Source organism: Heloderma suspectum, chromosome 1 (genome assembly GCF_057233095.1).
Source record: "Heloderma suspectum isolate Gila_16-S chromosome 1, 16-S_ref, whole genome shotgun sequence".
Taxonomy (NCBI): Eukaryota; Metazoa; Chordata; class Lepidosauria; order Squamata; family Helodermatidae; genus Heloderma; species Heloderma suspectum.
The window spans coordinates 30,348,526-30,492,704 of record NC_139458.1 but is presented as its reverse complement, the minus strand read 5'-3'; the positions used below and the strand labels follow the sequence as shown (position 1 = coordinate 30,492,704).

General features: G+C 43.1%; 2 protein-coding genes across 9 annotated transcripts in view; both read left to right on the top strand.

The window, feature by feature from the left end:
• AK7 (adenylate kinase 7) overlaps nt 1-45,788 on the top strand; it is a 49,882-nt gene extending 4,094 nt beyond the window's left edge. Inside the window, exons 2-18 of the mRNA XM_084826781.1 lie at nt 2,532-2,717; nt 4,691-4,799; nt 6,892-6,986; nt 7,416-7,526; nt 9,775-9,858; nt 13,462-13,550; nt 17,904-17,994; nt 20,779-20,856; nt 21,932-22,081; nt 23,182-23,310; nt 26,964-27,111; nt 31,502-31,630; nt 34,622-34,690; nt 37,327-37,524; nt 38,288-38,508; nt 43,815-43,973; nt 45,627-45,788. Of these exons, the coding sequence (XP_084682907.1) occupies nt 2,532-2,717; nt 4,691-4,799; nt 6,892-6,986; nt 7,416-7,526; nt 9,775-9,858; nt 13,462-13,550; nt 17,904-17,994; nt 20,779-20,856; nt 21,932-22,081; nt 23,182-23,310; nt 26,964-27,111; nt 31,502-31,630; nt 34,622-34,690; nt 37,327-37,524; nt 38,288-38,508; nt 43,815-43,973; nt 45,627-45,665 (2,085 nt within the window). The 3' untranslated portion in view covers nt 45,666-45,788. The remainder of the gene's footprint in view (nt 1-2,531; nt 2,718-4,690; nt 4,800-6,891; nt 6,987-7,415; nt 7,527-9,774; nt 9,859-13,461; nt 13,551-17,903; nt 17,995-20,778; nt 20,857-21,931; nt 22,082-23,181; nt 23,311-26,963; nt 27,112-31,501; nt 31,631-34,621; nt 34,691-37,326; nt 37,525-38,287; nt 38,509-43,814; nt 43,974-45,626) is intronic.
• A 4,773-nt stretch (nt 45,789-50,561) lies between these two features.
• PAPOLA (poly(A) polymerase alpha) lies at nt 50,562-109,768 on the top strand. Of its 8 annotated transcripts, none has more exons than XM_084839547.1 (23): nt 50,562-50,810; nt 63,402-63,575; nt 65,415-65,481; nt 66,190-66,271; nt 69,649-69,758; nt 70,085-70,138; nt 73,625-73,736; nt 75,127-75,216; nt 75,317-75,455; nt 77,156-77,228; nt 78,758-78,878; nt 79,683-79,767; nt 84,083-84,136; nt 86,812-86,931; nt 88,859-88,968; nt 91,356-91,477; nt 92,029-92,171; nt 95,026-95,123; nt 100,007-100,227; nt 102,347-102,409; nt 104,975-105,118; nt 106,897-106,974; nt 107,560-109,768. In XM_084839547.1, exons 1-23 carry the CDS (start codon nt 50,803-50,805, stop codon nt 107,653-107,655), a joined length of 2,364 nt encoding a protein of 787 aa, XP_084695673.1. In that variant the 5' UTR covers nt 50,562-50,802; the 3' UTR covers nt 107,656-109,768. The 8 variants fall into 8 exon arrangements, with proteins under 8 accessions (XP_084695673.1, XP_084695663.1, XP_084695710.1 ...); XM_084839537.1 differs by having other exon boundaries at nt 95,023-95,123; XM_084839584.1 differs by lacking the exon at nt 104,975-105,118.
• The last annotated feature ends 34,411 nt before the right edge of the window (nt 109,769-144,179 follow it).

Sequence of the window (144,179 nt, the reverse complement as noted above, 5' to 3'; positions counted from 1 at the left end):
ATCTTACCTGGCTCCATTGTGAGAGGTCTATTTCTACTCTCCATTTCCTGTTCTTTAACAAGTCATTAATCCATAAGAGGGTTATACTCTTATCCCATAACTGCTACATTTACTCAGGAATCTTTGATGAAGGGCTTTGTTAAAAGCATTTTGAAAGTCCACATATACAATGTCTACTGGATCATCACTTTGACACTCTCAAAAAATTCTAAAAGGTCAGTGAGGCAGGATTTCCCCTTGCAGAAGTGGACATTAATACCTCTTGATTTGTTCTTTATCAGCCTTTCCCAACCTAGTGCCCTCCAGATGTTTTGGACTACAACTTCCAGCATTCCTGAACATTGGCCATGCTGGCTGGTGCTGATGGGAGTTGAAGTCCAAAACATTTGGAGGGCACAAGGATAGGGAAGGTTGTTTATATGCTTGATAATTCTATATTTAATAACATTGTCCAGCAATTTACCAGAAACACATGTTAAGCTAACTGGCATATAATTTCCTGCCCCCTTCCTTTTAAAAATCCATGTTTCATTGGCTGCTTTCCAGTCGTCTGCTATGGAGACCACTTTTAGGGATAAAGCTCTCTACTCATAGAAAACCGGATTTTAGATAGAAGATTTACAGCCTAGCCTTCTTGTCATGCTAGTTTTCTGTGTCAAAAGGATTTGCAGGATACAGAGCTTATACATGAATAGAATCAAACACATAATACGTTTAGTATTATCTTAAGTCAAGGCTTCTAAGGAGCGCAATAACAATTGTAAGTTTCAAGCTTACCAAGATGGTTTACAGGCAACATTTTGGGGGTAGCTAATGCAAAAGATTAGCTTACCCTGTTGCATGTCCAGAATCTCCTTTATATACTTTTTGGTGGTTATAAAATATGTTTAGTTTTAATTCATTATGTTCCATTAAGCTGCACTCCTAAGGATACATTTAAATTCTTTAATCACTGATGTCTAAATAATATCATCTCTTATCGATAAATGATTAAGACACCAAAGAATTATTTGAGTCCTTCCTGTCTTGTATGTGTTCTCAAAACACCTCTCTTGTATTTACGATCTGGGAAGCTCCCTCCTATTACTTTATCTGATGACACTCTGGTTTTATTATCAAACTAATTGTTTTACAGTTGCCCTAATTGTTTTTATGGTTGTTTTTCTACTATTGTGAGAGAAATGTTACTATAAATCTATGGGTACAGATTTCCTGGTGCCCGAAGTGCAAAATCTGACACCTATTGGATTCTTCTCTTATCAGTAAAGAGTACCAATGAGCCAATTAACAATTACTAATGGTTTGGCATTTCTGTTTCCCATCTGGGAACCCTCAGAGATAAGATGAGTTTAATTAATTTTGTGCCAAGAGGCCAAGCTGAGTTGCATTAGGCTTTGGAATTTCATATTTTAATTCAGAATGCTCTTGGAGGAATCTAATTATTGAATTTCCTAATTTTACAGCAGGAGCAAGGTAATGCAAAAATGGAAGATTTGTCTGATTTGCCACAGGCTGCATTCAGATGGTTGTATCTAATGTAGTCCTACTTAGAGTAGACCCACTGAAATGAATAGGGACTCAAATTACATTGGGTACGACCCATTGGGTACAACCCAGACACAACAACAAACCGAGGCACACAATGGCACATTCTCATAACAGTGAGGTTTTGGCTTATGTACTCCCCCCTTTTCCCCACTTCGCACACTTCCAAATTCAGGAAACAGTAGTCTATAAAAACCATAGTAAATTAACAAGCCTTCCTGGGTTGTTAACTAACTATGGTTTGCAGAAACTACAATTTCCCATATTTGGACAAAATGGGAATCTGTGGTGTGTTACAAACCATAAATGTAAGTTTCAGGTTTTCTCATCTTGCAGGTAAAGGAGAGGAGGAAGAGAAGTGGGGAGTGCAATGCTTAAGCTCATAGCAGCGTATTCTCATAATAACACACTATGGTTTGTTGTTACCAGTTGTTTTCCAGGCCCAGTTCAAGGTGTTGGTATTGACCTTTAAATCCCTATACGGTTCCGCCCAGTCTATGTTAAGGAGCGCCTTCAGGGATGCTGCTCAACGAGATCGGCCTCGCAAGGCCTACTGTCTGTCCCTTCAGCCAGGACTGCTAGGCTGGTGAGGACTAGGGAGAGGGCCTTTTCTGTGGTGGCCCCTACTCTGTGGAATTCCCTCCCTAGTGTCCTCCGCCATGCCCCCGCTTTGATGAGCTTCTGCTGGGCTTTGAAAACCTGACTGTTCAGGCGGGCATTTGGGGTAGGTTAGGGATTTTTTTTTTAGAGCAATGTTGTTTTGTTGATTATGTTGTATTTTGTATTTTGTGTTGTTATTTGTATTGTATGCCGCTTAGAGTGGCCAGGTAGCTGGCCAGATGGGTGGCTAATAAAGCTAATAAATAAATTTATGTCTGAATGCAGCCTGCATGACCACTATACTGAAATAGGAAATTACCATGACTGTATCAACATGGATCTATTTCTCTTTCATTATCTTACTGACAGTTATTGTACATTTTAAGTATCTAGCAAGCTGTACTGTTGGAGCATCTTTAGAAGAAGTACAAGAGGAAGAGGAAGAGGAAGATGAAGGGAGATCAGTTGCTGAAGTTTCACCTCCTAAACCAAAGGAAGGAATATATCAAGTTGTGGGAACTCTTTCACAGGCAGAGAGTACAGAACCAGATTTTGCTGTGGAAGCATATAGAGTGAGTATTAAACTTGTTTCATTTGGTAAAATACTTAGGCTGAAGAGTGCAGAAGTGCAGGAGGCCAACTTTGGGATTTTTCTACCTGCAGGAAAGGATGATTATAAAGCAACAACAGGTATTTATATTGTACTGCCATGTGAGCATTGAATAACTTTAAAATATCAAGGGTTGTATCCACTGTTAATCTAGCTTAAGTTCCATTCATTTCAATGGGTCTTCCCTAAGTAGGACTAACATTGGATACAACCAAAGGCTGTAATTCTATGCGCATTTACCTGGGAATAAACCCCATTGAACTTAATGGGACTTACAGTTGAGCAGATATGCATGGGACTACAATCATACAAAGTTAATCATGACTAAGTCCCATTGAAAGCAGCGGGATATAAGTTAGTTATGACTGAGAGTCTGGCTACATGTTACACTTGCCATGTGAGGGCAGCCCAGATCTTCCTTTTGAGAATTCTGAAGGCTGTCCTGGCTATAGAGAGAAAGCCAGAGTTGATCAGAATTACTGCAGGCTACCTATCTCTATCTGTTGTTTATTCCCACTTTTCTCTCCTTCTCTATTCAGTGGCTAAATTCAGCCAGACAACAGAGCACTCAAGGGAATTAGGATGTAATTCAATGGGGGGAAAGCCACAATGACCTAATAAGAGCTGGGATTCTGGAGGGAGCATATGCTACCCAGATCAACACCATGTGTTGGAGAGAGCAGAAGCAGCCCTAATGTAATTGTATTGTTTTTTGTTTTTTTTTTAATGTGAGATGCCTTAAAGATCCATCTGGATTGAAAGGTGGGATAGAAAGCAAATAAATAATATGGGTCAACTCCTCACCCCAATTTCCACTCTTTTAAGTGTTTTTTGTTCTTGTTGTTTTGTTTTTAAAGTGAAGGATATATGTACAAGTATATGTGACCCTTTAAAAGTTAAAACAAAAAAAAAATCTTGCAGCCTGCCTGAACTATGGGAGGGGAAAGAGAATACTGAAGGGTGAATCATTGCTGTGTATTTCTTTTGTGAATTGAAAAGCTGAGAGGAGGAAGCAGGGCTATTGCTGCAGGTGAAGAGCCCTTCTCTTTTTATATCATGCATGTTTGTACCCTGAAGCTCTTCTAGGACCTCTCCCAGCTGAATAAATACACAAGCCTTTATTGCACCAGTTGTAGTTCATTGGGACTTAAGTATCCATTAAAACTTCCTCTATATAATAGGAATAGCAATGGCCTACCTAGCAGGTTTGCAGTTAATTGATGAGATCATGACTTTAAAGCAGTTTCTGCTTTTCAAGATCTATTCAAGTGATGGCCATTACAAAGTTGTCCAAGCTCCCATATGTGTTGGAGAGCCATTTTATACCTTGAGCAGACCACATGGTACATTCTCCTGAGGGCTTGTGCTATCTCAGATATGGATATGGGGAAAGCCTTTTGTGCAGACATTTCTTTGTTAGTGCAGAGAAATTTTGACTTTTTAACAAGCAATTCTCTGTATGCGTATCTAAGATAGTACAGCCTATATTTTGTGTTCTGCTAAATGCTTGAGTCAAACCTAAAATGGATGGCACACCAATCAAAGAGTAATAAATTATAGTATAACCTATAGTTGCCTGAGCATCCCAAGGTTACTTTCAAGTTTGAGAATTAAGTTTGTAAACAGGATATTACAATATGGGAAAAAGTAATTACTCCTTATAGAGTCAGTGTGGTGTAGTGGTTACAGTGTTGGACTGGGACTCAGGAGATCCAGGTTCTAGTCCCCACTCAGCCATGAAGCTTACTGGGTGACTTGGACCAGCCACCGACTCAACCTAACCTACCTCACAGGATTGTTGAGAGGATAAAATGGAGAAATGGAGGATCATGTAAGCTGCCTTGGGTTCCTTGAAGGAAAAAAGACAGGATATAAACATAATCATAAATAAAATAAAATATTGGTTGTTGTTTCTCTTTGGGGGGGGGGGTTTAGACACTTTCTGAAGATGAGCTGATAGCTCACCTGTTCGAATGTGACATCATTATTTATAACATCACTGAAGATGCAAAACAAATTGAGGAAGCAACCTGTGCAGCTACTGGTCAGTATAATTTATTCTTCACCTAAATGAGGTATGGAGAAGGCAAACAACCTGTTGTCTGTCAGCTTCGGTAGATCTAGTGTGATTCAAAAGATAGTGTTCAACTGTAAAGACTGAGTCAGGATCTCAAATCCCTCACCCACTGACTTACTTGGTGGCCTTAGGAAATCACTCACACTTACAAATTTAGTCGTGCATGCTGAGTGACTATGCGCTCCCATGTGCCAAATGTGCTGTGGCAGTTTAAATGGTTTGATCAAGTTGACCGTGCATATCAGCTTTCCTTAACACAGTACACTTCAGATCTATTGGACTGTAGCTCCCATCATCCCCAAAGGCCCTGCTGGCTCAGAATGATGGAAGTTGCTGTATAACACATCTGGAGGGCACCAGGTTGGAGAAGGCTGGTACACATCATAATGTTTAAATTTGAATTTAGATTATTTTCCTCTGTGATACAGCTTATGATCCCATGTGTGACCCAATCCAAAAGACTATGGATAAGATTGACTGTGTGCATGTTCAGTGGCCAGAGTTTGTAGCCCTGTTAAAATACTGACAGTTTCTCTGATTGGCCATTTGGTGGGGAATGGGTGTGTGTAGACACTCCCAAACAGCTGAATGGTGCTATCATTGATCTTCTGCCGGAGCCATATATGCATAACCCTAGTTGTTGTATCATAGGAGGAGGAACTCTTCATACAGTATCTCTATGTACATGCAGTTCCTCATTTAGCTAGGCATAAACACATGGGGCTGTATCCAGTGTTACTCTAACTTAGGTCCCATTAATTTGAATGGGTCAACTCTAAGTAAGAATAACACTGAATACAACCCACGGAAGTCTCCTGGTTGAATAGTGTAAAAGCTCCATGTAGAACAGGACTTCTAAGTCCCTTCCATCCACTGGCAGACCTGCACCACCTGAGAAGCTATCCCCCCAACTCAGGGCAACTTCAGAAACATACTTAGAAGCATTACAGGGGAATGCTGTCAGGGTAAAACTGAAAAATTTTGATATGTGTGTTCAAGTCTCTATATGTGTATTAAGAGTGCAATCCTATGGAGATAGTAGTCAGCCTCTGAACTCGGACGCTGACCGCTATCCAATGCAGGGTAGCTGGAGCACGGAGGCGATCCTCACCTCCATGCTCTAGCCACCCAGCATTTTTGGCTAGATAGACGATTTCATCTGTTTTGATGGGCACTTCAGAGCGGGAGGTGGGGAGGTCGCGCGGCACATAGGAAGCTGTGTAACGCGGCTTCCGCATTCCCCTCCCCCAGAACCGTCACCTTTTTGCCATCTCTGTGCTCTGTGTCAGAGTGTGGACACACAGCTGGCATGGAGAGAACCACGTCAGCTACAAGGGGGAGGGGAGCGTGGGGCCCTGTCAGGGTGGACACTAAGCTCATAGAATCCCAGAGTAGTTCTGATTCTGAGGTGGAGCAGCCGCTCCTGGGAGAGGCGCGCGCTCATCCTTCCCAGGGCCAACAGCTGGCAGGGATTCCTCCCACCGGCATTCCTAGCATAGATAGTGGTCCTGGGAGTGAGAGAGCGCGGGAAGCAGACTTGCTGGACACGCGACGCTGACGCAGGGAGCGGCGCCAAATGGAGGGCACGGAAAGGAGGCGTAGTGCCCGGTTGGCACGCAAACAACGGTTGTGCCCAGAGGATCCAAGGGAAAAGGGGAGGGACTCTCCCTAGCCCATAAGTTCAGGGTCTGCCAGTGGTTCTCCTTCAAACGGGGACCAACTGTTCCAACTTAGGGCATAGGTACTCTGCTGCTCATATCTAGTTGCTCACAGTAGAGTTGTTAAGTTGCAAGGGAAGAATAAAGTTTTGAAAATAATCGCTTTGTCTGTGTCTGGACTTGGCTACTGGATTAGACTGAGAGAGGCCTCCAAGGAGCCCTTGACAGGCCCTGGCTCCAACCTCAGTTCCCAGAAACCGAAAAATCCAATGGCCCTCTAGACAACAGTGATCCTAACTGGGGGGAAGAAAAGGTCCCCATCACCACAAGAACATTATAAATAAAATGTAAATAGAAAAATCTTTTTATTTTAACATATGTGATGTAATATGATTTTGCAGCATTGCATGATGAATCATACAAATTCGAGAAGCAAAAAGTGTTCATTCTACTATCAACAATTATGACCTGGGCACGAAGCAAGCCTCTCGATCCAGTGAGTGGTGAAAAAAGTGAACAAACTTAATAATTTTAGCAAGCAAACTTGTGCTTGTATTGCTTGCTGTCCTAAATCTTTGGTGAAAGAACATATGGCACAGTCTCAGTTCTCTGAATGGCCTGAAACATTTCCAATCTGACTGCTGAAGTATCAGCATTTCTGTTTTTGTTTGGGTGTTTTAAAAGTCCGCCATAGTTTGTTTATAGCACAGAAAGCTAGGCTTAATTCTTACTATTTCATATAATGACTTTTAAATGAACTAATATGAAGATGAAATTAAAAATTACTTTTGATCTACTTTTTAAAAGAAATAATTTTGTTCTCTCAGAATAAAAATGGAATAATTTCAAAGGTCACATTAAATACACCAACCCTTTTTTTTAACCCATTCCCCCTAAATCCCCACTTTCTGCCTGCTCCACCCAGGAAGATCCAGAAATACCATTCACCGAAGAAGACTATCGTCGAAGGAAACCTCACCCTAACTTTATAGAGCATATTAATGCTGAAAAAACTATTATCAAACTTGGCAAAACGGTGAGTATTAACAGGAAATAATCTGTATGTGGTTTACAAAAGAAAAGATACAGGGCATAATCTACACTACAAACATATATCAGCTTTATTATGGCTTCTCACACTTTGGGCTGCAACCCCAAATTTCATTCTCCCCCTATTTGGGCAGAACTAGGCTGATGCTAAAGAGGACCCCACAGTCTGGATTATTTCCCATTTGGCACAAGGGATGGGGGCCTAAGAAACTGATCATGTGCAGAATTAGGTGTGGCAAAGCCCACTGAAATCAATAAGTTTAGGCAGCTTAATGCTGGAGAGTAGTGGGTTATAATGGCCACAACCTTTTCCCCACCCCTTTAGCCAGCTCCTTGATTGGCTTTGCAATGGTGGGCAAGCGGGCACACAAATGGCAGGTGTTGGAGTTGCCCCTTTCTGAGGCATGGAGTCAGCAGGCTGCAATATGTGGCTTTTTAACCACTCTTCCATCAAGTGCCAGGGATCTTACTGACCTGCTGAGGCTGGTTCTCCCTGAATATTCCTGTCCTGTTGCCTATGGTAAGGGATGGGGAGGAAATGTTGTGGAAGGCAAAGTTGTGGTAGGAAAACTGGAAAAGAGGTGAGTTGGAAAAACTGGAGTGCATCTTTGAATGGTAGAGAGTGGGCTGTGTTCCAGCTGGACAGAATCCTGGCAAGGGAGATGGGTAGCTTGCTTTAAAAAGAGAGGTGAAGGGGTTCAAGCCGGCATGGGAGCCATAACATAGCATTTGAATGATGTTGATGGTTTTATGGTTTTTGATGGTTGTACAACAACAGAACCTTGATGGCTCTGACAGAAAGGCAGTATAAAATGTTAAAAATAAATAAAATCATAGATTCATAGACTAGTACGGTAGGAAGGGGCCTATAAATAATAAAGTAGGTTCTGAATTTCATCTTAGTTTTTGCCTTGAAACTATGAGGACTGGCTGCAAAAGTGAAGGGCAGCTTAAGGGCCTTCTCTTGTATGACCCCATCTACCCACCCTATTCAGATCATCGTCAGAGGCCCTCCTGTGTGTCCCGACGTCCCAGAAATTCATTTAGTTGGGACCAAGGAGAGGGTCTTTTCAGTGGCTGCACCCAGGCTTTTGAGCTCCCTCCTGAAGGAGGCTTGTCCTACCCCTTCTCTAATGGCTTTCCATTGGATTGTCAAACGCTTTCTTTTTAGAAAGTCTTTTGGGCCATGAATGGTTGCTCCCTTTCTGAAGTAGTTTTAATTGCTGTGTTGAAATTATTTTTTGATAGTGATAGTATTTTTAAATCTTTTTCTCTTGTTTTAATGTTTTATAGCTGTTTTGTTGTATTCATTGTTATGTTGAACTGTTTTTTAAATGGTTATGTTATTGTTTTAAGCCATGTTGTTAGTTGCCTTAGGCTCATTGAAGAAAGGCAGGGTATGTATATATCAGAGATGCAGAACGTCCGTGGCCCAAATCCAGCTGTCTGGTGTTCCCCAAATGGCCATACCCCCTTTCTCGCAACCACCAATACTTTGGTTGTTTCCCAGCTTTTGTGCAGTTTTCCCCCCCATTCTAAAACGTTGAAATGCTTCTTCTAAGGCTTAGCTAATGGCAGTAAGAGCTTGAAGCTAAAATATGCTGGTATGTTTGGCCCCACTGCTTCTTCCTTCAGCCCTGCCCATCACTGGAATGTACCCCCCACCCCAAGAGATTCTCCAAAATGGAATTTTGCCCTCAGGTTGAAAGAAGTTCTGCACGCCTGATATATGTGCTATAAAGAAATGAATAGATAAAGTACCTTGGGGTGGACAGGCTTCTGGCTTGCAGGATCTTTTCTTTTTTTCTTTTTCTTTTACTAGAACTCTAAGATCTACCAATTGGAGCCTGGTGCAAAAGATATACACTGAGAATTAAAGAATTCTGAGCCCAGGCGTTTGTCTTGAGTAGCAGAAGTGAATGAAGCTCACAGTCCTTGCAGACAAAAACCTGCTCCTGGTTACCCCAAGCTTCCTTCATTTCAGCAGCATAACCTAAGAGCGGGGAGTCATTTTGTTGCTGCTGTTGTTAAATAAATGGGAGACAGGAATCCTTGCTGATGTACTGCAAATCACTGAGAGTCTACCAGTGGATCCAGATTTACCTTCTGCCCACCCCTGATGTACCTCACAAGATTATTTTGGAGGGGATGAATTAAATTAGGATTGTAAAATGCTTTATATTTGCAATGCTATGGAATTTTGTTTTAACAATAGCCTTTACTTTTTTCCATAGAACAAAAGCAAATTTGCAACATATGTTGTTGCTTCAGGTGTTCAGTACGGAGCTGAAGAAAGACTTCTGCACTACTTTTTTAAGGTAAGTGTATTTCAAGGTAATTTGAAAGACAGGTACTATTGCAGAACTTGTCCAGAAACAGTAGATTGAATACATTCATGTATTCAGTCTGTGAACTTTCAGCCGGCTGTCCTCCATTGGAAACAAAAGCTAGACTAGGTGGAAGTTTGATATGATGCAGCAAGGCTGTTCTTATGTGGCAAAATGGAAGCACCTTATATCTCTTCAAATTTAGCCTGAGGCTCTGCTTCTGGGTCATAAATCATACACTCGTTGGATCATTCCCTAAAATATCATGAGAAGCGTACACAATTCCAGTTGCCTGGTCAGCTGCGGTGACCATATGACTGGCCTAGTGCCTGGGAGAGAGAAAAGAACACAGTATTCTCCCTTCCGCATGACAGAGTTGAAGGAACAGCCTTAGAACTCAAATGGCTGAGCTGCAGATGTCAGCTGTGCCTTTAGGTGGTTGTTGTTGTTCAGTCGTTCAGTCGTGTCCGACTCTTCGTGACCCCATGGACCATAGCACGCCAGGCCTTCCTGTCCTGCGCTCTCTCCCGGAGCGTGCTCAAGTTCATATTCATTGCATCCGTGATGCTATCTAGCCATCTCATCCTCTGCCGTCCCCTTCTCCTTTTGCCTTCAGTCTTTCCCAGCATCAGGGTCTTTTCCAGGGAGTTTTCTCTTCGCATTAGGTGGCCAAAATATTGGAGCTTCAGCTTCATTATCTGTCCTTCCAATGAGCACTCAGGGTTGATTTCCTTTAGGATGGACTGATTTGACCTCCTTGCAGTCCAGGGCACTCGTAAGAGTCTTCTCCAGCACCACAGTTCGAAAGCATCAATTCTTCGGCGCTCAGCCTTCCTTATAGTCCAGCTCTCACAGCCATACATTACTACTGGGAAAACCATAGCTTTGATTAGACGGACCTTTGTCGGCAAGGTGATGTCTCTGCTTCTTACTATGCTGTCTAGGTTGGCCATAGCTTTCCTCCCAAGGAGCAAGCGTCTTTTAATTTCATGGCTACAGTCACCGTCTGCGGTGATCTTGGAGCCCAAGAAAGTAAAATCTGTCACTGCTTCCATTTCTTCCCCTTCTATATGCCAGGAAGTGATGGGGCCAGATGCCATGATCTTCGTTTTTTTAATGTTGAGTTTCAAACCAGCTTTTGCACTCTCCTCTTTCACCCTCAACAAGAGGCTCTTTAGATCCTCTTCGCTTTCTGCCATTAGGGTGGTATCGTCTCCATTTAAGGCTCCACCACTTGCAGTATTCGCAAAGAGGAAGAGCTACCTTGAGACCACTCTGTGATGACTGTATTGCATCTTATATCTCCCCTGACCCCCATGTGGAAAATCAATCACCCAACCCAATCAATCACCCAAGATTGGCAGCTCTCGTAGGAACAACTACAGTCAGCTATTTATTTTTGCAGCATTTAACTCACTCCTATCATCTCTTTCTTTGGCTCCCAGGAATGCTTTTTTTTGTCTTCCCCAAATGATTGCAGTAGTATCTCAGTTTGGCACTCCTATAGGTCTCAGATGGAATCTATCCTCCAAATGCATGATGGGCAGAACAAAGCAGAACTAGATGTGGGGGTTAAAATAATTTACTCTGCGGATCAAACTTATTGTTGTTATTGTATTGTAATGTCTTCTTTTAAAAAAATGTTTTAATGTTTTAATTATTTATTATTTTCTCTGGGCTGTTATACTGTTATATTTTAATGTGAACCGCTTAGGGATTTTAATATATTAAGGGCATAATCTTACGCCCAGTAGTACAGAAGTATTTTAATTAATAAATACATAAAGAAGGGTGCAATCCTATGCATGATTAGACATAGAAAAGGCCTACAACTCCCAGCATTCCCCAGCCAGCCAGCCTGGCTGGGGAATGCTGGGAGTTGTAGGCCTTTTCTCTGTCTAAACATGCATAGGATTGCACCCTAAATAAATAAATAAATAAATAAAATTAGCTTCATGTTACATTAATCATATGCTTTAAAGCACACTCTTTACACCTACCCTCTTTTTCCTTCCACAAAAAGCATCTGCAGGGGCTCCAATTCAGATTTGGCTGGATTGGTCCAGGGAGAGGGGCTTAACCCATAGTTAACATAGTTAGGGTGCGATCCTGTGCAAGTTTAAACAGAAACAAGTCCTACAACTCCCAGGATTCCTGGGCCAGCATGGCTGGTGGGGGAATACTGAGAGTTGTAGGACTTCTTTCTGTCTAAACTTGCATAGGATTGCACCCTTAGTTTAATAGTGCATGGTTAAACTATGGAATTTGCTACCGCAAGAATTTGCTCCCAGTTTTCAAGTCCACTCTCTTTAACTTCTAGTGATAGTACGACCTAAGACTGCCTCCTTTTGAATATCAAATATGGCAGGTGTGGAAAAGTACTAGAAGAATGTCAGAATACCATGCTATGGCCTACTACAGGAGGAATGAGTAGGCCTAAGCAGGGTGGTATCAACGCTTTGCATCCTTGGGTAGCTGCAGAACCCATTGCTGATTCCTGCCCCCTTTAAAAAAATATCCAGTCTGATGCTTCAAGCACTACTGGGCAGCTGGATCTAGATGCTATTTTAATTTCCCACAATACCCTGGAATGACACTACATCAGGAGTGTTGTGGAAAACAAAAATGACGGCTAGATCCAACTGATTGGAATGCTTTTGCTGCCACCACCAGGTAAGCCCACCAGGGCCTGCTCATGGAGGAAGGGGCCCACCAGAGAGAGCACTTTGACCAGTGCCCCACTCAAACCTGGAGCTGGCACTGGGCCTAAAGTACTCCCAATCAACACCAATCAAGGCACTGTAAAAAACAACCCTGTACCCTGATCATTAACATCTTTATCAGGTAGGATCACCTAGAGAAGCAGTGAAAAGCTTCACAATATGTTCTCTGTTGTGTTGCTGAAGACAGTTTAATGGCGGCCGGTCACTGGAATATATGCTTTGTTATAAGGCACCAAGAAAAACTCTCACTTTTGTATGTATTTGTATTTTCTTGTTATTTCAAAACTTATAGCTGTCGTATTCAGATCCTTTAAAAGCATGTCATTAATTTGACTCCTTTAGGGCACAGTCCTAACTAGATAGGTGGCCGCCTCCGAAGTCGGAGGCGATGCCTATCCAAAGCAAGGCAGGAGAGGCACGGGGGGGATCGTTCCCTCCACACCTCTCCTGCCTTGCTATTTTTGGCTAGACAGCCGTTTTCGGCTGTCTAGTGGTGGGAGCATGGGGCTGACCAGGAGAGGAAGCTGCTGTACAACACGTTGGATGTGTCATATGCGCAGCTCCGTTCTCCCCGCCCCGGAATGTCCCCTGGAATGCCTCTTTTCAGTCACTCGGTGCTCCTCTTCCGAGCAAGGAGGATGGGGCTTCTCCACACTGCCTCCAAGACAGCGCAGACGAGGGGGGCAATCAGTCTTCCGGGAACTGACCTCCGAGGTTGGTTCCCGGAAATGAGCATATCCTATGGCCCTCTAGACAGTGTCTAGTGGCCATAGGATTGCTCCCTTAGTTGGTAAGTTAGCCTGTTGAGGGAGCAATTCCTCACAAATCATACTAAAGTTACTAACCTAAGTTACTTTGTGATTATTTTCAGTTATCTTGGCTTGGTGAAACTCCTGCAATCCCATATTTTGGAGATGGACGAAATTTTGTTCCAGCCATTCACATTGTTGACTTAGCAGCGCAAGTATACCTTTTAGCTCTTCTTCACTCCAGGGTATCACTAGTTTCCTCTAGTGTTATTGAAATCAGTTACAGGCTCTCATTGTCTTTATTAATGCAAATCAGAGTTACATGTAACTGAAACAGATTTATGCCTATCTGTCTAGGTTTCCAAGGAGGTTGATTACACATATATTTAAAATCTAAGTTCATTGTGGAGATATCTTGAAAAGGAATGTTGCCTAATGCTATGCAGAAATGCCTCAATTAATTGAGACATCTGTGTTCTTCATTCTCAATTTATTGAAGCAAGCTTGTATTAATTGGGCAAATAATTACTTTCTGATGTTGTGCTTTAAAGCAGCCTTCCCCAACCTGGTGACCTCTAGAAGTTTTGGACTACAGCTCCCAGCATTCCTGACCATTGGCCAAGCTGGCTGGGACTGATGTGAGTTGAAGTCCAAAACATCCAAAGGGCACCATGTTGGGAAACGCTATTTTAAATACATTCTTTTAGATAACATATGTATGTGATAGTGCACTATGCTCAACATCTAAGGTCCTCCTCTGGGTGCATACTCCAAGGGAGGCTAGGAAGACAGCAACAAGGGAGAGGGCCTTCTTGGTGGTGTCCCCCAATTGTGGAATGATCTCCCCAATGAGGCAGTCTGGTGCCAACATTGTTATCTTTTCTGCGCCAGGTCAAGACTTTTCTCTTTTCCCAGGCATTTGGCAGCATGTGATGAGTTTTAATTGATCCTGGATTTGTTTTATGGTTTGGCTGATTGCTCAAAGTTGTTTTTAGATATATGCTGTCTTTGTGTATACTGTCTGTGTATTTTTTATATTTTAAATTTTGCATATTGTACTTTTAACGTTCTCACCTTTGTAAACTGCCCAGAGAGCTTCGGCTATGGGGAGGGATAGCAATGTAATAAATAATAATAATAGTAGTAGTAGTAGTAGTAGTAGTAATAATATAGTTATAGGCAGTCTCTGACTGGGTTTGCACAATCGCGGAGGTAAAAGAAGCCATCGTGTCTTCTCTCCCCGCCCCTGCACATGCTGTGTGCATGCTTGTAGTTTACATAGTTACTGGTGCTGCAGTGCAGATTGGCATGTCATCCGAACCGGGCACATGTCTGGGGTGGCTTCATAACCCACCCTAGAACCCACAGCATGCAGTAGGGGTTGTAGGGTGGATTCAAAGCCACATATGCTACGTGCCGGGTTTGGACGACACGCCAAACCCACACTGCAACATGGGTAATTATGTAAACAATGAGTGCGCACATGGCGAGAAGACGTGATGACTTCTTTTACCCCCACAATTGTGCCAACCCGGCCACAGTGACGTAGCAGCACAGTGTTTTGAAAAGCAAGATAAAAGTCATAATTCCCTGGTGCCATTTTTTCCAACCATTCTGGCCACAAGCATAGCCCCTGATAGGGTTTTCTGGGCGTGATGCCTAATTTGGATTTAAGCCTCCCTCTACAGAAAGTAGAGGAAGGAACTAGAGGATCGGCTATCCTTGACTTGATCCTAACCAACAGAGATGACTTAGTGGATAAAGTAGCAGTTGCAAGAACTCTGGGGGAAAGCGACCACGTTACACTTGAGTTCTTGGTTCTAAAGGAAGCAAAAACCGAGTGTAGCCAAATGCATACCCTGGATTTTAGGAAAGCCGATTTTAATAAACTCAGAACAATGATAAGTAAGGTCCCATGGCAAGCGACTGTAACGAGGAAAGGAGTCCAAGATGGGTGGGAGTTTTTAAAAAAGGAAATTCTCAAGGCACAATTACAAACAATTCCAACAAGAAAAAAAGGTGGAATACAACAGAAGAAGCCAATGTGGCTTCATAAAAAGCTTAGAGATTACCTGAAAAGAAAAAAGCACACATATAGGAAGTGGAAGGAAGGACAAGCAACAAAGGAAGAGTACAGGCAGGTAGCACAGAATTGCAGGGACGGCGTCCAGGAAGGCTAAAGCTGAGAATGAGCTGAGGTTATCGAGGGACGCTAAAAGCAACAAAAAGGCTTTCTTCAGATACATGCATAGTAAAAGACAGAGGAAAGAAATGGTGGTTCAACTATTAAATAAGGATGGCAAAATGATAACAGATGACAAAGAGAAGGCAGAAGTGCTCAATTCCTACTTTGGCTCAGTCTTCTCCCAAAAGAGGGTCTATGAGCCCCCTGGCAAAGGCGAAGTACCGGCTGAAGGGGCAGGATTGCAGCTTGAGATTGATAGGCCTATGGCCAAGGAACACCTAATTACTTTGAATGAGTTCAAATCTCCAGGGCCAGATGAACTGCATCCTAGAGTAATAAAGGAACTGGCAGAAGAGCTCTTGGAACCACTGTCTATTATCTTTGAGAAATGGAGGACGGGGGAAGTGCCAGATGACTGGAGGGGGGCTAATGTTGTCCCTATCTTCAAAAGGGCAAAAAGGAGGAACCTGGGAACTACAGACCAGTCAGTCTGACATCAATCCCTGGGAAAATTCTGGAGCAAATGATAGAGCAACTGTAAGCACCTTGAAAACAATGCAGTGATTACTCGAAGCCAACATGGATTTGTCAAGAACAAATCCTGCCAGACAAATCTGATCTCATTTTTTGATCAGGTAACCTCCCTTGTGGACTGTGGGAATGCTGTGGACATAACATACCTCGACTTCAGCAAAGCTTTCAACGAAGTGCCCCATGATATCCTGATGAGCAAACTAGCTCAAAGTGGGCTAGTTGAAACAATGATCTGGTGGATCCACAGTTGGCTACAGAATTGAGCTTAAAGAGTGCTTATCAATAGGATATTCTCAAACTGGGGAGAGGTAATGAGTGGGGTACTGCAGGGCTCAGTCCTGGGCCCAGGGCTCTTCAACATTTTTATTAATGACTTGGATGAGGAGGTGCAGGGAATGCTGATCAAATTTGCAGATGACACAAAATTGGGCAGGATAGCAAATACCTTGGAAGACAGAAACAACATTCAAAGTGATCTTGATAAACTGGAGCACAGGCTGAAAACAACAGAATGACATTTCATAGGGATAAATGCCAAGTTCTGCACCTAGGAAAAAGAAACCAAATGCACAGTTACAAGATGGGGGATACGTGGCTCAACAACACTACAAGTGAGTATGATCTCGGAATTGTTGTCGATCACAAGCTGCATATGAGCCAACCATGTGATGTGGCTGCAAAAAAGGCCAATGCTATTTTGGGCTGCATTAATAGAAGCATAGCTTCCAAATCCCAGGAAGTACTAGTTCCCTTCTACTTGCACTGGTTAGGCCTCATCTGGAGTACTGTGTCCAGTTCTGGGCACCACACTTTAAGAAGGATGCAGACAAGCTGGAGAGGGTTCAGAGGAGGGCAACAAAGATGATCAGGGGACTGGAAACAAAGCCCTATGAAGAGAGACTGAAAGAAGTGGGCATGTTTAACCTTGAGAAGAGAAGACTGAGGGGAGATATGATGGTAAAAGTACTGGAAAGGCTGTCACAGAGAGGAAGGCCAGGATCTCTTCTCGATCATCCCAGAATGCAGGACACAGAATAATGGGCTCAAGTTACAGGAAGCCAGATTCCGGGGAACATCAGGAGAAACTTCCTGACTGTTAGAGCAATACGACAATGGAACCAATTACCTAGGGAGATAGTGGGCTCTCCCACACTGCATTCAAGATGAGTCTGAACAGCCATCTGTCAGCGATGCTCTGGCTTGGATTCCTGCACTGAGCAGGGGTTTGGACTCGATGGTTTTGTAGGCCCCTTCCAACCCTACTATACTATGATTCTAGGGAGCTACCCTTTCCCTATGGGCTCCCTTTGTGTCCCTTGACCCAGGTTCTACTCAGATCCTTGATGGTCCCTCCATTTCAGAAGGCTGGGTTACCCATTTATTCCAGTCTCATGCATATTTCTCAGCCATGATGTGGGACAGACAGGGGATATGTGTCAGCCATGACACTGGGCTGGATTTAAAGATATCGTTCTACAAACAGAAGTAATCCTTCCATTCTTTGAAAGGCCTTGAATTCAGTAAGGGCTTCCACAAATGGAAGTATGTAGGGGGGCATTTTTGCCAGCCAGCACCCCCCCATTCTAAAGAGTCCCCAAACCATGTGCCGCAGATTTTCGGGGGGCTGCAGAGGGCAGTGGGAAATGGCCAAAACCACCTTCTGTGGACAGAAGTGTACTCATTGTGTTCTGTGTATTCATTGTATATCATGTTAAAGACTTAGGGTGCGATCCTATGCAGGTTTAGACAGAACCTGCATAGGATTGTCTTTTTTCTGTCTAAACCTGCATAGGATTGTGCCCCTAGTGACTTATGACTGTGTGTCTTTTGTTTGCCCCACTGCAGAGTGTTACAGAATATAGTAGATCACAGACCAAGGACTCATTACCTAATTGCAGTGGACGAAGCAATACAAACGCTGGGTGAAATCGTGAGGGTAAAGCAGTTTAAGATTTTTGACTGTCATGTTTCTCTTGAGAATACCTCAATGCTTAAAGGCCATGATCTTAAATTGAATTATGGTACAGATCTTGGTTATGATTGTCTTAATCACAAATAAGAATCCTGTGGTACGTTAAAGCTTGGGTGCAGAACCAGGCCTCAGGCCTGTGAGCCAAATCTGGCCCTCCAGAAGTCCCAATCTGGGCCTCCAGGGTTCCCCAGAAGGCCCCCCTCCCCCCCCATTTGGTGGTTTCCCAGCTTTTCTGCAGTTTTTTCCTTATTCTAAAAGGTTGAAATGCCTCTACTAATGCTTAGTTCCTTGCAGTAAGAGATTTAAACTAAAGTATGCTGGCATTTTTTGTGTTTTGTCCCCTCCCTTTTTGCCTTACTTTGCATATTTAAATGGAAAGGTAGGGTATACATTTATTGAAATAAGTAAATACATACATGCTTACATACGTAACTGCTAATTTTCTAGTACTGGGCTGATTCAGTCCAGTTAATCTTTACAGATTTCTGGAGGGGTGGGATGCAAGCATTTGTGGGTGGGGGAGTATTCTTACTGTTAGATGGTGTGGCCAGAAGTGGTCTTTCTTAAGAAAATAAGAGCCATGCTGGATCAGACCAAGGTCCATCTAGCCCAGCATTCTGTTTACACAGTAGCTGACCAGCTGCCCACGGGAAACCCACGAGTAAGACAAGAGTGCAACAGCACTCTCCTGCCCATGTTCCCCAGGAACTGGCGTACATAGGCATACTGCCTTTGATACTGGAGGTAGTACATAGTCATCAGGACTAGTTGCCATCGGTAGCCTTTTCCTCCAGGAATTTGGCCAATCCCCTTTTAAAGCCATCCAAATTGGTGGCCATCACTACTTCCTATGGTAGCGAGTTCCATAGTTTAACTATGCCCTGTGTGAATTTGCTGAATCTCCCACCAATCACCTTCATGGGATGACCCTGGGTTCTACTATTATGAGAGAGGGAGAAAAATGTCTCCCTGTCCACATTCTCCACACCATGCATAATGTTGCACACATCTTTCATGTCTCCCCTTACCCTCCTTTTTTCCAAGCTAAACAATCCCAGCTGTTGTAACCTTTCCTCATAGGGGAGTTGCTGCAGCCCCTTAATCATTTTAGTTGCCCTTTTCTGCCCTTTTTCTAACTCTACAATATCCCTATTTAGGCTTGGTAACCAGAACTGTACACAGTATTCCAAGTGTGGTCGCACCATAGATTTGTATAAGGGCAATATTGGCAGTTTTATTTTCAGTTTCTTTCTTAATTATGCCCAACATGGAATTTGCCTTTTTTACAGCCACCACACATTGCCATTTCCAGGGCCATTGTGTGAGGAAGAAGATGGCTGTCCCCATGAACCCGTAAATACACAAAGCACTGGTCCATGATCAGTTTGTATGCATAGGATTAAATGGGGTCCATATCTAGCCATGTTAAAGTTCCCCTGTTGTGGATGAATCACAAAATTTGGCTGAGCCCTACAGTCCTTACTTGTGTACAGGATGGCCACTTACGCATTATCAAAAAAGAGGAATTGGATCACCCAAAAAGAGAACACCAACTTGCGTGACATTTGCATATGCAAATGTGTATGTATAAGTGCAAATTTAGTAATAATAAGTATAATTTCAATAGAAATAGAATACATCTCACCATAATGGAGAAGACTGGCCAGATGACCTGTGTGCCCACTCAGTCTGCTGTGCAAGGCTACCTGTTGATGGGCAACTTCAAGGCCCCTGCCGCTCTCCCTTATTAGGATTCTTAATCTTTACACCAGAATTGGACTGGTCAGCCCATCAAATAAAGGACACCTTCAAATAGAGGACTGTCCTCTGCCTGATCTCCAAAAATAGAGGACAGTCCTCTGTCAAGTAGGACACCTGGCCACCCTACAAGTTGGACATAAACACTGACCACTAGAATATGTGTAATATTCACTTTTCCTTCTAAACGAATTAAATAATAGTCAGGGATGAACACCAGTCTTTCTAAGCTATACTAGAGCAATTTCTGAAAGCCATTTTATATAAAAATTAATTTACAGGCTTATCTAGCTTTGTGGATTCTCAACCTTAGGTTTAAACCCCATAAGGCCCTGGAGCCAAGACACAGCTTAAGGCTGGATTCCAAGATACGGAGATGCAAACTGACTTCACATTGGTCAGAACATCAGTGTCTTGCCTTGGTTCAACCCTTTCAAACAACAACTTTACTTTGACAACCATCTAATTGATTTAGGGTCCAGCAACTTAACAACTGCTCTATTTTCAAGCAATATCGTTATAAAAGGATGCTGTACCCAAACTCCTCTGAGGTCAGTGCTTGTGACCAGTGGAGTAGCTTCTGCCTTATCTGTTTGGGTGCCCCATATACAAAGCTGTCAGAAGAGGACTATTTGAAATTATTCTAAAAATGTTACTTGCTGGTCTTTACAATAGAAAGTTGTGTTACTGTTGAATGACCAAATATATGTTAATTACAAAGAAGATGGCGCAGTTTGCTGTGACAGCTTCCAAAATTTGCAGCAGTTTTGTAAAAGGATATATGATGTGGCATTGTAGGAAAAATTTTGAACAAATATAAACTTTTGTGTGCTTTGCTGTTTTTGTTAGCACCCATCTGCTCAATATTTGGTTCTTATTGTTATGGCCTTCTGGCTTAAAACAATTCATAAACTATTCAGTTTTTCCTCCTGTATATTTGGGTACTGATTAATGCTGGATCTAAAACTTACCCTGTTCTTCTTTATAAAGTGCATCAGCAGAAATGTGGGCCCAGGAAAAACACAGAAGGTTCCAAGAGAAAATGCTTTCCTAAACAAAGATTTAACGGTACTTATTCCTTAATTCTTTTCTTTAAAAAAAATATTTTCAGCTAGAAAGGAAAACATCTGTGTTGAAAAACATGGGCATGACAATTGACACCAGTGGCAACCTCCCTCCCATGCCAAATAGCAGTTTTGGGAAGAGGCGGGGGGAGGGGGCATCAGGATAGGAAGAAAGGGTTAAGCCCCTGCACACCATGGTCCCGATCCCAATTGGGCTTACTGGAGGATCGTGGAGAGTCAGTGAAATGAATTGTGGTTTCATGGGTTCTATCTTTTTCTTCCAGATTGGATTAATGTAATGCCTTTTTATGTAGGGGTCTGCAGAGGTGGTTTGAAAGCTTGAACTGGTAAAGAAATGGTGCTGCATGTCTAATGATGGGTATGAACTGGCCAGAAAATATTACATCCATTTGGAAACATTCACCGGCTGCTGGTTTGTTTCTAGGCCCAATGAAAAGTCCTGCTTTTTCCATTAAAGCCCTAGACCAGCCTTCCTCAACCTGATGTCCTCCAGATGTGTCAGACTACAACTCCCAGCAGGCAAAATGACTGGCGGAGGGATGGTGGGAGTAATGGTCTTAACACATCTGGAGGGTACCAGGTTGGGGAAGGATGACCTACATAGTCTGGGCTCTGACTATCTTAAGCAACGCCTTTTCCCATATGATCCCCCATCCCTGGGTTTGTGATCTGCCAATGAGGACTTACTTCATGTTTTGTCCTCTCGTGAGGAAAGATTATCATCTATCAGGAGCAGGCCTTTCTCTGTTGTGGCCGTGGAAGTATGCAACGCTCTCCCTTTAGAAGGTCACTTATCTCTTTCCACTGATCTCGTTTCAGAAACACATTAAGATATAGTCCAGTGGGCATTTAGAAATTGAGATTTTTTTAAACTGTTGCTGTTTACTATTTTTGTTAGTTTTACAATTCTGTTTAAGTTTTATATTTCTATTTATGTACACTGCATTACACTTCTCTGTTGAAAAGCAGTTTATAAATACTGTCTAATCATTGTCATCATCCAGAAATAATAATAATAATAATAATAATAATAGCAACAAATCTTGTGCTTCCTTTAGCAAGCAGACTTGGATGAATTATTTGTGAATCTGCGAATGGAAGCTGTATTTTTGAAGGAGAATTTCAACATTAAATGGGTTGCTCAAGGTGGAATAGTGGAGAATATTGAACAAGTTGTCAAGGAGTACAAGCAAAGTCGAGGATTATTGGTAAAGAGGGCATAAATATACATTTTATAATGCACTGGTGGTCCAAAATACATATGTACAAAAAACAAAACCTGTGAAATTTGAAGAAAAGCATAGTATTTATTTGTAAAATGTAGTCTGCAATTCTTAAACACACTTAAGGAGCAATCCTTTGCATGTTTAGACAGAAAAAAAGTCCTACATCTTCCAGCATGCTCTTACCAGGGAGTAAAATTTATTGAACTTAAAGGAACTTACTTCTGAGGAAATAGATTACATGTGCATCTGTATGCGTGCATGTATTTTTCAGTTTGGTGATTCCACAATATATATTCCACAACTGAATTCAATTTGGTGATTCCAGAATAAATCCTTGTCTGGAAGCATCCTTGAAGATAGGTGTTAGCATTGTGCTCAAGTTCCTAGGCGTGTTCTGGAGACATGCTGTTTGTGCAAAATGCCCTGTTTTTGTACAATGTGCACTGTTTCTCATCCTAACAGTTCCCTCTTGTGAGCACTCTCTAATTGTGTACAACCTGAGGCCCGAGAGTTATAACCCTGTGCTGTGCACCTTCTCATTTGAGTTGTGGTCTCCCTGTGTTATAATGCTGGTGATGTGCTTTGACTGGATGTTCAGTTACGCCATATCATATGCTCTGTTGTGACATGGGGAGAGCAGTCAATATGGGGGGTGGCTATTTTCCCCCCTCCCACTGGAGTCAGTGGTGGTGGTGGGGAATTCCTTGGGCCAGGTTTGGAGCTGGTGTAAAGTTGTGCCATTGATGGGGGAATGGTCATGGTCTGGAGGAGTATAGGATACAGCATATGTGTTCTCCCCTGTGTCACCCCTGTCCTGCCCATGACTCTGCCCTATTTTAGTCATTCTGCCAGTGCATCTTCAGCAGAACAGCTACCCCTGCAGAGTGTTCCACTGGCATATCTGTCATGGTTGCAGTATGTCTTGTGTTCCACCATATAGAGGGGCTTCCACTCAATCCTATAGCACCTCAGCCAGTGAAACGCAAGTATATGATTGTGTCCTTAATAATTCGTTTTACTTCTGGTCATGGACACAAAGACCAGTAATTTAAAAAATAGTTTTTTAATCCTTTCTTTTTCAGCCAGTCAAAATTTGTATACTTGGTCCTCCTGGAGTAGGGAAAACTTCCATTGCCGAACTACTATGCAAACATTACAAGGTGCACCACATTAAAATAAAAGAAGTGATCGCTAAAGCCATAGAAAACCTGGTAAGCAAGTCACTGGTGTTGTGATCTGTTTCATTGTTTTGGAAGTAATTTGAGGAGTTGTTCCAAAAATGTGAGCAGAACACAAAATGTTCATTGGATGCAATTAAGAATAAAGATGTTTGTTGTTGTTGTTGTTGTTCAGTCGTTCAGTCATGTCCGACTCTTCGTGACCCCATGGACCATAGCACGCCAGGCCTTCCTGTCCTGCGCTCTTTCCCGGAGCGTGCTCAAGTTCATATTCATTGCATCCGTGATGCTATCTAGCCATCTCATCCTCTGCCGTCCCCTTCTCCTTTTGCCTTCAGTCTTTCCCAGCATCAGGGTCTTTTCCAGGGAGTTTTCTCTTCGCATTAGGTGGCCAAAATATTGGAGCTTCAGCTTCATTATCTGTCCTTCCAATGAGCACTCAGGGTTGATTTCCTTTAGGATGGACTGATTTGACCTCCTTGCAGTCCAGGGCACTCGTAAGAGTCTTCTCCAGCACCACAGTTCGAAAGCATCAATTCTTCGGCGCTCAGCCTTCCTTATAGTCCAGCTCTCACAGCCATACATTACTACTGGGAAAACCATAGCTTTGATTAGGCGGACCTTTGTCGGCAAGGTGATGTCTCTGCTTCTTACTATGCTGTCTAGGTTTGCCATAGCTTTCCTCCCAAGGAGCAAGCGTCTTTTAATTTCATGCCTACAGTCACCATCTGCGGTGATCTTGGAGCCCAAGAAAGTAAAATCTGTCACTGCTTCCATTTCTTCCCCTTCTATATGCCAGGAAGTGATGGGACCAGATGCCATGATCTTCGTTTTTTTAATGTTGAGTTTCAAACCAGCTTTTGCACTCTCCTCTTTCACCCTCAACAAGAGGCTCTTGAGATCCTCTTCGCTTTCTGCCATTAGGGTGGTATCGTCTGCATATCGGAGGTTGTTGATAATTCTCCCGGCAATCTTAATTCCGACCTCTGATTCATCCAACCCGGCATTTCTCATGATGTACTCTGCATATAAGTTAAATAAGCAGGGCGACAATATACAGCCTTGTCGTACTCCTTTCCCAATTTTGAACCAATCGGTTGTTCCATCTCTGGTTCTTACTGTTGCTTCTTGACCCTCGTACAGGTTTCTCAGGAGACAGGTAAGGTGGTCTGGTACTCCCATCACTTTAAGAATTTGCCACAGTTTGTTGTGATCCACACAATCAAAGGCTTTAGCATAGTCAATGAAGCAGAAATAGACGTTTTTCTGGAATTCTCTTGCTTTCTCCATGATGCAGCGAATGTTGGCGATTTGATCTCTAGTTCCTTTGCCTCTTCTAAACCCAGCTTGTACTTCCGGTAGTTCTCGGTTCGCATACTGCTGAAGCCTAGCTTGTAGGATTTTGAGCATCACCTTGCTGGCATGTGAAATGAGTGCAATTGTGCGGTAGTTTGAACACTCTTTGGCGTTGCCCTTCTTTGGAATTGGAATGTAAACTGACCTTTTCCAGTCTTGTGGCCACTGTTGAGTGTTCCAGATTTGTTGGCATATTGAATGCAGCACTTTAACAGCATCATCTTTTAGGATTTTAAATAGCTCGGCTGGAATACTGTCATCTCCGCTAGCTTTGTTGTTACTAATGCTTCCTAAGGCCCACTTGACTTCACTCTCGAGGATGTCCGGCTCAAGTTCAGTGACCGCACTATCATGGCTATCAGGGACATTCAGATCTTTCCTGTATAGTTCTTCTGTGTATTCTTGCCACCTCTTCTTAATCTCATCTGCTTCTGTTAGGTCCCTGCCTTCTTTGTCCTTTATCATGCCCGTCTTTGCACAAAACGTTCCCTTGAGATCTCCAATTTTCTTGAAGAGATCTCTAGTCTTTCCCATTCTGTTGTTTTCCTCGATTTCTTTGCATTGTTCATTTAAGAAGGCCTTCTTGTCTCTCCTTGCTATTCTCTGGAACTCTGCATTCAGTTGGGTGTATCTTCCCCTTTCTCCCTTGCTTTTCGCTTCCCTTCTTTCTTCAGCTACTTGTAAAGCCTCATCAGACAGCCACTTGGCTTTCTTGCATTTCTTTTTCTTTGGGATGGATTTCGTTGCTGCTTCCTGAACAATGTTATGAACCTCCATCCATAGTTCCTCAGGCACTCTGTCTATCAGGTCTAATCCCTGAAATCTATTCCTCACCTCCACTGTATATTCATCAGGGATATGATTTAGGTCATACCTGAACGGTTTAGTGGTTTTCCTGACGTTCTTCAATTTAAGCTGAAATTTTGCAAGAAGCAGCTCATGATCTGAGCCACAGTCAGCTCCAGGTCTTGTTTTGACTGACTGTATAGAGCTTCTCCATCTTTGGCTGCAAAGGACATAATCAATCTGATTTCGATATTGACCATCTGGTGATGTCCATGTGTAGAGTCGTCTCTTGTGCTGTTGGAAAAGAGTGTTTGCTATGATCAGTGTGTTCTCTTGGCAAAACTCTATTAGCTTTTGTCCTGCTTCATTTTGTACACCAAGGCCATGCCTGCCTGTTATTCCGGTGATTTCTTGATTTCCTACTTTAGCATTCCAATCCCCTATGATGAAGAGGACATCTTTTTTTGGTGTTAGTTCTAGAAGGTGTTGGAGGTCTTCATAGAACCGATCAACCTCAGCTTCTTCGGCCTCAGTGGTTGGGGCATAGACTTGAATTACTGTGATGTTGAATGGTTTGCCTTGGATTCGTACTGAAATCATTCTGTCGTTTTAAGATTGTACCCCAGTACTGCTTTTCCCACCCTTTTGTTGACTATGAGTGCTACTCCATTTCTTCTAAGGGATTCTTGCCCACAGTAGTAGATATGATGGTCACCTGAATTAAATTCGCCCATGCCTGTCCATTTTAGTTCACTGATTCCCAAGATGTCGGTGTTCAATCTTGCCATCTCATGTTTGACCACCTCCAGCTTACCTTGATTCATTGATCTGACATTCCAGGTTCCTAAACAATATTGTTCTTTACAGCATCGGATTTTCTTTTCACCACCAGACACATCCACAGCTGAGTGTCCTTTCGGCTTTGGCCCAGCCGCTTCACTCTTTCTGGTGCTACTTGGAAATACCCTCTGCTCTTCCCAGTAGTATATTGGACACCTTCTGACCTGAGGGGCTCATCTTCCGGCGTCATATCTTTTAGCCTTGTGATACATTCCATGGGGTTTTCTTGGCAAGAATCCTGGAGTGGGTTGCCATTTCCTTCTCCAGTGGACCACATTTTGTCAGAACTCTCTGCCATGACCTGTCTGTCTTGGGTGGCCCTGCACGGCATAGCTTATGGCTTCACTGAGTTATGCAAGCCCCTTCGCCACAACAAGGCAGTGATCCATGAAGGGTCACGCAATTCAATATTCCTGATTATATATTCAATAGATATTGACTGGAAAGCTGATGGTCTCATGAAGAGGCATCCAAAGATCATATCACAGTGCATTAAGGTGATAGGGAAGGGCTGGAACCTTCTTGGGAAGTTACACTACTTTAAAAAATAAGCATTTGTATATATGATTTACATATGATTTACAACTACTCTTGCCTTGAATCCTTCACTCAAATGCATAGGCTGAAATGGCTTTAATTTTTGTGCAGTTGAGGGGAAATGGGCTAGAATTTTTCTGGCACTTTATTTTATTTGTCACCCCTAGGAGAAAATTATTGCTCCTAAAGAAATAGTAGAGACTGAGGTGGAAGAGGAGGAGGAGGAGGAGGAAGAGGCAGAAGAAGAAGGGGACAATATAGAAGAAGTACAGGAATTTTTAGATTCAATTAAAGAAAACATGGAGCAAAATGCAGGTAAATCTCTTCAGCAATAAAAAAAAGTAGTCAAGAGATATGTATACAGCTTGTGTGAAATATAAGATTTGTTTGGAACCTTGTTGAATCTAGTCCATGAGATTCCCCACTGCAATCCAAAGCATGTAGTGTGGTGTCTAGAGTGTCAGAACTGAACTGGAAAACCTGGTGTGTGTGTGTGTGGGGGAGGGCATACTTAGGTGTTTTGTTTTTTGCCTCAGCGGGACTGAAGGGTTATTTCCCCCTTGTTCATTCTCCTCCTAGACTTCTGGCTGCCTCTTGCTGTCTGATTAGAGATGAACCAAGGAGCTCCTTCCTCTGCCTTGTATATATATATGGCTCTCCAGCCATACCTATTTTCTTCCTTTTGCCTTGCTTATGAGTAGGTCCTTATTCATGAACAGGACATTGCACTCAAGCGCATCATGAAGAGGCCTCTCAGGTCAAGGCAGCCAGGTGATGGGAGGAATGGACTGCTTGGTGCCCCCATGGCAAGACTGTTAAATCAGTGACTCACCCCTCCACCTGAAAGGAGGAAATGTTTAATTAATATTGCAGGAGACCTTTGTTGACCAGAACTTGTGAGTAAACATAACAGAATGATCTTGACCATGGGGAAGGCATTGCTAGATAATATAGTGCTATATATAACACTCCCCTTCATGGATCACTGCCTTGTTGTGGCGAAGGGGCTTGCGTAACTCAGTGAAGCCATAAGCTATGCCGTGCAGGGCCACCCAAGACGGACAGGTCATGGCAGAGAGTTCTGACAAAATGTGGTCCACTGGAGAAGGAAATGGCAACCCACTCCAGTATTCTTGCCAAGAAAACCCCATGGAACGTATCACAAGGCTAAAAGATATGACGCCGGAAGATGAGCCCCTCAGGTCGGAAGGTGTCCAATATGCTACTGGGGAAGAGCAGAGGGTATTTCCAAGTAGCGCCAGAAAGAGTGAAGCGGCTGGGCCAAAGCCGAAAGGACACTCAGCTGTGGATGTGTCTGGTGGTGAAAAGAAAATCCGATGCTGTAAAGAACAATATTGTTTAGGAACCTGGAATGTCAGATCAATGAATCAAGGTAAGATGGAGGTGGTCAAACATGAGATGGCAAGATTGAACATCGACATCTTGGGAATCAGCGAACTCAAATGGACAGGCATGGGCGAATTTAATTCAGGTGACCATCATATCCACTATTGTGGGCAAGAATCCCTTAGAAGAAATGGAGTAGCACTCATAGTCAACAAAAGGGTGGGAAAAGCAGTCCTGGGGTACAATCTTAAAAATGACAGAATGATCTCAGTACGAATCCAAGGCAAACCATTCAACATCACAGTAATTCAAGTCTATGCCCCAACCACTGAGGCCGAAGAAGCTGAGGTTGATCGGTTCTATGAAGACCTCCAACACCTTCTAGAACTAACACCAAAAAAAGATGTCCTCTTCATCATAGGGGATTGGAATGCTAAAGTAGGAAGTCAAGAAATCACCGGGATAACAGGCAGGCATGGCCTTGGTGTACAAAATGAAGCAGGACAAAAGCTAATAGAGTTTTGCCAAGAGAACACACTGATCATAGCAAACACTCTTTTCCAACAGCACAAGAGGCAACTCTACACATGGACGTCACCAGATGGTCAATATCGAAATCAGATTGATTATGTCCTTTGCAGCCAAAGATGGAGAAGCTCCATACAGTCAGTCAAAACAAGACCTGGAGCTGACTGTGGCTCAGATCATGAGCTGCTTCTTGCAAAATTTCGGCTTAAATTGAAGAACGTCGGGAAAACCACTAAACCGTTCAGGTATGACCTAAATCGTATCCCTGATGAATATACAGTGGAGGTGAGGAATAGATTTCAGGGATTAGACCTGATAGACAGAGTGCCTGAGGAACTATGGACGGAGGTCCGTAACATTGTTCAGGAGGCAGCAACGAAATCCATCCCAAAGAACAAGAAATGCAAGAAAGCCAAGTGGCTGTCTGATGAGGCTTTACAAGTAGCTCACGAAAGAAGGGAAGCGAAAAGCAAGGGAGAAAGGGGAAGATATACCCAACTGAATGCAGAGTTCCAGAGAATAGCAAGGAGAGACAAGAAGGCCTTCTTAAATGAACAATGCAAAGAAATCGACGAAAACAACAGAATGGGAAAGACTAGAGATCTCTTCAAGAAAATTGGAGATCTCAAGGGAACGTTTTGTGGAAAGACGGGCATGATAAAGGACAAAGAAGGCAGGGACCTAACAGAAGCAGATGAGATTAAGAAGAGGTGGCAAGAATACACAGAAGAACTATACAGGAAAGATCTGAATGTCCCTGATAGCCATGATAGTGCGGTCACTGAACTTGAGCCGGACATCCTCGAGAGTGAAGTCAAGTGGGCCTTAGGAAGCATTAGTAACAACAAAGCTAGCGGAGATGACAGTATTCCAGCCGAGCTATTTAAAATCCTAAAAGATGATGCTGTTAAAGTGCTGCATTCAATATGCCAACAAATCTGGAACACTCAACAGTGGCCACAAGACTGGAAAAGGTCAGTTTACATTCCAATTCCAAAGAAGGGCAACGCCAAAGAGTGTTCAAACTACCGCACAATTGTGCTCATTTCACATGCCAGCAAGGTGATGCTCAAAATCCTACAAGCTAGGCTTCAGCAGTATGCGAACCGAGAACTACCGGAAGTACAAGCTGGGTTTAGAAGAGGCAAAGGAACTAGAGATCAAATCGCCAACATTCGCTGCATCATGGAGAAAGCAAGAGAATTCCAGAAAAACGTCTATTTCTGCTTCATTGACTACGCTAAAGCCTTTGGTTGTGTGGATCACAACAAACTGTGGCAAATTCTGAAAGTGATGGGAGTACCAGACCATCTTACCTGTCTCCTGAGAAACCTGTACGAGGGTCAAGAAGCAACAGTAAGAACCAGACATGGAACAACCGAGTGGTTCAAAATTGGGAAAGGAGTACGACGAGGCTGCATATTGTCACCCTGCTTATTTAACTTATATGCAGAGTACATCATGAGAAATGCCGGGTTGGATGAATCAGAGGTCGGAATTAAGATTGCTGGGAGAATTATCAACAACCTCCGATATGCAGACGATACCACCCTAATGGCAGAAAGCGAAGAGGATCTCAAGAGCCTCTTGTTGAGGGTGAAAGAGGAGAGTGCAAAAGCTGGTTTGAAACTCAACATTAAAAAAACGAAGATCATGGCATCTGGCCCCATCACTTCCTGGCATATGGAAGGGGAAGAAATGGAAGCAGTGACAGATTTTACTTTCTTGGGCTCCAAGATCACCGCAGACGGTGACTGTAGCCATGAAATTAAAAGACGCTTGCTCCTTGGGAGGAAAGCTATGGCCAACCTAGACAGCATAGTAAGAAGCAGAGACATCACCTTGCCGACAAAGGTCCATCTAATCAAAGCTATGGTTTTCCCAGTAGTAATGTATGGCTGTGAGAGCTGGACTATAAGGAAGGCTGAGCGCCGAAGAATTGATGCTTTCGAACTGTGGTGCTGGAGAAGACTCTTACGAGTGCCCTGGACTGCAAGGAGGTCAAATCAGTCCATCCTAAAGGAAATCAACCCTGAGTGCTCATTGGAAGGACAGATAATGAAGCTGAAGCTCCAATATTTTGGCCACCTAATGCGAAGAGAAAACTCCCTGGAAAAGACCCTGATGCTGGGAAAGACTGAAGGCAAAAGGAGAAGGGGACGGCAGAGGATGAGATGGCTAGATAGCATCACGGATGCAATGAATATGAACTTGAGCACGCTTCGGGAGAGAGCGCAGGACAGGAAGGCCTGGCGTGCTATGGTCCATGGGGTCACAAAGAGTCGGACACGACTGAACGACTGAACAACAATACATAACACTGTGTGGAAACCCTGTTTTAATTGTTTCCAGCTAATTGCAGAAAAGCAATTCCTTGGCAGTGCCAAAGGGTTTTAGTGTGGAAACCATCAAAGAGGGATTCTATAGCCAGTCAAATTTTAAACGGAACTCTCTTCTCTCCGAGTGTGTCCCTTTATTTTCTCCAATTAAGTGAATGGGTTGCCATTCACTGTTATGGAGGAGGGGACAAAACTTGTGAGGGCAAAACTTGCCCTCCTCTCCTAACATGGGCTTGCCTGTGCCCCACTAACACAGACCTCACATATGGACAGTGTACCTGCCCCATGTCACCTCAGTTTTGCCACCCCAGCCCCTCAACTGTGCCCCAGATCATATTTCTTAGTTATGTTGGTGGGTGATGGAATGTAAGGAATTGACGTTTAGGTACACAGATGTTGGTAAATTTTAAATACTTATTTCTCAGGGAATCCTCCTCCCCAGCTATGAAAAATTAGGTTATTATAATAATGGGTGTTTCCTTTAAAACTAGGTCGTCTAGATGATAACTACGTGATTAGGTTCATGAAGGAAATGTTAACGTCTATGCCTTGTAAGAACCAAGGGTATGTTTTGGATGGGTTTCCAAAGACCTATGACCTGGCAAAGGACCTTTTTAACCGTGAGTATGAGTGTTCTGCTGTGCTAGTTATTACTGCTCAGTGCAATGTGTGACAAGTGCTATATTTCTAAGACCACCTACTCCAAAGTAGTCTTTCATGTTTAAAGAACTACCCTGAAACAAGTGTGTTCATGATTATGACTTACAATGTCTGTCTTCCATTAATGACCAGTACTGTTATTAGGTTGCTACCAGAAAGACAGGTGTTAAGAAAATCCAAAAGACCAAGATGGACAACTTACTCTGCAAAAAGGGCAACATTAGAAACACTAGATGGCTGCAGCTACTTTACACCATTTTCCTGAGGAAAACACACACACACACACACACACACACGCTGCTATTTGCCCTGTTAGGACAAATGTACTTATATACAGTTTGTACATGTACGTTTTCTCTACAAATAGCAGTTTCATGGGGATGATTTTCATTGGGAGGAAAGGTGAGGGGAAAGGGTTAAACCTTTCCCCAGGATAATGGTCCTGATCTGGATCCCCAGCCCCTGGCATCTGTTACGCCAAAATGTAAAGTGGTGGGAGAGTCAAGCATGGATCTCCATCATCTTGTTTAGTTTGGCCTTCAGACAGAGACATCTTTCTCTGGGCAATGTATTCTATGCATTTAGGTCACTATTGAAAGGCCCTGCTCCACACCCAAACAGTTTTGAGCAGCGTAGTTGAGAGAATCCCCAGGGCCTCCCCTGAGGATCTTAAGGGATGTGTGAGTTCGTATGGGGAAAGAGGCTCCCTGAGATTCCAAGAACCCAACTCCTATGCACTCTGAGGCCAGCCCTGTCTAAATAATGCACCAGTGGGGTTTGAATCACAAGCTCAGCTGAATTGCTAATCCTTTCTTACATACAAACCCTATCAGCAGAAAAAGGCACTGTCCACAGCCATAATTGCTCAGCTCAGGGATGACCACCTGGTAGCCCATAGGCCAGATCAGGTCCCCAAAGCCACCATATGTGGTTCCTGAATGCCTTACTGAGGGCCAAACTAGACAGATGTTGGAGATCCATGGCTGTATATTGCACAACCATTTTAACGCTGTTTAAAAAAGTAGCTGCAGGGTCCTGAATTGGACTGGGACCACAATGCTGGGTGGAAATGGTTAACTCCCCTCCACTAGCACCATGAATGCAATGGTGATGCAAGTTCTGATCCAAGATCTCCAGTGTCTTGTCCAGTTTAGCCTTGAATTTAAAGTATAGTTAAAAAAAAAAAACTTGCCCAAAGTTATTTCCTGTAAATGTTATTTTCTTGCTGCCTCACATACCAGAAAGGCAAGGGCCACTACCAATCCCCCTCTCAAAGGGATCTTTCAAGAAGCACATTACTTCCACTGCTGTGCCCATCAATGACCTCATACACCTGAGCACATATGCTCCGTATCTCGAACATCTTACTGCTGGGTGATGCTAACACTTACGATAGAACCAGACCAACTTTGAGGGATTGCATGTCAAAATACACTTCTAGCTGTGAGATGCGTGTCTGGAGAAAGCCCCCAAGAATACAGATACTGGTTATCCCTGGCTTAGGGAATAGTGAATTACTATTCAGCATCTCCGAAAAGCATGCTTCAAGTATGCCCACAGGTTTCAGTGCTTCCAGCTGCAGTGATTCCTCCAGGATCCGACAAGAGTTCTGCATCAGAAGTTACTGAGGGCACATCTGCATGGGGAGAATTCAAGCAGTTCTTCACTGCATCAGATTCCACACAAGCAACATTGCCCATTTGCTTCTATACCCAGCTTTCTCCTTGCAGGATGGGAAATCTGCTTGCTTAACAGGTCAGAGCAGTTTATACAGGAGGAATTCAAAGCTGCATCGTAACTTCTTTTTCACATATTGCCTCCTTTTATAGTGCATATGTACCAAACAAGAGTTGTTGAATGTTCCCATGCAGGAATGCCCTGAGATGTGTCACACATATAGGGATGGAATGTATGCTTGGCCACAATGTAATATATTATCAGTTACCAGGACAGCTATGATGTAGCATTATTTTACAGGCTTTGAGCCTTTGACACCCCTCCCCCCCCCCACTCTCTCATACACACTCACACCTCTTTTCACAGCCTTTTTAAAGAAATATTACATGTCAGGTTCACTAAAAGGCCTGGTGAAGACATGTTGCCTGGTCTTCAGACTGCGGTTAGGAAATTGGTAGCATCCATGGGCTCATATGCTCACTCTATCCTCCTCTTCATTGCCTCTTGCATGTGAATTTCCACTCCCCTTTCATATTTGGAGCAAACCATGGAGCAGAGTTATATATTTAATTGCAGTATTTTTATACTGCTCTTTGGTAAAAAAGAAAAGAAAAGGCTCCCAGAGTGGCTTGCAAAGATTAATAACCATACAGTCCTGTCCTCAGGTTTACAAATTAAAAGACACAACACAAAAGGAAAAGGGATTGGGAAGGAGGAGGGAAAGAAAAGCAAAATTCAGGCACTGGTTCTTAGTTGTTCTTATAGTTGTTCTTTCTGGCAGGGAAGGGCAAAACAAACTCCCTGCAGCTGTTCCTTCTCTGGCCAATATATGGGAGCAGATTGGTCTCCCCCTTGCCATGATGTTCTTTCTCCCAGTGGTGCAGCCTCCCAGTGGCCAGTTATATCTGCACCAGTGTTTTAGCTAACTAGTTAGCTCAACCCATAATTTTGCAAACCTGGTTTGAGACATCTAACCATGGTTGCAAACTGTGGTTTAGAGGTGACCATGGTTTGCAAAAATGTCAGTGCCAGGCATAACCGTGTGCCATGGATAGCTACAAAAATGAAAGGGGGTTGAGAATTCATGAGCAAGACGGGAGCAGAGAGAAGAAGAATCAGAAAGGAGCCTCTAAGCCTGGAGGTCAGGAGACAATGCAAGAGTTATATCTGCACTGGGCCAAAATATGTTGGCTGGTACTAGACATCTTTTGCAAACTGCAGGTATGCTAGATGCTATTTGAGACACGTTAATTGTAGTTTTATTTTCATTTTAGTTGAAGAGGAGGAAGAAGAGGATGATATGAGAGGCAAAGTGCATCACTATGACAAATTAATAACTCCTGGTAAGTTTGCTGTACTTAAGACCAAACTAGATGTCTTGGTCACAGCTCCACGTGTTTAAACCTGGATCTGCCCCAATCATATAGAAAGAGGGGATGGTGGTGGGGTGTGTGTGTCCCATTTTTAAAAGAAAAAAGCATGTGTTGGTACGGAGTGTAGAACCCTCCTCCCACCTTCGGTTTATTTTCTTGCAGCCCCTTCTGGTGACAGAACTTGGATGAGGAAAAGAGTTCTTGGGGAGAAGGGAATGTATATGTTACCTTTAAGAGCAAAGCCCTCTCAAAAAGGCTTACCCCCTCTCACTACCTTCTGGGTCTGCCCTTCCAGAAAGGACCAGAGAAACAAAGGACCAGGGGCACCATAACACCATACCTCCAAGTCCCACCCTGGAGAGATAATCGAAAAGGATACCTTAATCAATAGTTTTGACAGCTGGTGGGAGGTCCAGGAGACCCAACAGGTTTGCACTCCCCCATCCATTCGCCAGTGTAAGTCATCCACCAGGGTGAACAGGCTGGAAGCCAGATGGTAATGGATCCAAATAATCAATGTCTTTCTTGAGGTGAGAAGCCACTACTCACCCTAATACTTTGCTCAAGGATGGTAAATTGGACTTAGTGGAAGTTGCTCAAAGCAATAGGGTCCAAACTAGATTTCGTCAATAAAGGTCAAACTGCTGCCTCCTTCAAGGTGACTGGGACCACACCCTCCTTCAAAAGGGCATTGACAACCTCTGAGGTCCAAATGGAAAGCCTAATCCTGGCCAATGTCAGTGATAAGGAAGGACAAGGACCTAAGGAGCAGATAAATCAATGGAAACACTTTAGAGGACTAGATTACATACGTCTTTCAACTTATTATCATCCTATATAGTCATAGCAAACTCATTCTCACAGTGTGGATATGTATATAGCCAAAACAGCACCATCCACACACAAGAGGGAGGTATAAGCAGCCTTGGGGAACTACAAGGTTTGCAGAAGTACAAAACATCTTTAGGGGAAAAAATCCGAAAAACCACGGGGCAGAACCCCAAAACCAGTTCACTTAGGACTGAGCATGCTCAGTGGGGATGGAAAGCTGATCTTTGAAGAGGGAAACAATGGAAAATTGCGAGGAGGGGGAATGAAATGGAGTATCCTGGAAGAGGGCATGGCTGACTGTCTTGGAGCCCTGGGCAGGCAAACTCCAACCACAACGTTTTGTTGTCAGTCCAGCTATTAAATTTATGAGTTGCTTTTCTGTACAGCGCTCAAGGTTGGGGCACTACTACTGGCTGGGGTATGATGGGAGCTGTAGGACTTTTTTTGTCTAAACATGCATGGATTGCACTCTGAGACATTTTAAGTGTAAACCTAGTAATATAAAGTGACAAACATATGTTATATGTGTTTGGCTGCAGCTCCTTCTTGAGTGTACACTTAGTTGGAAGCTCAGATTTGCCTCTGTGTACTGTGTCCAAATGTAACCCAACTCCCTCTTAGTCTTTGTGGAATATGCCTGCCATATATCCTTCACACATAATTCTCAATATATCTTTGTGAAATATATCCTTTTGTAAAAACATGGCATCCATGACCATGTAATAGATGTAGGGAAATAATCTTGCTTGGGGAGTGGGATGGGGGGGAACCTAAATTAATGTTCTGTCTTTTTGTGTTCACAAAAAGACACAACATCATTGAGGGGGCTTAGCTTGCTGCTGTTCCTCACCTTTAAAATATGGCTAGATGAGGCTAATGGGTCTGACGAAGCACCCTCAGTGGTCTCCCTTAACCTAGAAGTGGCAGGGCATGGAAAGTGAGAATTTTGTCTTGCTGCTTCTTGCCTTCCATGGGTTCTCCATGCAGATTGAGAAAGGTGGTGCTGTGGGGGATGGGCTCTTCATCAGTCTTGGAGCCCTGGCAAATGCCCAACCAAGCTACTTTTGGAGCCTGTCTGGTTGAGCCAAATTCTATTGAATTCAGGGCCAGACCTACCCTGAGGCAGAGTGAGGCAGTTGCTTCAGGCAGCCTGTTTAAAGGGGCAGCAAATTGTTCACTGTTCTATTAATATTGTATTTTTACTGCTAGAGATGAGGAGAGGCATTTCTGGGATTTTCTGCCTCGTGTGCCCAAATAGTGTACCGGGCTTTGCATCCTATGTACCTTGACTTGGGTGGGTAAGGGGCACCGGCAGCAACACATCTTGGGCCAGCCCTGACTGAATTGAGACAGTGGCCTGGTGCACACGTTACGACAACCCAGAGTATGGGTTGAATATGGGTTGAGTATGGGGTGTTGTTGAATTGTGAGTTGTCATTACGTGTAAACCCCATACTATGGTTTAACTATGGGTTGTTAACCATGAACAACCCAGAGTTCACAAGCCAACAACAAACCTTGGGTGTCTTCCTGGATTGTTTGTGGTTATCAATCCATAGTTAAATCATAGTGCAAGTTTCGCCCAGAACAACAACCCACAATTCAATGACAATCCACGATTCAATGACAACCCATGCTCAACCTGTACTCTTAAGTTGTTGTTACATGCGAACAAGAACCCTGGGAAGCACACAGCCTACAAAGAAAAAGAGAGCCAATGAAGTGAATCAGACTATCCTGACAACCCTAACTCTCTTAATTGTTTTGCTCTGCAGACTATGTCGTTTCTTTGAATGCCTCTGATGAATTTCTGAAAAACAGGATCATGAATCTTCCTGAAAGTATTGTTGCTGGAACTCATTATTCTCAGGACCGATACTTGAGATCCTTAAGTCTTTTCAGGGAGTTGAACACTGAGGATGAGACTGTTCTCAACTATTTTGATGAACTAGAAATACATCCACAGAATATTGGTATGGTAGAAAATACATTTAATTGCTTATTCCCCACCCCGTCCCACCACCCTTACATAGCTAGTTCAGTGGATTTTAATCATTTTGTGCCATTGTAGTGTATGTCATTCAGCTGAATTAAATGATGAACAATTGAAGCCAGACCACGAATTTGTGTTGTTTTCTGAGAGTATCTTATATTTTTAGACCAGCCTACAAGCTAAATGAGCAGAGAATTAGAAGAGAATTAGAAATGTAATGATGAATTTAATTAGGCTTTTATATTCTGTCTACTAATTAGAAGTTGAAGCTTGTTATATATTATTTGAAGTAGAAGCTTTCCCCTGTTGGTTTCCTATTTCTTGAACCACCTTTCTAGACTGGTGATAGGTTGCAAAAGAGAATGAAAACATCAAAAGGCAAGAGTTCTTGCCCTCCGTAATCCACATATAACCTCAAGTGAGTTAGTAAAAAGGAGTCAACATGTCTATAAAATTCACAAGAAGCTGCCTAATAACCACAAGAAATCCTGGAATGTAAAAGGCTATACTTTATTTGGCTAAATTATATGTAATTAATAATGGGGAGATAATTGTAAGCCATGATTTTATTTATTTATTTGGAAGCTCTGTAGTATAAATATGTGCTGACCAGTTAATGGTCTTGTGAAGTGAATGTCTGAGCTCTTTTGGAATGTCTGAGCTCTTCTTCCCACAATGCTAGCTGTAGTTCAGATAGTTTTTCATGAGTGTAATTCACCATTTTCTTTCTCTGTACTTGAAAGATGTATCAAAGTTTGAGGGTCTGGAGAACAGAGTTATAGCGAAGGAAATCATCAAAAAGATTGGCGAGCCTCGAAATTATGGTTTGACAGAGGATGAAATGGAAGAACTTGAACGGAAACAAGCAGAAGAACGGCTTACCAGAGAAGCTAAAGAAAAGGCAGATTTGGAGCAGAGAGAAGCTGAAGAAAGAACTAAAAAACTGACAAATTGGGAAGAATGGGTAAGCTAATCCCAAGCACTCAATAATTCTAATATAGTCAGATTTATTATCCCCCACAGCACCTCTAAGCAGGCTGTTCACACACTGCAGGTGAGAAGGAGAGGAAGGGAACTCTTTTGCCACTGTTCCTCTCAAGTAACTCCACTGGAAAGGAAAGGCAGCAGTACATCACTGAATGATTTAGATGCCTTGCTTCTGCATAACTAGTAAATGTGATCAGGAGAAGCAATGGCAACTCAATGAATGGACCCCCAGTATTTGATAACTGTACTGATCTTTCCTCTCTAGTGTAACCCAGGGATTTCCCTGAGTGAAATCGGTTTGGGCTAAATACATTCTCAGTTCTGTGTACCAAAGTCCTTTTCACAGACCCTTCCATTTGTGTTCATTTACATATATACAGGTTAAGCAGATACGGTTTTAACACTCTGACAGATGTCTCAAGATCCACTGCTGCCACAACAGACTTGGGTGGAAGGCAGCCACTATCCTAAGATGATTCCAGGGCTTACTCATCCTTTTCTTAGTCTGCCTTTCCTCAGATTGCCAGTCTTATGTTCTCTCTCTCTCTCTCTCTCTCTCTCTCTCTCTCTCACACACACACACACACACACACACACACAAACAGTTTGATGACATTACCCCCAGCCAAAATGCCTCTCCCCTTCCAGAACAGACTGTGGTGATTTCCTAATCGCTGTGGGCCATCTATTGATAGCAATTTGTTAATCTCCTTAACAAAAGGGGTATCTGCTGATAACAATCAGTGAATCTCCCAAACACAGAAGATATCCCAGGGTAGAACTAGGGATGTCAGAGAATTTCGCCACGAATCTCAGGGAGGCCGAATGCCAGCGCATTCGGCCCCCCGAAATCGGTGGCGAGACGGTCTGCCCCCCCCCCCCAGGACGGGACTTACCTTGGGCGAATCCTCCTGGCAGCGGCGGCTCCGGGGCGGCGGCGGCGGCTGCAGCAGCCGGTCTTCTGACCGGCTGCCGCCGCTGCCATTTCCAGTAAAAAAACCCAAAAAACAAAAAAAGTGATAGGCTACATAAAGATTTACGTAGCCTATCACGGCTGAGTAAAAAAACAAAACAAAAACCGTGCGTACGCAAATGGCGGCGCCCATGGGCGCCGCCATTTGCGTTCCTTATTTTGGCACGTCTACGCTATTTGCGTTCCCCTTATTTTCACCATAGTCTACGTAAATGTTTACGTAGACTACACGTGCCAAAATAAGGAACGCAAATGGCGGCGCCCATGGGTGCCGCCATTTGCGTACACGCGGGTTTTTTCTTTTTCTTTTTACTCAGCCGTGATAGGCTACGTAAACATTTACGTAGCATATCACGGCTGACTGCAGGGACGCAAACGGCGGCGGCTACGGCCGCCGCCATTTGCACACCCGGCCAGCCAGGATTCAGGGGCGGAGGGACGGAGCGCCTCCCCCCCCAGCCAGAATTTCTGGGGGGAGGGACAGAGCGCCTCCCCCCCACCGCGAATCAATTTCGTGAGAAGGTAAGTGACTTTCGTACATCCCTAGGTAGAACTGCCCAAATGGGTTTTGACTTGAGCGGAGGACAGGAAGGCCTGGCGTGCTATGGTCCATGGGGTCACAAAGAGTCGGACACGACTGAACAATGACTTAATGACTGAACAACAACAATGGGTGGGAAGCCTGTGGCCCTCCAAATGTTGCTGGACTACAACACTGATCACCCCTGACCATCAGCCTTGCTAGCTGGGACCGATGAAATTTGGAGTCCAACAACATTTGTAATCCACTCAGGTAACGTCTGTTACTCGGCAGATTAAAAAAATAATTATTTAACATCGCGGGGGGGGGGGGGCAGACACACAGTTTTCACAACCCTGCTTTAAAGTCATGGATTTATGGGATTGGAAGAGGCCTATGAAAAGTCATCCATGATTAAAAGCACATTACATTCTCATCACACATACAGATTCCTCCAGGTCAAAAATTATTCCCTTTGGCAGTGGCAATTGACACCATCGTATTAGCAAGACAAAAGACAAGGGCTTCTACAGCATCAAAATCCCTTCAGGCTTCCACTTTCATGCCTGCTTGCAGATGAAGGCTGGAGTTCACTACATTCCCTTGCAAATTTGTGCTCCACACCTGTAGCAATCTCTGCAGCTGCACATAGGGCCTCAAAGCACCTCTCCAGGAAAAGAACCAGGTTCCTAGTCCCTATGGCAAACTCTTCCTTGCTCCACCCCTTTCCTGAAACTGGTTTTTGGGCCAATCCAATTCACACCCTGATCCAAACTGCAGATCCAAGGCCAGCCATAAGTCTGGGGGAATATTCTTCAGGATAAGCTGAGCCAGTCCACTCATGCTGGCAGCAAGGAATCCGCCTTCTCTGTCCATTTTACGGTCATTTTTAATCAATCAAACAGAAGCAAGTAACTTTCCCAGTCACATTTGCCCCCATAACTCACAGGCTTCTGGCTGGCTCTCACTGCTGGGGCTGGCATCTGGAGTGCACTGAGTGAGCGTAGGGGCCTGATCGCACCCACTAGGGCAGTCACAGGGTCTCCATCAGGAAAAATAGTCAAAGGATTTTATCTCACCCAAGTCTCGTAGCAGTGGCTACTCATCTCACACACCCTGTCAGCTTTAGCTCCTGCATTCTTCCTTCCACGTCTGTATGTGGGCTGGAGAAAGCTACCAGCAGCTTCTCATTTCCAGGCTGTAGCTTGTCCCTGCTGCATGTCACTCAGTTTCTCCTGCTCCATCTCCATCACGTTCTCTTGCCACCTTGGGGCTTCAGCTTCTTGCTTTCTCTGGACAATCAAAGTCTCTTGCTTCTCTGACTGTGAATTGCCACAGCCCGAGCCCTTCAGCCGCCTATCTGCTCCCTGGATCTCTTCTGTCTCACCCAACTGGGTACCTTGCAGCTGGCCCTCCAGTCAACTTTAACCTTTTGCTGTGGCTGTACCAACAAGGCTGTCACTACTCAAGGCTGAGACTCCACAGCTGCACAGCTGCACTTTGGAGGTTCCCACACTGTCCATTTTTACTTCAAGGCTCTTAAGTTGTATGTTGCTGCTGAAACATTTAGCTTCACTTGGTCTAGAAGTGTTGCTGCGCCTTCCTCCATGCTAGTTCAGTCAGCTCACAGTTCCTCCCTAAGGAAACAAAATCCCACCCTGACCACGGTGTTATGTGCATTCTCCGAGCGGTGAGAAGTTTCAGGAGTGCAGTGCCTACGCGGGCTTGGTCTCTTTTGGAATGAGGCTTACTGGTGTTGTGTAATACTTGTATTTATTTACAGGTATACAGGTTGACAGTGGCACATACCCCAGACCTAATAGTCTTGTCTCCTCGCCCTCCCTTTAGATGACAACATATATTACTTAGCTGTGAAGCACGCAACTAACATTTCTCTTCCTCATCCTGTGCTTTACAACTGCTTCTATGTTGTTGATATATTAAAGTCAACCCTTCCCCCACTTGCTAACCCTGTTTGTTTTTTTAAAGAAAAGAATACTCTGAGCATGTGCAGTTTTGCATTTTAAACTCAAATTAAAGAATTGTCTTGAGTGCAAGAATACAATGGAGTTTGCTTCTGCTGCTTTGACTTGAAACACATTTTCTTGGGAATAAGCACAAAATGAGCATCTGTTACCATGTTCATGCCTGGCCAGTCACTCCCTGATTATAACATATTATTTTAAATCAGGTGCTGATGCTGGGCCTGTTTGCCACTGCCCTGATCAGCTGCCACTTTCTTGGTGGTCATTTGGGGGGCCATTGGGCTGTAGGGCCCTGGACTTCGGCCCCAACGTCCATCCCTAGCTGCATCACTGCAGGTTGAGCATAGGTGGAGGTACAGTTTTAATTTAACCCCCATCCCATAATATGTCCTTTTTTCAAGGCCCTAATGTGTCTATTTGTCTCAGTTCCAAATGCATTTTTGTAGAAATCATTCACACTGATTTTTAATGAAATATATTCCCAAGTACTTGAAATGTAGATTGGGGTCATAAGAAATAATAGCTAAAGAATGGGAGGGAACATAGCACACTGGTAGAGCAAATGCTTTGCAAGCAGAGGATCCCAGGTTCAATCCCTGGTGTCACCAGCTAAAAATATCAGGTAGCAGATGATGTAAAAGACCTCTGCCCTGGAGAGCTCTTGGTAGTCGGTGCAGGCAGGGCTGAACTACAAGGACAAATAATCTGACCTGGAATTAGGCAGTTTCTTATGCTCCTGTGCGAAATACATAACACTGTGGGGGCTTGTTTTGGGACCATTTTCCACACAGATAGCAGGTGCATATACAAAACCCCATCATGATAATCTATTTTGGAGTTAGAACACAGAAATGGAATAATACTTGTATGATTGCAACAGGAAACAACCTATGCACAGGTGGTATGGAATTTTTCACATGGAATGATGTATGTTTTCCATATATGTCTTAGAGATATTTTAAAATATGGACAGCGGTTAATAATAATAATAATAATAATTTCATTGTACTGCTGCTGCTGCTATTTTTATTGAGTTTTACTGTTGTACCCTGGCTTGGGAGGTCTCCTACCTTGAAAGGAGGCCAAGAAATATTTTAAGGGTGCAGTCCTATCAGGATGGCCATAAGCCTCCGAACTCGGAGGAGTGGCAGGGGCAATCTTCACCTCCACGCTCCTCCCTCTCTGCATTTGGATAGATGGGCTTTTTCACCCATCCAGTTGGCGCTATGCACAGCGGGAGGGAAGGAGGCTGGGGAGGCCTGGGGATACAGTGTAAGCTGCCCTCCACAGCCCCGTCCCCTCCATGTCCACCGGCACACTCACTTTCCCTCATCTCCAAAGTTGCTTTTGTGAGCTCGGAGAGGCAGCCGGTGCAGTTCTCTCTGCGCCAGCTGCGAGGAGGAGGGGGAGGGGTCAAGGAGCTCAGATTCCTGGCTTCCAGGTCAGAGCAGTGTCTCCGACCTCGGATGCAAAAATCTGAACTATCCCATGCCCCCCCCGAAATTCTTTAAATAACCTAATAATAATAATAATAATAATAATAATATGTGGGAAATATGACAGCAGTGTTCAGACATTTTCTGTTGTGTCAACGTCTTCCTTTGGGCATGCACATGATTCTTAAGGTATGCAAGGTTAAATTCCAGCAGCATATATTTTAATTCATTTAGAACTCAGGCAGCCAGGTACACAAAATGGAATGTGTTTTTAAAGGTCAGATTCCTATTCCCAGATCTTGTCTAGATTTTGTGTTCTGTTTAAGCATAAATTAGATATATACAGATTTTTCTCCCATCTTTTGTTAGAATAAACGTTTAGATGAAGTGAAGAGGCAAGAACAAGAGCTTCTGGAAGCTCAGTCCATTCCATTGAGAAACTACTTAATGAAGCATGTCATGCCCACTCTTATGCAAGGCTTGAATCAATGCTGCATGGTGAGGCCAGATGACCCTGTTGACTTTCTGGTAAGGAAATACTTACATTTTCTCAGTATGTGTGGATATGTTTGTCTGTCTATTTCAGACTGAAACCAAAAATGATGTTGTCAATGGGGGCTGGTGCCTCCAACATCAGTGCGGCTGTGAATCCTAGACATGCTGCTCTGCCATAGCAAACCTGACCAAGATTCCTACAGCACCCTGCCTTTATCCCAGTCATCTTCTCAGCGACAGGTTCCTCCACTAGTCACTATAGTGCCATCAGCACAATTCCTTTGAGACTGAAATATTAATTTTGAAATTGATCTCATTTGTGCAATTGGGAAAAATCAGGCTGTGCACCTCAGAAGGGCCCAAGTTACTTCTCAGTAAAGCTGCAGGTAATCTACCAGTGACCTAGTAGGTTCTCTTCACTGGCCTCTTGCTCTCCATCCATCATGCCTGCAGGCTGACTAGAGTCCACACGTCTGCTTATTCCTCCCTCTGAGCCCTCTTTAACCCTCAGGAGAAGCCTCATTAGGCTTCCTGCGCAATTTGTTAACAGAGTTCTACAAATAGACCTTTTGGTTGGCTTTTGCTTCTAGTCCAATTTCCTATAGGAGTGCATGGGACCATGTTCCCACACAGTAGCAACTTCCTTTCCAGTCTCTACCATACCTCTGGCTCTCTATGGCTGTGATCAGTAGCCCTGTTTTATGGTGCCTTTTACCACCACAGACATGAACAGTGCAATCCTCCATGTTTACTTAGAATTACATTTCACTAAGTCCAGTTGAGCTTACTCATAGGTGCGTAGGATTCCCTTCTGTGGATACCAACTTGGCAGTATGTTCTGCTGATTTTAGATCAGTAGAACTAACATCTAAGCAATATTTTAGGATTGCAGTATAAACCATCTTTACATTGCAATCCTATCCATGCCTACTGGAAAGTAAGTCCTTTGGAGTTCAATGGGACTTAGTCCTGGGTAGGTGTATATAGGATTGCAGCCTAAGGTTGCAAACCTGTACACACTTACCTGGGAGTAAGCCTCATTGAACGCAATAGTATTTACTTCTCAGTAGACGCATATAGGCTTGCCTAGGAAATGTACTTTGTCATATTAACGCATTAAATTTAGGGCTGATCACTGGATGACAATTAGTTCAAGTATTGTGGGAGAAGGAGAAAAAAATCTATCTGTGTTCTCCCCCATGCATAATTTTATAAACCTGTATTATGTCCCTTGAATATGAACTTGAGCACGCTCCGGGAGAGAGCGCAGGACAGGAAGGCCTGGCGTGCTATGGTCCATGGGGTCACGAAGAGTCGGACACGACTGAACGACTGAACAACAACAACAACAACATTATGTCCCTCCCTTAGGTGGTCACCTAGGCAGCACTCCCACAACAAGAGCAATTTATATCTTTGCAACCTTATGCACCTAATGTTTGGTATTAATCTTTTTTAATAATGTGATTGCAAGTAATGGGCACTACAGCAAATGGATGTGCCAAGCAAAAGATGCCATTAAAGCTATGCCAGTGCAAGCCATTATCCAGAACCATGGCTATACCAGAAGCATCTGATAGCTTGAATGCAGTCCGCTTCCATTAATTTGGGGAGATGCAAAAGCTGACAGCTTTACATTATGGGAAAATGGTCACTGTTTTACCTTGTAAATGTTTTAATCAACAGGCAGAATACCTCTTCAAGAATAATCCTGAATTTGACTAAGAAGTGTTAAACGTTGTTGTGTTATCAGTGACAGTTACACCATATTATATTTCCTTTAAAATTATTATTATTGTAAAATAGCATTTTGAGGCTGGAATAAAATGTTTTATGATTGTTCAAGATATCTGGAATTTGTAGTTCATTACAGGTAAATTCATTTGCCCTCAAAAGTGCTGTGACAACTAATAGCACGTAGGAAGAGCACAGAGCACAGAGGCAGCATGCAGGAAAGGGTTAAGTGCCCCTTTCACACCATTTCTTTGTTCTAAATCTGGAAGTGCCTTTTCCTGAAGAAGAAGAAGAAGAAGAAGAAGAAGAAGAAGAAGAAGAAGAAGAAGAAGAAGAAGACACACCCTGCACAGGCTTTGGTTAAATGTGTTTGTTTGTAACTTGCACTAGAGCCCTAAAAGTAAAAGTAGAGGGAGATGAGGACTTTGGAATTGCCTTACTAGATTACACCAAAGGTCCTTTTATAATCCTATGCAAGTTTACTCTGAGCTGAAAGTAACTCTCACTGGTCAATGGCGCTCATGCCTAAGTACATGTGCATGGGATTACACTTTTAGGGTCCAATCCTATGCATGTTTGGCTAGAAAAAAAAATCCTACAACTCTCAGCAAGCCCCAGACTTAAGCCTAAGTCTAATATTTTGTCTCTAACATTGGCATATAAATTGTCTCTGGGAAGCTCACAAGCATAATTATCCCCTGAATCTGGTGAATGGAGGTATGGTGTCTCCAGATGTGGACGTTCCATTTAGTTTCCACGGATAGGCCTATTTTCTGTGAATAAGCTACTAGCTATCACCACCACATCTGTAATGAATTCCAGACCTATTTAGACTTTCTCTATCAGGAATGAATAACATTCATTGCCCCATCCTCTACCCTTTCCAGCTCTATGATATCTTCATAAGAATACTTAGTTTTACTTTCAACCCAATTCCTAAGACTGGATTTGTGCTTTTCTCTGCCTGATGCTTTCATTGAGCTTGCACTGTGACTCCAAAGTCCGTAGTCCCAACCAACTCCAACCCCATTAGCATTTATGTGAAGTTAGGTTTTGTTTTGGTTGTTTTGTCCCATTGTTCATAGATTTGTCCTTAGAATGCTAGTTTACGGAAGATAGAAAGCTGCCTTATACTGAGTCAGAACACTAGTCCATCTAGGTCAGTATTGTCTACACTGACTGGCAACAACTCCCCAGGGTTTCAGCCAGGGATCTTTTCCAGACCTAGCTGGAGATGCTGTGGATTAAACCTAGGACCTTATGCATGCAAAGCATGTGCTCTACTATGGAGCTCCTGCTCTTCCCCTCTTAATGTTAGCTTTGTGAATATTTTGCATGTGAGGGTGAGCTGCCCTAACTGGTCTTTGTCCTCAGGATGTTGTACACTACTTCTGAACATGGAGTGTTCAGGGGGTGCGTCCAGACAAGCCATTTGTATCAGAATTGCTACGCCCCACTCACTCACATTTAATGTGGGAGTCCACACAACAGTCATTCTGTAACCCTCCTGTATTTTCTGTCTTTTTTTCTTGCCTCATAAAATTCATTAAGGGCACAATCCTACTGAGATAGTTGGTTGCCTCCAACCTCCTTTGAAGTTAAAGGTGACTAACTATCCAATGCAGGGTGGCTGAAGCATGGAGGAGACTATTCCCTCCGTGCTCTGGCTGCCTTGCAGTTTGCCTTAGATGCCTGATCTCGAGCCTCTAAGTATGGCTTCAGGGAGGGAGTGGGAACGGGGCTTCGGGGAGGGGGAAGGAATGGAATTGCCCAGCCAGCCATGCTGGGACTTTTTTGTAGGTCTTCTTTCTGTCTAAACATGCATAGGACTGTGCCCTAACTCCAAGATGCAGAAGGGTAGCTGTCTTAAGGCTCAATCCTATGGAGATAGTTGTCAGCCTCCGAACTTGGAGGCTGATGACTATCCAATGCAGGGCAGCTAAAGCATGGAGGTGATCCTCGCCTCTGTGCTCCAGCTGCCCTGTATTTTTTGGCTATTCAGGCTATTTCACCTGTCTGGCCAGGGAGCTTCGGAGCAGAAGGCAACGTGGCGCATAGGAAGCTGCATAACATGGCTTCCAGGGTCTCCTCCCCTCCCCACCCCTGAGACCACCCCCCTTTTGCCATCTCCCCGTTCTGTTTCCAAGAGCAGAGAGAACCGGGCCGGCTATGAAGGGGCAGCGAACACAGTTCCCAAAACCCAAAAAATCCTATGGCCCTCTAGACAGTGTCTAGAGGCCATAGGATTGCTCCCTTAATCTGTTGCAGCAAAACCAACTAAGGGAGCAATCTATGGCCGCTAGTCAACAGCTAGACGGCCATAGAATACATTGGTTTCCAGGAACTGACCTCTGAGCCCGTGCTCTAAGGTCGGTTCCCTGAGAACCGACACCCCACCCCCCCGCGGTGCCTTGCAGGCAGCTTGGAACAACCCTGCACTCTGCACTTGGAAGAGGAGCACAGACCGACAAAAACAGGGCATTCCGGGGGCATTCCAGGGCCGGGAAGGTGGAAATGCCAGTATGACACATCCAACATGTTGTCCGGCAGCCACTTCCCCCGCTCTGCCTTCTTGCAGCTAGACAGCTAAAATCGGCTGTCTAGCCAAAAATGCAGGGCGGCTGAAGCGCAGAACAATCTGTTCTGAGCTTCTCCTGCCCTGCATTGGATAGCCGATCGCCTCTGAGTTCAGAGGTGGCTGCCTATCCCAGTAGGATTGCTCCCTAAGAGTCTTGTTGTACCTTAAAGACTATAAAAATTATTTGGGCATAAGTTTTCATGTTCATTCAAATTGGAAGATGCGGTATGGGGGAGGGAGAATGTAAACTGTATCAGAGGGAATTGAAATGCAAAGCAAGTACAGATGGTGATGATTACCTTAACGGTTGCCATTCACAAAAGTTGTTGGTTGATAACAGACATCATTGCAATGGTGAGCCAATTAACATATGTAGCTTGATTTTTTTTAATTTAAAAAAGTAGTCCTTATTCAAACCACAGGAAGTAGATTTCAGAATGTTCAGTGTACAGAAAGCAGTGGTGAACATTTCAGCCTCCAAGTGGCCATTCTTGAATTTCAAAGTAAGATACCAATGTGAACTTGCTGAAGTACAATTCATAGAGAGATTAAACTATTTCCCATGGCTTCAATAAGGACAAAGTGTTTTTAATCACATTACATATGTTCATCAGCTCACAACTGCAGTGATGTCTGCGTTATCACCCAACAACGTTTTGTGAATGGCAACTGTTAAGGTAATGGCAACCATTAAGGTACTTTTTTGCATTTCAATTCCCTTTGATTGCACTGATTACATTTCCCTTCCATCCCCCATTTCAACATGTTTGTGGTTATAAGTCTGCCAATTGGAGGTCAGCACTTCATGCATCTGATGAAGTAGAAGGTGTCCACAGAAGTTTACGCCAGAATAAATTTGCTTGCCTTTAAGGAGCCACCAAGAGTGTAAATGCTTCCTGACTCCATTGAGATTAGAAAGCATTAGAAAGCACCAAGAGATTGTGTTTCTGAAAGGGGAACATCTTTCTCTTTGAAATGTAGCCCAACCTCTTGCAACTTTCAGGGTTCACAGAGACAACAAAGAGCCACGTGGCAGCTTAAAGACTAAAAAATATATATTCTGGCATAAGCTTTTGTGGTGCCCCAAGACCCTTTGGTCTTTTTGCTGCAATGGACTCACAAGACTACCCCTCTAGGAAAAGGTCCATTGAGGTTCTGGACAAGGGAGTGGGAGGAACACCCAGTGCCAAGACTCTTCAGCTGTTTTTCTCTCAGACTGAGTCCAGCAGGAAACCCCAATGTTTTGTAACACCCAAGAATGCTGCCGTGAACTGCTGTTTGCTACCTGGAGGACTCCGTTTGGAAGAGGAATTGTTGTTTCCTTGCCCACAGCTATGACTCATCCCACGGTGTGGACAAAACATAGCAGGATGTATACCTGCATCCCCCAACCTGGTGCCTTCTAGACATTGCGGACTTCAAATTCCCATCAGCCGCTGCCAGCTTGGCCAATTGTCAGGAATGCTGGGAGTTGTATCCCCAAACTTCTGGAGGGCCCAGGTTGGGGTAGGCCAATGAGCACCTTTTTTGAGTATACCCTTCCCAATGTGGGAAGTCCATTGCAATTCCACCTGTAGCTTACAAAAAGCAGTAATTTTATTGCATTAGGAGCACACTGTACATCATGGCTAATGGCTGTGAACGGGTATTTCTTCCACGATCCTATCCTTGTCAAACTCTAATCGTGTCCTCTGCAAACTTTAAAGGCTCTCCAATACTTCTGTTCAGATGAGAAATATCCTCTTCCGTTTTTTAGGCACAATTTCATAGTGCAGGTATGGGGAACGAGTGACCCTCCAAATGTTGGTGGACTACAACCCCCATCATCCCACACCCTTAGCTATGCTGGCTAAGGCTGATGGGAGTTGCAGTCCACCCTCATTTAGAGACCCGCACGTTCCCCACGCCTGTCGCCGTGTATCCTGATTAGTTACATCGGAATACAAATGATGTCACTGCGTACACAGATGTGAGATTTCTCTTGCGGACTCCTGCCGCGGCCGCCACTTCGGGAAAGTCAACGGCAACGGACGAAACCCCTCCCTCCACCCCCGGCCCTGACGCCGCCGATGCTGCGGCAGCGGACGAGGATCAAACGCCGGCAGGCCGGCCCCTCATTTCGGCGCATGCGCAATCACCGTCGCAACCGTTAGACGCTTCAAACTCCCGAATCGCCTTCCCCAGGACTACATTTCCCGCGAACCACTGCGAGGCCGCCCTGCGTCCCTCGACGCAGAGGGTGGGCGGCATCGTCGCGTCAGCGCGCCCACTGGCCCGCCACGCCCCCGCCCCCTCCCACTCCTTCCCCCGCTCTAGAACGTTGCTGTGGTAGCGCCTGGGCGCCATGTTAGGAGGCCGGAGGGGAAGTGGAAGAATTGGAAGAAGCGGCGGCAGCCACAGCAGCCACCAGGCCTAGCCAGCGGCTCTTCCCCCTCTCTTGGAGGGCCCGAGCCAGGCCCATATCATGCTCACGGCGCCCGCTTTCCAGGCGCGGGAAGAGTGACTGTTCCGGGGAAGAGGTGGCGGCGTTTAACCACCGCCGGAGAAACGATGCCGTTGTGAGTTGAGGCCTGGCCGGAGGAGGGAGGGGGCGCGCTGGGGAGGCCTCGCAGGAGGCTGGGGAGGCCTCCTGAGCGACCGCTTCCGGGGCTGCGGCGAGTTCGCGGCCATTGGCCCGGCCGGCCGGCTTCCCCCGCTGCCTTTGTAGCCCCCGCTTCAGCCCTTCGGCCCCTCTCCCTTCTCCTTCGGTGAGCCTCCCTCAGCCGGGTCCTTCCCGCCCACGCGTTGAGGGGATCGGCGCCTGAGCGACGGGCTCTTATCTCTCCTCTCCTTCGCCGCCGTCGCCCCCTCGCCTTAGCGCAGAACTTCGGGAGAGGGGGCGGCGCCTGCCCGCCTGCCCCCTTGCCTGACCTCAGCCTTGGCCCTGGAGCAGGCGGCGGCCGCAGGGCTGCAGAAGCCCACCCCCCTCTGTCGCCGCCAGCCGCTCAAGTCGTAGGTTCTCTCCCATGTTTATCTGCTTGTTTCAGAGGCTTTTTTGGAGAGGGGAGCGGGGGGGGGGGGAATCGCCTGTGCAAAACTCCCGGGTGCCTCGGCCTAGACTCTCGTGCCGCCTAGGCTGGACGCAGCCGGGTGGTGGCAATCACTCTGCCAACCGTAGAAAGGGGTCAGCGGCATCTCTGCTGCCGCAAAAGTTGCACGCCGGTGCCAACCCCTGTCCGCCTCCCCGTCCCCACCAAACGAGATATAAAAGAAAAGATAATGTCCGGCGTCTTAAGGTTGTGCAATATTGGAGAGTGTCAGCTCGTATGTGCCCTTTGCGTCCCCCCATCCCTTCCCTCCTTTGTTTTCTCTTCTTTCGCACTAGGACTTCACAATATAAGCTTTCTGTAGATTCCTCAAAAATTCTTTTGCCATATATTCTCTGTAAACGTGTTTTGTTGCATTCTATTGTTGGCAAGGCTGTGACATGTTTATATATGTTTTTTTTTAAAAAAAAACCCGTTTTGAGAGTGCAGTAGTAACTAACTGGATCTACATGAGAAGTTTTGCGTTCAGCCCTTTGCTGTTTAAGGGGGGGGGGGGTCGTCTGTTGACTGTGCAGTCCAGTTCTGCTCTACTGCAGAAACCCTTGGTAATTCTCCTCGTATCCCGAAATGCAAAATCAGCTTTTGTCATTCAGTGTGTGGATTTTGCCATGGCTGTGGTATGTTAGGTAAATAATTATTGATAATTGTTACAATGAATGCATGTTTCAAGAGCACATGTTATAGATTTTTTCTTATGATGTTAAGGAACAGATGTTGATTGAGATTCTTCTATGAATGTTCCGTACAAGTGCTTTAAGAAACTTTACATCTTAATTAAAAGGCTAGTTAGAGTTATTGGGGTGATTATAAGAACCTTGAAACGAAGAACTAGGCCTGTGTTTTGCGTTTTTCTCTTCCCTCCCATTCCCCTTTCCTCTTGTATCCTGTCTTTTAGTTCATAAGCCTGAGGGCAGGGACTGCCCTATTATTAATTTTTGTAAACTGCTCTGGGAGCCTTTTTCAGATAAAAAGGAGTAATGCTGTTAATGATGGTGATGAGCATTCCCTCCATTCTAGAATGCCCTTGTTTAAGTCCAGCTCCTTTCTAAGGAAAATTAGATAACTTCTGTGTTCTTCGCTGTCGTTGCCATGCTTAACAGATACCTATGGAGAAATGAATTTAGGGTGACATTTAAAATCCTATGCATATAATATATTCAGAAGAAAGTCCAACTCCAGTGAGGCTTACTTTCTAGAAGTGAGAATTCAGACAATCCTATCTTGGCTTATTAGGCCAAGATATGATGAGCCTTTTGCCATACATCAGGGGTGAGCAACTTGTAGGCCCAAACATTTGGAGGGCCACAACTTCCATCAGCCCTGGCCAACATAGCCAATAATGAGGGATCATTGGAGTCATAAACCACAAACATTCTGGAGGGTCCATGGGGTTGTGGTAGAGGTCGAATAGGATTGTGCTGTTAATTAACCTAGGTTTGGAAGATACTTAGGTTAGTACAATGTATTTGAAAAAGTGGTTAAATGCACAGTAATTTGACCATTTCTAAAGATGCTGTAATAGTTACATTGCTGCACCTGTTTTGTGTGTTAATTTATTAGTCCATTTAGATACTGGACTAATAAATACCACATCAGTGTTAGTTTGTTATTGGGTGACATATATGAGTGGTAAATAACACAATGTTCTCTGAGCACCTTATATCAGTAAAATAAAATACAATCAACATTAAAACAGCAGATCTGAACAATTTTCATAATAAGATTTAAGATCTTAAAAGATCTGGGAAAATAAAAATATATTTGTGTGGCACTGAAATTAGCACTGAAATTACCCCAAAGTCAGTGTCAAGTGAGCCTCTCTGGGAAGAGATTCCACAACCAGGGTAGCGAGGTTGAAAAGGCCCTACTAGCTACTTCTTGCACTTTACTTGGCAGGAGCACCCAGAGATTGGCTTAGTTCAGTGGTGGGCAACTTGCAGTCCAACAACATCTGGAGGGCTACAATTCCCATAAACCCTTGCTCTGGCCCTGCTGGCTAGAGTTGGTGGAACTTGCAGTCTATCTGGGTTTTTTTTAGTTCTCCACAAGAATTGAGATACCAAATAATAGTGCACTACTGCAGTTGATAGTGAGCCTTGAGTCCCTTGTTTGGTACCAAAGAGGATACCTATTCACTTTACTTGTGTTTCTGTTCACAGATATATCTCATTATTCCGAATTTAAGCATAGTAAAATCCTTAAAAACTAGTTGCGCTTCTCATTCCATCCATATGGAATAGAATATAGAGAGCACCTTGTGTGAGTGCAAGGGAAAGAGTCTCTAATCCCAGCGGATTCCCCCTCCAGCTGCAGCCCTCATGCCACAATTTACGGCCTGGAGGGCCCTCTAAATCAGGAGCAGGGAACCTATGGCCCTCCAGGTGTTGTTGGACTCCCAACTCCCTGGCCAGTGGTCAGGGATGATGGGAATTCCCTGCCCCACTAAATCATGTAACTGGTGGGGGAGGGAGTTATAAGGGACTTGAGTGGAAAAGCCCTGTTGCATCATCACAACTCAGCTCAAATTTTCTCGGATTCCATCCTGTGTGGGTAATTGGGTGTCTAAAGTTATCTGAATTGGGTGTTCATTATCTTCTTGGGCCATGGTCCAACACAGAGTTTTGTATTGTGGCCTTGGACAATTGGCTCCCTGCTTACACTAGCACTAAACCATTCAACATCACAGTAATTCAAATCAGTGCCCCAACCACTGATGCCGAAGAAGCTGAGGTTGATCGAAGAAGCTGAGGTTGATCGGTTCTATGAAGACCTCCAACACCTTCTAGAACTAACACCAAAAGAAGATGTCCTCTTCATCATAGGGGATTGGAATGCTAAAGTAGGAAGTCAAGAAATCACTGGGATAACAGGCAGGCATGGCCTTGGTGTACAAAATGAAGCAGGACAAAAGCTAATAGAGTTTTGCCAAGAGAACATGCTGATCATAGCAAACACTCTTTTCCAACAGCACAAGAGACGACTCTACACATGGACATCACCAGATGGTCAATATTGAAATCAGATTGATTATGTCCTTTGCAGCCAAAGATGGAGAAGCTCTACACAGTCAGTCAAAACAAGACCTGGAGCTGACTGTGGCTCAGATCAGGAGCTGCTTCTTGCAAAATTTCGGCTTAAATGGAAGAACGTAGGGAAAACCACTAAACCATTCAGGTATGACCTAAATCATATCCCTGATGAATATACAGTGGAGGTGAGGAATAGATTTCAGGGATTAGACCTGATAGACAGAGTGCCTGAGGAACTATGGGCGGAGGTCCGTAACATTGTTCAGGAGGCAGCAACGAAATCCATCCCAAAGAAAAAGAAATGCAAGAAAGCCAAGTGGCTGTCTGATGAGGCTTTACAAGTAGCTCACGAAAGAAGGGAAGCGAAAAGCAAGGGAGAAAGGGGATGATATATCCAACTGAATGCAGAGTTCCAGAGAATAGCAAGGAGAGACAAGAAGGCCTTCTTAAATGAACAATGCAAAGAAATCGAGGAAAACAACAGAATGGGAAAGACCAGAGATCTCTTCAAGAAAATCGGAGAACTCAAGGGAACGTTTTGTGCAAAGACAGGCATGATAAAGGACAAAGAAGGCAGGGACCTAACAGATGCAGATGAGATTAAGAAGAGGTGGAAAGAATACACAGAAGAACTATACAGGAAAGATCTGAATGTCCCTGATAGCCATGATAGTGCGGCCACTGAACTTGAGCCAGACATACTCGAGAGTGAAGTCAAGTGGGCCTTAGGAAGCGTTAGTAACAACAAAGCTAGTGGAGATGACAGTATTCCCGCTGAGCTATTTAAAATCCTAAAAGATGATGCTGTTAAAGTGCTGCATTCAATATGCCAACAAATTTGGAACACTCAACAATGGCCGCAAGACTGGAAAAGGTCAGTTTACATTCCAATTCCACAGAAGGGCAACGCCAAAGAGTGTTCAAACTACCGCACAATTGCGCTCATTTCGCATGCCAGCAAGGTGATGCTCAAAATCCTACAAGCTAGGCTTCAGCAGTATGCGAATTGAGAACTACCGGAAGTACAAGCTGGGTTTCGAAGAGGCAAAGGAACTAGAGATCAAATCGTCAACATTTGCTGCATCATGGAGAAAGCAAGAGAATTCCAGAAAAATGTCTATTTCTGCTTCATTGAATATGCTAAAACCTTTGATTGTGTGGATCACAACAAACTGTGGCAAATTCTGAAAGTGATGGGAGTACCAGACCACCTTACCTGTCTCCTGAGAAACCTGTACGAGGGTCAAGAAGCAACAGTCAGAACCAGACATGGAACAACCGAGTGGTTCAAAATTGGGAAAGGAGTATGACAAGGCCGCATATTGTCACCCTGCTTATTTAACTTATATGCAGAGTACATCATGAGAAATGCCGGGTTGGATGAATCACAGGTCGGAATTAAGATTGCCGGGAGAATTATCAATAACCTCCGATATGCAGACGATACCACCCTAATGGCAGAAAGCGAAGAGGATCTGAAGAGCCTCTTGTTGAGGGTGAAAGAGGAGAGTGCAAAAGCTGGTTTGAAACTCAACATTAAAAAAACGAAGATCATGGCATCTGGCCCCATCACTTGCTGGCATATAGAAGGGGAAGAAATGGAAGCAGTGACAGATTTTACTTTCTTGGGCTCCAAGATCACCGCAGACGGTGACTGTAGCCATGAAATTAAAAGACGATTGCTCGTTGGGAGGAAAGCTGTGGCAAACCTAGACAGCATAGTAAGAAGCAGAGACATCACCTTGCCGACAAAGGTCCATCCAATCAAAGCTATGGTTTTCCCAGTAGTAATGTATGGCTGTGAGAGCTGGACTATAAGGAAGGCTGAGCGCCGAAGAATGGATGCTTTCGTACTGTGGTGCTGGAGAAGACTCTTTCGAGTCCCCTGGACTGCAAGGAGGTCAAATCAGTCCATCCTAAAGGAAATCAACCCTGACTGCTCATTGGAAGGACAGATACTGAAGCTGAAGCTCCAATATTTTGGCCACCTAATGCGAAGAGAAAACTCTCTGGAAAAGACCCTGATGCTGGGAAAGACTGAAGGCAAAAGGAGAAGGGGACGACAGAGGATGAGATGGCTAGATAGCATCACCGATGCAGTGAATATGGACTTGAGCACACTCCGGGAGAGAGCGCAGGACAGGAAGGCCTGGCGTGCTATGGTCCATGGGGTCACGAAGAGTCGGACACGACTGAACAACAACAAGGAGCTACCCTAGGATTCTTTATGTGATATTAGTGGTGGGCCCATGTTATACTACAAGAATTAGCAAGATTATTCATGTTGGAATTCAAATGCCTTTCCTTAAGACAGTGTTGCTTTTTGTGGGGTGTTATACTTTTTTCTAGAACAGTATTTTCTTAGGGAAATGCATTTCTATCTGACGGGTGCACACTGATTTTACAGTTATTATTTGGTAAATGAGTGCCAAATCTACAGCTCCTGTAGTTTAGGGCAACTCCCCCCCCAATATTTATGTTAATTTTGAGGGGTGTTATTAAATACAGTATTTTACTGTAGAGGTGGGAGGCTCATGTAGCTCTTTAAAAAGGAGAAAAAAGTAGCAGACAGCAGCAAGGCACGTGCCCTTTTCTGCAGAGCTATGCCTTGACACTTCTTGAACCTTTAAAAAGTATTTGGGGAAACACGCATCGTTCAATCGGGCACTTTGTACATATTCCTCATGAACATTTGCTTCTTTTAAAGAAAATGGGCAGGTTATTGTTTGCAGATTAGTAGCTTGTTTTATGGAATCTTCCTATTGTTTTATCTTTCCTGTTTGCCGCCATCAGTAGTGTATGATACTAGGGCTATATTCAAACTCTGCTGAGCTAAATTAGAAGATGAGAAATTTCCCATTTGATTGAGGCTGTTTGGTTTATTTCAACAAAGCATCATCATAAGTGATGGAAATGTAGAATCTGGTTTTATGGTCTGTTTCAGTGGCCATTCACTTATAACTATAAACATAAACAAAATCCCCTTTTTATTTTTGGCTTCCTGTTCTGGAGGGTAACACACAGAATGAAAAGTAGCATCTTGTATAGTGGATCAGTCCTACTCTGGATTCAACAGAAAGCCATATTTTACAGTGTTCAGATACTCTGACATTCTTTGAAACCTGAAATCTTGTATACTAGATATGTCAAACCTACATTATGTTGCGTTATTAAGGGCAGAATCCTATGCACGTTTACACAGAAAAAAGCCCTACTAAAACTGATAGCATGGTGGGAGTTGAAGGACTTTTTTCTGTGATGCCAGTGAGCATGGATTAGGTGAGGGTTGTTTAACCCCAAGCGGGGGTTGCGTATTCAAAATGGTGGCTGCACACACCTCAGCCTCGCCATGGGTTAAGTAACTCATGGTGGGCTATTGTGTCATGCAAACAACCTCTGTATAAGGAGGAGGAGTCTACTAGTGCCTAGTACTTGTTTTGAAGGTGTTGTCTGAAAGACAATGAATGTTTCTAACCTTACCTTAGAAAACAGATCTGAGTCTCTCTGGAATGGAGCATAAAGGTGTTTTGTCTAAAATCCTTGAGTGCCACAACAAGTATTGGAGTCGCTTTATAAAGAAATCTAAAAAATGTTGTGTATGGGGGAGACAGTCGCGTGCAAATTAAAGTGTATGGGTAAGGAGGGGGATCCTCACGTCTCTTCCAAATTCTCTGTTCTCTTGTTTCCACCACCATGCTTCCTTTTCCTAGCACTGATAGGGAGCTAGAATGGGAAGATGTCATTAGCTGTGTGCTGTATTCTCCAGTGTAACTGTGTGGGATTGTGCCCAAGATTAGCAAAGGCATATAGATAAAAAATATAAATAAAATACTGATGACTGTATTCCATGCTAGTACAGATTGAAAAGGGAAAAAGTTGCTTCGGTTGTAAAACTCAATTGTTCAACTCCCCCACCCCCCAATAAATCTTAAACTTCGTGGAATTACTTTGCGAGTTATAGCTCTTTGAATCTTTTAGAATAAATGTTGCAAGTGCTTATTTGGAATTGTTAACAACTCCTATATGGACCTGATTAAATGGGATAGCACACAAATTACAGGTTATTGTTTAAATCTTCTGTTAGTGGATTTCTGTGAATGGTGCTTAAAGTTCTGATTCATGTCTTTGTATTGTTATGTAATTACTCTAGTCCAGCCTCCCCCAACAAGATGCCCTCCAGATGTGTTGGACTTGAACTCCCATGATCCCCAGCCAGCATAACCATTTGAGGGCCCCGGGTTAGGGGTGGCTATTCTAGTTTTACTGGAATTAGTGTTGTAGCTTGAGCTTGGCTTTACTTAGGAAGTCTCTTAAGATAGGGAGGATAGGTTCTATTAAAAGTCTCTTGTCATTCAAGAGGTGAGAGACCTGGTGATGGCCACCAAGTTAGAGGGGTTTAAACGGGGATTGCACAGTTTCATGGTGGATAATGCTATCAATGGATACTAGTCAAGGTGGTTATATACTGCCTCAAGGATCAGAGGCAGCATGCCCCTGATTACTGATTGCTAGGGAATAAGAGCACGTGAGAGCTCTTGCTCTCATGTCTTCTCTGTGGACTTCCTATAGGCATTTAGTTGGCTGTTGTACAGAACAGGATGCTGGACTAGATAAGCCTTTAGTCCAGTTCAGCATGGCTCTGCTTATGTTCTTAGGAGAATAGGGTCCCACAAGTTTCATTCGTGGAGATCCCATTTGGGGAGACCCCCTCACCAAAGTTCTGGTGCATCAAATAAAATGTGAAAGACAAAGGTATATTGCTAAAGTTATAGCACTTTATCCCAGGTGGGCTTATTCTTTCCCTGAGTATTCTCTACATGCTGTAGGACTTGGGTGGGGACCACAAACAATGACTGGCTACCAAAGTCAGCCAAATTTGTGATCCCCAAGTAAAAACAATGTAAGGCAGCCTTCCCCAGACCTCCAGATGTCCAATGAACTTTGGAGTACCCCATATCATATTTCTCTATGTCTGGAGAACTGTCTGTTTCAAAATACACAAGAATGATCTCCACTCAAAACTTGGTTATGCACAACACTCTTGAACGCCGGACACTTGCAAATAAGGAACGAGGGCTGTGAACCTCAAACTAAGCTTTAGGGCACCACAAATCATGTCCCCATGCTTCCAGGAGAGTGTTGTCTTTGAGGCACCCTAGCATCATATGTGATCCAACACCTTGTTTGGGCATAAGACACTGACCCGATCCACACAACACGACAAGCCAGATAGGGGTTGTCGTTGATCCATGGGGTGTTGTGTGAACCCAGCCACGCTAACAAACCATGGTTTGTTAACCACAAACAATTCACATTCACAACCCAACAACAAACCATGTGTTCTCTCCGTGGGTTGTTTGTAGTTAACAAACCACAGATGGTTTATGTCAGAGGCCAGGTTCTGTAGTGCAGTGGGCCTTGTAATGTATAGCTAGGATTTGATCAGAAGTGGTCTGGAAGGGTCTGGGCCTGTTGAGGCTGTGGAATATCAGAATCTGTGAATTTATCTCTGTCAGCATTCTCAGAGCAGAGCTGGGGGCGGGGAGTCACCCTACTCCCTGTCCATCTGCTGGCTTGGCCTTGGCAGGCAGGGAGGTGGGAAGCTCTCTGAGAACCTGACAGAGGTGGGGTTTTGTAGAAGGATCACCCAGATTGAAGCGTCAATGTTGGAGGGCCAAACAGAGACACCCTGCTTGGACAGAGGCCTCGCTAAAAGGCTGAAAGTCTTCGTCTGTCAAGTGGTCCAGGGGAGGTTCTTACAGTCACATTTTCCCCTTTTAAGTTGACGCAAAGTCAAGGAGCATTTGCTAGGCACATTCTCATCTTTGCCAGAAATCCTCTCCATTTGGATTCATCATCGTTTGAGTCGCTGGAGGCACTCTGCCTGGTTATGTCAGTGAATGCTTTGACATGTATATCTCCAGTTCCCTACTTATTTATACATATATTGGCAATTATTGGCATGGTCCAAGAGCACATGGCACTGTCTTGAATGAAAATGAAGTAGTGGCTGAAGACCATGCTAGGGCATCTCAAAGGTGACAGTCTCGTGATAGTGTGGGTGTATGATTTAGGGTGGCCCAAAATTTATTGTGGGATACACATCCCCAATTCCTTATTCATTTATATTTATATTGGTGTGGGCTCATTGTGTATGGCAGTGTCTTGGTCTCAAATGAAGGAATAGGTTGAATGCTATGCTAGGGCCTCTCATAAAGGACACTCCTGGAAGTGTGGGTGATTTACAGTGGCTCAAAGCTTACTTTGGGGTGCATATCTATAGTTCCTTATTTGTTTAGAATGAGTCTCGCTCCATGCTGTCCTCAGGCATGGGAATTAGTAACTTTGGATCCTTGTTTGCCATTTCATCTAAACAGGCAAACAAAGCTTTGTGCTTATCTACAGCACAGGATCAAACCCTGGGAGAGGAGGAAACACATGAGCATGGGACTCCTCTGGGCTTTTTCTCATGTCAAACCATGGTTTGGTATTTCTATCTAAATGTACTCATAGGCAACATACAGAATTTTTGCTGCAGGAATTGGTGGTGGCCAGTAACTTAGATATAACTTCCAGGTTCAAACGTAGTATACATCTGAATTTAAAGTGCCTGGGACATGCAATGGGGGAGGGCTGTAATTTTTCCAGAGGCATCTATCTGGCCACTATTAGAAACAGGTGCTAGAGTAGGTGGACCCTTGGTCTGAGCCAGAAGGTGGGTTCTATTATATTAGATGACTCTCATTCCCTCCCGCTGTATAATTCTAAATGGACCAGCCTTGCCCAATCTTATTGGTGAATAAATCCCATTTAATTCAGTGGGATGTACTTCTAGGTGAACCTGGTTAGGGTTACTTTGTCAGTAGTGGTCCCTGAGTGCTAAAAATGTTCGAAAGCCTACCTTAGTGGTCCCTAGTGGTGTAGTGTCTATTAAACAGTGACCGTTCTGGGTAATTGGATGTTACACGATGTAATCCAAAATGACCTTTTTAATATCTAGTATTCCTAAACCTTTATTCAACACAGAACAAGAAGTAAGCAGGTGTGTTCAGGCTAGTACGAATGTTGCTGAGTGCATTGATGTGTGTGGTTTTAGTCAGAATATTTTGGCTCCTTTATGGCCTGCTGTCAAAATTTGTTGCCATGGAATACAGCTTGCTGAGTGGTAGTTCACTTGTGTTAGCACATTACACTGATTTTGTAGTGTTACGAAAATCAGAATGTGCAGAGTGTGCATTGAGCAAGGGGCTGGACTAGATAACCTCAGAGATCCCTTCGAACTCTATGAGTCTTGAGACTATGGCACCACAGATCTTTAGATTTATGGTACTTGTCACAGGATTGCAGAGTTATTGGTTTGACTTGGGTTTGTTTAGATTATTAGAGAAGTAGCATTAAAATAGGGAAATAACTCCTTAAGAGCAGTGTAAATAATGCAAATACAGTATATTCTGGAATAGCAATAAAATGGCCTCACAAGGTTTGTACTGGACTCCTGTGTTTTAGCAAATAGTCATGGGTGGTGTTTTTGTTAAAGCAAGTTTTGAACAGCTAATGTCAACTACATGTCAACTAAATATGCCATTGCCTGTGAGTTGTTAGCTTTAATCACAGTTAAGGGTGATGTTTCCCTTAAATGTTAAGGTTGAAGGAATTTGCTTCAAAAGGGAGGAGGTGAAACCAAAGAGTGCTCTTTATGAGGCATGCCCTCAACTTTTAACTGTGGCTATGAGGGAGCCATTATTATATTTGTATTGACCCAAAATCAACTTAGTTCTGTTCTAGCTGTGAACTCTTCAAAGAAGTTGTTATACTAGAACACGAGTATACATGTACTAACCTTCTCTTGAAGTATTCTACTTGTGTTGGCAAGACATTGAAAAAAGTGAATTGCGTGCTGGGAATCATTAGGAAAGAGAACTAAAAACTGCCAATGTCTTAATGCTTTTACATAAATCTTTGGTGTGACCACACTCTGAATACAGTGTATGGTTCTGGTAGCTACATTTCAAAAAGGATATTGTATACCTGGAAAGGGTAAACCAAAATGATTAAGGGGCTGGAGTAAGTCCCCTATGAGGAAAGGTGAACACGTCTGGGGCTTTTTAGTTTAGAAAAAAATTAAATGGGTCAGGGTCATGATGGAAGTATATAACATTATGAACACTCCAGAGAAAGTGGATAGAGAGCGGTATATTCAGGACAAACAAAATGAAGTACTTGTACATGCATCACATAGTTAATTTATGGAATTCACTGCCACAAGAGGTATCAACAGCTGGTAGTTTAGATGGCTTCAAAAGAAGGTTAGACAAATTCATGGAGGGTAAAGGCTATCACTGGCTGCTAGTCACAGTGCCTAGATGCCACCTCTAGGCTCAGAGGCAGCATACCTGTGAATACCGCTTACTGGGGAACAACAGCAGAAGAGGGCTTGTGCTGTCATGTCCTGCTTGTGGGCTTTCCTGAAGCATCTGGTAGGCCACCTAGGGAATCAGGATGCTAGACTAGATAGGTATTTGGTCTGATCCAGCTGGGTTCTAAATTCTTAAAACTAATCCTTTATCTTATGCGCAGCTGGGTCATTTTTTCGTATGACTCGGTCTGCAGTCATTAAACAAAGTAGGATTTGATTCACAGTAAATGTGCATAGCATTGGGCTGTTTGCTTAATTTCCTGTAGTGGTGATAGAACTGAAAGCTGAAGTAATTTATTTTGCTTCACATCCAGGATTGTACCCATGTACTGCATTAACTTATCTAGAAGGCTTATCCTCATTTACTGTTACTGTACCTTAACCACTTTGATTATGAATAAGGCAAGGTTGTTGATGGTCATTAAGGGGTTGTTAAGCCAATGTGATTTAAGTGTCCATAGCATAGACATTGTTTAATGTGCAATGTTAGGTTTACTTAATAAACTGTTATTCAAGGACAAGCTTCCCGCTTTCCTTTTATGTACAAGGTTTTCTTCTCCTTGAATGAATTCTGTTGATGTGCTGTTTCTCTTACTTTTGTCTTACTTACCTTATTAGTCCAGTTACAACCCAGGGATCACAACAAACACAGCAACCGCAGAAGCATTATGGCATTACCTCACCTATCAGTTTAGCTGCCCCCAAGGAGAATGACTGTGTACTTACTCAGAAATTAATTGAAACCCTAAAACCCTTTGGTGTCTTTGAAGAGGAGGAGGAACTGCAACGTAGGTGAGTATAACACTTTCAGTTTATTAATATTTAATATTGTATGGAGAGATGAAAATCCATACTAGGGTTATATAGAACAGTGAAATATTGGCTAGATCTTCAAATTAGTTGGAGCTCCAGTCATTGAAACTATAGAGTTCTGAACAGTATCTCAGTATTTCTTTAAGTAGATACTTTTGTAATATTTACAGTTCATTCTCTGATTCTTGTGTTACTGTTACAGAATAGTTGTTTCTCCCACACTGTCAGGTTCCATGTCATACTGGTAACATCCAGGAGCTACCCGGGACAGGTGAATGACATCATGCCTTCCCATGCCAGCAGTGCGCTGTTAACACAGAATCTAGTCTGTGTTAGAATAGAATCTATTCTAAGCTGTATGGACTTCTTAGGAGTGGGAGTTAAGTTTATTTGTAAATGGTTCTTGAAACTTTCATTTACTACTTATAGCTCACTTCCTTTTTCATCCTGTTTTGCTAACATCAAGACAGGAGAAAAAAAATACAGAATATCTGACAATATTTTTACTCACAAATATTTGTGGGAGAGCAGTATAGAAATATTTTTTAAAACTAATATAAATATAAACTAGTAGGACCTGCAACAAAATGGTAGCATATTCTCCCTTCTGAAAGGAACACTCCTATTCCGGGTTCCTACCAGCCATTCCACAAAGCAAGGTGTTCTACTTATCTTTGCCCCCCTGCCCTGCTCCATTTTTTTCTAACTGTTACTCTGCATTCTGTGGCTACTGAGCATGCCTAATCCTTGTTGGACTAGTTTTTATTTATCTTTTTATTGCCCTGTTCGTTTTTATGTTTTTTGTACTTCTGCAAGCTTCAGGCTTTATTTATGTATTTACACAAAAATGTGTGCCTTTTCCCCTCCCAAAAGGAGGTGGGGAAAGTTGCTTTCAAAACATAATTCAACCATGCATGGTTATATTCTGGGTTGTTGTGATGTGTGAACCCAGCCTCACTAAGAAGCCATGGTTTGTTGACCATGAACCACCCAGAAAGAGAACACATGGTTTGTTGTGCTGTGAACTTGGGTTTGTTTAAACCATGGGTAGTTATGTGTGAATCCAGAACTGTCGGTTGTTCATGGGTTGTTTCACCAGACTACAGAGTCTGCAGGCAAGAGTGGTACAAAAAACCAATTGTTCCTGTTTGACCAGTTCTGTGGCTGCTATGACCACTAAGCTTGTGTGGGAAGCAATAAGGCATCAGTGCCTTTTAATGTCTAGTATGTCAAGTTTAAGATTCCCCTGGTTAAAAGTGAATGCCAAGCATTCTAGGAATGAAAATATTTTCCTCCCCAAAACTGTGACTCAAAATCAGTGATATAAAACAAACTTGGGTTCAGATATCTTGGTCCATTCACCTCTCAGCTAGCCTACCTCACAGGTTGGTTGCTAACTTCTGAACTGGTCCCTGTAATTGTGCTTTTTAATACAGTTTGATCTGCAGCTAGCTGGTGGTGAAATGGTTATTTCCTGAAAAACTTCATCTGATTTCTGCAGATGAAGCTGCTGTTAAAGGTGCTGCAGCAGATCAGGCTAATTTTTTTCTAGTAAGCTGGCAATCTTATTTGTAGGGCGTTGTGAGGAACATATGGGGTAACCCCATGTATGCTTTGCTGAAGTCCTTCAAGGGAAGGTGGGATACAAATCTGATAATAGTAGTAATGTTAGGACTAGCTTAAACAAATTTCTTGAATTGAAACATTCCCTGGTACCTCTGCTATACTCTTAATACCCTCTTCTGTGATGGGGGTTAAGTGCCTAGGTGAATTTCTTGATTGGATGTAATTTGTTTTTGCGTTGTGTTTCATCAACAGAATTCTAATTTTGGGAAAACTAAATAACCTAGTAAAGGAATGGATACGTGAAATCAGTGAAATTAAGGTATGAATGTCTTTATCGTTGTAGATTTGCTTTGAGACTTGTTTCTATAGCTTATTGGTTCCCAGTCTTACACCCCCACTTGTTGGTGGACCGACTGCATCGCCAGCCAGCATGGCCAATCGTCAGGGTTATTGGGAGTTGTAGCCCAACTTCATCCGGGGATCCAAGGCTGGAAATCACTACAGCAAGTACTGAAGGTTGAATATTGAAAGTACTGTATTTGGCGCTTAACTGTTGACACCAAGGGAAGAACTTGTTTGTGATCCTATAATTCACTCCTTATACAAGTAGATTCTTAGCAACTAAGGAGCCAGATATGAACTTTGTATTACTTCTAATTAGAGGATAGAATATAAGTTGGTTCATTATAATGGGTGGATGTGCTATACCAGGCTAGAGCAGTCTAGAGTTTCTCTTGATAAATGAACAAAATGCCATTGGAATTCGTGTGTGTGTCACACACACACACACACACACACGTCCTATGTAATTGCTGAATAGTAAAGTTTTGTGTTGTCCAAGTAAATTCTCATGATTGCTTAGCAATGATAAGCAGCTAACTTTGTCCCCTTATTGCTTATCAGTATGCCACAACTAAAGTAAGCTGCTATCTGTAACTGAAAGCTAGTTTCTATGGTTTGATATGCTTTACTATTTCATTACCTACATTGCTTATAAAAATTCCAATGCTGTGTTTGCTTCCTTTAGAATCTTCCACAGTCTGTAATAGAAAACGTTGGAGGGAAAATTTTTACATTTGGGTCATATAGATTAGGCGTACACACAAAAGGTAATGTGCCACGGATATGTATATAATTTATATGTGAATGAAATGTTTGCTACCGTAGTGCGTAGCTAATGTGAGGTATAAAAATATCATAATATCCAACACAGGGATCTACAAAACCTTCCTCACTATTCTGTTGCAAGTGGATAAATCATTTGCTGGGGCAGGAGCCTTTCCCCCACACAGGCATATGATTAGATAATGATGTTGACTAGAAGTTGCATCATACTAATCATAGCAGCAACTAGTTTCTGAATCCATGCATGCCTCTGCAGCATAGTGACATAGCAGGCTTACCCATGTATACCATTCAACCGTTTAATGACTTTAAATTGTGGATGTGCCACCACACAATTCAGTAGTAAGCTACTCATGAAATGCAGCATGCAGATAACACATTGTGAAAACATTATGCCTAGCACAGCACAAGGGGCTCATGCTAAGATGTGGAATATACCTCACAGTTAGCCAGTTTTTGCTCGTATCTTATGAGTTATGCAATGTATTCTGAGGGTTTTGCTTAAGTAGCCGTATAAGGTTAGACATTTCTAAAAGTCAGTTCAGAATGAATTACTACATTCCAGTTACATAAGAGAACTAATAGTTTTCCAATCCAAGGAGACTCTACAGGTCACGCAACCGGATAAGAACTTGATTGTAGTATGAATAGGGATGGGGGAGAATTTCTCCCCGAAACTTCGGGGGGCTGAGTGCCAACGCATTCGGCCCCCCGAAATCGGCAGAGAAATTCTCCGCTCCCGCCCCCCCAGGATGGGACTTACCTTTCACGAATGTCCCTCCCGGTGGCGTGTCCCGGCGGCGGTTCGTCGGGTTTTCGTCAGGGGTGGGGGCGGCAGCTGGTCTTTCGACCGGCTGCCGCCGCCACCATTACAAGTGCAGTAAAAAACAAAACAAAACCCCGTGATAGGCTACGTAATGATTAACGTAGCCTATCACGGCTAGATCTCCAAAGTCAGCCGTGATAGGCTACGTTAATCGTCACGTAGCCTATCACGGGTGACTTTGAAAAAAAAAAAAGCGCGTACGCAAATGGCGGCCCCATAGGGAGCCGCCATTTGCGTTCCTTATTTGGTCCCTGTAGTCTATGTAAAGATTTAATAATTTAGTAATAGCGTTGCCCTTATTTTCGCCGTAGTCTACGTAAATCTTTACGTAGACTACAGGGACCAAATAAGGAATGCAAATGGCGGCTCCCTATGGGGGCCGCCATTTGCGTATGCGCTTTTTTTTTTTTTCAAAGTCACCCATGATAGGCTACGTGACGATTTACGTAGCCTATCACGGCTGGCTTTGGAAATCTAGCCGTGATAGGCTACGTAAATCATCACGTAGCCTATCACGGGGGTGTTTCCCCCCCCCCCCCGCCCGCAGCCGGGTAGACAGGGCGCTTCTACCCGGCCTGAATTTCGCCGGCGAGGGATGGGGCGCCTCCCGCCCGGCCTGAATTTCGGCCAGGCGGGGCGCCTCCCCCTCCTCGCATGAAGTTCGGGGGGAGAAGCGAAGCGCCTCCCCCCCACCGCGAAGCACGCTTCGAGGACAGGTAAGGGACTTTCGTCCATCCCTAAGTATGAAGCCATAACTAGTGCTGGTACCTAGCCAGATTGCCCTTCACTGTTGCAGAAGTAGCTGTTAGTATTTCTGCACCAGAACTCTTTACCTGCCCTTCCACAATAAGCCTGTGTTTTGTTGCAAGGCAGTGAGTAAAAAGTATCTTTCAGCCTTGTGCATTCTAGCCCTTCAGGACTATAGAGGATGGTGCAGTCCTTCAATAGATGTTAATGTTTGTCAGGAGCCAGCATAGGAGATGCTTTTTCATGGTAGCATTTATATACTTTGAATCTTCTCTAATTGTCTCTTATTATAATACATTTATTGTTTCCAGATTTTTGTTAATATTTACTGCAGTATGGCTTCATTGCCACTGCATCATAAAACTCCCAATTTACTGTCTGCCTGCAGTAGGCATAGATAAAGAGTAAGGGACTCAAGAGAGCTTTTGTCTGGTATATTCTGTCTCGCTGGTATAGAATATTATATTACAAACCATTGCTTGCCTAGATCTGTGAGACCTGGGCTTGACACACCAAACACAGTGAAATGCAATACCTATTCAGGATATCATAGTGTATTATCAGGGTGACTGGATAATCTCAAATCTGTTCTGCAGCTTCTCCCTACCTTCATATGATGCTTACTTGATAGACTCACAGCGCAATCCTATACACGTGTACTCAAAAGTAAGGCCAATTAAGTTCATTGGAGCTTACTCCCAGGTAAATGGATATAGGATTGGTGCCCCAATCTATTGTATGGTCTACAGTAAAATTTAGATGTGCTGAAAAAACATCAACTGATAATTTTGCCTGATTACTGCCATGTAAGTAAACATTGTACTTCATCGTCATGATGATGATGATTAAAATTTATATACAAGGTATCAAAGCAGTGAACATAAAATACAATGGCATCAAAACAACAATGAATATAACAATAAAAACAACACAATACAAATTAATCAGCAATAAAACCACACACTGTATGCTACCAACCATAACTGGCTGGGTCAAGTTTCAGGGAAAGCTTGTATGAAGAGATGAGTTTCAAGAAGACGTCTAAACATCAGAACTGTGGGAGCCTGTCTAATGTCAATTAATAAAGTGTTCCACAGGGTGGGTGCTGCAACACTAAATTAAATATATTTAGATAAAGGGTGCAATTCTATGCATGTTTAGACAGAAAAAAGTCCTATAACTCCCACTATCCCCCCAGCCAGCTATGCTGGGTACTGTAATAGTTTCTATCTAAACGTGCATAGGTTTGCATATAAAATTCTGTTGAATGTCAAAAATGCACACTTTTTGAACAGTTGTCAACCTTGGTAGCAGAAAGACTTCCTAACTCTAAGTGTTGAGGCTCCACTTCAGATGAAAAACACTGCAATTAAAATTAAAAATGAAATTTCTATTTTCCATATGATTTTTTTGAAAGTGAAGCATTTGTTATATCAGGAACTAGGGGTAGCCATTCTTCATTAGAATGAGTGCAAATTTAGATGTATACTAAAGTAATAGCTTAAGTTGAGTCTTGTTTAAACTGATCTATCTTGGCAAGGAGGAGATCCGACTGATAGCTGGATTAGAGTTGTTGCTTGTAAATGTCAGGTTTTGATGTAAAAGTTATATTAAATCATACTGAATGGAACAATATATTTCATCATGGCAGTAAAGTTGTTAGGCACTGTACTTGAAAATATATCCTATGCTACAGAACATTTGTGTTAAAAACTAGCCATTGCTCTGCTGTATTTTGATAATAAGCTTTATGTGGCATCTAACAATGTTTATGGATGTTTGTTTTAGGTGCAGATATCGATGCATTGTGTGTGGCACCAAGGCATGTTGACAGAAGTGATTTTTTCACCTCATTTTATGAAAAACTGAAACTACAGGAAGAAGTAAAAGACTTACGGGTATGCAGAACCCTTAGGCCACATAAGAAGCGTATGAACAATATAACCCCCCCCAAATGATATATTAACTGTACGCTCAGAACTGATTTGGGTATAGGTGGTTTTAAATGGAGGTAATGCTAGTTAGGAGATGCTAGAAGCTTGTCGTATATCTTTCTATACTAAAATTGAGTTTGTTGTAATAGCATACTGCTGTAAATTCTCATTGTCATAGAATCAGTGTTTGGAAGGGACTAGAAAGCCATCTTACTCAGTCTCTTAAATAGTTGTGGTTTCTGAGTAGATCTTGTACAAGTGCCCTTCATTGCAAAATATTTATTTTTCAGGCTGTTGAAGAAGCATTTGTTCCTGTTATCAAACTGTGTTTCGATGGAATAGAGGTAAGAGTAAATTCGACAGTTTTTCCACCGCCACATATTGCATATTCTGCACTTTAGAAACAAAACACCTGGTCATTTAGGGTCAAGTCACACTTACTGGCTGCTCTCATGGGCATGTGCAGGCCATCCTCACCCAGAGCAGTCATTTGTGTGAACCAGTGTCTCCCACTGAAGGCTACATATATGTAAGTTTAATTTTTGTGGCAGCTTGAAAAAATGCCACTGCTGTCGTAGAAAGGGTAGCATCCATACATATGACCCCCACATAGAGCTGTCAGTTCATACAAAAGGTAGCTCTGCTTGAATCAACCCATTCAATTTTTTGCAGTCTCATGTTCAGGTGGTGACTTGAAATGCTAAAGAACGTTACTAAATAAATGCATTTCCACTTGTTGCACTAAATTAATAGCAAGCATGCTGAAATGTTTGCCCAGATTATCATTTGGAGACTTTTGAGACTGTAAACTGTACTACAAGGGGTAAAGAACCAATAGGAGTAGACTTCTCTTATTTTCAAGATACCGTGTATGCTCTGTTTTGTAAGTGTTTGCACAGGAAGCACAGGCTGCATATGGAATAAACTCTGGAAACCTGCTTAACTTTATCCTTGCAACTGTAGAATTTGTGTTTCCTATTTAGAAGGAATGAGACATGTCATTAGCAGGAAGCAAAGGGCACAAGTTTGATACAGAGGTTAAAGAATAGAGGGCAGTGTAAAAGAGACAGGGCACAAGCAGAAGACGTGCTGCTACTGAGAGCACCATTTCATTTCTTGCTGTAGGGAAGTAAGTGCTTCACTGCTATCATAACCCCACTAGATGGCTTTGCTGAATCATCCTGAGGCTGAGAGTGTAGCCCACCCAGGTGTCATTCTCCCCCCACCCCCACCAGTGCTGCTGTACTGCTTGTCCTACCATCCCACAATGAGTGTCTGGAAGCCAGCCAGCCAGGTTCTTCCTTGTCATAGGAACAAGAGAAAGGGAGGATGGCTATCTTAAATTTTGTGTGTGTGGACTATGCTCATGGACGCACACCTATTCCCTCCCTCTCCTGCACCGTAGGCATGTGTGCACAATGCACTCATGCAAAATGAACACATTTTCTCAAAGAAGAGAGACTGGAGTGATGAGGTCGTGGTTACCAGTCATATTCCAGCCCTCCTGTCTAGTGATGCGCTGTAGTTGACTTTGACAATTTCTTTAAGGGAATTGAAGTAGAATGGGAAACGAAGCTGCTATTTGTGTCAGTACACATAGCAAGCGGAAGGGTTCAAACCTTTCTCTCTCACACACTATTCTTATGGAGAAGTTATGCAGAACATTTTAGGAATTATGGATTTCTGTGCTTTTCTTTTTCTTTCACATAGCGTGACATTTCTGCTTACCCAAATAGTTCTATAGAAAATTAAGCTCTGTGATAAGTTACTGCAATCGTAGAAATGGGGCTTTCTTTGCCTGTAGTCTTATGCAGAGACAAATGAATTAATATATAGTTCACTCAGCTGGTTCTTTTTCTTCTGTCTTACTATTTATGGTAAGACAGTGATTGGGTTTGCATGATACAACAACGCATCATGGGTGACAAGCCACAGTGGCTGTGTCGTGTGAACCCTGACCGATTCCCTCAGGGTGGCTTGTGCGTGGGCAACAAGCCATCCTAAGAACCTAGAGCTTGTTTTAGAGGCACAATGGATTGGCATGTCGTCTGAACCCAGCACTGCCAACCCATTGTGGGTTGCGGGCATCAGTGAGCGAGGTGGTCAGCAAAAGTGGCAGAAACCCTTGCTCTTGCCAAGCGATCTTTTGTGCTGCTGCCCAAGCAGCACTTTGGAGGGGCTGTCACTCGTTTGGCAACGCATAAAAAAAAGAAGCAAAAGTGCCCTGACAGTTGTGTGAAACGGGGCCAGATTTGTTGTTTTTTCAGCCTATGGATGTGTGCAACTGTCTTTGTATTTTTTTAAATAATAATTTTGGGTTATTCCTTCGCAATTGTGGAGGTGCACAATTCTGGCTGTCAAACTATATATAGCCTTGCCTTATCTATTGCCTTGTATGCTTTAGCTGTCAAGGGGAACAAAGTGTACTAGGAAACATACAAATTAATTAACAAGATGGGGATGCATATAGGCTAGTTTGACAGCCTTTGAAAGAGTGGAAGGGAACCATATTAGACCCTTAGCGAAGTCATCCTTAAGTTTTAAAGTGTGGGGTTTACCCTTGAGGAGCCCCGTAGTCCATTCCACTTGTCTCTGAGTCTCCCCCAAGTCGTTTTAAGGGTGATCTAGGGTCCACCCCATTTTTGGAGTTTCCCTTTTACTGCAAGTCACCCTTAAAATGATTTGGGGGAGACTTGAGGAGGTGTAGAATGGAAGCAGGGACCCCCAAGGGTAAGTTCCATGCTTCAAACCCTGGGGAGCAGGTTGCTAAGCCACAGTGGGTTGCGGCCTTTTGAATATTCAAGCTGTGGCAGGCAGTTGCCCTGGCTTACCGTGTCATATTAACCTAACGAGGGTGGCTTATGCAAGGGTTAAACAACCCTCACATGACCCTAAAACAGCCCATGTGTTATGCGAGGGTTATTTGACCCTTGTATCAGCCACCCTCCCCGGGTTCACATGGCACGATAAGCGACGCGACTGCTGCCTGCAGCAATCGTGCAAACCAGCCCAGTCATGACAACCCCCACTCAAAGTGGAAGGTAATGCATCTTCAGCCCAAATGGATTCCCACACCCTTTTGACAGCTAAGAGACTGATACTACAACATTGAAAGGATAAATGCTCACCTCTTATAGTCCAATGGATTGAGGACCTTATAATGCTTTCAGTATTTGAATGGGTGGTATATAGACACCACTTGTGAATAGATACTTATATGGCTATTTGGTCTGCTTTTGTTGACTTTTATGTAGAATTCTTAGCTGTATTTTCATATATACACATTTCATATGCATGCATTGAAGTTGATGTGTTCAAATTAATGTAGCTACAATTTTTTTCTTTTTTAATTTGGTTTTGCTGAAATTTTACAATAAAACATTAATTAAAAAAAGGTTGAACCATGGGTTGTTGTGCTGTGTGAGCCCAGCCGTGCTAACAAAGCATGGTTTGATAACCACGACCAACCCAGATTTCACAATCTAACAACAAACCATGGGTTCTCTTCATGGGTTGTTCATGATTAACCATGGGTTGTTAATCTGGTTGAGTTCACACAACACAGCAACCCATGATTCAACAACAACTTACACTTGACCGTGTCGTGTGAACCCAGCCACTGATAGTGCCACTGTTCAGACTTGTATCTGATATTCTAATAAGCAGAATATGTTTCTAAAATCCCTGACTATTCAGGCTGAGGGAACTTTATTATACAGTGGCACTGGAATTTTCTCAAAATAATTCCAGTCTTGTGGTGGTGTTCATAGGCTTAGTGACTTGCATAACTTAATGGAGAACTTAACTTCCCTTTATTTTTGGTTATCTAGATTGATATCTTGTTTGCCCGATTAGCGCTACAGACTATCCCTGAAGACCTAGACCTTCGAGACGATAGCCTACTTAAAAATTTAGACATTAGATGCATACGAAGTCTTAATGGTGAGTATACAATAATTCGATCTGGAATCTTTTACTATAATGGCAAAGAAAGCCTTTTGATCCTTCATGCAAATAATTTGTATACCATCAGTTTTAGAATTGCATAATAGTCGCTCAGTATACAATGAGTTGGCTCCAGAGTTAGTCATACTAAGTCCCATTGATTTAAGTGGGGTACTCTTTTAAGTTTGACTAAGTCTGGATCCGGACCATTGATTAAACGTAACAATTGTTAAAATGATTACTACACAAGACTGTTTAGACTGTTACTTTATTGACATTTTTACACACTTCAAGAAACTGAATTCAAGTGGTTTCCTTCTTTGGGCCAATTATGAAAGAGCCTGTTTAGCATTAGGATCTCAACTGATTAGGTATATGTCAGATTTAAGGTTGACTTATGAAGACTTATCCAACACTTTGTGTATGTATGTTTACCTATTCCTCAGTATGGCTTGAGGCAAGCGTACATATTCTTCCATGCGATTGCAATTCAGTTTGCTCTTGTTAGGCAGTTCACTTAATCAGCACATATCTTACTTTCTTAAAGGACCTGAGTCCACATACAATATTGCAGTACAGTATTGCAGTAATTTGCAAGGGGAGTTAAAGAAGAGCATAAGCAGTCATTTAGACTGAATGGTTATCCTGTCGTGTGCCATACTTGATAATAGCAGAGGTTTGGAGAAGTACATAGCCCACCTCCTCTCTCCCTACCCCATCCAAGAGAGTAATGGATAGTTGGGCAGCAGGTGGCAGAAATGTGGTGTATTGGTAGGGGATGTGACTGGAGACATGAGAAGGTGGAAGATGATCAGTCATGTGGAGGAGTAGCAGGTGTGCACTGGAGTTTCGCACCCTACACATAGAACCAAAGGCTGTATTTCTCAAGCCACAAGGAGCTAATAAACTTTGGGTAAATCAAAGTAGATGGCTTACAGGAAACCAACTTAAGCATTAGATTCCATGTCAAACATGATCTCTTGTTCTAACTGTCTTTCCTATATGCTTTATGGCTGAGTAGAATTGTTCAGTTGGCTTGTGTGATCCTGGTTGCTAACTGGACAACAAAAAAATTCAAAGCCCGAGATTGACTTTATCAAAATGGGTACAATTCAATACAGAGCTCTGATTTGGCAATTTTCTATAATAAATGCATTTGTACATCCCATTTTGGGGGGAAATACTTTAAAATATAATATGAAATCACTCAGCTAGTTCTCAGCATTGAATGCTGAGTCTCTGGCCCACTTTGGAGGAAAACAAATTATGATGCGAATTTCCTCTTCAAAGAAGAGGAAAGCAAGGTAATAAATTGCCAAGGTTTCCCAGTATTGTATAATGTTATTTCTTTAGTATTAATGATGAAAACATGGTTTCTGTCTTCTAGGTTGCAGGGTAACTGATGAAATTCTCCATCTAGTACCAAACATTGACAATTTCAGGTTAACACTGAGAGCTATCAAACTGTGGGCCAAACGTAAGTGAAGTTTAACAAAACTCACTTTTAAAAAAACTTTTATTTCCAGTTGAATTAAAATGGCTAAAGTTGTTTGTCTTTTTTTCCTCTACAACAACAGGGCACAACATCTATTCCAATATACTCGGTTTCCTTGGTGGAGTTTCCTGGGCTATGCTAGTAGCAAGAACTTGCCAGCTTTATCCAAATGCAATAGCATCAACTCTTGTACATAAATTTTTCTTGGTATTTTCTAAATGGTATGTCTCTTTAGATTACACTAAAATAAACTTTATTATAGACCCTGAACTTTAGTGTTGTTTCTATGGCATTCCTTCAGATGGTATCAGGTTAAGGGGTGCACTTAAGTATTAACTTTCCTCCTGAGGGATTGCAAGACACGATGGCAGGGATGGGCAACTGTGAAGTCTTCTTTTATAGCCCTTAGTACAGAGCTTCTACCTACATTTTGTGAGGCATTTAAAAACAGATGTGCTCTATTGAGGAGCTGTGACCTCTTGGTTTATAGTTCCATCCCTTTTAGCGTTAACTGGGTGGAGGGCCACAGAAGTACAGCATACATACCTCACCTAGGTAGCTTGGTCTAGTGAAGTGGGGACCCTTAATGGTAGACAGATAGGCCACAGAAATTGCTGGTCCATGCATGATGTGATTGCTTTGCTACATGTTTCATGGAATAACAGGTGCTTGATGGTGAACTGACTACAAGTGTTTTGTGTAATGGGAACTACTTCCAGATATCACAAGTAAGCAATTTCAGCATGTGCTTTCGTGCAAAGTGTATTTCACAAAACATGTTAGCTGTCCTTCGCCATCATCCAAAACCTTGTTGGAACCTTTGAAGATTTAATTTTTGAAATATTAATTTCCTGAATTGAATTGATAGTAGCCCTTTGATATATTCTCTTTATTAAGAATACCCTGCACATTTAATGGCTTCATAGCTCCTGTTTGGTTTTCTCTAGACAATTGTACATCTCTTCCCTGGGTTGATTTCTCTAGGAAGAGCTTACTTGACCCATTTAGGGCTGTACTGGTCAGAGATAACTAAATTTAACTATTGTGGAACATTACACACATGCACTGTTGGTTTATACAAGGGTTCATAAATATCTGGTTGGTTAACTAGCCCCAAGTATTTCTAAGGCACAACAAATAGGTAATATAGTGTATGGGAAGCATATCCTAAGGTGGCACTTCAAATGTACATTAAAATTAACGTCTTAGAAGGAATAACTTTTTAATGGGCAGAATAGAAGAAGTATTTAAACTAGTTAACTTCAAAAAACATGTAAAATACCTAACACTTTTCAGCACTGTTGGGGCCAATTTACACATTACACCAGCTTCTCAGTTGAGTATCTTGTGAGTGAGGATATAACTTAAAGCAGGGATGGAGAACATGTCATCCTCCAGATTTTGTTGAGTAGTATTGGCTATGCTGGCTAGGGCTGATGGGAGTTACAGTCCACCAATATCTGGAGGGCCACACATTCCCCACCCATGACTTGCAGGGAGGCATTTTACATGTATTTGCCAAATAATGTGGTCCATACCATCAGTATCCTTCGTTGATGTCAACTTTTGCCCATCCTGGACTTGAGAGTTAGGTTGTAAATGTTAAAATGTGTTTTCCATAAATAATAACAGCATAACGATAACCCTAAAGAAGCCCTCTAAAGATGTGATTGAAGTATATATGAAGATGAGTGTTAAAAAATGTAGTATTTGCCAGTTGAGTGCTATGAAAATTGTTTGAACTGAAGGAACAAAATTCATTCCTTAATAAGCAAATAGGGTAGGCAGTTCTCTCCTTTGAAAAGAAACTTCATCTGATGCTGCATCTGGTATATAAAATGAAGGCTCACATTCAAACATGCTTTCTTGCTTGCTTGTTATAAGTGCTTTTCTTACTCAGTGCAACAATCTCTCTAAACAGGGAATGGCCAAATCCAGTGCTATTGAAACAGCCAGAAGAATGCAATCTTAATTTGCCTGTTTGGGACCCAAGGGTTAGTGTATTAATTTTTCCCTCTATAAGATCAAACTGTAAAGTAAAACGAATTGTTTAAGCCCCAGGAAACTTATTTTTGGTAGAAATCCAAAGACTAGCTAGACTTAACAGCACTTCTGTGTTTCATAAAATGTAGCGTGACTTAACTTTTCCCCAGATTAAAGTATAATCTCAAAATTTACGGAGAAGTCCTAAATGCTCAGCCTTAAAATGTAAATATGCCTTGACTTTGAGACTGTACAAGTTCATTCTCCATATGATTTCCTTGAGACCTTAAATGTTGATGATCAGTAGCACTACTAGAAATGTGGTTCTAAGTTGGCCCAATACTGTACACTTCACGTATACCACAGGTGCCTACTGTAACCAGTTGTTTATACCAAACAAAGAATAATAGCCTTTTGCTGTGGATGGCAATGAGCATGGTTTTTGTACTTATATCGAATTAATCCTTTAGAAAGCTCAGAGTAGCTTTCATGGGACTCCCAGTGATCTTCCATCCAGCACTTATTAGGGCCATATCTCCTTAGTTTCAGCAGTGCTATAGGATTATCTACTCCTGGACAATTCACTGGGCTCATACCAGACATGCACAAGAAGTATTATTAAAAAAGATATAGGGTATTTTCTTCCCTATTACATGTGGCTATCTCAGTCGAATTCTGGGCTTGCTGAAACCCAGCTGGATATAAGACTTGTGACTACAGAGTACTTGGAATCGGAGCCTGTTGGTTGACCAACCCAAGCAAATTTATGTATATGAAGACTGTACAGTTTTTGTTTTCAATTAAGAGCTTACTTTAATAAAAGCCCACATCAAATGTTATGATTGTTTACCCTTCCTGTTGCCTTGTTACCCTTTGGCATATGAACAGTATGTAATACAAGCCCTTTGTACTCGAGTAGCTAAACAAATCAATGTAAGGAAACAGTAGGGTTTCAACTTTAAAAATTGCAACGTTAAAAGTATTGAAATGCGTCTGCACTTTTCCTTTCCTTCCTTCCTTCCTTTCTTCATCAAACATACTGTTCTGAATAAAGGTTATGTTAAACACATTTGGTCCTGTTGGGTGCTCAGTCTTTTTTTTTTTTTAATTGGCCTGTTCTTGACAAATATACTACAGGAATAAATCACACCACATATTACAAAGGGCTTCCAGTCAGCACAAAGTGCCTAGGAATATCTCAAAAGTTGCTCAAGAATTAGTGAGGTATTGCTCCAAATGCATGATGGTAGGCAGGCTAGCTAGTGGAAAACAGATAATGGAAATATTCTTTTGATTTCTGAAAGCAGAGTAAACTTCATCTGTCACTCTTTGTGAGTTTAAAGTAGGTTACCCATATAAATCACTTTATTGACGTTATTCACTAGCGGTATGTCAAAAATATTCAGAATTTAAAATGGTTCACACAATTCTTATCAAAATAAATTTTCATATGCTACATTGGGATTTTTTCAATGGACAGATCCAAATTTTTTACCTTGAATGTGATTGAAGAAAACTGATTGGCTGTTGTTATGTATAGGTAAACCCCAGTGATAGGTACCATCTTATGCCTATAATTACACCAGCATACCCCCAGCAGAACTCTACCTACAATGTGTCCGTTTCTACACGTATGGTCATGGTTGAAGAATTTAAGCAAGGTAAGTAATTCTGAACATATATTCCTGAAAGAATGAAAATATTCTGCCCTAGATTATATGTGCTGTATGGATCCCGGCATTCTGCTAATGCTTATCCAAGTCTCTTGGGAATCTCATGGTTTTCCTAAATGTTAAGTCCTCATAAGAAGAGCATTTCCTAATAAAAGGGAAATTAACATTCCTAGGTATGGCTTTTCATCCAGTTTCAGCTTCCCAGGGTATTCCAGTTGCTCAGCATTCTCTTTGCTGACAGCTGTTAGGGTTTCAAATATAGTAATTCTGATTTGCTGAAAAGTGCACCCTTGAAAGCAGTAACAAGCTTGTTACCAATGGAGTCCTGCCCAGAAAGGGTGCTGGTGCCAATTTTAGTACCTGAACAAATAAAGTGTTGCATCTTAATCGTTTTAGCTGCTCTTGGCCACAGTACGTACAACTTAGTGTTTAAACAGCCAGTTGTACATCGCCCATATATAGCTTAGTGGTAGATAAACCTGCTTTGATGTATAAGGTCCTGCATTTGGTCCCCATCTCCCATTTATAAGATCTTGGGTAGTGTAGAGAAAGAGGCCTCTGCCTTAAACCTTAGAGAGCTAACTTATTAGAATAAGTCAGTGTTGGTTACAAAGTTCTTCTGATACATCATTAACAAACTTAAATCATGAGTAAACTGTTCCAAAATGCCCTACTTAAAGCAGGAGTTCAGTTGCGTAGCTGTAATATTTCCATTTACATACTCCTTGTATTTTGTAAACTGTTCAAATGAAAAAAAATATGAAAAGGCTGAAATGTGTTTTTATAATTCAGGTCTTGCTATCACAGATGAAATTTTGCTGAGTAAGGCAGAGTGGTCCAAACTTTTTGAAGCTCCAAACTTCTTTCAAAAATACAAGTATGTATTTTATGGCATGACAAGATGCTTTATAAGTATATTACTCTTTAACATTTTCATACTTGCTGGCTAACATGACTAGTACTGTTGCGATAGACAGATAAATGGTGATTTGATACCCACAGTGTTGACCGAATTTTATCTAAGGATGATGGGACATATTAACCATTCCAGTTGGGTAAGAATTAAGATACTTGTGGCTTCTGATCATTTATTAGAAAAATACGTTCTAAAGGTTATCCTTAAGCTCTCTTTTGTAGGAGTTCTGGAGAATTGCCAAATATTTTAAGGGTACCTAATGATACTTCAGGCATTAGTATAATAGGACAGCATGTTGTATTGTGTTTTGGTGAAAGATGTAACGTAATTTATGTTTGAAAACAAGTATCTTACCTTCAGTTAAAATTGGTCTGTTATCCCACTTCAAGCTGAGAGTTAAATATTTTCTGTATTGGGTGGCTATGTATTAATCTAAATACAATGGCTATGCAGCTCCCATTAAAAGAAGACTGATGACCCTGATAATGCGTCTGTGTTTTGTTTCCTCTAACTCTTGCGTTACAAAGGTTAGAATCCTAAACAGATTTTAGAAGGTTCATCCACTTTGTGTCAAAATGGAAAAGAATGCATTTGCATGCCTCTGTTTGATAACCAGCAATACTGAACATGCTTTGCATAACTCATTTTGCCAAAGTGGAAGGGATGCTGAGATGTTTTCCTCATGAAGTAAACTTTCCTACTTTAATACCTCCACAAGTTACAAATGCCATCAGCACCTCATTGGGCATAATTGCTTTTTCATATACTGCACAGAATGCTTATATTTGCAATAGGTTTTCTGACCATAAAACAAAATGTTGAAGTAGTATACATTAATGTTTCTCAGCCTTTGATATTGAAAGCTTGGGTGACTAGGTTACCCAAAACATAATATGAACATTCAATTTGCTGTCTGTTGTGTGGTTCCCGCATATATTGGCATGTATATAGCAATACAGGCTAGTATTCTTAAGGGTGCAATCCTATGCATGTTTAGACAGAAAAAAGTCCTACAACTCCCAGCATGCCCCAGCCAGTTGTAGGACTTCTTTCTTGCTAAATATGTACAGGATTGTACCCTGAGGCAGTAATCCTAGGTATATGTGGAAGACATTGAGTTGAAATCAATGATAATAATTCCATGTGAACATTTTAGAATGTTTGTGCCAGTACTATGCCTTATAACTGATGCATGAAAGATTAGTGTGCATGCATCATTAATATGAATTTCCTTTGTAATAACCAGATTGGGGGGAAAGGAAATAAAGTAGTCTCAGTATGTTTGGGGACTAGAAACTGAAAAGATCTAACTGCCACACTGGTATGATTAGTGTCTGAAAAAGGAAGGTTAATGAAGTAGATGCGAGCTAGATCAAAGGTGACAGAAGTTATTTCTTGATGTCTCTGCATTAAATGATGAAGCCAACAAATTGCAGCTCAGGAAATTGTCGTAAAGTGGCAACATGTTTTTGTAAATACATGTTGTATAAAATTATGTAAATGTTCCCCTGACTCTTGACTGCTTCCAAAGGCCACAGCCACAATCCCGAGAGCTCCTTCAGGTATACCCAGAAGCTTTTGTATGCCCAGTAGCACGCTCTCCCTCTGAACAGCAGCCCTTATATTTTATATTGTTTTACACTGCACCTTGAGGTTTTAATTTGTGTGAACAACCCAGAGAGGTTTGGCTATAGGGCAGTAGAGAAATGTAATAAATAAAGAAATTCCCTTCCAATAAAGGATGAACATCAACGCTTTGATTCAGAAAAGCAATTTTTCCTCGATTGATAAACAACAAGCATCAGGATAGGAATCTAGATGCTAACACACAATCCCTTCAGAGATGTTCTGTGTGAAAACCACTTGGATTAATAATTGCTTAGATAACTCATTCTGTAGGTCCCCCCCCCCCCGTTATGATAAATGTTTGAGACAAATTGTTATAAGAACTTGAAATCCCAGCCTCACAAATGAGTAAATAGTTTGATATCCAACTAGTATTAAATCCAGCTATTAAATCCAGTGTCAAATCAACATGACATTAAAATATTATTTCTATTGGCTGAAACTCAGAGATACTCTAACAGTTTTGCAAACTCTAGATTCCCAGTTTACCTAGATGTACAGATTATTTTGCAGACAGTGTTGTGCATCTGCACATGGAACTGTGTTCTCACAATGCTCTAGAACCCCAGCCAGTGTGCTCCAAATTGATGGCTGCAATCCTGACAATACAACACTAATAATTAAATAGCCATATTTATAAGATTTGTATTTAAAGTTGCAACCATGTGCCATCTTACTCCCCATATTCAGTTCCAAAAAAATCAAACTTCTGTCATATTTTATAACAGTGTACTTAAACTAAACTCAATTCACAGTCATTTTTAAGGTGAAGAATCACCGCAGGGTGACTTTACATCAATATTAATATGTTAAAATGGTCTTCGAAAAGTGCACTTCCCCTGAGATAAGATTGCAAATGATCTCATACTGAGAATGCTGGGAAAAATGAGCACTTGGCTTTTAGCATTTGTCAGAATTTGTTGACTTGCGCCTCTGTATAATGCAAGTTGCATCAAAAAGACTTAATTTGCTCCCTTGCCTAAGAGGGAGAAAGTTGCTTCATCATAGCATCTACCCCCAAAATACGTTGTGTGAATTGGCCCCAAGATGCTAAAATCCCTTCATGGTCTTTAATTTTTTTAAATTAGATTTATATCCCCCTTTTCAACTAGAGTCCTCAAAGTGGCTTACAGTACTTGTAAAATACAACAGGTAGCAAGAACCACACACTCCCCAAACCCAAGCTGCACAAAACAGCTAGCTCTACTGGGGCAGGAACTGGCATCTGATGCTCCTTCCCACAGGGCAGTTGATATGTTAGCCCTGGGGGTGGGGCAGTCCAATTAGAGCAAACAATTTATATATGGGGAAAGTTCAGATACTTAGCAATCCTTTCCCGTTTTCTCTTTTTTATTTTAATTCTAACCTTACGAAGAGCATGGAGTTGTTTAAACACCTACTTGCTTTAAGGTTTAGTTGTCAACTTGTAGATGTTTGCATCTGTTTCCAAGAATGAGCTTACAGGTTTTAGTAAGATTTTGCTAGCTTACATTTATTTATTTTTTGAAAAAATCCAAAGTCTTAATTATTTTACCATTACTACCAGGCCACCATTGGTGAATTGTGTTCCCAATCCTGGGTTTGCCTTGTAATGCTAACGTACAGGCAGCATTTGCAGGGGACAATTGGGCAGGCTGGTGAAACCTAAGCTTTCCTCCTGCTTGTCCCCTACAGATCTCCCCCAGCCATTTTGCAAGACTGTACAGAATATAAGAAATGTATTGAGCTACATTCCTAATAAAGTTCTTAGGGTCATAAATCTTATCAAGTGCTTAATGAAAGAAACACACACACTAGCATTGTATATGCTGGTAGATGGCGGAATCATGGCTTGTTTCTTACACAGTTTAATAATATCACGGGAGCTCCAAGAAACATGTAGAGGTCCTGGGCCCACCAAATACTGCCGCCTTCATTTTAGTAGAAGGCAGCAGATAATTGTGAGCATTTCTTAATACCTGTAGATCTGCAAATTTTTTCATTAAAATGAGTGAAGCTACCCCTTCAAACATAGTTCTGTATGTGCATCAAGGCACATTTGGGGATAGTATATTAAAGATTACAGTGTTACTTGAGTTTTGCAAAGGCTTTGTTCAGCTCATGAATTTAGGTTTCCAGAATTATTCTGAATATTTGCTAGTCTTTCACCATTTGTTGGGGATAGCTCATTTTTAAAAGCAGATTTCAAAATAGAGTCCTGACAAAATACTAAAAACCAGCTTTCTCTGCTTAAAGATAAATTAATGTTCATCCTCTCAATAAAGTTTCTTCAAATGTACGACGTGAAGTGTTAATCTAACCCAGTTCCCCCATGTTACAGTTACATGGCTGGACAGTTTATTTTTCTGCCAGTTCTACTGTGTTAATACTTTTTGGTCTGATGAATGGAAGTCATCAGAATAAGCATTTACCTGTATATACGTTACTATAAGCATTTTAAAAGTTCAACTGAGTATCCGTTGCAATTTAGACAGAAAGAATATTTACTTTCCTTTAACTGTATTTACTTTGCTGAAGCTATGAAGACATTATGAATGCTAAAATAATACCATTACTATACTAAGATTCAGTGAGATGTTGGGAAATATAAAGATTGTCATCCAAATTTTCAGACTCGAGGTAGTATATCATATTGTTTTTATCTTCAAAGGCATTATATTGTACTTCTAGCAAGTGCACCAACAGAAAAACAGCGACTAGAATGGTGAGTACCTGACAGATTTCCCCATGACCTTCTTCTAAGTAGCACTTTAGGATTCATTCAGATGTGAGCCCCATTCCCTATTTTTCACAGATAAATTGTCCGTATTCTAGGCAGGAATCTACAAATGCACTTGCCATGATAACTGCTCCTCCCAGAGCTGGCGAGTATCTTTTCCCTGTTATCTGGGAGCGAATGAGCCAGTAAGGGTGAGGTTCAGGAAGGCCTTGAAGTCTCCAATTGTTGGATCGTTGGCACACGTTCTAAAGTGTTGGGGGTGTAGAAACCTGGGCAAGACCCTTTGAAGGAGTATTTAGGAAGTGGGGCCCACCTTTCTTATCTTTGCTAGTTGGAGCTAACGGGGATTCTAGTGTAGCAGGAAGAAGCATGGTGAGCTGAGTATTTATTTTTTACTCTATGTATACAGTCACTTATAGTTCAGGCTCGCAGTTCAAAGTGCTTGCTCAGTCCAAACTGTGACTGGAAAGTTTTGCAAACCAGAAAAATGTGAGAGTAGGGAAAAGATCCATGTAGGCCAGCAGCCTCCAATGCGGCATTTGCAGGCGGCATGGTGCCCATGGGGACCTACCTTCAGTGGTGCCAACAAAGCTCTCTACTTCCTGCCTCCTTCAAAAAAAAAATTTTTTTTTTAACCTTGAAAATGTTAGGGCACCAGGTACTCCTTCCTGTTCCTGAACCTGCTGCAGATTAGCTGTTTGCCAGGCAGGCAGAGAAACAAAGTGTTGCTTTCTTGCCTCGCCCAGTCTTTCTCCCACACAGACCTTTCCCCTTTGTTCTCTCTCTACCCACTCCCAGTCTATAGCCTCGCTATTTCTCTCCTCCCAATCCCTTTCTTCACTATTTCCTTCCCTTACCTATCCCTAGCCTCCTTCTTTCTCTCCCTTTTTAGCTTCTAGCCTTGCTCTTTCTCTCCCTTCTCCCCCCTTGCCTTGCTATTTCTCCCCCTCCCAGCTTCTAGCCTTGCTCTTTCTCTCCCCTTTCTCCATTTACCTTGCTGTTTCCCCTCCCTCCTAGCCTCTAGTTTCACCATTTCTTCCCCATCTTTTTTGCTTGCTGTTTCTCCCCATCCCAGCCTCTAGCCTTGCTCTTTCTCTCTACCCCTTTACTTTGTATTTCCCCTTCCCAGCCTCTAACCTTACTATTTCTCCACCTACCCACCCTTCTCTTTCACTCACTTTTGACTATCCAGCTCCCGCAGCATGGGAGGCATTTTGTGGTGATGCCCACAGCAGTTTCTCAAATTCTCAAATGTGCCCATGGATCCAAAAAAGGTTGGGGACCCCTGATGCTGCTGCTGGCCATAGCTGGTTATTTCTCTTTCCTTGATGAGGCTTGTAGCGCATACTAGCAGCTTAAAACAATAGAAGAATAGAGCACGCATTTTGAGATGGTAATTAAGATTTTAGCTTGTTATTAGCCAAATGCTCAATGTGTATTTCAGCCTGATCCTATGCATGCTAACTCAGGAGTAAATCACACTGAGTTAAATCTCAGGTAACAAACACCAGTTTACTCCCAGATAAGTGTGCATAGGATTGTAGATTTTAAGATTATGATGAGGATCGAAGTTTGTAGTTAGGATCATATGGGAGTGTTTCAACTAGAATACTGCAGCTTTTTTCCCCTTTTACAGACACGTTTATTCAGTTCTTTTAATAGAAGCCCTATTCTGGGAGCCCTAAATGAAGGCTCTTACATGCCAAAATTTTTGATTTCATAATGAATCAAACCCAGAATATTGCTTTTGGAAATGATGTTGGCAGAGAGTATCAGTGATCAGGCTTGAGTAGATTCTAGCCTACAGAAATGTATGCCACAGAATAATGTGGTCTTTAAAGTGCCAAAAGTCACTAGCCTTTTTGAAAAACTTGCAATTTTCTTCACTCTTGTAACAGTTTTTTCCAACAGGGAATTAAAATAAGCACCTTCCAGTCCCAAATCCCTACTTTTCCCACAATTGGGCTTTTATACCAGCAAATGTAAATGTTTAATATTTGAGCAGTTAGTTTTAAAAACTGTGTAACTTTCTGAGTGAGGGGGAGAGCAGCCTGAAAAATTAGAAAGGGTAAAAGGTTTTCTAAAAAATCACATGTTCATTAATCTATATAAAGTTTGAGGAAGGGGCTTTGATCCAGTAGAGCTGAAGTGGGAGAAGGCATGCGTTACCCATTTCCCCACAGTCATGCCTGTCACCTTCCCCACTGTTTTGGAGGGTCACCCCAGTCTTCCTGACCAAAATTTGAGGGGGCGGAAGGAGGAATTGCCTCCCCCTTTTCCTGCCAAACATGTTTTGTGAGTGCATCTCCATTCATAAGCATTTCTGAATCTAACTGATTGTAAACAAATTATTTCAGTATATATATTCCAATATATATGTACCTTCCATTTTTTGTATGGGTGACATCTAACACTGTGAATGGACGTCCCTGTAAGCACACGCGCACGCCCGCGCCAGATTTGCTCCAGAGTGTTCCCCAAACCTCTGGAGTAGATTTAGGGGGCTGCAGAAGTGAGGGAAAATCCATTCTGCTGTTGGTCAGACACAATTTGATACAACACTATGTTTCCAGTACGGGCTAAATTGGAACTTTTCTCAACTAGGAAATCTGTATTTTCTATTTGCATTATTCAGTATTAATAAGGTCATTTTCATTCAGGGTTGGCTTGGTAGAGTCAAAAATCCGTATTTTGGTTGGAAGCTTGGAGAAGAATGAATTCATTACACTGGCTCATGTAAATCCTCAGTCATTCCCAGCACCCAAGGAAAATCCTGACAAGTAAGGCTCTTCCTCTTAATTAGACTTTTGGAAGAAATTTTATTGAAAGCAGAAAAATGCAAGTTTTTATGTTAGTGCTGTCAGATGTTTGATTCACACTTCTGTTTAATATAGATCCATCATTTGTAAAAGGAATTCAGTTATCCCATGTCATCCTTCAGGAAATTTGGGCAGTAGAGGGACTAATAGTAAACACTTTGAACCATAAAGTATTTGTAAATATCAGCCCAGTTTAACCTGCCACTACTTTATTGCAAATGCTGGGTTGGAACCAGAGGCGGGGGCCTTTTTTGGCCCAGGGGCCGGATTCTGTTTTGGAGAAGTTCTTGGAGGTTGCATTCTAGTTGTGGGTGGTGGGGCCACAGGCAAAAACAGATAGAGGGAGGAAAACCAAATCCCCCCCGCACCGCCAAATTCTGTTGTTACCCATTTATAGTAGGAAGCAGGACAAGGCTCAGACAGAAGCAGGACTCAGTCACTCAGCAACTTCCTCCCCCTGGCCACACTCCCTCTGCCTCACAGGGAAAATGTATTTGGTCAGCAGCTGATCTGAGATAAGTGATTTCCCCATGCCAAGCACTGAGAAAGGGAGCCTTTTTCGGTGTTAAGCAGGGGAAAGGATTTATCTCCAATCAGCTCCTGATTGAAGATGAGAGCTTTCCTCTCTGTGGCCAAGGGGCGGAGCCAGAAGAAGGAGGCACTGGCTCGGATGGGGAACCCCAGCAGACCTTACGAGGCCTGTGGGCTGGAGGTTCTCCATCCCTGTGCTAGCAGAAGAAATTCTTTCAGTTGCACTGTTCCATGAGCGGTTGTGCAAGAGCTAGTAGGAAATGGGTATGCAAGAGATGGTACACCTTGTGGTAGCTCAGATCTTGGGAGATTGTTCAAATGGAAGCACACCTGGATTTTAGTTGTCTTTTCAAATGCAAGGGTATTGTGCAAAGTCCAAAAAAGCCCTTTTGTGCACCACAATTCCCTTCCTCTTATAGAAGGGCACCTCTGGATCACAGCCTGCTGTGCAGTAGATAAAAACAGCAGTGTGTGAGACTATCACAACTCAAAACTGAACCATGGGAAGTGTCAACTGCCATTTATTGTTACTAAAATGCTTACTCTACTCAAACACAGTTTACACAGCCATTCTGAAGACATTTATCCATTTGTGTATTGTACTGTTTTTAAATGGAGTTCTCAAACTTGGGAAGCAGTTGTCAAACGTGGGAACTCAATACCATGGTTGCCAAATAGCCCTTAAAGCAGGGGTGGACAACTTGGGAGGGAGGTGGTCTGGGGGCCACTTTCCACACCCTGGAACCTCCCCCGCCCCCAAGTGGCCCACACTCCTGCTGCATCACTGGATTTGGTGGTTCATGGAGGGGCTATCTTGTGTCCGTGCGGGTTCCTATCAGCACCAAAGCGAGCTTCTTTTCCTAAGGCTAACTGCAGCCAGGGGGTGGGGTGGGGTGTTTCATTGGGATCATGACAGGGGAGGGAAAGGTTGAACCACGTTCACTGTGGTCCAGATGAAAAACACACCCCATGCCTAATATTAAATAAAGCAAACAAACTAGAGGTAGTTGCATGTTGTGCATTTAGAGCGATGTGTAGTTTGGCCCTGGAAGTAGGTCAAGTAGGTTTTAAATCACTTTATATCATATTGAAGAAAAGTTGTCAGTGTCAAGAGTGCAAATCTGATAACTGCATCTATGTTATCAACATTCCAGGTTACTTGTATGACTGTAAGACCATTTATATCTTCATGGCTCTGTTAATTGTTTTGTACTATCCCATGTGAATTTTTCAATGAATGGCCATGCAGAACAGCAGATACAATTATTAGGTGGAAATAGTTGTTTACCAAAAGCTGTATTTCAGAATTGCTGCTATTGTCATTTGTGATAGTGGTTTTCATTTTTATTTTTTCCAGGGAAGAGTTCCGTACAATGTGGGTGATTGGGTTAGTGTTTAAGAAAACTGAGAACTCTGAAAATCTGAGTGTTGATCTTACATATGACATTCAGTCTTTTACTGACACTGGTAAGCTTGACTCATGGAAATTCTACCTCTAAAACTATACTGGCTGAGTAAATGAGTGTTGCTTTGGATCATAGAAATCCTCCTTGGAATTACCAACAACTACTAGCAAAACATTTCCCTTCGTTACAATAATTTTCAATAGATGTTCAGATATTGGGCCAGTTTGCACCATCATGGTCAGCTAAACAAGCCATGGTGGCTTGTTAGGTGCAGTTTGCCTAATCGACTGCCTAGGTGCAGCTTGTCATGTCATCCGAACCCAGACAGAATGGCTTGTTTGAGGGGGAAACAACCCTTAAATAACCCAACAGCCCATGGTCATCATCTGATCCTGTGACCAGCACCGGCAATAGCTGTGGTAGCACAGTTGGACTCATGGTTTACAATGCTGTAGCTACCATGACATGCCAGTTGTCTGTATTCCAGCTGAACATGCAGAATTTTCACTTCACAGTACTCTGCACTTCTTGAGGATTGAAAAACTGTAACTTGTCACGAAGATGCCAAGCAGCTCATGAATAATCTTAGACATTAAGTAGTAGAAATGGTGAATTGAAAAGCAACGAAAGGAGCAATAAATAGGTAAAATACAGAGGGACAGAGTGAGCTTTGGATGACCCCCATTGTTGGATAAACAAAGTTCAGACCTCTCTTAAGGAGATCCCACTTCTGTGGCATTAGGTTTATCACAGCAAAGCAGAATAGGAATTTCCTTTCTTGCTGAAGCCCTTTCTTTCTCTGTTACGGCTCACTAACAATGAAAATCCGTAGTTCCATCTTTAGTATTGCATTGAACTTATGGGAAGGAACAGTGCACAGTGCTTCCGTGACAGAAAGACAACTTATTCTGAATGACAAGAAGAATAGCCATACTTTCATAATGGAGCACTTGTATCTCATCTTGCTATTCCTGCCAACTCCCACAGGAGGTCTCAAAGATTTTTTACAGAAAGAAGTGTTAATATCCAGAGAAGTCCATACACCCTGCATAAAGCTTTTCTCAGCAGCTCTTTATATCCTGTCCTGATTTCCTGATCTTCACGGGCACCTTTTCAGGGGGCAAAAGAGGGGTTCATAAGGGAGCGGGGGAACTGCTTACTCAGGAGAGAGACTGGGAGTTGCCATCCCTCTCCAGTGTGAATGCTCTGCCACTGTGAGGCAGAGAAGAAAAAAGGCACAGAGGAGCAACCACATTGCTGGTAGGAGTGCTGAATTTAAGGAAGCCAGGAAGGAAAAGCTACCTCATGCAGCACTTCTGGGGAATTACTTAGCAGCACTCTGATAACTGCCACTGCTGAGTCTTGCAGTCTTTACTGATTGCTCCAAGATGCCATTTAGTGGTTGCTGATGTGGTGCGGAAGCCAGGTTACCCAGGATGCTTTTTCCTGCCCAGAAGAGGATGCAGGGAAATGCATTCTCGCTACTGCAGCCTCTCCAAACTGGTGCCCTCTAGATGTTTTGGACTTCAGCTCCCATCGGCCCCAACCTGCACGGCCAATGGTCAGGAATGCAAGTCCAAAACAGCTGGAGAGCACCCAGTTGGGGAAGGCTGCCCTATAACTTTGAACTGAGGCTGGCTTGTTCCCTTTCATTGGGGAGGGGGAGCTTATGGCGTGTGCTTAAAACAACTCTCTTTCCTCAGCTGTGATGCAGTGAGGGAACTTTCCTTGTTTTTTCATGAGCTCACCTATGAGCTGCAGCAAAACCCTCTTAACCTGCTAGCCAGGCCAGGTCAGTCTGGGAAGCTGGATGATCCCCTCCTTTAGCACCCTAGCAATTTGATCCTGCCTGTAGGATGCAATACCAGATGTAACAACTGTCGCCCCCTGGCATCTTGGCAGAAACTTCATATTTGAGGCAAAATACTATGAATCTTCACATACCTTTTGAGAAGCTAAGAGAGAAAATATATTTACTTTGGGTTGGATGCAGAGTTGTGCAGTTCTGGTGAAATTGGAGGAAGGAGGTAGGCTAGCAGCTTTTAACTATTTCTCCTTCCTCCTGCAAGCCCTGTGTGTTTCCTGGAAAGCTGCTCCAGAGAGTTAGTGGACCCTTTTGAACAGCGTAGGAGCAAGTGTCAGGGGCTGCAAGGGGAAGGAGGAATTAGGTGAAAATTACAGGTCACCCTTCCTCCATTGGGGAACATCCACTATACTGCCCACAAACTGAAGAAGCACTTCAGTTTGTAGAGAGGGTCAAGTCTGGATCCAACTCTGTATATTAGGATATAATGGTGTGGCATTATCTGTGTTTCTTTGTCTCGGGATTGAAGAAAATACTATGGTTTTTCTTTTCAAAACCAGAATACTCAGGAATGCAAATTTATTTCAGGGCAGGTAATGGCTCCCCCAAATTTTAAACCTCTTCATGTTCTTCTAATTATATAGTTTATAGGCAAGCAATAAACAGCAAGATGTTTGAGATGGATATGAAAATTGCTGCAATGCATGTTAAAAGAAAGCAACTTCACCAACTGCTACCTAGTCACGTGCTTCAAAAAAAGAAGAAGGTAAAGTTAACAATATAAAGTTTATGTACTGTAACATAACTATGTTCTAGTTTAATATCCAGGTTTCTGATGATATTATTACATGTCATGACATATTCTTTCTTCTGTTGATGGCATGCACAGATTCTGTTGAAGTAATTTAATGTCCTTGTCCCCTCTGATATGATTCCTGGATTATCTTTGACTTGTAGTTAACTGCTCCAAATTGATAAAGCATTGCACAACATTTCTGCAATTTAATTTGAACAGTTTGCACGAATTAAAAGGGGGAGTCTTAAAATCTCCAGAAGCATCAAGAGAGAGGCTGGGTTAACATCTGTCGAAGATGGCTTCAGTCTTACACAGCAGTCCTCTGGCTTGTTCTAGCAAGTCTCCAGAACTTATAAGGAGCTAAAGTTGTCTGATAGATAGATAGATAAATAGATAGATAGATAGATCTCAGATAGTATACCCTTTCTAACTAAGTCTGAAGAGAGGCATTTCTCCCAAATAACACTAGATGTTTGCTGCTTGTGAATAACTTCTGTGATTTATTGTCTCATTGGTTGCAGCATTCGACTGAAGGGGTCAGGTTGACAGCGCTGAATGACAGCAGCCTAGACTTATCTATGGATAGTGATAACAGCACATCTGTGCCTTCTCCTACCAGTGCTATGAAGACAAGTCCATTGAACAGTTCTGGAAGCTCTCAGGGGTATGCATCTCCAATGTAAACCTTGATATTGCGAGTACTACCAGATCCAGAAGTCATGCTGGATCTGGTAGTCACCAAAAAATCTTCTGCATTTATAAAACCTGCTGTGGCTGGTTCCCCCAATCACATATTCACCTGTTTATATATTACCATACCTACATGCCATAGCCCTGCTGAACTTGGCAAGTTACCTCATTTCTTCCTTCACACTTGGCTCCTTTGTAGACAGATTACTTAGAAATGGCAGGCATAAGTAAATTGAAGTTATCTTGATTAGACTTGGAAAGAACTGCCACCATCTTTCTATTTAAGACACATGAGAGGAAGCCCACTTTGTATTAAAGCAAAATAATTCATTTTGAATCGAGGTCTAGACCTACCCTGTAAAAGATTATTTGTCTTGCTTGCTGTGCTTGTTCTCAACTGCATGTCAGAGGGCTAAAACAGGACTCAAGTCTGAGTTCTTGAAATTTTCCACAAAGCACTACAAGGAAGATCAAACAAGAGTCATTTGATAGTAAACTTACTAACTTAATCTACTACATTCCTGGTTCTACCTCTTTGAACCTATGCCTTAACTGATTTCGGTGACATAGGCTCCAAAGAAAGTTCTACTAAGGTCAGTTTACACATGAATCCAAGTAAAATGGGTGTAAGAATTTCTAGCTGTCATTGATAGAAAAGATAGACTAATCATAGGTTGGATCTAGCAAAAGCCTCCTGCAAAGCAGATGGAAGGATTCCTTCAGAAAGTGGGAGGCTCTTGATCCAGTGGATTACATGGGAGGAGGTGATGTTTGCCAATTGCCTTGTCCCTCTGCAGTAGGGATGGCGGAGAATTTCTCCATGAATCTCCGGGAGGCCGAATGCCAACGCATTCGGCCCCCCGAAATTGGTGGGGAAATTCTCCGCCGGCCCCCCGCCCCCCCCGGGATGGGCCTTACCTCGTGCGAATGTCCCCCTCGGCGGTGGGTCCCGGTGGCAGTTCGGTGGCGTTTTGGTGGGGGCGGCGGCAGCAGCCGGTCTTCTGACCGGCTGCTGCCACCGCCATTGCAAAATAAAAAAGGAAAGTAAAAAAAAACACAAAAACACACACCCGTGATAGGCTTCATAACGATTTACATAGCCTATCACGGCTAGATTTCCAAAGTCAGCCGTGATAGGCTACATAAATCGTTACGTAGCCTATCATGGGTGTGGGTTGTTTTTTTTTTTTACTTTTTTTTTCGCGGCCGGGTAGACGGGGCGCTCCTCCCCGGCCTGAATTTCGGCCGGGCAAGGCGGGGCGCCTCCCCCCCCTTGCCTGAACTTCGGGGGGAGAAGCGAAGCGCCTCCCCCCCACCGCGAAGCAAGCTGCGGGACCAGGTAAGTCCCTTTCGTCCATCCCTACTCTGCAGTCCCTTGTGTCCCCTGATAATCTGCTCCAGAGTGTTAGGAAACTGTCCAGTGGCATGAGGGGCTGCAGAGGGAGGGAGGAATTGACAAAAATTGCCTTTCTTTCCCCCACCCTATTTCCTGCTAGCAAGAGGGTCCTGAATGGGACTCTACTTGGTCAGACTTCCACCAACAGAATAAAACTCTGGATCCAACCTAATGGGCCCATTCGTACATAATGGCAGTTCGTGGATTAATTAACTCAAGATTTGTTGGGGTGCATGCCACTCCTACTTTGCATCATGAACCTCCAATTGTCCCGACCAGAGGTTGTTTTGTGATGTGTGCATCTGGACACTATAGGTTATTCATGGGTTAAACAACCCACGATTAACCTAATAATTAATCATACGTTAACTGTGGGTTATTTAATCAACAAATAACCCATAGTGTCTGAGTTTGCACATCACGAAGCAACCTCTGGTTGAAAGTTAATTATGCCAAATGGCAGCGGCATGCACAAGGGATGTGACCTGGCATATCATGGGTTAATTAACCCAGGATTTGATTCTGTTACATGCAAGCCAGGTCACCATATGCACAAGGCTATTTGCAGAATTCTTGATGAGGATGCTTGACCAAGTTTATGCTGTATGATGAACTGAAATACATTGACCCAGTTTGCACAGTGACTGTGGCTTAAACAACAGGCCACGTGTTATTTCAGGGTTGTTTTCCCCTCAGACAAGCCATGCTACCCGGGTTCAGATGAAAGGACAAGCTGCGCCTGGGCGGATAATTAGGCAAATGGTGCCAGGCTCACACTGCAGCTTAAACAAGTCACTGTGCCTTGTTTAAGCCACAGTGATCATGTGAACTAGGCCATTGTATGGGGCTATTCGCACAGCCTGACAGCCCACAGTGGATTGTTTTACCCAAGGTGAGGCTTCAGTGTGTGCAGGGTGCATGTGGCCACCATTTTGAATATGCAGTCCCCACTCAAAGATTGTCATGTTGTACGAACCTGGTGAGCACGGGTTATACGAGGGTTAAACAACCCTCACGTAACCCATGGTACGTTTTAGGCTTAGGTAACTCTCAGATCACCCGGTTCGTATAACATGACAACCCCCGAGTGGGGGTTGGCTATGCAATTTTGTGCCTGCAGGCATCGCAACTGAACATGACTTAAATAATCCACAATGAGCTGCAGAGTGTCGTTGACCCTAGCCAGTGTGCGATATGATATGATTCAAATTGTGACTCACCATGTTGAACAGTCCATCAGCCATGTATTTTGGCTTTCCAGGTTTAACAAGCCTGCTTTTGTAGTTCTAGGGAGGTAGCAAAACATAGGGGTTTATCAAGCCTCGGGTTTGGGGGTACTGCTGAACTATTTGGCTTGATGGGTCATATATTGTACAGGCTTGCTATAATTCCTGGCTATGTTCTTCTTTTCCCCCCCTCAATATTTTAGCAGAAGCAGTCCTGCTCCAGCTGTAACGGCAGCATCTGTGACCAACATACAGACTTCTGAAGTCACTGTGCCACAAACAAATTCCAGTGAAAGCTCAGGGGGTAGGAAAACAGTATCATTCTGAAAATACTACTTTCCTAAATTGCTTATCCATCAAATCATTTTTTTTAATCGTTGGTGGTTTGCCACTTCAGAGAAACAGGTTTGCAGTGCAGGCATTTCCATATACTTTGCAACTTGTCATATTTTGATACGACATGCTGATCAAGCTGCCAAAATACAAGCTGCAGAATTGTTCTTGAGTAACTCAAACCCTTTAAAAAATCCTCTATTTGCTTGTGGGGATGTAGGGAGTAGGGCTTGCTTACGTGCCCACAGTTTCTTCCCGTTTCAAGCCCACATGCATTACCTGCATACTGCGATTGATAGCACTACAGCTGAGCTCCTTTTATCCAGAAGGTACAGAGGACATTCCACCTCTGAGAGAATCCATCAGATAATTTTGAAAGCTCAGTCATTATTTCTCAGCTTTAGCGCCCCCACAGACGTCTGCAATATGTGGACAATGATACTAACCTGCCTTAGAAGGGTTGTAATATAAGGTATAGAAACAGCAGTTGTTATCTAACAAGCTATTCAGTATTGGTCAGCATTTTAGTGCTAGGAGATGTAATTTGGACGTTTTGACCTTTGATGATAGCATAAAGTTACTCCTGGGGTAATGTCAGAGGATCAGTAATTGCAACCTTCTGTCATGGCATCTAGATCTCTGCTAAGGAGCCTCAAATTTGAAGCTAAGCATAAATACTTCAAATGTTTTATTAAATACTTTGTATACACACAAATGGCAATATTTGCTGGCATGGAGCTCTGACCACTGAAAGATATTATCCATGGCTGCTGAGCCTTCGACAGACACCTTGAAACCTTGCTCAATGTTCATAAACAATGAGGGCTATGAACCTCTTTCTAAATGCCATATCAGGTCTCCCGGGAGCACAGCTATGTACAGAATTCTATGCTTTGTGGCATGCTTTTTTAAATAAATGCTTGGTATAATCTTAAGTCCCCTTCATGGATCACTGCCTTGTTGTGGCGAAGGGGCTTGCGTAACTCAGTGAAGCCATAAGCTATGCCGTGCAGGGCCACCCAAGACGGACAGGTCATGGCAGAGAGTTCTGACAAAATGTGGTCCACTGGAGAAGGAAATGGCAACCCACTCCAGTATTCTGGCCAAGAAAACCCCATGGAACATATCACAAGGCTAAAAGATATGACGCCGGAAGATGAGCCCCTCAGGTCGGAAGGTGTCCAATATGCTACTGGGGAAGAGCAGAGGGTATTTCCAAGTAGCGCCAGAAAGAGTGAAGCGGCTGGGCCAAAGCCGAAAGGACACTCAGCTGTGGATGTGTCTGGTGGTGAAAAGAAAATCCGATGCTGTAAAGAACAATATTGTTTAGGAACCTGGAATGTCAGATCAATGAATCAAGGTAAGCTGGAGGTGGTCAAACATGAGATGGCAAGATTGAACATCGACATCTTGGGAATCAGCGAACTAAAATGGACAGGCATGGGTGAATTTAATTCAGGTGACCATCATATCTACTATTGTGGGCAAGAATCCCTTAGAAGAAATGGAGTAGCACTCATAGTCAACAAAAGGGTGGGAAAAGCAGTACTGGGGTACAATCTTAAAAATGACAGAATGATCTCAGTACGAATCCAAGGCAAACCATTCAACATCACAGTAATTCAAGTCTATGCCCCAACCACTGATGCCGAAGAAGCTGAGGTTGATCGGTTCTATGAAGACCTACAACACCTTCTAGAAGTAACACCAAAAAAAGATGTCCTCTTCATCATAGGGGATTGGAATGCTAAAGTAGGAAGTCAAGAAATCACCGGGATAACAGGCAGGCATGGCCTTGGTGTACAAAACGAAGCAGGACAAAAGCTAATAGAGTTTTGCCAAGAGAACATGCTGATCATAGCAAACACTCTTTTCCAACAGCACAAGAGGCGACTCTACACATGGACATCACCAGATGGTCAATATCGAAATCAGATTGATTATGTCCTTTGCAGCCAAAGATGGAGAAGCTCTATACAGTCAGTCAAAACAAGACCTGGAGCTGACTGTGGCTCAGATCATGAGCTGCTTCTTGCAAAATTTCGGTTTAAATTGAAGAACGTCGGGAAAACCACTAAACGGTTCAGGTATGACCTAAATCATATCTCTGATGAATATACAGTGGAGGTGAGGAATAGATTTCAGGGATTAGACCTGATAGACAGAGTGCCTGAGGAACTATGGACGGAGGTCCGTAACATTGTTCAGGAGGCAGCAACGAAATCCATCCCAAAGAAAAAGAAATGCAAGAAAGCAAAGTGGCTGTCTGATGAGGCTTTACAAGTAGCTCACGAAAGAAGGGCAGTGAAAAGCAAGGGAGAAAGGGGAAGATATACCCAACTGAATGCAGAGTTCCAGAGAATAGCAAGGAGAGACAAGAAGGCCTTCTTAAATGAACAATGCAAAGAAATCGAGGAAAACAACAGAATGGGAAAGACTAGAGATCTCTTCAAGAAAATTGGAGATCTCAAGGGAACGTTTTGTGCAAAGGCGGGCATGATAAAGGACAAAGAAGGCAGGGACCTAACAGAAGCAGATGAGATTAAGAAGAGGTGGCAAGAATACACAGAAGAACTATATAGGAAAGATCTTAATGTCCTTGATAGCCATGATAGTGCGGTCACTGAACTTTAGCCGGACATCCTCGAGAGTGAAGTCAAGTGGGCCTTAGGAAGCATTAGTAACAACAAAGCTAGCGGAGATGACAGTATTCCAGCTGAGCTATTTAAAATCCTAAAAGATGATGCTGTTAAAGAGCTGCATTCAATATGCCAACAAATCTGGAACACTCAACAGTGGCCACAAGACTGGAAAAGGTCAGTTTACATTCCAATTCCAAAGAAGGGCAGCGCCAAAGATTGTTCAAACTACCGCACAATTGCGCTCATTTCACATGCCAGCAAGGTGATGCTCAAAATCCTACAAGCTAGGCTTCAGCAGCATGCGAACCGAGAACTACCGGAAGTACAAGCGGGGTTTCGAAGAGGCAGAGGAACTAGAGATCAAATCGCCAACATTCGCTGCATCATGGAGAAAGCAAGAGAATTCCAGAAAAACGTCTATTTCTGCTTCATTGACTATGCTAAAGCCTTTGATTGTGTGGATCACAACAAACTGTGGCAAATTCTTAAAGTGATGGGAGTACCAGACCACCTTACCTGTCTCCTGAGAAACCTGTACGAGGGTCAAGAAGCAACAGTAAGAACCAGAGATGGAACAGCCGAGTGGTTCAAAATTGGGAAAGGAGTACGACAAGGCTGCATATTGTCACCCTGCTTATTTAACTTATATGCAGAGTACATCATGAGAAATGCCGGGTTGGATGAATCAGAGGTCGGAATTAAGATTGCTGGGAGAATTATCAACAACCTCCGATATGCAGACGATACCACCCTAATGGCAGAAAGCGAAGAGGATCTCAAGAGCCTCTTGTTGAGGGTGAAAGAGGAGAGTGCAAAAGCTGGTTTGAAACTCAACATTAAAAAAACTAAGATCATGGCATCTGGCCCCATCACTTCCTGGCATATAGAAGGGGAAGAAATGGAAGCAGTGACAGATTTTACTTTCTTGGGCTCCAAGATCACCGCAGACGGTGACTGTAGCCATGAAATTAAAAGACGCTTGCTCCTTGGGAGGAAAGCTATGGCAAACCTAGACAGTATAGTAAGAAGCAGAGACATCACCTTGCTGACAAAGGTCCGTCTAATCAAAGCTATGGTTTTCCCAGTAGTAATGTATGGCTGTGAGAGCTGGACTATAAGGAAGGCTGAGCGCTGAAGAATTGATGCTTTCTAACTGTGGTGCTGGAGAAGACTCTTACGAGTCCCCTGGACTGCAAGGAGGTCAAATCAGTCCATCCTAAAGGAAATCAACCCTGACTGCTCATTGGAAGGACAGATACTGAAGCTGAAGCTCCAATATTTTGGCCACCTAATGCGAAGAGAAAACTCCCTGGAAAAGACCCTGATGCTGGGAAAGACTGAAGGCAAAAGGAGAAGGGGACGGCAGAGGATGAGATGGCTAGATAGCATCACTGATGCAATGAATATGAACTTGAGCACGCTCTGGGAGAGAGCGCAGGACAGGAAGGCCTGGCGTGCTATGGTCCATGGGGTCACGAAGAGTCGGACATGACTGAACAACAACAACAACAACAACAACAACATAATCTTAAGTAGCCATTTAATTTTCATGCTGAATGCCTGGAACCTTGCCTTTAAGCAGGGCCATGTATATTCTGTGATTTGGTGGGCATGCAAAAGAAGCATAGAAAGTTTCAGAACTCAACTTCCTGAGAATTTGAGCATCTTTTTTTAAAGCAAGCTGCTAGCCTTTTTAGCTGTGAAAATATTTATTTAAATTTATTTATTTTTAAATTTTATACACTTCCCTTCATCCACAGGTTTTCAGGGCCGTATACAAAACATCAAAAACAGACAACAAATCCAGTATAAAAACTATACAGTTACATTCTAAAAAGTAAATTAAATAATGAGGGTGATTACTATTATTTATATACTGCTTAATATAAAAAACTTCTCTGTATTTAACAGTAGTGCTTCAACCAGCAAGCCAAACAATCAGTTCAATTTAAAAGTAACTTAAATGTATTTTTAAGATAGATAGATAGATAGATAGATATAAAAATTCTAAAATACGTTTAAAGATTATTAAAATTATATGATTAACGTGATTAAAATTCTAAGCTATGCTTAAAGGAGTCTGGGCAATGTCTGTTGAAATCTCAGTAGCCAGAGAGGTGGCTGATTTTCAGTGGTTGTTGGTTCTCCCTCAATGTCCTTGCTCCTCTGAATAGCCAGAATAAATTGTAATTATTCAATTATATTTCCCTAGGTACTTCAAGTGAAAGCATTCCTCAAACTGCCACACAGCCAGCCATCTCTCCACCACCAAAGCCTACCATGTCTAGAGCAGTTTCTTCAACCCGTCTTGTCAACCAGTCACAGAGACCTTCAGGAAACACTGCAACTAAAGTAACTAGCCCTGTAGCAGGTGTGAAGCGGACATCATCCCCTCATAAAGAAGAGTCTCCCAAAAAAATAAAGACCGAAGAGGTATTTTTATTTGCTTTGTGTACCTTCCACCAGGCCAACTGATAGACTGGGTTTGGAGACCACTCCACAGCTTGTCATGGGTTATTTAACCCACGATGAGCCTCAGCGCCCCTGGGTGCCACATTGAATATGCAACCCCCGTTTGGGGGTTGTTCTGTCATGCAAACTCGGTGAGCGTGGGTTATACAAGGGTTAAGCATTCCTTGCATAACCCTAAAACAGACCATGTTTTATAAACCCAGATTTGCATGACATGACACCCTGCCAGCCGGGGTTGCATATTGAAAAGGGTGGCCACATGCACTTGCAGCCTCACCTTGGCTTAAATAACCCACAGTAGGCAGTTGTGTTGTGCAAACAGCCCTGTAGGTTACTGATGACAGCTGATGACTTGTGTGAACAATTAATAAAATTAACATTCAAATAGTTGAAGAATTGGCCTGCAGTACAAGCAGAAAGCTTCATGCTTTTGCATCAGTTCACATTTTATGACCTTCCAACTACAAGTCAGTTTCTCCAGTTTTTTGGGACATTGTGGGTGTTTCCAGACTACACAGAGTTTGTGTTGTGAAAGTATGGTTGTGATATGGATATCATCTGCACACAACTTGAATCTTTCTGAGATTTTTGCTGAGCAACTGCCTCCAGAGACCCTTCCCTGCCAGCACCCATCCACTCAAATGAATTGAGAAAGCACCTTGATAATATGGTGTAGCTGGCAAAAAATTGGTGCATGCAGGCCCCTCTTAATCATGGCCTCCGATGGTAAGATTTTTGAGCTATTGAGGCCCAGGATATATTTATTTTATTATATATTAAAAGTGTTGTACAGCATTGCTTTTAAAAGAATGAGTCTGACACGGCATGATATATTCAACAGGCTGTTTTGGTCTCAAGCTAAGACTGCAATCCTATGCATGCTTACTTGAGAGTAAGCCCCTTTGAGCCCGGTGGACATGCATAGGATTGTGCTGTAAGGCTCCTGTATGGTTGAATGCTGCTTAGTCCCAAATGCGAAGATGTTTAGGATAGTTTGGAGATTTTCCTCTGAATGTGCGCAGATTACGTTATCAGCATATTGAAGGTCTATGACAGAGGATGTAATTACGAGGCTTTGTAGATGCAGAATCTGCCTTTACAGCCACCTGCAGACCCACTGCTAGAGATTAATGTGTTGACTGACCTATCTTCTATGAATCTGTCTAATCCTTTTAAAGGGTTATCTATATAGATTCTATCTTTGGAAGACAATCTTACTCAGTCACGAGTGATCGCCATGATGATGATGAGTCCCAAATAAAACAAAGAAAAAATATCTTTATTACGCACCTGGGAGCCTGATCGTCTGTTTCTAAGAGACTAATTAGACACCGAAAGGGTGCTGGCCTAAGCGGTCTTCAACATTTCTACCTGAAATTGTATTTACTTAACACCTTTCCATCATAAGGATACCCAAGATGGTGAACAAGCAAAGCAAAATTTTAAACTATCATAAAAATGATAAAACCAATAAAAAAATAAGTACACAGTGGTACTTATCCCCCAAAGCAGCTTGTTTCATAGAATTTTGTCAACTACTGAACTGCACAGTAATTGATCATCAAGATCATCAGTTTCTGTGAATTGCCCAGAGAGCTTCAGCTGTTGGGCAGTATAGAACTTAAATAAATAAGATGTCAGTACAGTCACGTTAAATTGAGGCAATATTTGACAACTTAACTTTGGGTATCATCAATGCCTGAGAGTAACTTACGTTAGTGAGAGAGTTGAAGCCAAGATGGCTATCTGATGCCTGAATTTAAATCCATATATGAGAATTGCCATAGTATTGACCTTTTATAACCATATAACCATGTGTAAAATCTTGTACAAGCTCTTGTGGAAGCATGTATGAAACACTGTTGGTAGCTCTGTCTCTTCTCATAGTTGTTTGGATCCAACTAAATACCTGCATCTAATTGTGTCCAGTTCAAACTCTGGAGAAGACAGAGTACTTTATGCTGCTGGAGATCTTAATGGAGCTATGTGCAGAACTATTTCTGATGAATTCCAGTCAGTAGGTTTATTCTTGTATTTTGGTGTCACACCTGATGGTAAAATTTGTTCTGTTTTGTGACAGGATGAAGTGAATGAAGATGCTAGTTGTCTTGATATGAGCGATCATGATAAGATGGAAACTAAGGTAAGTTTCTTAAATTGTGTAAATGTAATGCTCTAGATTCCCACGAAACTGCTGCCACTGATTCCGTTGCACCACCACTGATTTCGTTCTGCAAGTGAAACCCACCATTTGTGGAATGGAGATTTAGTGCTTCTGGGAGCAACTGGAAATGAGCAGAAACACTTGTTTCTAGAACAGGGCAGGTCAGCAGAGCTTGCATAAGGGAAGCATTTGCCGACCTATCCTGATCCAGAAACGAGTGTTTCCATTTGTTTCAGGTCTTCCTGTAGGAAGCGTTAATTCGCCGGTGCGCAAGCAGTGGGTGCTGCTTGTGGAATGGAATCGGCAGGAGTGGGTGCTTGCTCAAAGCCCCGTTGGATACTGCTGAAAGTAAGATGTCTTTGTGCATCCAGTTATTGGCTACTACTTAACAGTGCCCTATATGGAGGGATTTCCTATCACGCAGAGAGGCACACGTAAGAGAGATTGGCTGGGAGAATAAAATAGGCCTAAAATAGCTTGAGTGAATCTGCTGTTGGACTAAAAAGAATTAAAATGCGCATACTTCATTTCTGACAGCTCTAGCAGCTTAAGAATATAAGAAGAGCCCTGCTGGATCAAACCAAAGGTCCATCTTGTCCAGGGATGGGCAACTTCCCTTAGATCAAGGGGCATATAAGGTGTTGGGTGGGTGGTCAGGGGCAGTACACCTGCACATGCTCATCATAGATGTGCTTTAACCGCCCCTGCATCCCAGCGATTGTGAGTAGTATCACGTGGATGGGGATGAGGTTACGCTCATCCCAGTGATGGTAGCCTGATTCTTCAGGGAAAGAGGGTATGCGAGGAGTCATCCCTGCATGCCATGTTTCCCTGCAGCATTGGGAGCCTGCCAAACAGCTATTGGGCAGTCTGGCAAGGTCCCAATTCCGGCAGGAAAGCCTCTGAGATGCTGCATGCAAGCAATATCTTGTTTCCCACAGACCAATCAAATTCCTCTGGGAAGCCCCCAAGTAGGACATGAAGGCGATAGCCATTTCCTACTTTTGGTCTCCATTGAACCTGGAGGCAGCATATGACCATCTTGACTAGTAACTATTGATAGACTTTATTTATTTGCAGCAGGGGTGGTGAATCTGTGGCCCTTCAGATGCTGGACTACAATTATCTTCCCTGAACAATAACGTTGCTGACTGGGGTTGATGGAGGTTGGAGTTCAACAATGTCTGGAGGGCCACTGGTTCCCCACCACTTATTTACAGTATTCTTATGCTGCCCAATAACCCAAGTTCTCTAGGCAGCTTACAACAATTACAACACTAAAAACAAGAATGCAGCATAAAAAAACTCAAGGATTGGAGAGTAAAAACAAAAATCTCAAACTCCCAACCAACACCAGTAATACCTTTAAAAGACTTTAAATAAAGGTTGAAATTTAAACAAAATGTCCTAAAAGGCTTGGGAAAATTTTAAAAAAGTATTCACCTGGGGTCTGAAAGACTACAAAGAAAGCACAAGGTGAGCCTCTCTGGAGAGATCATTCCACAGCTGGGATGCCACTACCAGAAATACCCTCCCCTCAGTAGCCACTTGCCATACCTTCTTTCATGAGGACATCTGGCGAAGGGCCTTGGAAGATCATCTCAGTGGCTTGGATCCAGACCTTGCCTTCTATGGATAGGAGAGCTCCTTCTGTTTGCGGAAAGCTTGTAATCCAGCTGAGCATTTCTGCTAGCAGAACAGAGGAGGCAATTTTCTTGAATTCATCCTCCCCCTGCAGCCCCCAGAAAATCTACTCCAGAATGAGTGCAAGAGGTGATCCTGGGGGCTGCAGGGAGAGGGGTGAATCAGTGAAAATTGCCTCCCCTCTTCCTCCTGGCCAGAGCGTCATGGGGTGTTACCACTGGGAGCAAGCTTTGCAAACTCGAATTCGTCTAATGCCCTTTAAAAGCTATCTAAGCTAGTATCCATCATCATATATTGTGGCAGAACCTTCATAGAACTCTGTCAGTGAAGGAGAAAATTTGAAAGCCCTTTCACACTTGGTCTCTGTGTCAGGCTCACCGTGTACTAATGAGGTCTGAGTGGTTTCCTCTACAAGACAATAGACATTAAAATTATGCTGGCCTTTTAAGCAAGTAGAAGCACTTTGAAGTGTACAAAGACTAAATATTGAATTCTTGGTACACTTTTCACTGCCTGCCTCTTCGTGAGGTCCTGACCAACCAAATGCTTAAGATTTGCAAATATCAACATTTAGCAGTTTGATTTACTTGTGTTATGCATGTATGTGTGCACATTGAGCTTTGTGATCCATATGCCTCCAGACTTGATTACTGCAATGTGTTACATGCGGGGCTTCCTTTGAAGACTTCTCAGAAACTTCTGAGAACACAGAATGCAGCTGCTAGGCTGCTAACTAGGGAACAGCAACAAGTAATTTCTAAACCAGCTTTACTGGTTGCTGGTCCATTTCCAAGCACAATTCAAAGTAATGGTGCTTACCTTTAAAGCCATACCTTTTAGGATACCTGAAAAAACATATTTTCCCATATGCACCTCTCTGTACATTATGATCTTTGTCAGGTCCTTTTCCAAGTGCTGCTGCCTGCTGATACTGGCCAGGTGGCAACTGCTGAGGGGGCCTTCTCCACTGTGGTGCCCTGCTTGTCGAATGTTCTCCCCAGGGAGGCTTGCCTGGCACCTACATTTACTTCTTTTCAGCACCAGGTTAAGATCTTACTTTATTCTCCCAGGGCTTTTAAAATATCAGCTGAATTGTTTTTAGTCTGCTCTTCTTGCTGGTAATGTGGTGGTCTGCTTCTGCTGTTGTGTTCTTGTTAATGTTTTATTTAAAGTGTTTTTATTGATAGTAATGCTGCCACACTTCACACACCACAATAAATATACATTTTCCTACACAGGAAGTATCTCAGGATAGGAAAATGGTAATGTGCGAAGTTCCCTTCAACTATATACCTACTAGAAATAATATTTTGAGTGCTTGAGGTCTGGGGGACAGTTCCAGAACTTTATTCATTTTTATGAATAATTCAGTTTTATTTAGACCATTATATACCACTTTTCAACAAAACGTTCTCAAAGTAGTTTACATGATACTTCAAGGTGAAGCAAAGCATCAGTCTGAGGGTGTGCACATATTGACATTTTACTGCTGAATGTTGTGCCTGTTGCTGCACATTTTGCACATGACCAGCAAGTGTGTTTTTTCTTTAAACTGTTTCTGGAAGATCTAGCAGACGTTTACTGCACTTACCCCAGAATGCTTGCAATATATGTGGTGGACAGTCTCGAGTGCCCTTTTCAAAGGAACTATCCTCCCCAAGGGTAATGGAAGGGAATATTAGTTACTGCTTCCCAGCCCCAAGCAGAATTGTTGTATAATCCCATCATGAAAAGACAATGAACAGCACAGAAGTAAAATACTTGACTCCTGAAGTAAATGCAGGAGAAAACGACAAATCTTTGAAAATTTCCTTGCCCTTCCTTTCCTTTTTCTCTACCACCAGGTGGCACTCTCTTTCTTTCTTTCTTTCTCTCTCCCTCCCTCTCCCTCCCCAAACCCCATGCTGCCTCCACCAAACCAGCCTTAAAACTCTCTGGGTCTCAGGTATCTATTTTAGGTAATGTGGGGGTTGGCCATTAGATGTAGAGTGGGTAACCCAAAAGAAAAGAGACCACAAAGTTTCAAATAATGTTTAAAAGCTCATTGAAGAAAAATGTTAGTAGGAAAAAGTTTTAAAATCTGAACGGACGGACGCACACACACGAGCAATGGGGTAACCCCCCCCCAGGTATGAATGCAACCATCTAGCCTCACTAGACTGTGTCCCCATTTATCCAGGTCCCTTATCCAAGTAATAGTGTTACAGGTCCAGCACTCAAGCAGTTTTCCAGTTCCACCACCTCTGAGTATTTCTGTCCTTGAGGACTCTGGACTTTTTCCCTTCTCTCCGCTTCTGACTCTGGCTTTTATATCTTAAAATTAGTTGATTTTTCCTCCCCAACTCCAACCATTCATGAGAATAGTTTCTTATTCCCTTGCAATCTAAATTTCTGTCTCCTGTGTCCTTCCTCTGACCTTCAGTTGAGCCTCCTGCAAACCTTTGGCTTCCTGAGCAGACATCCTGACTCCTATAATATAACTGTTCTTTTGACCTTTTGGCTGAACCTGGACAGCGCGCGCGCACACACGCACACACGATTTAAACCCGTAATAACCAAACCCAAAACTAGATACAAAATTGGACGTCAGTTCTGTTCCTTCACATCATGCAGAGGCTTCTCTCAAAATGGAAACAGCAAGACCTATTTTGGACAGGCTCAAAGCCTACTGCTGCAAGTAAAATAGTCACAGATCCTGGCTTGCAGCTGTGCAGGTCTTGTTGACGTTACTGTGGTGAGCATCCAAGCAACTCAAAATGGAATTGCAGAGATCTATTACGTTAAGCAGTACTGGCATATTGTTTTTGTTTCTACCTGTTCAGGAACTACTTGATACAGAATCAGATATGGCCTCTCAACCAGAAACTGTTCAGACAACAGTATCTCTGCAAGCTCCTCAGGTACTACAGTGAATCTCTTTCTGCATTTTGTAGTAGTAAATTGTAGAAGACATAATGGCAGGGCTTATAGAACACTTGAGATACTGCAGTGTTAGGAGTGCCTGTCTCACACAGCCATGATGTGGGCTGGTGTTTTGTTGCTGGTGTTTTGTTGTTGGTGGTGGTAGTGGTGTTTTTGCTTTGTTTTTTGCAGTATAGCTGCAAGGCATCCATGCACTCTCCATAGTGTGTCATTTGGATTCTATAGCCGTTGTAAACATCCTAGCATAATGGTTACATTTCTGATTGGCTATTCATTGTGCCAGGATTCCGTGAACACCCGAATGGACAGTGAGAAGAAGGGTGAGAGGGCATGAGTTTATTGAGACAGACATTGATCTGTGTAAATTTTATGTTACTTTTGTTACCGTAATTGCATACTAGCAGATTTCTAAAATCAAGAAGTACCGTTCATTGTATGAATGAAACAATTATGATAGTGGGAGATGTAATAATATGATAGGCTTGGCTAACATATTCCTAATTCCTTTTGTGTTGGAAATAATTATATGTCTAACAATGTTTCTCCCTTTTTCCCCCTCTCAGAAAATGCCCAGTACAGACCTTTCAGATATCCCTGCTCTCCCTGCAAATCCTATTCCGGTTATCAAAAATTCAATAAAACTAAGATTGAATCGGTAAAACCAACCTCAGGGGTCCATAAACAGTATCTGCCAATTCAACCTGTTGTCTTCTAATGCTGAAATGGAGAACAGAAAGTGCAAGACAAGAATGTGAACACAGATGGATTTAGGTATATTTTGTGCACTTCCCTTGCTGGGCTATAATCACTTGATCTGGAAGTCCAGGTTAATATGTGAAGCCAGGAGTACTATTAATGTGTTAGCAACAGTTACATTAAATACTTCAAAGGATTACTGCCTTTAAAAAGGAATGGGAATACTATTTCTAGCCATATTTGACTTACTGATTGGATTTATGTTGATATACGTTGTTTGGAAGTAAAAAATAGAGCTAAAACTGGCAAAAGAATCCCTTAAATGCACTTTTATGTACTTTTTTATTGGAATATGACTAATTTTAGCGCTTCAGCTTGATAGATTTTATTTTTTATTGAAGCAGTTCTTCAATATCTGTGACCTTCAAATTAGAGAATGGCCTGATATATTGTATACTGAAAGTAAAAGTATGCACTATATCTAGCTCAGTTACCATTAAGCTGCAGTAAACCCTTAAAAGAAAATGTCAGATCTTGAGGTTGTAAGTTTGAGAAAACAAGTGTCAGTTATCTGATGGGGCATGATTAAGAAGTGGTCTATTTTTTATTTATGGGATTATTTTATGGTGCATACAAATCAGCTATCAAAAAGCAAATAATTTTTCCTTGAGCTAATCAAGCCGTCTCCTTATTCCCTTCCCATTCCTGTCACCATATTTCTTGGAGGGGAAAAACAAGAAGCTCTCGCATTGAACTTGTGCTTCAGTTTGTATGCACAAAATAGGACTAATGTCAGTCAAGTGCTGGTATTTTTTCTTTTAATGGGTCATGATAGTTAACATAAACCCTATTACTCTGTGGCCCTCGGGCACAAATGGCCCATGCCCCATCGCTCCCATTAACGAAACTGAGTAAATAAAGTGTGCCTGTGAAGCATAACCCTATCTTGATGGCCTTTTCATCACTAAATATAAGAGTTTTGTACACTCCATAAAAGTCCTTGTCTGCATTATAAGCATCTCAGATTTTAAATACAAAGGCAGATCTTACCTACCCTAGGATTTTAACAGTTTTATTTTTAGATAGCTCATCTGAAAGTAGTTGTACTTTCTGAATGTTTTTTTTAATCACATTTCTAGCAGGCACTTAAAAGATCTGATAAGCTCTCCTTGCCCAGTTGTCTTCGTTTTGTTCTGTAGAGCTATAAAAATTATTAGCAGCTACTTTGTTTAAAAGAAATGAAAATATCTCATGACTAAGCAGCAGAAAGTGAAGAATGCCAGTGATTATCAGATGGAGATAACACACTATATGTAACTTTGATTCAGTCAAAATTAAGTGGGATGGTTAAATTGCCCTTCCCATATTTTCTGATCAGCATGTTTAATGACTTCCTTCCCTGCATTGTGCTCAATCCTCCTACATGTGCATTTCCATGTTAAAGTAAAATTACTTGCTCTTTCCCTTTTCCCTATAAGTTAATTTTCCAAAGTCAAGAGATTGTAGCTTATTTCCTACCTCCCCAGCTGTGCAGTAACCAAGATCTTATTTTCTGCCATTTTGTCTACGTTGTCTAGTATACAAAATTCTTGCCCTCGCCCTGTACTGCCTCCTGTGATCCAGCCTTCCACCTCTTTAACATGCTCCCACATCCTCCTTTCCCCTCCCCCCTCTCCCCTGCCACCCAATCCAAAAGGTTTAACTAACAGTTGAAGTGTACAAGCTGTCTGTGTATTTTGTGTAGCTATGGAGTTTAGATCGAACTTGCCAGGCACAAATTTAGTCTTGTTTTGTTTATACATCAGGATTTTTTTTCATTTTATTAAACGTTTCATGTATCTGCACCCAAGTTTTGCCAAGCTGGGCACTTGGAATCTTTTCTGTATAGTGACTTTTTAATTCTAGTTTTCATAACCTGGAGATCAGACTGTTGCTTTCGCATGATGTACGTAGGTGTCTCATGACTGGAGTTGCTTTGTTTTATAGTATCTGTACTCCTTGTATTTTTCAAGAGCTATTTTGTAAACAGATGATGTATTTCTCCATGGAAAACAATAAAAAAACAGCACAATCCCACAGTTGCTTTGCTTCTTTCAAATGTATAAAATAGTGGTATCTCAAAATGGTCAAATCAATTTGTCTTTTGCTAGTTGGGAAATCTAAGTGGATAGAATGATGCTGAGAAAAGTATTCAGTAAATAGCAGCTGATTTTAAGCTTATCAGTTAACAGTGTGTTCAGTTTGAATTTGTTAAAAGAAAAAAGAAAATTGCTATTTTCTGGCCTACTTTATTTTTTCAAAAGATCAAACAGTGTTGTTGTTGTTGTTGTTCAGTCGTGTCCGACTCTTCGTGACCCCATGGACCATAGCACGCCAGGCCTTCCTGTCCTGCGCTCTCTCCCAGAGTGTGCTCAAGTTCATATTCATTGCATCCGTGATGCTATCTAGCCATCTCATCCTCTGCCGTCCCCTTCTCCTTTTGCCTTCAGTCTTTCCCAGCATCAGGGTCTTTTCCAGGGAGTTTTCTCTTTGCATTAGGTGGCCAAAATATTGGAGCTTCAGCTTCATTATCTGTCCTTCCAATGAGCAGTCAGGGTTGATTTCCTTTAGGATGGACTGATTTGACCTCCTTGCAGTCCAGGGCACTCGTAAGAGTCTTCTCCAGCACCACAGTTCGAAAGCATCAATTCTTCGGCGCTCAGCCTTCCTTATAGTCCAGCTCTCACAGCCATACATTACTACTGGGAAAACCATAGCTTTGATTAGACGGACCTTTGTCGGCAAGGTGATGTCTCTGCTTCTTACTATGCTGTCTAGGTTGGCCATAGCTTTCCTCCCAAGGAGCAAGCGTCTTTTAATTTCATGGCTACAGTCACCATCTGCGGTGATCTTGGAGCCCAAGAAAGTAAAATCTGTCACTGCTGTCCGACTTAACGTTGAATGGTGGTGTAAAAGAAGATTGCATGGGAACAAACAACGTGAGTGGAGGATATTTAAGCTTGAACACTTGTTTTTTGTTTTTCACGTTCACTATTTGAACCAATCAGTATTACGACTTATATGTGTACTTTTACATGTAAAAAGCATTCAATTGTTGTATTACCAGCAGATGGCACTGTTTCTTTTGTTTCAGTGGATGAAACCGACACACAATGATAACAAAGAACTCCTAGAAACCATATACCACTTACTACACCTAACCAATGGCCTATAGGCTAGAATAAAAAGAGGTGAATCTTCAATGTTGTGCAGTCACTTAAGTTTTCAGCCCGTCTAACATTTCGCTTTAGTAGGAAGCAGTCTTAGCTTAAGCCTTAAACAGTATTTTAAACAGTATTTTATTGAAATATCCCCATAACATTTTAGTTACTGCTTAAATTGACCTGGCACTTCATGGGCAGTTTATTAAGAGCTGCTCTATGTTTTAGCAATTTTTAATGTATAGTTAGAAAGTAGTTAAATTCTAAATAGCCTTGTTTGCATGTTCCAGGATTTCCCCTTTTGCAGCTTTTCATGCTGTATCAGAAACTACTCCAGAATGTGCCTCTGAAAGTTGGGGGTGGAAAAAGAATAAAGGGCAGTTAAGAAACATCTGAGCACTCCCAGATTTACAAGAAAGCTCCACCTGCAGTTGTCTGGATCTGACTCAATGTTAGATTCCATTAGCCATTTAGACTTTTATTGAGCAGCTTCCAAATCTAGTGCATGTTCACTTACTGCTTATTAGTGCAATATGCAGATCTCATATTTTACTCTGTGCATTTTGTTTATCCTCATACACACTTCCTTATGTACATTTGGGTTCTTGGGGTGCGTACAAATCCCAATGACAAAAATTGAATCTACTTGAATTAACATTAATTTGCTTTCTCACCAAATAGAGGAAATTTGCTAAGACTTGTGTTCTAGCAAACAAAACACAATCCATTGTTCATGTTCTAGAATACAACAGTATTAACAATTATTTTAGTTTGCTTTAATCATCTTTAAGGCATTAGTTGGGTATTCAGCCGAAACAACATATCACAAGTTTGTTGATGGAAGCAGGTGCAATTTGAGAAAGTTCAAACTAGTATTTGAAATCTATAGGCATCAAACATCTGCCACTATCATCACCAAAAGAACAACGCTAACTTTGATATCAAACTTCATAGTCTATGCCTTGTTATAAAAAGATAACACACTGAACCACTGTTGGATGTCCCATCTGTTTTGGTTGATATTTAAACCCTTAATGGCTTCTAAATGAAGTTTAGGCATGTCAAATAGTTGGTACTAAATTCTACAATGTTTGGTGATCACGGTTGGTTGGTTCACAGCACGGCTGTCCCTATTCCTTTTTCTATCCATGTATCATACTATCTGTGTATTCGAAACTACAGGGACATGATTTTAATTTAAGTACATTAAGAATTCCCTGCATGTTTCAATAAATATATGACAAAATGGACTTTAAAGGCAAAGTGAGAAGAAGCTGAACTCAAATAAAATTGTTTTGTGATGGATGCAAAAGCTGTGCATTAATTAGTCTGTGGAGACATAACATCTATTAAATTGCAGTCTTTAAATAAGAATTTGCACCTGGAGAAGAGTTTTTAGCTCTCATTGGTAAAAAGGAAAATTAGAAAATGGTGAAGATATAGAAATTTACAGAAGTGAGCTGATACAATGGGCTGATGGATGGGAAAGGTCAAAACAGGTCATTTAAGCAGATCATTTACTAACTAAAATTAGTTTCTTGGTCATGCATCTGCGCACACACATCTCCAGCCGAATGCAGACCTCCCTGTGCATATATGGACTCTACACAGACACAATGGTAGGGAGCTTACTAGGACAGTCTTTGGCTACCTGAACATGTATTGCACCTGTGGGAATAAAGGAGACGGTATTGAAGATCGCTGGAGGTGGGGGGAAGCGTTCAGCTCTGATTAGGCTGGGTTGCCTGTGTTCCCTCCCGCAGAGATGGTCAGCGATGCCCTTCACGCTGCAGAGCTCAGACACAGTGCTGTCTGCAGGCTGCTGCCGCACCGCCTAAGGAACACGTTCGGGATCATCTGGGAATAGGGAGTGAATGGGCACCAGAAGACAGCCCAAGTACCCTCTCTCTTCTGACCAACAGCCAGTACTGCAATAACACCCCAGAGGAATACACTACAACCTAGGGAAAGTGTCACAGCAGCAACTATGCAGGTTGGAGAAAGGCTTTCTGAACAAAATGGTGCTGTAGTAGTGCTTGACCTAGGCTACTCTGCAGGGTCGATCTGTTGTGGGAGGGAGGCCAGATGGCAGGAATTCCACCCTCTTGCCAGATCTAGAGGGAAACATGTATCTCTGGTAGGGATGGCGGAGAATTTCTCCACGAATCTCCGGGAGGCCGAATGCCAACGCATTCGGCCCCCCGAAATTGTTGGGAAATTCTCCGCCACCCCCCCGGGATGGGACTTACCTCATGCGAATGTCCCTCTCGGCGGCGAGTCCCAGCGGCGTTTCGGCAGGGGCCAGTCTTCCGACCGGCTGCCGCTGCTGCCATTTCCCCATAAAGTAAAAAAAAAAAAAAGCGTATGCAAATTTGCGTTCCTTATTTGGGCACGGGTAGTCTACGTAAAGATTTATGTAGACTACGGCGAAAATAAGGGCAACATAATAGCATTGCCCTTATTTTCGCCGTAGACTGCGTAAATCTTTACGTAGACTACCCATGCCCAAATAAGGAACGCAAATGGCAGCGCCCATGGGCACCGCCATTTGCGTACGTGCTTTTTTCCCCCCCCAAAGTCAGCCATGATAGGTTATGTAAATCGTTACGTAGCCTATCACTTTTTTTTTTTTTCAATTTACTTCTTTTATTTCGCGGCTGGGGAGATGGGACGCCTCCCCCCCGGCCTGAATTTCGGCTAGGAGGGGCGGGGCGCCTCCCCCCCGCCAAGAATTTCAGGGGGAGAAACGGAGTGCCTCCCCCCCCACACCGCGAAGCAAGCTGTGGGACCAGGTAAGGGACTTTCGTCCATCCTTTATCTCTGGTAGGAGGTGATAGTGGTAGTAAAGTGTTCATTGCAGAGGCGAGATTGGAAAGCTGTCAAACATGCATGTAAAAGCAGCATTTTTGGTATAATAATTGGCATGGTTAAGAAATACGTTGCTTATATTTAAGTGTCGCAGGTGCTATACCCCAGTTGGTAGCAGTGTGTGCAGATTTTTTTCTCCAAAAAAATGTTATTCTTGTATACACAAACAAAAATTGATCGCTCTTGGGAAAATGTTGGTATACGGCAGTTGGAAAAACAATGTATTTGGGCATGTAATTGTCCACCTGAACTTGAGCACACTCTGGGAGACAGCAGAGGACAGGAAGGCCTGGCGTGCTATGGTCCATGGAGTCACAAAGAGTCGGACATGACTGAACGACTGAACAACAACAACATTTGGGGGAGGGGGGTGCCAACAAATGAACATCTGCAACAGTGAAGACTTCAAAGCTTAAGACCTCCGGAAGGGGCTATGAAACTGCCTTGTGGGGGACCAACATACCCATGACATGCTTGCAATTCCATGGAACTTCAGCTTGGAATTTCTATATTGCCCCCCCACCCCCACAAGAGGATCCTTAGCTGCAGAAGCCCAAGGCACTGCTGAGGGGGATGCTGGCAACCGTCTACTGCACCCTGTAAACACCTACCTGTTCCTCTGGTTTGCCTGCCTGCTCCTCAATCTGTTTGCAAATGGATTTTTTTCCTCCTGCAGCTCTAAGAGGTGTGGCCCAGCGAGAAAATATTTAGCTGCAAAAAGCTAGCATATACATGCAGTTTTAAAAAACCTTATTACAGGCCTGCTTTAAACAAACATTTTAAAGGTGAAAGAATTGCTGACGAGTTTTTTCTTTAGCTGTTCAGCTGTTTTGTTGGTTTTATGGCACTGTTTTATTGTACTGACCAAGTTCCTCAGAGTTACCGAAAGGATAATTGATGATTTGTTGCTATATCGTCACCCTTCTCTTATAATGGAGAAGGCTAGTCTTCATAGAAAAATCATGCATCTTTGTTTACGGGTCAAGTCTTGGGCTGCCTCCTGTCAAAGCTCCACCCAGTGACTGCCCGGCATAATACGCACTTCCTGGAAATTTTGGCAAGAGCATCAGTTATTTTGCATTCAGTCCACAGTGAAGTTGTTAATAAAGAGACTGATGATGAAGTTGTCAGAAAGACAGTTGGAAAGGGCTGACAGAGGGCATGTTTTGTCATCTCAGCCAAGATTTCTGTCCCCAGCAGAGAACTGGCCCTGCTTAGACATTGTGCCAAGGTTGTTAGGTATGTGGAAGCCTTCAGTGCCACCATGGTATTAATAATCATACCTTTTGCTTTATGCTGGCACTCTTTTTTTTAATTTGGGATTGCTCTCCCAGTCAGGTTTTTATTAGTTTCATTGCATCTGGACAACAAATTTCAATTCTAAAGATGACAGGACCCACTTGGGTTTGTGTTTAGTGTTGCAGCAATATTTTCCTTTGTTTGTTTTTATGGGAAATTGCATTATTTTAACAAAATTTAAGTTTTTCTAGGATGATGAAGACACTCAAATGACTTTAGAAAATATTTTGTTGATTTTTATAAGTACTAGTAAAGTCTGCAGTAACTCTTGAATTGGGGGCGGCTTTTTTTTTTTAATCAGGCAGCAGATTTTTGCTATTTTAATGTGGATACTTACTAATGCCATGGGTGGGAGGTGTAGGGATGGATGAATCAGTCTATATCCCAGTCTGGGTCAGTTTCACATGTATTCAATCTTAAATCTGTTCTGTCCAATTTCTGCATCAGTCTGTGGATTTTTTATATATTAAAAATGCAGGAAAATTCACATTCATTTTCATGCACCATTTCCCTTAATATATAAGTTTTGTACACAATTTTCCCCAATAGAAGCATTTTTGTGCATAACTTCTGAGTCAAGAACCATAGCGCAAAATTCAGAGAAGTACATGATTAGAAGGATAACTGTTCTGCTCTGCATACTCATCTGAGTAGTGCAAATTATGTCACGTCGTTTAAAAATGCAGACCAAACTGAATTCCTCCCCCATTCCTAGTGGGAGGCACCTTAGAAGAGGCATCCCACCTTCACTTTGACAGGGTGCCTGCTGTGACGTATGTATTTAAAAGTGTGTGTGTGTGTGTGTGTGTGTGTGAAAGCAACAACCTGCATCATCAAGTGAACATCTCTCAAAGCAGCTAATGCATTTAAAATGAACAGAATACATAAATATACAGGTTTTAAAAAAACAGGGCAAGAGCATTAGTCAGCATTTACTAGTACGTCAGCTGAATGGCTGTGACAAACAAACAAAAAGTCTCTGGAGCTAGGATGTCATCAGACTTGTCATGGGGAGTCATTTTGAAAGTCAGGGTGCCACCACTGAAAAGATGCATTCGTGGGTCTCCACTCACCTAAATTATGACAGAGGGGAAGGACGGATCCGAATAAGAGCTTCCAAGGAAGATGTCAATAGAGAGACTTGTGTGAGAGGAGGTGGTCTTTAAGGTAATTGGTTGCAAGTTGCCACAGGACCATTTATGCCCTGATCCATGTGTAGAAGGGGGACCAGGCCAAATAAAATGCCCCACTCCTGGTTGCCTTTCCCTTCCTGGTACCTTCCAGCTGCTACTTGGTGACAATCTTTATTTTCTCAAGGCTGTTTGGTGGAAACTGCCACTTAAAGCTCTCTGGATTTCTTGTAACAAACAGTACCAATAGGGATCAGAAAAAACAGCTGTAAGGCTGGACACCAAAATCAAAAAAGGAACAGCTGCACCAACTGAATGTCCAAAATGTTTCAACATGGGTCTTTATCAAGGGAAAAACTCTTAGAGACTTTTTCTGAAGGATTCCCTCTCCCTTACAAAGAGCAAAAGGATAAGAAAATAACCAGGGTTAAACGCATCTGGCTAATCCTAGCTAGACTGTCCCAATTTTATCCAAGTTCTTCCCAAGTGATAGCTTACTGTCAGAGTTCTTAGCTTTCCCAAGCATTCCGTTTTCCTGAGCAACTTTCTTGATTTTATTTCTTCTGTCCTCCCATTTCCTCAACCTTCTTTCTTCTCAGCCGTTCTCTACAAAAATTGCCTTTTGTCTCCAGTTTTTATGTTAAACTACCCTATGCTCTTGCAACTCTAGCCAATCATGCGAGTCTTTGCGCACATGAAAGTAATTGCAAAATTGAAACCTATTTATTTTTAGAGCAGACTTTTCAGAACCAAAAAGCTGAGCAAGGTCCCTGATCCCGCCCTTGCTCTGTAGACCTAATAGCAACTGCTGTTTCTTTGGCTGCCTAAGTCTTTGACCTTTTGGTGTTAGCAAATGCAGCAAAGAAATTAACCCCCATAGTATCCAAACTAAAATTAATACAAAATTAGAAGACTGTTCTGAACCTTCACAGAAGCCATTTAGGGCTTTAATGTTTAAAACAAGTGCATTGAATTGGACTCAGAAATGGACTGGGAGCCAGTGTGATTGTGCTAAAACTGGCAAGATGTGTCCATTTGCCCAGTCCTGCTCATATGCAACTTTAGGCTGATTTCAGTTGGTTTTAAGATTTATTGAAATAATTAATTGGATTTTTTCTAATTTATGTGACAGCCCTAGCTATAATTCAAAAGCCAGAAACAATTCCTCTAAACTGGAGCCAGAACGCCAAGTCCACATCGACCTAGTGAGAATCAGTATGGTATAGTGCAGGGATTCCTGATTGTGTGGAAAGTTCTCGTGTTCAAGCAAATGCGAGTAGAATTCCCTTCTAGACCTTGCCGATTCAACACAGCAAGGTCTGAACTGAGGGGGTGGGGGCTGTGTGCCCAGAGACATGGGGGAGGCAGTGCCAGCAGGCATGGCCCCACCCCTCTATCCACATTAAGGAATTGTGTGTTGGATTGTAGCCTAAAGCAACAGAAGAGTTTGCCCAGTAAACAGTGAGCAGTTGTCACCACTGAACTAGTTTACTGTGTTTAGCTTGTCAACAATGACAAGGTTCTCATTATACCTTCTTGTTGTTGTTTATTCGTTCAGTCACTTCCGACTCTTCGTGACTTCATGGACCAGCCCACGCCAGAGCTTCCTGTTGGCCGTCGCCACCCCCAGCTCCCCCAAGGTCGAGTCTGTCACCTCCAGAATATCATCCACCCAAGCAGAAGGGAAAATATAACAATATTGTAAATCAATACCTAGGTTGGAGGATTTTCAAAGAGGCATAAACTAAGAACATAAGAAGAGCTGTGCTGGATCAGACCAAGGGTCCATCTAGTCCAGCATTCTGTTCAACTTCACACAGTGGCCAGCCAGCTGCTCATGGGAAACCCACAAGCAGGACATGAGAGCAACAGCACCCGCCCACCCATGTTCCCCTGCAATTAGTGTACATAGGCATACTGTCTCTGATACTGGGGGTAGCACATAGCCATCAGGACTAGTAGCCATTGATAGCCTTCTCCTCCAGGAATTTGTCCAATCCCCTTTTAAAGCCATCCAAATTGGTGGCCATTACTACATCTTGTGGGAGTAAATTCTATAGTTTAACTATGCACTGGGTAAAAAATCCTTCCTCTTACGTGTCCTGGATCTCCCACAACTCAGCTTCATAGGATGACCCTGGGTTCTAGTAGTATGAGACTGGGAGAAAATGTCTCCCTATGCACTTTCTCCATGACATGCATACTTCTATACACCTCTGTCATGTCTCCCCTTGCCCTCCTTTTTTCCAGACTTAACAAGCCCAGCTGTTGTAACCTTCCCTTGTAGGGAGATGCTCCAGCCCCTTGATTATTTCAGTTGCACTTTTTCCAACTAGGCTTCATCACTCCTGGATTCATTTGTATTTCAAGTTTCATTACCTTTTTGTTGTTGTTGTTGTTTAATTTTGCCCCCTCAGATGTACCAGACATGATCATGCATCTAAGTTTTTGCGTAAAGAGAAGAGGATAAACAAAGCAATGAAGATTCAGTCTGTTGCCTGCTTTGGCTGAAATTAACTCCGGAAGTCTTTTTTCCTAAAGTCTCTCACTCTAGGTTTGTCCTCAGCATAGACAAACATGACATAAGGCAGATTTTATTCATGGCGAGGCGCTGAAGATCCAGTATCTGTTTTGCTCCTGGTTCTTCTGGCAGGCTCCTGTCTTCAAATCCTATAAATGCCGGGGACTGGTTCGGTACACAGCTGAATATGCATGAGTCCTTATTTAAACAATGTTGTATATTTTTTTACTGATAAACTCGGAACTGAAATATGGACAACCCTGATATGAGAAGCCGTTTGGTCCAAGTGAATGTTCTGGCACGTAGCCATTTCTATCCCATCCACCCTGTAGACACACACACACACACACACACACCTCCCTTCATTGTCTCTGTCATATTTTGAACTTTATATAAGCACCTTCCATCATCTGATCTCAAAGCTTTTGGCAAACATTAATTAAGCTTCACAACAGCCCTAGGAGCTAAACAAATATTGGACCACAGGAGTAAGATGCATATTAGATGGGTAAAGGAAGATAGAGAGGTTGCAATTTGACCAAGGTCACCCAGGGAGTCAGCAACAGGACTGAAAAGTGCACAGTGATGGACATGGAATCCCTAATTCCCTCACTTTCTTCCCTGCTCCCCCCACTCTCCCTGGCTTCTTGAATGTTGCTCTGTGATCTCTTTGCGCATATGAATGAGCAGAGCTGAGTCCTGTGTGCATGCCAAATGCAGGGGGGAAATACAGGTCGTTGTGGGGCTGTGGCTCTGTGGTTGAGCCCCTGCTTTGCATGCAGAAGGTCTCAGGTTCAATTCTCAGCATCTCCAGATAGGGTTGGAAAACCCCTGTCTCAAGCTGCTACCTACCAGTCATTGTTGACAATACTGGGCTAAATGGACCAAGGGTAATGCTCAGTATAAGGCAGCTTTCTCTGTTCCTACATCCCGGACACAGAATACAGCTCCTTGAGGAAGAGGAGGAGGATTGTGCCATTTGGGTGTGGGCGTTTTATGGAGTACAAGACGACTGGTCCTTGCCCTAAGGAAGCTTACAATGTAAAATTCGACACAGGGAAAATAACAGAGGAAGGGAAGTAGAGACAGGGCAAACAGAGATGCCATATGCAGTTGTTTCAGTTGCACATGCCAAGCCTCAGTCATGAGTCAAACATGTCACTAAAAAGGTGGGTTTTGAGGAAGGATCTGAAGTACAGAAGAGAGGTGGAATCAAGAAGTTATTCTAGGAAGCAGTTCCAAGCATATGATGCTGCTGATTATTATGATTTTATTGGCACATTTCTAGCCTTCATAATTATGCTTCAAATTGAAAGTGTATGGAAAGTGAAATTTCAGAAGCCAAAGGTGTTACCAAATAATGTTTTCAGAAGTCAAGGTCTCCAGTGCCCTGTGTAGCTCCTTGCTGTTGCCTCTGACTATTCAAAGCAGAACTACATTATATAAAACTGGTGGGACCTGCAACTAAATGTTGCAGTGTAGAGTGCTGCTGTTCACTGTGCCAGCCAGCCAGCCATGTCGTCCTCCATGATACTCCATTCCATTCCCCCTCTCCCTGAGCTCATTCTGGGGGGGGGGGTCACCCTCCCCCTTCAGTTTTTTCCCTATTATTATTTTATGTGTGTGCGTTTGCAAACCTTGGCATTCCCCACAATCTGCCAATATCTCCCTCTTGTGTATGGATAGTGCTGTTTTGGCTACATAAGAAGTGGCACTCTTCTCTGAACTTCAGAAATAGAGGGAATGATAGCAGGCTTGTCACCAGTTAAAGAAAGTAAGTCAATCTATCCTACAATGATGTGCACACACGTAAGAGGAGGCATCATCTTAGAAGAGGCATCCTGCAGCAGGGAATGCCTCTTCTATGATAGTGTTTACCATCAACAGTTTTTATACTTGTATTAAAAATGATTTGCCCATATAACTGAGGCAAATTATATTGCCCATATAACTGAGGGCACCTTTTTTTTAGAGCCCTTTAAATTGGTTTATCTAATTGACTAATCCATCCTTTCCCAACCAGGTGCCCTTCAGATGTTTTTACTCTATTTTTATTTTAGTGATACAAATTACAACAAATGCCTATAACAAAAAAAGAGAAACAAAAGGCGGTGGGAGAGAAAAGAAAAAGGAGAAGAACAAAACCGCCAAAAAAAACCCCTAACATATACACAGGATGCTTCTTGCTATCGGTTACAATATTAAATAATGGGTTACATCAGGAATCATTGCCATTTAGGCTATATAATACAAATAGCAAATCTTAAAATCTATTAATTTTGTATTTACTACTTCCTTGATGTCAAATCTGTCAATATGTCTTTCCAATGCTTCAGCTGATGCTCTCAAGGATTATATAAGGAGTTTTCTGTATTCATAAATAAGATAAAAGGGAACCAAGTTTCTTCAAAATTGTCTATATATCTTTCTCATTTTATATATTTTAGGGAGCAATCCTATGGCCGCTAGACAGCAGCCAGATGGCCATAGGATATGCTGTTTTCCAAGAACCGACCTCGGTTCCCGTGCTCCAAGGTCAGTTCCCAGAAAACCGACCTCCCCCCACGTCCACACTGTCTCCAAGGCAGTGCGGAGAAGCCCCATCCTCTGCACTTAGAAGAGCACAGAACGGCTGAAAAGGGCCATGGCTGGGGGCGTTTCAGGGCGGGGAGAGTGGAACTGCCTGTACAACACATCCTATGTGTCGTACAGCAGCGTCCTCTCCCGCTCGCCCCCCCCCCCCCGCAGCTAGACAGCCGAAAACAGCTGTCTAGCAGAAAAAAGCAGGTCAGGAGAAGCGTGTAGGGAACGATCCCCTCTGTGCTTCTCCTACTCTGCATGGGATAGGCGGTTGCCTCCGAGTTTGGAAGTGGCTGCCTATCCCCATAGGATTGCACCCTTAATAGCTAAAAACAATTTCAGTTCACTATTTCAATAACAGACCTGTTCAAGGCAGCCAACACAAGTGCCCCATCGTATGCTGTTAAATGCCTGGGCGTAGAGAGCAGTCTACTCCCTGGAAAAGACCCTGATACTGGGAAAGATTGAAGGCAAAAGGAGAAGGGGACGGCAGAGGATGAGATGGCTAGATAGCATCACCGATGCAATGAATATGGACTTGAGCACACTCCGGGAGAGAGCGCAGGACAGGAAGGCCTGGCGTGCTGTGGTCCAGGGGGTCACGAAGAGTCGGACACGACTGAACGACTGAGCAAGAACAAAAAGAGCAGTCTGAGAGCATCACTCTTTCTTCCTTTCAGCAGACCAGATCCCTTTGATTTGGCAAATGAGAATGGGGGAGAGGATTTATAGGTGAAGTGCAATGTTGATTAGGGCGCAGTCCTATGCATGTTTAGACAGAGAAAAGGTCTACAACTCCCAGCATGCCCCAGCCAGCTATGTTAGCTTTGGCATGCTAGGAGTCATAAGCCTTTTTTCTGTCTAAACATGCATAGGATCGCACCCTGAACTGCTCTACATTGACTAAAATCATTCCCCCCTTAATCAGGCTCTTCTCCCCCTGCTCCACAAATGTGGGTTGCCTGGTGCAATCCTGCATGTGGCTGAGACACTCCCCTAGTTCTCTGCTGGATTGGCCAGACTGACAAAGGCAAACCAAGTTGGCCAGAGGGACATGAGGTGCCCCAGCAAGGCCGGCCCTCCCATTAGGCAGCTGAGATACATGTGTAGATGCAAATTTAGAAAGAATTACTCTAATTTAAGTAGAGATACATCTCACCACAGTGGGAGGACTGTGACCAGGTGACCTGTGTGCCTTGCTCATTCTGCTTCCAGTTGCTTACCATTGATGGGCAAGTCCAAGGCCCAGCTCTTCCTTTGGATGGATCTTTATCTTTATACTAGATGCAGAGTGGACAGCCTTCCAAGTAGGAAGGGGAACTTGTAGCCCTCGAGATGTTGCTAGACTACAATTCCCATCAGCCTCAGTCAGCAGGGCCAATGGTCAAGGATGACAGGAGTTGTAGTCCAACAATATTTGGAAGGGCCGCAGGTTCCCTGGCCTTGAAGTAGCGGATGCCTTCCAATAGAGGATGGTCCTCTAAAGCAGCGGTCCCCAACCTTTTTGGCACCAGGGACTGGTTTCGTGGAAGACAATTTCTCCACGGACCGGAGGGAGGGGGGGTTCCATTTGCATCCGTGTTCTTTGCAGTAATAGGCAGCGTAAAGATTTACGTAGCCTATTACTTGAAGAACAGGGATACAAATGGCTGGAAGTCCCAGTGGCTGGAAGTCCGCCAGCGGCCGGAGCCAGCCGGCAGCTCCGCGGACTTGCCACAGAGTGGAGCCAGCCAGGGCTGGCGAGGATTCCAGGGGGGAGGGATGGATCACCTCCCCCCCGCGGACCCCCACGGACCCAAGGTAAGGGGGTTTCACACGCCCCTACACTCACCTCCTGCTGTACGGCCCGGTTCCTAACAAGCCACGGACCAGTACTGATCCGTGGCCCGGGGGTTGGGGAGCCCTGCTCTAAAGGCTCTTCCAATGGAGGACTCTCCTCTGTAAAGTAGGACATGGGGCCACCCTAGGAGGCATCGCTCTTCACTTTCAAAAGTTGCCGACAAGTCCACCATGGGGATGACTTCAAGGGCAGATGGGGTCGCTTGCCTTCATCTAAAAAGGAATGTGAATTTTGTGTTCTTATTTGCTTGGCAACCGTGGCAACATGAACATACATTTTGCAAAGACCGGTTGCTATTCTGTGTGTGAGGAATACTTTTGTCTTATGTAGATGAGACTCCTGCTCATCCAGCTGATCAGGGACACTCTGTGAGCGAGCCTGCGCGCAAGCGCATCTATGCTTCTCTGTAATTACATGGCACACAATCAACTTTGACATCCTTCTCTCTTCAATACGCCGCATCTAATTATCAGAGCCTTCCCATGGAATGTGTGAAACTTTTTGACCAGGCCATAGCAATTGAAGTAAACACTCTTTTGGTCTCGAGCTGGCAGAGCGCCGCGAAAGCTACGTGGTCAGAGCTGGAAGATGGCCACAAATGGATGTTCAATGTTTGGCACGAGGCAGCCTTCGAAAGAAAACAGGTGCCCTCCTGGCATTTTATAAAGAGAGTCATTTCTGAATGCAAGAGACTTGTATTTTGCATATTAGCGCAAGTGCCAATATAAACCCAGCTGTGTGTGACATAAAGTGAAATATATATTTCAAAAACTAGGACGCCGCTTTTCTATGGAGCAATCGCAAAACATTTGCATATGGATGAGCTGTTTCTTTTAAAATGTTGGCTTTTCTTTGTTTGGGGGAATTTCCCGCCTCCTCCCTTCCCTCAGAAACATGGTGATTTTTTTTATTCTGTTTTAATGTTTATCCAAGGTGACAATGCAGTAGTCCAGACACGAGCTGAGCATAATGCAGGCAGGTGTTCTGCAGGTTTAAGCACTTAATGCTGAAAGCCGGAATGTTCGCTACCCCATCTCCCACCTCAACCAACCAATCTGAAGGCAGGTCTTCTCTTGAATGGAGTGCAATTGATTTTAGGATGCACTTTGTTACATTTCCAGTGTTCATCTGGGACACGGGGGGGGGGGGCAGAATACAATATAGAACCCCATACCATCCCAATATTGCATACATGGATATGGGAGCACTGGTGAGTTTCCACTATTCCTGTCTGTACACCAAGGAGCATTGCCTGAACCCCATCCTTGTGGGAGGCTCCCCCCGCCCTGCCCCCCACGACCTGCTGTAAGGTGTTTACACGTACTCAGCAATAGCCTCCTGCTGCAGCATTTGAAGCAGGGGGCGTGGTTAAAGTTGCCATAACTTGCCTGACTGTTAGAGCAATGTGACAATGGACCCAATTCCCTAGGGAGGCGGTGGGCTCTCCCACACTGGAGTCATTCAAGATGAGGCTGGATGCTTTGACTTGGATACCTGCATTGAGCAGGGGGTTGGACTCAGTGGTCTTGTAGGTCCCTTCCAACCCTACTATTCTATGATTCTATGATAGAATTGCAGCTGGAGACGGTTCAGAGGAGGGCAACAAAGATGATCAGGGGACTGGAAACAAAGCCCTATGAAGAGAGACTAAAAGAACTGGGCATGTTTAGCCTTGAGAAGAAAAGATATGATAGCGCTCTTCAAGTACTTGAAAGGTTGTCACAGAGAGGAAGGCCAGGATCTCTTCTCGATCATCCCAGAGTGCAGGACATGGAATCATGGGCTCAAGTTACAGGAATCCAGATTCCGGCTGAACATCAGGAAAAACTTCCTGACTGTTAGAGCAATACAACAATGGAACCAATTACCTAGGGAGGTAGTGGGCTCTCCCACACTGGAGGCATTCAAGACGAGGCTGGACAGCCATCTGTCTGGGATGCTCTGACTTGGATTCCTGCATTGAACAGGGGGTTGGACTCGATGGCCTTGTAGGCCCCTTCCAACCCTACTATTCTGTGATTCTATGATTCTATGAAACCCCTATTGCACCTTCTTTCTGCTTACTCAAGATTTGGGCCTTATAGTTGCCTCATGCTTACTCAAGAACTGGGCAGATTTGGCCTTGAGAAGTGAAGACTGAGGGGAGATAGGATAGCGCTCTTCAAGTACTTGAAAGGTTGTCACAGAGAGGAAGGCCAGGATCTCTTCTTGATCATCCCAGAGTGCAGGACACAGAAGAATGGGCTCAGGTTAGAAGAAGCCAGATTCCGGCTGAACATCAGGAAAAACTTCAGAAACATGACCTAGGGAGGTAGTGGGCTGCCCCACACTGGAGGCATTCAAGATGAAGCTGGACAGCCATCTGTCAGGGATACTTTGACTTGGGCTCCTGCACTGGGCCGGGGGTTGGACTCGATGGTCATATAGGCCCCTTCCAGCCCTACTATTTTATGATTCCATGATTCTATGAAAAGGGACGGCATCAGGGGCTGGAGCTATTGGGCACTTGCCAAGGCCCACCCCTTTAGGAGGAGACCCACTCCTGACCATGAGGGCCACTTTCTCTGCTGCTGCTCCTCTTGCCATTGTCCCCGGCTCACTCATGCTGTCCCTCTGGCACAGAGGGAGAGCTCTCGCAAGCAGGGGCAGTGAGCAGAACAAACTGCTACCGCCATTGCCTGCTCACTACAGAGGCAGAGAGAGAGAGAGAGAGGGTGAGTAGAGGGAGGAGGAGGGGGACACTGAGGTCATCCCCCCCCCCGCATCCACCAAATCTTGAGCTGGCACGACATAACAGTTTTCATTTTTTTCTTTTTTTTAAATGCTTGATCAAATGTTTACTGTCCCTATGGATCAGGTTGCAACTATAATCAAACTGCTGCTTGCATATGTCCAAGCTTTTCTACACAAAGCATTTATTGTGTGATCATCATTCCCTATGCACCATTGTTTACGAGTTCTTTAGACAACGTTGTGTTCCTCCAGTTTCTCTTCTGTTCACAAACAGCACTTTCAGCAGGCTTTTTGAGAGCAGGGGAAATGGGGTATTATTTCTGAAAGTGAAAGAAAATACGGTTTCCACATGTGCGTTTGAGCTATTCCACTAAACCACACTGCCACCTAGAGGCTATGTAGCGGAAAAGCAGGAAAGGAAACATTCCTTGCATAGTACTTGGATCTCAATTCTGCAACGAAACAGAAAGTAGATACAGTGGATTAACAGCCTCATATAGAAAAGCTCTCTTATCAGCTTTTTTCTATAATGCCTGTAGGTGAGGGTATAAGATGAATACAGCCGTGATAGGTGCGTGTGTGTGTGCACGTGCATGCATATGCATATGCATATTTACACACATGTGCACTAGAGCAGGGGTGGGCAACGTGTGGCCCTCCAAATGTTTTGTCCTACAATTCTCATGATCCCTCACCATTGGCTATGCTGGCTCGGGCTGATGTGAATTGTGGGCCAAAACATCTGAAGGGCCACAAATTCACCACTCTTGCACCAGAGTCAAGACATATCTTTTCCCACCCAAGATTTAATTTCTAAAGACAAAAGGGAAAGGCCCCCAAATTTCAAGAACTCTAGCGCATGTGTGTGCACATATGCACGTGTGTGTACTGACTTAGAAAAAAATGTTAAAAAGCATCTCCACCATCTCCCCCAAAGGCAAAATAAGGACAATGGTTGGCCAGGGACTAGTAATAAAAAAAGAAGAAAAAGTGTGGGGAAGAGATGGTCCCTGGTAAAAAAAAAAAAAAAGGGGGTCAGGCTGGAGATTGTTAACAACAACGGTAATGACAGAAACACAAAGTTCTCTTGAAGAACACCAAAAGAATCCGAAAGCCTGGGTGAAGTGGCCTTAAGAGTCCTAAGTAGATGACACAACAGAACTACTGAAGATGCATGACACACCTTCAAAGGCAGAGGGTTCCGTAACGAGGGTGCCACAACTGAGAAGGACACCAGTTCAGGTACCACTCCCCAGCCAGTGCCCATAGATGGAACCATGACGAGGGCCTCCTCCAAAGTTCTCAAAGGTCAGGATGGTACATTCCGGGAGAGGCACGCCAACAAGTACTTGGGCCCTGAGCCATGTAGGGCAGGGGTCCCCAACCTGTTTGGCCATGGGCACATTTGGGAATTTGAGGAACTGCTGTGGGCACTACCACAAAATGGCTCCCATGGAGGATGTGGCTATTCACATAATGGCTGCTGTGAGGGCCTGGCTAGTCAAAAGAGTAATAGCGAGGCTAGAGGCTGGGAGGGGGAGAAACAGCGAGATAAAGAGGTGTGGGGAGAGAAATAGTGAGACTACAGGCTGGGAATGGAGAAAAACAGCAATATACTTTTTTCAGGTTTTCAAATTAAAAATAATTTTTTCAAGAGGGCAGGGGGTACCGCTTTGCGGGCACTATGGCACCCATAGGTGCTGCACAGGGGGCCCATCCTAACATTTTTCAAGGTTCTTTAAAAAAAATTAAAATACATTTTTGAAGGGAGCATGGAGCAGAGAGCTTTGCAGGTACCATTGGAGGTCCTTGCAGGTGCCGCATTGGGGACTGATTTAGGGCCTACGTGGTCAGCATCAATACTTTGCAGTCAGCTTGGATGCATTTGTACTTACTCAACCCAATGATTATCATGAGAAGCTGGCCATGCCCTTTCCCATTTCAGCAAATTAAGCCCAGTAGCCCAGAGCACATGCTCTGCATGCAGAGGGTCTCAGGTTCTTGGTATTTCCGGGTGGGGCTGGTAAAAAAACAAAACAAAACACCTGCCTGAAACCCTGGAGAGCCACAGCCGTGCACTATAGACAGTACTGAGCTACATGGGCTAATGGTTTGCCTCAGTATAAGACAGCTTCCTATGCATGCTGATCCAAAACGCTTTTACTAGAAGTCCTCTCGATTTCAATGAAAACTTAAGGTCACCATATCCCTAAGCAGCTTCCAATGTTCCTTCCTGGGCTGTGCTAAGGTTTGCTTCCTTCTTCCCTTCAGCACCCACTTCTACTCACTCCTGGCGGATGTGTTTTTTTAGCATCCAGGTAGTTGGCTACTTGTTCCATGTGGTTTTCTTGGCAAGAATACTGGAATGGGTTGCCATTTCCTTCTCCAGTGGACCACATTTTGTCAGAACTCTCTGCCATGACCTGTCTGTCTTGGGTGGCCCTGCACGGCATAGCTTATGGCTTCACTGAGTTACGCAAGCCCCTTCTCCACAACAAGGCAGTGATCAGGGTGGGAAAAGCAGTACTGGGGTACAATCTCAAAAACAATAGAATGATCTCAGTACGAATCCAAGGCAAACCATTCAACATCACGATAATTCAAGTCTATGCCCCAACCACTGAGGCCCAAGAAGCTGAGGTTGATCGGTTCTATGAAGACCTACAACACCTTCTAGAACTAACACCAAAAAAAGATGTCCTCTTCATCATAGGGGATTGGAATGCTAAAGTAGGAAGTCAAGAAATCACCAGGATAACAGGCAAGCATGGCCTTGGTGTACAAAATGAAGCAGGACAAAAGCTAATAGAGTTTTGCCAAGAGAACCCACTGATCATAGCAAACACTCTTTTCCAACAGCACAAGAGGCGACTCTACACATGGACATCACCAGATGGTCAATATCGAAATCAGATTGATTATGTAATTTGCAGCCAAAGATGGAGAAGCTCTATACAGTCAGTAAAAACAAGACCTGGAGCTGACTGTGGCTCAGATCAGGAGCTGCTTCTTGCAAAATTTCGGCTTAAATGGAAGAACGTAGGGAAAACCACTAAACCATTCAGGTATGACCTAAATCATATCCCTTATGAATATACATACGGTGGAGGTGAGGAATAGATTTCAGGGATTAGACCTGACAGACAGAGTGCCTGAGGAACTATGGACAGAGGTCCGTAACATTGTTCAGGAGGCAGCAACTCAATCCAACCCAAAGAAAAAGAAATGCAAGAAAGCCAAGTGGCTGTCTGATAAGGCTTTACAAGTAGCTGAGGAAAGAAGGGAAGCGAAAAGCAAGGGAGAAAGGGGAAGATATATTCAACTGAATGCAGAGTTCCAGAGAATAGCAAGGAGAGACAAGAAGGCCTTCTTAAATGAACAATGCAAAGAAATTGAAGAAAACTGTAGAATGGGAAAGACTAGAGATCTCTTCAAGAAAATCGGAGATCTCAAGGGAACGTTTTGTGCAAAGATGGGCATGATAAAAGACAAAGAATGCAGGGACCTAACAGAAGCAGATGAGATTAAGAAGAGGTGGGAAAAATACACAGAAGAACTATACAGGAAAGATCTGAATGTCCCTGATAGCCATGATAGTGCGGTCGCTGAACTTGAGCCGGACATCCTCGAGAGTGAAGTCAAGTGTTCCTCAGGAAGCATTACTAACAACAAAGCTAGCGGAGATGACAGTATTCCAGCTGAGCTATTTAAGATCCTAAAAGATGATGCTGTTAAAGTGCTGCACTAAATATGCCAACAAATTTGGAACACTCAACTATGGCCACAAGACTGGAAAAGGTCAGTTTACATTCCAATTCCAAAGAAGGGCAATGCCAAAGAGTGTTCAAACTACCATACAATTGCATTCATTTCACATGCCAGCAAGGTGATGCTCAAAATCCTACAAGCTAGGCTTCAGCAGTATGCGAACCGAGAACTACCGGAAGTACAAGCGGGGTTTCGAAGAGGCAGAGGAACTAGAGATCAAATTGCCAACATTCGCTGGATCTTGGAGAAAGCAAGAGAATTCCAGAAAAATGTATATTTCTGTTTTATTGAATATGCTAAAACCTTTGATTGTGTGGATCACAACAAACTCTGGCAAATTCTGAAAGAGATGGGGGTACCAGACCACCTTACCTGTCTCCTGAGAAACCTGTACGAGGGTCAAGAAGCAACAGTAAGAACCGGACATGGAACAACCGATTGGTTCAAAATTGGGAAAGGAGTACGACAAGGCTGTATATTGTCGCCCTGTTATTATAATTTATATGCAGAGTACATCATGAGAAATGCCGGGTTGGATGAATCACAGGTCAGAATTAAGATTGCCGGGAGAATTATCAACAACCTCAGATACGCAGACGATACCACCCTAATGGCAGAAAGCGAAGAGGATCTAAAGAGCCTCTTGTTGAGGGTGAAAGTGGATAGTGCAAAAGCTGGTTTGAAACTCAACATTAAAAAAACGAAGATCATGGCATCTGGCCCCATCACTTCCTGTCATATAGAAGGGGAAGAAATGGAAGCAGTGACAGATTTTACTTTTTGGGCTCCAAGATCACCGCAGACGGTGACTGTAGCCATGAAATTAAAAGAGGCTTGCTCCTTGCGAGGAAAGCTATGGCCAACCTAGACAGCATAGTAAGAAGCAGAGACATCACTTTGACAACAAAGGTTCGTATAATCAAAGCTATGGTTTTCCCAGTAGCAACGTATGGCTGTGAGAGCTGGACTATAAGGAAGGCTGAGCACCGAAGAATCGATGCTTTCGAACTGTGGTGCTGGAGAAGACTCTTATGAGTCCCCTGGACTGCAAGGAAGTCAAATCAGTCCATCCTAAAGGAAATCAACCCTGAGTGCTCATTGGAAGGACAGATACTGAAGCTGAAGCTCAATTATTTTGGCCACCTAATGCGAAGAACAAACTCTCTGGAAAAGACCCTGATGCTGGGAAAGATTGAAGGCAAAAGGAGAAGGGGACGGCAGAGGATGAGATGGCTAGATAGCATCACCGATGCAATGAATATGGACTTGAGCATGCTCCGGGAGACAGCAGAGGACAGGAAGGCCTGGCATGCTATGGTCCATGGGGTCACAAAGAGTCGGACACGACTGAACGACTGAACAACAACAAATTTTATTGATCATTGTTCTTTGCTGTTTGAAATAGTGCTGTGCCAAGCATTTCTCCCACACCTTTTTTGACCGTTCTCATTCGACTTCTTTGAAAAGAAATGGCTTTCGGAAAGAAATTCAAAGGAGAATAAATTTCAGAGAAAGTCTCCTGGGTTGGGTTTGGGGTTCTTGTGCTTACCTTACTTAATGGTGGCTGAGGAGTGTGTGTGAGTGTCCTGTCTTTCCTTGTACAATCATTTCTTCACCTGCATTAGAGACAGGATGTACCCACAATCACCCTTCAGAAATTGTATTTGTTTGAAAGATTCTGGGGAAGGTGCTGAACCCTAAAGAATGACAACTGGAGCTGAGCCAAAATTTCTCAGAAGACATTTTTCTCAGAAATGTCCTGAGATTTTTCTTTTCTTACCCCACTAGAACTAAAAGGCCATATTGCAGAATTTCCCCAAATTTTCATCCTTATTTTTGGAGGTGTCTGTCTTCCCCCCCCCCATGCCCTGGAACAATGCTAGGGATGGGGTACTGTGGAGAATGCAAAATGGGGGCAAGGTTGTTGTCATTTGCAGTGACAGTGCGAAAAACCTCCCAAAACCCTTTCAAAAAAAGAAAGAAGTTGTGCTACGATAAAATAAAAAAATAAAAAAATACAAGCCTTAGCAATGGTGAGCCCTGCTTGTCAGAAATTGTTGGAGAATTTCTCTTCCCATTGGAGAAATTTGGTGAAATGGTCTCCTCAATTTCTCTGCCCACAGATAGGGTGGGGGAATTTCAAGAGGTCATTTGTGCACAGCTCTAATTTTAAATGGTTTTAAATTGTTGCATGTTTTAATTAGGTTCTCTGTTGCCTTGAGCCTTATTTTTATTATTTTTTAGAAAGGTGTCTAAGAAATTTAAATCATCATCTTCATCATTATCTTAATGTCCACATCGTGGGAAGACTGTGACCAGGTGACCTGTGTTCCTGGTGCTAATTGGTGATGGGCAACTTCAAGGCCCCTGCTGTCTCTCCCTTATTACGCTTCTATATCTTTAAACCAGACTTGGAGCAGACACAACCCTTTAAACAGAAGATGCCTTCAGAGGACTGTCCTCCAACAACCCTTCCAATAAAGGGCTTTTCTCAGTAAAGCAGGATAAATGGCCACTCTATGAGTGGGCTAGTAAAATAATGCAGCCTGGACAAACTGTCTGTAGTCCCAGTTCCTAAACCTTTGTTAAGGTGATCCTGCAGGGAAGTATTGTCTTCGTTCTGAATACGTCTCCCCATCCACAGCAATTCCATCGCCCAATATAGGTTACAAGCAAGCAGAGCTAATACACGGTCCCGCAAATGGGCCGGTGTGCCTTGGTGTTGTGCTTGGGAATGAAAATCTTTGTTCTCATTTGTGCCAAATGCACTGTCTCTGAATATAAACAATCCTATCTCCATCAGCTTCTGTTTTAATAATTTTGATTTGTTGGCATTGTTGTTTTGTATAGGGGGCGGGGGGTCTTTTTTTTTTTTTAAAAAAAAAGCTTCTTTTTTGCTAACAGGTGCTCGGTTTAACAATATTCGTTCCCTTTTCAGTTCTGCTAGATTTAATAGCATAGTAGCTAAATGGAGTTTATATAGCTTATCCTGTATATATTTAGAGATAAGAAGTTCATTTAGGGATTAGGGAATGCTTCTTGTATATGCACCATTAAGCACAGCACATCTGCTACTGAGCTGGCAATCAGCAGAATATTGAGAAAAGTTATAAAGAAATCTTTTTGTACATTCTCACACAGACACACTCAGAGCAAGGGCATTTGCATACAGGAGGAATCAGATCAGATATTTGCAGTTCAAATCCACAAGGAGAGCCCCAAATTCATAAAGTTTTCAAGAGGAGCGAGCGAGCGAGCGGGAAGGGAGGTTGTGGAGGGGAGAAGAGATTATATTTGAACTTTTGCAAGGATCTCTTTCTGTTTTGGAAAGTGGGTCAGCAAGATGGATAACAACAACAAAAATCTGCATATTCCACAGGAAAAAGTGGAGGGCTTCCTTTGTAATGCCCTGACAGGCTGCTTATTCTGTTTTGCAGGCTGTGTGATGAAGCAGAATAATAACAGTGGAAGAGGAAAACAAATAATAGATCAAGGGTCCCCCCCTCCCTGCATTAGTTCATATTCAGATGCTGTGAAGGGCCCCTAGCAATGGCCGTCATAGTCACGCAAAAAGGAAAGTGCTACAATGAATCCTTTGGTCCTGGACTCCCAGGGGCCACTTCATAGAGCCATTTTGTACTTGAGGTTCCAATACCTGAGCGAGATATCAATGCATCACATATTTTCTGAACGGGGTTGCCAACTGATCAGGAAAAGACTGGCCTGGCATGCTACTGCACCATTAACAGCACAACAGCTTTGGTACACACTGGTCTGCAGAAGAAGTGTCTTCCAGTCAGGGAAGGGGCCTACTGAATACCAGCCCTGATTCGTATGTGTGTGTGTGGCCTGGCGTCCTACTTTACAGAGGACAGGTCTCCCTTTTGAAGGGCTGGCAAAGGAGGGTCAAAATCCGGTTATAGTTAAAGAACTATCAGAAGGGAGAACGGGGGCCGTGAAGTTGCCCATCAAAGTTTAGCACCTGGACAGTAGCCTGAGCAAGCACACAGGTCACCTGGTCACAGTCGTCCCTATTATGCTAAGATATTTTATATTTCCATTTAAAGGGAAAGACTGAAGGCAAAAGGAGAAGGGGACGGCAGAGGATGAGATGGCTAGATAGCATCACCGATGCAATGAATATGGACTTGAGCACGCTCCGGGAGAGAGCGCAGGACAGGAAGGCCTGGCGTGCTATGGTCCATGGGGTCACGAAGAGTCGGACACGACTGAACGACTGAACAACAACAACAATTATTTCTAAATTTGCATGCATATAAATTAGCCCCGAGTTGGGGAAGGCCAAGCTAGAAGGACACATACTTTGTCCTGGCACAAGGCTTCTGGTGCACTCGGACCTTTAGCAAGGATGGATCACCAGATGGAGCAGTAGCACACAGACCTGTGGGTTCCTGGTTCTAGCTCCAGGGGTTCTGGACAAGATGCTCACCCCTTGAAAGAGAAGCACTCCGAGGGCTGCTGGAGAAGGCACAATACTGCTCTGTTAGTCGGTATGGGAGAAGGTGGCCAACTAGCCTGCTGTCTTATTCCTTGCCTTCTCTAGCAGCCAGCCAGTGGAAGCTGGTGGCTCCGAAGTCAGTGGGGCAGTGAATCCGTCCCAGGTTTCCGGCAGAGCACGCAGGATACCTTCTTTAGAGTTCTGACTGGTTCTGACGGAAACCCGGAACGAATTCACCGTCCCACTGGCTTCGAAGACACCAGCCTCCACTGCAGCCAGCACAGGGGTTCAAAACATAAGAACATCACAAAAAACATAAGGCAGCCGCCGGCGTGATCACATCACTCCAGTGCTGACGGAGTTGCACTGGTTACCAGTTGTTTTCCAGGCCAAATTCAAGGTGTTGGTTTTGACCTTTAAAACCCTATATGGTTCCGGCCCAGCCTATCTTAAGGAGCGCCTCCAGCAGCACCAGACAGACTGCTTAACAAGATCAGCCTTGGATGGCCTTCTCTCTGTCCCATCAGCCAGGACAGCTAGACTGGTGGGGACGAGGGAGAGGGCCTTTTCTGTGGTGGCCCCTACTCTGTGGAACTCCCTCCCTAGGGAACTCTGCCATGCCCCCTCTTTAATGAGCTTCCGTCATGCATTAAAAACGTGGTTGTTCAGGCAGGCATTTGGGGTGGGTTAGGGTATTTTAGAAAATGTTTTTATTGTAGAATTTTATTGTTTTAAACTGTTTTATTGTACGTTGTACATCGCCCAGAGTGGCTGGGTGACCAGCCAGATGGGCAAATTATAAATTTAATAATAAATAAATAAACATCAGAAGAGCCCTGCTGGATCAGACCTAGGGTCCATCTAGTCCAGCATTCTGTTCACACTGTGGTCAACCAGCTGTCGACTGGGAACCCACAAGCAGGACACGAGAGCAACAGCGCCCTCCCACCCATGTTCCCCAGCAACTGGTGTACATAGGCTCACTGCCTCAGCCATACAGACTGGTAACATATCCATTTTATTTATTTATTTAATTTAATTTACAATATTTATATACTGCTCCATATCTAGGACAGATTTTGGAATGGTGATGACAAGAAATGAAACAGTAAAAGAATTAAAAGATCAAAACACCGCACTAAAATTACACATATTTAAAACACCACATTAAAATCACATTAAAAAAAAAATTAAAAGGTTTTTGTGGAACCCTTAGCCAGAGAAGGCCCCATTGGTGGTGCTGTGGGAGCCAGGCATGTTCATTTTCTTCCCTAGCCTTGGCTCAGCTGTTTTATGTTAGGACGAGGGCTCCAGGGGGGCATATCTGCCCTGGAGTGGGGTAAAGCAGGAGTAGAAAGGTAGGTGTGGGCCTAGCGACAAGTCTTTCTACAGCTCTTTAGAGCAGGGGTGTTCAGCCTTAGTCCTGATCTAGCTCTCTGGGGTTCCCTGGATGGTCACCCCCCCTTCTCCATATTACCAGGTAGTTCCCACTCCCCCCTCCACCATCATTTGCTGGCTTTTGCACAATTTCTTCCCCATTCTACAAGGTTGAAATGCTCCTCCTAGGGATGAGTTAGTGGCAGCAACAGCTTTAAGTGAAAAATCTGCTGCTATCGTTCGTATTTTTGCCTTTAGCACCGCCCCTTTGCCTCCCCCCCCCGAATGCGGCCCCCGAGAGCTTCTCTGAAATAGAGTTCGGCTTCAGGCTGAAAAAGGTTCCCCACCCCTGTTATAAGCAGCCTAGAACTTTCTATTCATAGGAGCAACGTAGAAATTTGGGCCAAAAGTAGAACAGGCTGCTGCTTCAGTGACGGCATGTTTGGGATGGACTTGCTTGTGCGTTGCCCAACTCTCCAACAGAGTTTAGATGCCTGGATGTATCAGCACCATCCTTTATGTGTCGGCATGTTATTGAATACAGGAAGATGTGCCGGTGCATCCATATTGGAGTATCAATGAGTGCAACTCGACTGCAGGTGTCACTGTTAGATCTCAAATAAGAGCTTGCTCTTTGACGGTTGCTATCATTTGGAGTAATTTTTGTTTCCTTCCTCACATCACAACTGTGAAAGCAATGGAAAAGGGGGGAAATGAAGGAAGGGGCAAAGAAGAAGAAGATATAATTAACTCTCTCTGTGTTTAGGTGTGTGCTTGCATGATATATGTACATAAAAACATCTCAATCGCTAAGTCAGTGTTTTACGTTCGGAATTTCTAGGCCAGATGCGAGAAGGGAGATGGTGTTACTTGTTGGTGGAAAATATTTCAAAATACACACTGCTTGAGGAGTGGTTGCTGACCGCCCCCCCCCCCCCGTCCGATACTTTGTAAAGTGATAGTAGTGTGGGATTAAGAATGAGCAAATTCAATACTGCAGCTTTGATATTGGATCACAAACATGATTTCTGGTCTTTGCGAAATCCAGCATTTGCAAATCCATTGTGTACAAATCCATTTTTATCCTGTACCAAAGCCTCTTTCTTCTTCTTCTGGCAAACTACTACCAAATAGACTGTTGTGTAAGAATCGGCCAAACGGGCATATGAAAAGTGAAATCACCATAGGATTGCTCAGTTTGGACTGACTTTTCTTGCATGGGGTTAAGCAAGTATGGGATGAGTTTAAATTAAAATCTCACTGTGAAGGGGGGAAAATAATTGAAATGCTTTTCTCAGTTTTAAAACGCTGTTACTGATCCTAGACTCCCAGAAGGGAGCAGAACAGACATTTACATTTTCCTCTAAAAAGGATGACTGCAAATAAACTTTCTGCTTGTTTGCTTAGGCTGCAGTCCTACACACAGCAACATAACAGTAAGTCCCCTTGAACTCCATAGGGCCTACTTCTGAGTAGACATGTTTTAAGATTGCACCGTTAAAGTCTTAAATCCACAATTGGATGATGTGAGACACACGCACACACCTCTCTCTCTCTCTCTCTCTCTCTCTCCACACACACACACACACAAAGAAATATACGTCTCTCTCTCTTCCTCCCTCCCCACACACAATGGGGTGGGGGGAGTCGGACAAGGTGTGGGAAGCAAACTAATAGTTTTAATAGTTGTATTTCCAGCTGGCACATTGAAGGCTTTCCCATACTAGACATTTACAAATGAAATATAATATTTTCATTAAGAATAATGCTTACTCCTCCCCCTCTTCTTTATCCCCCTGCCCCAGAACACACACATCTTGGTATGTCTTCATAATATTAGCCTATAATGCTTTTTTGTTAATTTATTTATTTAAAGCATTTTTATTCCACTCTTCAACTAAAAAGGCTTCCAAAGCAGCTTAATCAATAAAAAAAAAGTACTTTAAGAATGACAGATCAGTAACCTGCCTTGATGTTTACGAGACTACAGGGGGCAGCTTTTTTTCAGTTGATGGCGCTACTCCCAGTATACTTACTGGATTGTTAAAAATACATATTCTCAACTGATTTCTATCTTTTTGTCCTGAGTGCCAGAGATTTCTCTATTTTTGGTCTGCCTGCATGTCTGTGTTCCTTTCAGAAGTCCTGGATCTTGCTGGTGTATTCATCTGACACTCCAAACACACTTCCAATTTCAAGTGAACAATGGAATATGCATTCTGTTGGAACTTAGCAATACATACTCTCTGTGAATAATTGTTCTGTGCTCTTCTAATTGAGTGCGGAAGGTACTGCAGGACAATTTTCCTCCTGTTTTGTTCTGTGTGTGTGTGTGTGTGTTTTAATTGCACAAAATGAAGGGGGGGAAAAACATTTTGAAGGGGGGAAGGAGCCAAAGGGGACAAGAAGAGCAGGCCAATAAATTTTTGACTCACAATGGCCCGTGTACTGTAACCATGGGGTAAATGCAAATCTTTGTTTCCAAACACAGGCTCGTGAATTCTTATTAGGGGTTTGTGACTTCACCTCCAAGCACATCATTCCATATTTATAAGTGTCGAAGGAAATAGACCTCTTCCTTGTTCAGGTGTGTTCAGCTAAACGCTGTCCTTTAATCTTAAAGAACGGCTCGTCTAGTACGTTTTCTTCAATCCCCAAATTGTTAAGGGAATAGGAGATAAAAGATTCACGCTCACAAAAAAAGAAGAAAAAAAGAGGCCGTGGCAATCCTCCACAAAGATCTTTTTAGTGTCAACTTAAATGCACACAAATAGCAGATGATGATCTCTTTTATTGGGCTAACATTTATCCAGTAATATCCACACACTTTTAAAACCATTTGAGACCTTCTCTTCAGGTGTTCATTTGAATAGAAATAGCTGAACGAGTGTTTTTATAATTGATCCCCTGAGTACTGAATGTCTAGTGCAGCATAACCAACATTTTCCCCCCATTGCTGATTTCCCCCCACTCCAAATTGCTACTCTGCAAAATTAGGATTTTTGTACACTTTTGATAAGGAAAATTAACCTTCCAAATGCCAACATCCCTTATGGTGCAATTCTATACAAGGGTATTCAGGTGTAAGTCCCACTGTTTTCGGTGAGGCTTACACACAGGGAAGTGGGTACAGGATTTCAGCCTCAGTGTTATTTACAAAAACAACAGGGTCTTGTGATAGAACTCCCTTTCTCATTTCTTGACTGACAGAAACAACACCCATCCAAATTTAGTTTTCTCTTGAAATCATAAGAGAGGGAGAGAGAGAAAGACAGGGAGGGAGAAAAGGGGACTCCAAAGATTAAACTATATTTATTTGTGAATGTACAAAATCTTCAGGTTCAAAGAATGCTTAACGAAACATCTTTGCTTCTAACTGCAATGCAGAAAGTTTTCTTTAAATTTCTATTCATTTAGATCAAAGGATATATTTTTAGCAACATTTGTAATAATGATGTGTGTGTGTGTGTGTGTGTGTGTGTGTTTAAAAAAGGCTTCTCTTTAACCAGCACTGTGTGACATCATGTCTGAATTTCCCCCCTAAACTTTCGCTCTTGGATGATGGTATTACCTTCCAATCTGTTGAGCTGATATGAGGGGATAGGCGACTGGTAATTTCTATCAGTAATAATAATAACAACAACAACAACAACAACAACCCTGTTATTCTGAGGAAGGCAATATCAAAACAAGTTGAACAGCAGCTTTTACAAATAGCCATCCTTTTTAAAGCCAGTACAGTCATTAGCTGATGCTCGAATTGTCCTCTTCTAGCTTACCTGAGTAGCATTTAAAAAGTAACAGAGGAAGATCTTATTATGAGCACGTGATAAAACCAGTTAACATTTGTGTGCCATAGTAAACGCTTGAGTATAAAGAAAACACTAGAGAGATCCACTTATGGTCATGATATAAGCACTACAAACTCCGGTTCTATCAAACTATCATCAAGTACAAGATCTTCTTTAATTTAATCCTGCCAAGTTGAGACTCATTTTATTTGTGACTGTGCAGGGAGAAATTACGCTACTCTGTACTTGCCTTGAACTTCACCCTCGCCCTTCTCTCTCTCTCTCTCTCTCTCTCTCTGTGTGTGCTATTGAATAGCACAAAAGCTTATGCTCACTGCTACCGATTCTTTATCCCCCCCTTTGTGTGAGATTATTCAGATCAACCTTCACAAGGTTCCTCAATGTGTTTTGCTGAAAGAAAAAATTTTTGCATTCCTCTCCCCATTCACCTTGCATCAGCACGTTGCCCGTACGCAGATTGGATTAATCGGCGTGGAGAAGAGAGGACATCGTGTACTTTGAAGCCCCTGCACTTCTTTGACCCCATATGACAAAACTTACCTAAATTCACACAATCACACAGCTACAATCTCCCCCCCCCCACACTGCCTCAGTAATTCAGTACTTGAAACCTGAAATGATATATGAATGCCTCAGCTTTCATTTTACGAAAAAGTAAAAAAATGCCTTTATGGATGGATAAAAGGTCTGAAAGTGAATCGGGAATACCTAGTGGGATTCTCGAAGCCCTAGGAATGCCCTGGCAGTAGAGATCCCATTGGGGGAAGGGCAGAAGGGTCTGTCCCCCATCCTGTATGTATGTATGTATGTATGTATTTATTAATTATGCTTATATGCCAGCTTTCAGGACAAAGCCCTCCCAAGGCAGCCTATGAAAGATAATTCACCGCCCCCCATACAAAATAATCCCAATAAAAAAAAAAACCAGCAGCAGTTTAAAGCAGTTTTCAAACCCAGCCCATAGCATTTTGAATAGTTAGAAACCAATACATTTTAAGGTTTAAAAACTACCAAAAATGGGACCCTTTGTACTTCTTTGGGGAAAGTGTTCCAAAGATATGGCACCATGACTAAAAAAGCCCCATTTCTAATGCCACTCTGATGGAACATGACCGTGAGATGGTGAACATGGCCTCAGAGGCCAACTTCAAGGCCTGGGCAGGTATGGATACAAGTGGTCCTCCATATAAGCTGGCTCCAAACTGTTCAGGGCTTTAAAGGTCAATGGCAGCCCTTTGAATTGAGCTTGGAAACAAATAGGAGGCCAGTGCAGCTGCTGCTTTTGACGGCATGATCAAGACGGGCATGATCAAGGACAAAGAAGGCAGGGATCTAACAGAAGCAGATGAGATTAAGAAGAGGTGGCAAGAATACACAGAAGAACTATACAGGAAAGATCTGAATGTCCCTGATAGCCATGATAGTGCGGTCACTGAACTTGAGCCGGACATCCTAGAGAGTGAAATCAAGTGGGCCTTAGGAAGCATTAGTAACAACAAAGCTAGCGGAGATGACAGTATTCCAGCCGAGCTATTTAAAATCCTAAAAGATGATGCTGTTAAAGTGCTGCATTCAATATGCCAACAAATCTGGAACACTCAACAGTGGCCACAAGACTGGAAAAGGTCAGTTTACATTCCAATTCCAAAGAAGGGCAACGCCAAAGAGTGTTCAAACTACCGCACAATTGCGCTCATTTCACATGCCAGCAAGGTGATGCTCAAAATCCTACAAGCTAGGCTTCAGCAGTATGCGAACCGAGAACTACCGGAAGTACAAGCTGGGTTTCGAAGAGGCAGAGGAACTAGAGATCAAATCGCCAACATTCGCTGCATCATGGAGAAAGCAAGAGAATTCCAGAAAAACGTCTATTTCTGCTTCATTGACTACGCTAAAGCCTTTGATTGTGTGGATCACAACAAACTGTGGCAAATTCTTAAAGTGATGGGAGTACCAGACCACCTTACCTGTCTCCTGAGAAACCTGTACGAGGGTCAAGAAGCAACAGTAAGAACCAGACATGGAACAACCGAGTGGTTCAAAATTGGGAAAGGAGTACGACAAGGCTGCATATTGTCCCCCTGCTTATTTAACTTATATGCAGAGTACATCATGAGAAATGCCGGGTTGGATGAATCAGAGGTCGGAATTAAGATTGCCGGGAGAATTATCAACAACCTCCGATATGCAGACGATACCACCCTAATGGCAGAAAGCGAAGAGGATCTCAAGAGCCTCTTGTTGAGGGTGAAAGAGGAGAGTGCAAAAGCTGGTTTGAAACTCAACATTAAAAAAACGAAGATCATGGCATCTGGCCCCATCACTTCCTGGCATATAGAAGGGGAAGAAATGGAAGCAGTGACAGATTTTACTTTCTTGGGCTCCAAGATCACCGCAGACGGTGACTGTAGCCATGAAATTAAAAGACGCTTGCTCCTTGGGAGGAAAGCTATGGCAAACCTAGACAGCATAGTAAGAAGCAGAGACATCACCTTGCCGACAAAGGTCCGTCTAATCAAAGCTATGGTTTTCCCAGTAGTAATGTATGGCTGTGAGAGCTGGACTATAAGGAAGGCTGAGCGCCGAAGAATCGATGCTTTCGAACTGTGGTGCTGGAGAAGACTCTTACGAGTCCCCTGGACTGCAAGGAGGTCAAATCAGTCCATCCTAAAGGAAATCAACCCTGAGTGCTCATTGGAAGGACAGATAATGAAGCTGAAGCTCCAATATTTTGGCCACCTAATGCGAAGAGAAAACTCCCTGGAAAAGACCCTGATGCTGGGAAAGACGGAAGGCAAAAGGAGAAGGGGACGGCAGAGGATGAGATGGCTAGATAGCATCACGGATGCAATGAATATGAACTTGAGCACGCTCCGGGAGAGAGCGCAGGACAGGAAGGCCTGGCGTGCTATGGTCCATGGGGTCACGAAGAGTCGGACACGACTGAACGACTGAACAACAACAACAGCAGCTGCTGCTAAAGTAGCTGTGTTATATGCTCTGAATGCCTGGCCGATAATCTTAGCGGCTGCATTCTGTACTAGTATAATTTTCTGAACCATCTTTAAAAGCTGCCCTGTAGAGCACATTTCAGTAGACTCTTGTCTGGATGTACTTTCTTCCAGAAAGGCCTGGAGCCACCATAACTCTGTGCCTTCCGGTCTTAGACCCAGAAGGATACCATGGTTAATATGGTGTAGCCGCTGTGAGGTTCAGAACAAAAAGACTTGCACTTCCTCCCTCCATTTTCCAGTGTAAGTTATCCACCAGGGCAACCAAATCAGGGCTGTTTCTGCCTCCAAATCAGGTAGGGATATACAACCATTTCATTCCAGTTCATTTAACTTCAGAATTTGCCCTGTCCGCACCCCTGTCCGCAAACATGAGTGCATTTTTCAGGCAAAGCTTGTCTGTTCTCGAGCTTGTGATCAAGTCGCCAAATGCATTCATTAAAAAAACGCACAGTTTTTAAAATGCACAGTCTGAACGATCACAACTGATATCCACACTTTAATCAATAGAGGAAAACTATGCATTTGGGCATGCACTTTAACAATGTGCTCCTAAATGTGTACGTTTCCCGTTTGAACAACAACAACAAAAGCTCACACTGGAGAACAGAGATGAGGTGGAATGAGCTTCGAGCCAGAACTTCGAGAACCTCAACAAGCTCTAGAGTTTTGGATTCTACCATCCCTAAACCCAGGCCAGACCCAAGAGTGGATCCATATAATCAGTATCATCCAAACCTAGAGTTGAGAGATCACCACTTTCTCCAATACCTTGCTCAAAAAAGGTAAATTAGATACTGGGCAAAAACTATCCAAAACAGTAAAGCCCAGCCTCCCAGCCCACCCCCAGCTCAAAGTATTGCCTCCTTCAGGACAGTAGGAACAATACACCCTCCCTCAAAAATCTCTGAGATCGAGATTGAAAACCCACTCCTGGTCTATTTCAGTAACAAGGAAGGACCAGGAGGCAATGTGCGAGCGGTAGGCCTCATTCCTTCAAGCAGTTTGTCCACATCCTCAGGATGCACAAGGTGAAAAGTATCCATCATAACATGACCAGACAGTATCTTGGCTGCATCCATCTCTGACTCTGTGATAACTGTGGCATCTGAATCAGGGTGGATGTGGCAGTGGAGGCTGGTGGCTCAGATTTTGGTGGGGTGGTGAATCCATCCCAGGTTTCAGTCACAACCAGCCAGAACTGCAGAAAAGGGCAACTAAAATGATCAAGGGTATGGAGCATCTCCCCTGTGATGGAAGGTTACAACAGCTGGGATTGTTTAGCTTGGGAAAAAAGGAGGGTAAGGGGAGACATGATAGAAATGTACAAAATTATGCATGGTGTGGAGAATGTAGATAGGAGACTTTTTTTTCTCCCTCTCTCATAATACTAGAACCCAAGGTCATAAGACCATAAGAACATAAGAAGAGCCATGCTGGATCAGACCAAGGGTCCATCTAGTCCAGCATTCTGTTCACACAGTGGTCAACCAGCTGTCAACCACGAACCCACAAGCTGGACATGAGTGCAACAGCACCCTCCCACCCATGTTCCCCAGCGACTGGTGTACATAGGCTCACTGACTCTGGTACTGGAGGTAGTCATCCCATGAAGCTGATTGGTGGGAGATTCAGGACGGACAAAAGGAAGTACTTCTTCACACAGCGCATAGTTAAACTATGGAATTAGCTATCACAAGATGTAGTGATGGCCACCAACTTGGATGGCTTTAAAAGGGGCTTAGACAAGTTCCTGGAGGAGAAGGCTATCAATGGCTACTAGTCTTGATGGCTATGTGCTACCTCCAGTACCAGAGGCAGTGAGCCTATTTACACCTTTTGCTGGGGAACATGGGCAGGAGGGTGCTATTGTGTCCTGCTTGTGGTTT

Bases quoted from the DNA above. Each gene is read 5' to 3' on its own strand.
- PAPOLA (XM_084839519.1), top strand. From the start codon at position 63,361: ATGTGCTGTTTCTCTTACTTTTGTCTTACTTACCTTATTAGTCCAGTT. The intron at 77,229-78,757 runs GTTAGTGTATTA...TGTTATGTATAG, and splicing joins TGCCTGTTTGGGACCCAAGG to GTAAACCCCAGTGATAGGTA. The intron at 106,975-107,559 runs GTACTACAGTGA...TCCCCCTCTCAG, and splicing joins TATCTCTGCAAGCTCCTCAG to AAAATGCCCAGTACAGACCT.